At 41.5% G+C, this 144,179-nt stretch overlaps 2 protein-coding genes and 1 long non-coding RNA gene across 5 annotated transcripts; 1 reads left to right on the top strand and 2 right to left on the bottom strand.

Annotated features, from left to right (window-relative positions):
- The first annotated feature begins 28,534 nt into the window (after positions 1-28,534).
- On the top strand, positions 28,535-107,446 carry KIAA0930 (KIAA0930 ortholog). 2 transcript variants are annotated; one of them, XM_054828240.1, is made up of 10 exons: positions 28,535-29,002; positions 65,106-65,254; positions 85,618-85,725; positions 87,564-87,641; positions 91,184-91,285; positions 91,719-91,859; positions 93,742-93,936; positions 96,147-96,309; positions 99,141-99,296; positions 102,482-107,446. In XM_054828240.1, exons 1-10 carry the CDS (start codon positions 28,858-28,860, stop codon positions 102,520-102,522), a joined length of 1,278 nt encoding a protein of 425 aa, XP_054684215.1. In that variant the 5' UTR covers positions 28,535-28,857; the 3' UTR covers positions 102,523-107,446. The 2 variants fall into 2 exon arrangements, with proteins under 2 accessions (XP_054684215.1, XP_054684306.1); XM_054828331.1 differs by having other exon boundaries at positions 28,543-29,002; positions 85,621-85,725.
- On the bottom strand, positions 106,258-111,108 carry LOC129207457 (uncharacterized). The gene is made up of 3 exons (XR_008577452.1): positions 110,550-111,108; positions 108,857-108,966; positions 106,258-106,383 (listed from the first exon to the last, which is right to left on the bottom strand). It is a non-coding gene; the product is annotated as an uncharacterized LOC129207457 (long non-coding RNA).
- A 1,248-nt stretch (positions 111,109-112,356) lies between these two features.
- On the bottom strand, positions 112,357-130,404 carry NUP50 (nucleoporin 50). 2 transcript variants are annotated; one of them, XM_054828100.1, is made up of 8 exons: positions 129,989-130,404; positions 126,452-126,530; positions 125,186-125,269; positions 122,812-123,007; positions 120,885-121,547; positions 119,786-119,864; positions 118,577-118,695; positions 112,357-116,376 (listed from the first exon to the last, which is right to left on the bottom strand). In XM_054828100.1, exons 2-8 carry the CDS (start codon positions 126,518-126,520, stop codon positions 116,174-116,176), a joined length of 1,413 nt encoding a protein of 470 aa, XP_054684075.1. In that variant the 5' UTR covers positions 126,521-126,530; positions 129,989-130,404; the 3' UTR covers positions 112,357-116,173. The 2 variants fall into 2 exon arrangements, with proteins under 2 accessions (XP_054684075.1, XP_054683990.1); XM_054828015.1 differs by lacking the exon at positions 129,989-130,404 and adding an exon at positions 127,209-129,800.
- Positions 130,405-144,179: the final 13,775 nt, after the last annotated feature.

Here is a 144,179-nt window from a genome sequence, read left to right as displayed (position 1 = left end):
AGAGCATTCCATAGCTTCTCTCTTTTCCCTCCAAACAAAATTGTAACATCAGCACATCTACTACTCACAGTATAAAATAATTTATTTTGAAATCACCCTTTTCTACACTGCTTCCATGTGAGCTATCTCTTCTATTGTAATAAATTAACAGTGATACCCCTAATGAGAAGGGCTGCACATGGCAGTGAGATCCGAGCCTTGGCTTGAAGGTAGTAGAAAATTAATTTTGAAATAGAGTAACCTTTCTCAGCGTGCTGCTGGCTGAGGTAAATTAAGATGACTAAACTGTATTGATTAGAACCAGTCTGAAATATTCTTGTTTTTCAGGGGAAAAACAAAGAAAAGACACTTTGGAATACTGGCAAACTTTCTTTCTTGTTAGTACACCTATTGTGTTCAGGACAATTCATGTTTTGGCCTATTTTAAAACTACTGTATGAAATTATTAAGGAGTTTCTTAAGAAACAATGCAATAGAAGGAATTGAAATATAAACTAGAGCTGGGTTGCAGTTTGAGGTATGTCAGTGGTAGCCAGGAACAAAGTACTGATAAGATATGAAGAGCTGAATATTTAGCTAGGAAATGCAACAAGTACAGTACTGTCATTTCTGTGTTACAGTCAACCTCCTCTTGTGCCTCCTCTTCATGGGAAGCCGTGGAATAGACAAAGGTCTGAACATTGAATGCAAGAGGTATTCTGCACAAAAAATTTTCTTGACACAGTTATATGTCCTTTCTATGGTTTTTTTAAATTTTTTTTTAATTAGGCTAAGTTTACTAAATGACTTTGCAAAAAAGCACCCTTCTGTTATGAAAATGCAAGCTAGCTTGCAGGGTAGCTAAGGTGAAATGGCTACTCTGCTATCAGCCTCCGTGCATACACATAGGCCAAAAAAAAACCCCTACCAACCCTCAGGCCAAAATGTTTTGAGTCAGGTTCATAAATCCTCAGTTTAAATTTAGCATCAAGAGGTTTCTGGAGCCTAGACGCCTTTTAATATCTGGCCCCTAAATGAATAGCTTGGTCCTTGAAAACCTAAGCACCTTAAGTATTTCTCACTGACTTAAATATCGGCCATAGGTCTTTTGAAAATCAAATCATAGTGGGCATGCCAAAATATGACTTCAGGGTTCAAACTGTACTTTCCTATTTTTGAAAACATTGATAAATACCTGTAATATAGAATACCTCTCTTCTGGGAGGCTACCAGTAGTCTCACAGTCCATCCAGGGAATGCCCTGGGCAGTCTATCCTGACCTCTCTTTCTAGAGCTGAGCATGCTACTCTCCATCTGTACCCAGGTATTGGCACAGGTCCGTGAGACCGTAGCACAGAGAGAGCAACGCTGTCTGCAATGGAGCAACGCAGCGACTCTGCAGCCCAGCATACAAACCTTGCATGAATCTCAATTCCTGGCTGCTTTAAGTGACTGTTCTTCCTGCCAGGACACAAGCACGTACAGGCTGAAAGTGGGGAAGGGGTTAAAGTGAATGCCGTTCTGTCAGTCAGGTCAATCCTTTTATAGTCACACTAAGCTTCATAAATTCAAAGTCCCCTTCATGCTAGGCAAGGGGAAAAGGTAGGGCGATACATCTTTAAGTACTGAAGATGAGATCATCTTCTTTTTATAGAAACTGAAATCATCCAAAAGCTGCACAGCAGCAGGCTGAGTGCATTTCTCAAGCTGTGTGGAAAGAGCACTATCTGGGAATTTCTTTCCAAATGAAAGGGAGCAAATACCCAGCCAGATCTTATCTTGAAATACGACTCCTAGACACTGCTTTTATTTCTTGGAGAGAACTGAGGGTTTGACTGGTTATATGTTATTACTTCTCCAGTCATTTAATTCCATCCTTACAGTCATGAAAGTGAAAACCAGGTCTTTCTTTTTCCACTGGGTATGACTGAGAAATGATTATAACACTTTGAATCTCATCTCAGAAAGGAGAAATTTGTTGCAGTTATGGAGCTATTACTGGTCATCAAGATAAAGCAATAAAGCCCACAGAGAAAACTATCCTGCCCTAATACTGTTCATTACCCAACAAGCACATAAGAAAAAGAGTGAACATACTGTGAAAAAGATGTTGCCCCCCACCCTTGCAAGCACACATGTAAGCCTCACATATAGACACAAACACAGGCATTAGTGGGTTGAGCACGGCCAGGCAGAGGGCAGAACTGGGATTCCTGCAATAGTGATGATAACATCACAGGGCATGTTTGCAGTCATGGCTTGCCCTCTGTAAAAACTCCAGTGATGTATTCTAAAATTAGAGTACTACAGGTGTATCTACAAATCAAAGTAATGCCTACATTTAACCATGCATTTTCAAAGCTGAGCAACATCACTTTTTTCCAACTGTTCTGTACCTTGCAATGCTTAATGTAAGTCATGCTAGAATCAGCTTTTCTTGCGGTTCCTAATTTTAGCAAAGATTTAGTAGTTTCATGCAAGAACTGAATATGTTGGGAGGTTTGTCTTTGACTGGTTTCATATACTGTAGCTTTGCCTGGCAGAGGAGAGACAGTCCTTAACACTTAGTGAAAGCTCACAGGGAAGTGATTTGACTATAGCATATGTTGCACGAGCAGGAGCCAGAGGTCAGGTCTAGCTCCTCAGACTGGCAGTCTGGTATCTTGTTCACCAGACCCTGGTGCTTCCCCACACCAGTTGAGAGGGCAGGGTTCAAACAGGATTTTAATACTTGGTGTAAGTGGGACTGGAGGGGGTGGGGAGTGAGATGTGTTGAAGGTCTGTGAAGGTCTTTACTTGCACAGTAAAGGGGCAAGGAGATGAAGTGCTGCTCTGGGGTTCAATTGCTTGAGTCTGGATCCTACCTCCCTCTTGGCCACAGATTCCCTGAGGCACAAAGGAAATAAGATGGCCATGTAGGGCAACAACTATAAGGAAGCATTTCTCTTGGTCATTAATAAGCATAGACTGTTACAATAAAAAACACAGCACAAGGATACAAACCGGGCTGCTGGATCCTCATACAGACCAGGAGGAGTCTGTGCAGCTCCCTAGCGACATCCATTTCTGGAAATCTCAAACTGCTTCACATCTTAGAAGCCTTGTTCCGTTGTGACCTGTGAATGAGCACCCAGTGGGACAAGCCGCACCAGGAGACCTGGCTGTCCTTAGCCATCCTGCAGCACCAGCGGCTCTGAGCCAACAAGGAGGGGAGGGCTTCCCACTCTGAGTGCATCAGCCTGGGGGAAGGCAGAATTATACAAACCACTTTGCTAGTTGGAAAGTACTTCAAAAGTCAAGTCCTGCATGATCTTTTTGGGGAAATGTAAAGCAAGGGACTGGCTGAGAGAAAGGACCTCACCTAGTTTTCAAAATCAGTGTGTTTGTGTGTGTACATGTGCACTCCTCAGTAGACATTCCTTTGATTTATATTTGCTGAGTTTTACTATGGTACAGGCAGACCATTGCAGTATAGTATTACAGTGTAGGGGGAGTCCTATTAGGAATGACATAGTTCAGAAAACCACAAAAAGAAAAAGGCAATTACAGTAGAATGTGAGCTTCATTTCTGAAATAGTGTATTTTTATAGCTGTCCTTTCAGTTTTGACTTTCATAACCCTCTTAGAAAATCAGCTGTGAAATTTCACACCACCTTCATTAACAACCAAAACCCAAGTACACTGCATGCTATAAAAAGCTGGTAGTCTATCCAAGATAGTAAATATCATAAATCTTTAATATTACTAACACATGGCCATATCCTTAGCACTTGTCGACTGGCACAGCTCCATTGGTATGTGAGCAATACATCCCAGCTGAGAAACCAACCTTCAAAATCTTATCCCAAGGACAGTCATAGAACAGTCACTATCAATTTAAAGGTTTAGTTTCTTCTTCCTGACATTTATCAAAGGGAGAAACCTCCTTGTATGTGTTTTTGTATGAAACAAAGTATATGTGATGGTTTTGTATTTGATTAGTTTATTATAGTTGCATTCTCAAAGTGTGTTTGTAGCAGAAAAATGTATTTTAATTGCAAAAATATACAGAAGTGTTCAGATTGCAAAATCAGTCTTTCATTATATCTTATTTTCATTTTAACTTGGGCTCTAAGTTAATTAATAGAAGATGGATTATGACCAGTTGTATTGGGTCTGGCTGAGATGGAGTTAATTCTCCCCCCAGCAGCCCTCATGGGGCTGTGCTGTGTATTGGTAGCTAGCAAACTGTTGATAACACACCAGTGTTTTGGCTACTACTGAGCAGTGCCAGCACACATCAAGGCTGTCTTTCCAACATTTGGGAGGGGACACAGCCAGGACAGCTGACCCAAACTGACCAAAGGGATATTCCATACCATATGACGTCTGCTCAGCAATAAGGAACTGAGAATAGGGGGAGGAACAGGGCAGGTCATTCGTTGTTTTTTTTTTTTTACAATGTTTGTCTTCCGGACTAAGGGGTACGCATAGTGAAGCCCTACTTCCCAGGAAGTGGCCAGACATCGCCTGCTGATGGGAAGTAGAGAATAATCTTTTGCTTTTTGCTTTGCTTCCGCGTGCGGCTTTTTGCTTTAGCTACATTAAACTGCCTTTATCTCGACCCATGAGTTTGAGGTTGGTTTTTTTTCCATCCTCCTTTCTCCCCTCCCTGCCTTACTGAAGAGGGGAGTGATAGAGCGGCTCTGGTGGGCACCTGGCCCCCAGCCAGGGTCAACCCACCACACCAGTAAATAGAATGATTACTGATACCTTATTGTATCTTCAGCAATTGTTGTCTTACCCTCTGTCTTACTATGAGAAATTCTAACTCGTTCTACCATGGAATAATCAATAATCTTACAGGTTTCATAACTGTTTTGTATTTCGAAACCAATAATTGCATTTTCATACAACTTTGAGAGAGTGATAAATACTCATTTAACATTGGCAGGTCGAGGCACAGAAAGAATCAAGTAAAAATGTTACAGTCATCTGGAGCACCCCATATGAGAAAGCAAGACTACATATTTTTTACCTTGATTGCATTTTGTGTCATCTGTTCCAGGCAAAAAAAGCATAGACTTCAGTTTCAACCGAGTTGATCTTTAGGAAACCATATTTACTAAATGCATACTTAGTTTCTGTAACATCTGAAAAGATATTGTAGACAAGCTAGTTCTCTAACAATCCTAAATTAACCCAAGGGCAGCTCCAGGTTGGGGGCCAAGTGTTAGAAACAGATGCATAATGTGACAAAGGCTGCTTTCAGGTTGCACAAATTATGTTAACACAGGCATTGCAGAACTTCTGAGCATGTGAGTTGTGTTACTTTGGGTTTTTTTCTCATGCCTTTTTTTATGCCATCCCCAACGTTTTAAAAACATTGACCAAAATGATTTAAAATTATGTCCAAAATCCATCAGTATAACTATATATTTTTTATACTCCAAAGTCATCAGATTTAGAACATCTCAATACGCTGCAGAGCGCTCTGCTGCTTCACGAGGAGGATCACCGGTGTAGTCAGTGGCCACCCCTCCTACAGACCCTGCAGCTGGCAGGATAATACTGCTCTTTTGCAGTAGGTTCAACAGTATTTGTTGACGGACAGTGGAACAAAAGGGCAGAAAGGAGTGGGACCCTCATGGAAGACAATATTCCCTTGTGATCACAGACAGCCCTTCTGCTCATGTCCATTTAGCAATCCTGGTATTCCTCATTTTGTTCCTCCAATTACCCAACACCATCAGAAAGAAATTCCTTATAATTTGCTAACAGGCAAAGATAATGACAGTCACTACATCTGTGTGATTTCTGTATCTTCCAGTCCGTTTTGGTACTTAGGTGGAACCCTGGTCAGCCTAAGGACTGTCACTACTCAAACTGCAGTCCTCTTTCCAAGGCTTAGGAAAACTGATGGAGCCTTTAAATATAAGCATCTTCCCACCTTTAGGGTTAATACCCAAACTTAACAGCTAAAGTTTTTGAGAATCATTTGCTACTAACAAAATGCATATATAACCAGGAAACCAAGCAGAAGTAAAAGAGAAACCTTAAGTTGGGTAATAAAGACAACAAGGAATGAGTATGCATGTGTGCATGTACACATGCGAGTACGTTTAAATTTTTTGATATCTTTTAATTGACTTTTCCTAAAGATCAGTCATTCTACAAGTTACATAACTTTAAACCAGTCATTTCAAAGACATTGCATTAAATAATTTACCTTTTTTCTGCTGTTAAACTAAGATATTGACTGTTCTAAAATTAAAAGAAATGTCAATAAAAAGAAAGTACAGAAACACATATGGCATCTTGCCATTGCACAGTTTTAATACCTCTAAAATGAAAACCTCTGGCTTTTTTATTAACGTTCATTGTGTTGCACACACAAATAAAAAAACAACACAAAACCAAAGCCCAGCATGACTTAATTTTCTGCCTTAATTATATCAGGCTAGTAATAGCTGAACTGCTGCAGAGCTATGTACTGTAATTCCTTTAAAGCCATGCTCAGAGTGCAGTATGCATGTCATTAGGCAATTATATACTGCTCTGGGCTGCTTATCATACCAGTGATATCAGAGCAGGAAGAAAGCACTTCCTGTGCTGCCCACAGGCTAAGCTTATAATATCCTGTTAAGATGTGACACAAATGCTGAACCATCACTGGAAGGCAGCCACCGACTGAAGCTGGATACAGATGACTGGAAGAGTTAGTGTTCTGACTTCCACTTCAGTGCCAGGAGAGCATGTAAACTTCAGTTTTCTTTGACTGATACAGAGTAGGAAAAATTAAAATTATCCCCTTAAAATGTACGTATCCAAAGAATAAGTTTGCTCAAGTCCTAATCTCAATTCTTGGTAATGTTACCATGTTGTAAACTCTGGGTTTTTATAAGCAGCTAATACAAGAAAATGGCAGAGCCATTGTCCCTTTTAGCAAACTAAATGCTGTCCGAGTCTGAACAGTTCTCAGTTGTACAGGTTTTGCTGAAAAATTTAGCCAAACATGTATCAGAGCAGCTTCCAACCTAGCATAAAGTTTGGGTGAGCTTGCCTAGGGAGAGTTTCATGCTAATGCTGTCAAGTCCGAACTAGTTTATTTCAAACTGCTCGTGATAATTCTACACATTACACAGTGTAGACATATGGAATTCTTGGAGCTAGAGTTATAAGCCAGATTCAGCACTATTCTTATATAATTACTCAACCAGTGCAGAATAAATAACACAACCATTTTGATTTGTTGCTATTTGCTGTCAATCTTCCATAATGAAAAAACATGCAGAGAGATGAGTTATGTATGGTTTCTTTCAGTTGTTTGGAATTCACAAACCATCATACGTTTATCTCAACATAAAAGAAATTACTGTTTCTCAAATAACCAAAATTAAGAGTTGCAGGTTTACTTCCATTTGAATCAAATATTGATGTCGTAATGAATGTATATTTTTTGAGGAATTGTGTTTGTTCACAACAATGTATCTAAAACTCTGTGAAAGGAAACAATTAACCATTTATTTGATCAGGAAGAACATCAAATATGCTTCTCCGTTCAATGCTCTTATCAATACTTTCCCAAGCATTCTGCTGACTTACATAGGATATTTTATATACACTCTGCTATAAAGTATCTTAATGTTTTCCACACAACACTGTCTTCAGCAGACTTTCTACTGTGTGCAACTGTCTGCCATGGGGAAGGAAATATTTTGTCTTTTTGCCTCTTAGTATATGCATGTACTTTGATTAGAATTAGGCTTTCTATAATCTTTGCATCAGATTCGCCTAATGGCAGCTATTAGCATCTTTCTAATTTATTTCATTACTGTAATGAAATACATGAGTATAATATAGCAGAGAGATGAAGGAAAACATATCTACTGTACCGTTTCACTAAAGAAAAGAAAATCAATTACTTCATATTTGTGCACACAGGACATTTACTTCTCTGCAGAAAGGTTCTTATGTCTATGAATCAGTAGAAGTCTCAGTAAGCCCTTCAAAATTTAACCAGATTTTCAAAAACACTGAAGATCAGAGTTCTCCTTCAGTGGGTTTTTCTGCTGCTTTATTCTAATTACTGTCATCCTATTGACAGATTCAAGTCACTCAGCTTTTCTGATTTCATATTTGCACGGTCAACAACCTGCCCTGCTCTTAGTCTCTTTCTGTCCCTTGAACTTCTAGGATTTGCAACAGGTTCAATCACTCATTTAAAATGCCAAAGTACATAACCAAATACACTGCAATGACTGTTAAAAGGTCGATGTCTAGCATCATTCTACTTAGGCCCAGTTGATTATAGCAATGTACATTTGACAAGGTAAGGGCTGAGGACCATTTCTGCTATCTACAGAACTTTGTGCGCTCAGGAGTCACATGAAATTCTGTTGTTTAAACTCACATTTAAAGTAGTCCTATGACTGGTTTGATTTCTTAACTATAGTAGATACTATGGGTTAAAGATGCTATATCTTCACAGGCCTGTTAGGACAAGTTAATTTCATTACCACACTGAATATAACCATGCTAGCATTACTACTATTTTCTTTGCTCTCAAATACTATGCACTAGGTAGTGGGCCAGCATGGGAAATTTGAATAGTCATGCATTGCTCCTGAATACCTAAGACATTTCAATAAAATTAACATCACAGGCACTGTGCTCATTTCTTCTGTTTCTAAAGTCTTCCACATTACAAGAGTGGATACTAATGAATGATAAATAACTCCAAGGTCTTCTACCTCAGAACAGCACTTCTCTTGTCAACTGTTGTGGAAATAAGTGTCATCATTAGTGTGATGACATTCTTGACTCTAGAAATGGGATGAGACATCTGGACGCAGTTGCCTAATACCGTTAATATCACTTGTCACTTTGACCAGATCATAAAGACCTAATATAAAGTAAAGCTATTTTTTTCTATGCTTCTGACAGCACAGTTCCAAATCACATTCATATTGGCAATGGAAGAAACCAAGTCCTACTCTATTGCTGGGCCAAAAAGCTAAATTATTTTCTGTCACTAGATTTGTCCTTCCAGACCAAGATACAGATATATTAATAAAGACAAGCATGGGAAAGCTTACACTGAAGTTCCTCCACATATATATATATGTATATATCATTCACTGTTTAAATAGTGAGCTTCCTCCTTTTTAGTATTACTATTATGGCACTGCCTAAAGGATCCATCATGCTAAAGGATCCACTACGCTAGGTCCCGTACACAGATGAGTCCCCTAAAGGGGAGGGTGAAAAAAAAAATCACTACTTACTGTCTATACAAGTTTGACACAGAAGAGGTTGGACAGGGAACAGAGGCACACTGGTCTGAACTGACTCATTCAGGACTGACCAAGATGTCAGTGGCGCAGCCAGAAGCAGAATCCAGATTTCCTACATTCCTATCTTGCCAAAGTATTTTTTATCTTTGCAATGTATGGATTTCAGAGTCTCATGACCTTGCTGTGATGCAAAGTAGCAATCATGAAACACCCAGCAGAACAGCATGAACTGTGGGGTAGCCAGTAATACCTTTGAGGACTAGAAAATTATCTATTGCTGCAACAAGTGTCAGCATCAGGTAGGGTTGTGTGGAAGGTACAGTTTCTGCAGATTTAATGAGGAACAATCTGAATTCATCTGCCCTGAATGTTTGTTTTTCAGCCTATGCTATGACCAGAGGCTACCTGGTAGCATCTGCAAATTCTAGTGTAGACACTTTTGAATGCATTGTAAAGGTTTCTGTAGCATCCATGCTACTATGTTGTTTTTGCTGTGCTCTTTTCATCTATATGTGTTCATTTTCTCTTGTTTTATGGCTGGATATTATATTCTTTGAGGAAGAGTTTGTATTTCTTAGCACAAAAATAATCTGAGAATAATAATTACTATTATTCTGGTAAAAATAACAAACTGAGATGGAGACCTGTTTTCAGAGTGCTCCTTAATCTTTGGTGCACATTCAGAATGTGCCAAAAGCCATCTGATAGAGCTATCACCATGGCAGGAAAATGTTGAATGGTTCTCTGATAGAAAGTTGTTTTGTTGATTCTCCCTCTTCCTGAGAAAGAGGAGGAAGAAAGAAATAAGGGAGTTTCTGTGAAATGTCGGCTGTCCCAAACAGTCCAGTGCAGCTATATATATAATTTTGAAATCTCTTGATAATTCAAAGGAATATATTTAACTTGAAACCAAAACCCTGCTATGGATTGGGAACAAATATTTTTATTATCCCACACTGTCATGGCACCCCCTTGGTGCTGGACCGTTTGAGCAGCAGACCCACATTCCTCTACACCAATGCTAGTTCCAAAACAAAGTGTCCTACTTTCATGCTGATGTATTTTAATGTCAAAAACCCCCAGAATCAACTTTAGTGTGACAATCTGCTGTCATTATCCAACCAGCAATATTTGATTGTTATATACACCACATGCAATAATAGCTATTATAATGCAAGATAATGAGACTTGTTGCAATGACATCAGACCCTTGTGCTCCTGAGGTCTAAGGGAACATTGTATCAAATTTCTTTGAATTGGCACATGTTCCTCATGATTGAAAACCTCTCCAAGGCCACACGCTGATGAATGACTACCAAAAGTAGCTCTTGGCCAGAGGAGAGCTCTTGGCCATGAGCTGCAGGGGATCCCCATGGGGCTGGCAGTGCATGGTCCTCACCAGCTACAGCCTGTCCCACCACCCTCAGCCAGGGAGCAGAGCAGATACCTGGGGGTGCCCAGGGGCAGTCCCTAACCCAGAGTATCAGGCAAATTCGTGGCAACAACCTGAAAAGTCAAGACCACGTCTAGGCCAGTGTCCAGATCAGCAGGGTACGTCACCAGGTACAGGTATGGCTGCAGCAAAGCTCAAGCTATTGAAGGCGTGAGCCTCAGCTTGAAAGCAGCTCCCAGAAGTAGTGTGAGGAGTCCCCACTGAGGCTTCTCAGCACAGATGTTCAGGGTAGCCTCTGCTGAGGCTCCTTATCTTTCTTTCAAGCCTACCAGTTACATCAACTCTGGGCTGGCCATGAGCCCAGGCACCCAAAGCCCCAGGGCTCTGACAGCTCTCAAGCAGCTTCTCAGCATTTTTATTTATGCCTTGTCAGCTCTGTGCCTCTTTTCAAGGCTCTGCTTAGTCATATTGTTCCTTTGTGTGCTGTTAAGTCTGTTTACATTTTTATTATCCCTCTTTAACATTTGAGGAAGTGGTACATGGTGCTTGAATTAAACTACAGCAAGTTCCCCAGCCTGAAGATGTGATCCCCTGATGTTTTCCTGATTGAACACATTTCAGTGAAGACCCTTGGGAAACATGTTCGGTAGGTCTTATTGCTCACTAGTTTGAACTTTCCCTACTGAGCTTATTTGTCCCCCAAATTCTTTCTGAACTCTTCTGCAGCTTCAGAGAGCATATAAAAATAGGACAGAGACCCTTTTCTGTCCCCAGGACAAGCTAGCACAACCAACATCCAGACAGCTAAACTCCCTAATCCTCTAGGGCACAGTATGGTGTCACCCTAAGTCACTGGCCTGTGCAAGCCCCCAAACCACAGCTGGGAATCGTTTCCCCAGACCAAAGCTGCACTGGTGACTCTTACCACTATGGAAGAGTTGTGTGCCATGGTTCAGGTTCACGCGTGCTTGGTTTGCTAGTAGAGAGGTAGTGAAACATTTCAAGAGTAAGAAGACTGAGCTGTAAACAAGTTTCTTTTCTCTCATGGGTTGCAGGATTCATCGAGGTTTAACAAAAACGTTGGAGAACAGGAAAAAAACAAAAGAAATGAGACCGAGGCTTGCAACCAGCTAAATAGAAGGCAGATTTTTGTGGATGAAGTGTCAGGTGACATTCAAGTTGTAGCAAAGACCTGACACTTTAGGATGCTTTTGTTACAGCAATTTCTTTACCTTGATTGCAGCCATGACTGATTTTTGAAATACTTCTAACATCTAATTTCTAAAGCTTTATGCATAAGAAATAACAAGTCTGTTTAATCTCTTCAGGATGGGGACTATCTCTTCCTTTGTGCATGCGTAATAATTAGACCCAGCATAATTTAGAGCCTCTAGATGATGCATGGGAGACTGCAGCATTCAAAGCTATATACATGACATTTTTCACTTAATTTAAAAATATTACCCTTATTCTTTTTATACTGCCCAACAAATGAATACGGTCTTGTCCCTTTCTACCTATTGCAAACACTTACAGCAGTGTTTACACCTCTGAACATATGGGCCTTACAATGGGAGTCCTGACCCAAGCTTATCTGCAAAGGTGTAAGCAAGCCACTAGAATAAAGCATGACATCAAACCAGCTCATTAAGAGAAACTCTGGCAGTTATCAATTACAGTGTTGAATGAAAGCATTTGTCAGAGCTAATATACAGCCAAGTGTCCATGAACAGACAATGAAGCACTAGCTAATTACCTACCAAGTCTTTCCATTTACTTGATTGAGTTTGGCAAGTAGATACAGCATGTGAAACCAGCATTCCGCAGGGACTTAATGCTTGCACTTAGAGACATTAGCTCTTCCTGACAGGAAATTACTTTTCTCCCTTAATGTTTCCACAAAGAGCTAGTAAGACACAGGAAATACTTTTGTGCTTTTGGCATCTGACATTCATAAAACAGCAGTCCCTGTGAGCAGTGAGGACTAGACATAAGAGTTGGCACACACAGTAAAGTCTTAGAGTCAAAGCAGCCATAGCGGCACCCCTTGGCACTCCTGACGTGCAACACTTACTAGATAAAGGATTTTCCAGGGGAGAGGCTGACAACCACACTTTGGGTGGATTGAAAAAAGACATCTGTGAAAGAGACATTTGCAATATACTGTTGCTTTTGGCCTTGGGAATCAAATTCATGTGTCAAGAGTGAAAAGTTTCTGCCTGAATTCATGACATCAAGTAATCACTCAGTGTTCTACAAGTAATTAGAACTGTGAAATTCAAATTTATGTTCTTCAGCTTATGTTAAATATGCTAAGAGAAGCCTTTTTTTTTCCAGTGGAAAGAGGCATCTCTCCTCCTGAAGCTTCTTAACTGTCTGTTTTTCCATTACACAGCATAGCCTTCTACCTGAGGTAAGCACATAATAAGCTCCCCTAAATCTAACAGATGTCTCTACCTTTTAAGCTGATCTGGGGAGCACTTTTTTAAATCTAAAATACTTGGCTAAGGAAGAACACCATTACATAAAGGAGTGCCGTGCTGGGGGAAACTCAGAAGCCATGAATGGCCTTAAACTCCACTGATGATGTAAACCATCTCTTCCTGTTCGGAGTGCTTTAGTCTGACATCAGCCTCACTTCTCAGCACTAGTAGCAAGCTGAGATGGACACAAACTGTTAGTTTCACAACAGACATGGCTGTGGGAAAGCAGGGCACCTCACCTCTGATAATTAACTTGTAGTTATTTGCTTTTGCTATTAACCCTGGCAAAATAATCTTAGCACATAATTCCTAGAATAGGGTAACTCATTTAAGCCCGGCATTCGCTAGGAAAGTGTGGGTGTGTACAGCTGGCCCGTGAACAACCTAACACAGAAAGAGCACTAGACACCTCAGTTCTTCACCTCTTGACTCTTTACTCCTGATGTGACCCAGATCCCTTACAGCAGAGAATAAGCTTGACTACAAACAGTAAAGAAACTTTTACTTCTAAGACACACAATCCCTTCAAAATACCATTTGGGGAATTCTTTATGCATTGTGAAAGGAGGCTACAAGCCCAGTTAAGATTCATACATATATATAAATTGCCTTTAACAGGAGACAATGTCTAAATGATGTAGGAACACACACATAACACCCTTCAGAAGTAAAATCATGATGTCCAGACACAGAGAGCTCTACTATATTTCAAATAACTTCTGGTTTATGTAAACTACCAACATGCTTATAGAAAAATGGAAGACTAAACTAATTTCACTACAGTTCAGATGGGTGGGCCCTTGGATAAGACATTATATATTCCAGACTTATGCTTTTAAAAAGTCTATTGAAATTCTTAACATCCTCCTTTGGTTTTATTGAGCTTAGTGCAGGGTTTATTGCATGAAGGATAGTGGCCCGTGACATACAGACAATTGAATGAGATGAACTATTGGCCCATTTTGTCCTTAAACCTCTGTATGTTGCTAAACCTATGTCTATAGAACTAGCAAGGTGAAAAAATAAGAGCAGCAAGTTCCCTGCTTGTTCAGCAGATATCAGTTATTTATACCTCCAGTTTTAGCCTTTATCCTTCCCATCAAACCATCCTTGTGGTGAACACATTTAGCAACCAGATGACCACACTCACGTGCACCATAAATAGATGAAATAAGCCAATGTTACTCAAAATTTGTCACTTTAGCCTCTTCATTGTTTAGTACTGGATGATTGAAGTTAAGCACCTGGGGAAGTGTGTGCCAAACAGGGGCCCCAGGGCAAAGGGACCCAACAGAGTCACATTCAAGAAGAGGGAGTGAGAAAAGAACAGCATCTTGGAAAGAAAGAAATGATGCACTGATAGAAGATGTGAGGTCTGAGGAGTTGGAAGCATGTGGCTTTCAAAAGTGGGAGCAATATTACCAAAGAGTAAGAGGCCAGTGTAAAAAAAGTAAAATAGACTGTAAGGAAGATGATTTCAGTGATGGCTTGAGAGAAGCACAGGGAGCAACAGGAAGAAATGAAGCCAAAGATGTTATCTTGATATTTAAAAACTTTCCTACAGGTTCCTCTGGAACATCAGTAGACAAAGAAAGGTGACAAAGATACAAGCCAGCCATTAATTTCATTACTCTACCTTTTGTGATTGAGGATAGCATTTTTTAGCAGCCTGGACATTTATTGAATGTGAAAATGTTGAAAACTAGACATTTTAATAGATCCTGAAAGCATTAGTTTCACTCCAACTCCACCGAGAAGTTTGGCTACATATGCAGCATGCACTTAAAGATAAGCTGTTTTGGAAAATCTGAGCTTAGTGTTGCCCCCAGTTGTAAATAGCAGGCTGATAGGAAATGCTGGGAACTTAGCTTAGATCTGTTCAGTTCAATAGCCTAGGAAAAGTTAACAGGTGAGAACAGGTCATGCAAATCTAGTTCGATTGACATTGACTGTTTGCTTCTGCAAAGTTCAGAATTATTTTTAATATTTCCTTTCTCTCAATAGCCTGCTTCTGCTGAGAATTTCAAAATGCCAGCAACTGTTAATGAAGTATTCGATTAGTAACACCACACATTTGCATGGGTGGGGAATCCAGAGCTCAAAAAAAGGTGGGTAGCACTAAACACAGTTGTCATCATGATTTGTGCAGACATGTGGTATGTCAGTGACAAAATGCAAGAGTCATTATACTTTTTGCTTCCCAGTCCACTGTTCTAGCTCTTCATAAAGATTATGTCCTTCGTTGTCACTAATTACACTTGTGTAAATAACAAAGGTCTGTGCTGAAATACACCTACTACTCTTCAGATTCTTTTTACTATATGCAGGTGGTCTTCAAAAAGGCTGACTTAACTTTTAGCCTAGGTTTCTTTTATAGCCATTACTAGAATTTCAGATTTTTTTTTTCCATCAAAATAAGTTATCTTTCTGCCTCAGAATAAGCCGAACTTATAGGCAGTTTGTGCCACTGAGGCCAGCATAAAGCTTCTTGCTCTTTCACACCTTATGTATTTAGTGCCAATCACTAAGGCAAAATTGGTCTAACATAATCCAGACTAATATGATAGTTTAAGTGACATAACAGTTCCTGTGTCCACGTAAAAAGCCAGAGTTATACCAGCTAAAGGGTTGGCAAGAATTTAAGAACTAGTACGTGGTATTGTTAGGCTCATTTGTCAAAGGTACTGGTCTGGAAGGCTAGGTACTGGCTTTGTGACAAAGCAAGTTCTCAGTTCTGGGCTTTCCCTGACCTCAAAAGTCACTGTCCTTCCCTCTGATGCAGTTTCCTTTCTCACTCTGTTAAGTTTTCTGTTTACTAAAAACCAGGTTTTTGCAGGTGTGTACTCTGCTTGGATAAGTAAGGTCCAAGGCTTCTTGAAATATACAGGCCTTACTAGAATTTAAGTCTTATTCATCTATTTTCTTGTGTTTCACCTTGTAAGGATGAGCTTAATTTTATTAAACAAATGTTCGTTTTCTCAGGTACTGTTGATTCAAATACAAGGCATAACTTTCCAGGCATTGCTGTATATAAAACTTACTGTATAATACACTAAAAGTACAACGTGTGACTAGCAAAATACATAGTTTGACACTTAGGAGGTAATTGTTTGTAATTAAAAATCAGATTAACAAGAGTTAGGATGATTTGAAGTGATCATACATCATTGTTGTGAACTCGCTAGATGGGTACCAATTTAAGAAATACATATGGGTATAATTTCTGCAATTTTCTGCAAGAATAGCAGATTCCATAGTTTATGAAAACATTTATTGAAAGGAGTATAACTAAGAGTTCTCAGAAGTAATAATCACTTTGGGCACTAATAAATACTTTACAAGCTACTAAACAATTGAGACCATTTTCACAGCTGAGGGCTATAGCTACCCTAGCTAATTGCATTTTCTCAGTTCATCACTGGTGAAGCATTAGCACTGGTGGAAAAGGAAGATTTCATGGAGACAACTGAGTGGGCTTCATACCTTAGCATCCAACATTGCGCTAGTGTGGAAAAAATGCATAATGTCATCATGAATAAGATACTCAAAGTCACCAACATACCGTAACAGTTGGAGACCCATCTTCAAAATAAAATTCCTGTTTTCACAGGTTTCCTTCCCCTCACGTCTGATCACAATAAAGAGCATTATGTTTTGACTCTGAGAGAAAAACGCAACATTTCATATACTTTCCTTTAAGCATTAATAGTACCTTGAGCCTTCACCTTCTTTGTTTTGCTTTACAACTTGAACACAGCTTCTCCATCACAGTATTAGAGATTGACTTCCTTGCACACAATTGACTTGATGCCTTTGTAAGAGACATTTACTAACTGTATTCTACAAAGGCATAGAGAAAAAGTATTGAGTAAGTTTAAAAAAAATCACAAGATGAATTCCTGACCTCACTGACAGCCACTGGCATCTTCCTTTCACAAACTTCATTCAGTAACAAATTTCACCCAAGATCTTCCTGACAATCAAATTGTTTTTTCGAAGCAGGAGAGAATTCCTTTCATTTGAAACTTGATTGCCCTCATTCATGTATTATATAAATACCAGAATATTTTGCAAATGTAAAGAAATGCTCTGATTAGATGTCAGTGAAGGAAGAGGGTCTGAGCAGAGTTCTGCTAAGCAATCTGTGGAGAAAACCTTTGTCCTAGAGGCAAAGTGTTGAAAATTACCTAAATTGTCTTGAATGTAATTGACCCACTCTGAATGTTTGCTTAAGTAACTGTGAATCCAATGAAAACTCACCATACAGAGTTCTTTATCTAGAGCTGCTGCTTATGCAATTTATTAAAGCAGCCCAGCCTATAAAAGCAAATCTTCTGGAGAGTACAATTTCTTTTTCTCTCCATTCACAGGTTCTTTCTTATGTTGCTCATTATTTAAAATATTCATTAAAATTAATACTGAAACACTAACTACACAACATAGTATAATATAACATTAAAAAGTAAAATAAAAATACAGTCCCATTACAAAAAAATTGTAAGCTTAGTACCCTTTTTGTTACAGATTGCTAAAAATAAAAGATGCAACCATTACTAGTTGCTTTCATACAATTGTTACTCATTCTCAAATTGGATTTTGTCCCTAGATTTCTAGAAGTATACACAAAAATTCAGGCCTTTAAAATCTCATTTCCAAATTCCAATATCATTTAGATATTACCACTGAAAACACAGTTTATTTTTGGAAAGTTATCGGACATCTTTTCCCAAGAGAATTAAGACGTTACTCACTACATCCTTTAAATCTGAACAAGTAATTTCTTTTATACCTTCTATCGCTGTCTGTTAGGATTTAACTTTCTCCTTCTGCAAGCTGAAACCCGTTCTTTGTGGTTACAAACAGACCTTGCATAAGCCTTCAGCATCATCCAAACGGGACAGCAAACACACAAGATCCCAGCAGCAGCTGCCACCAGATTGGTGCAACTTGGTGTTACACAAGGTCAGTGCACAACTCTGACTCATCTCGCTGAACCACTGCAGACTCACCACCCAGTTCTCTTGAACCAGACTTGTCATCTCACAGGATATAGGTAATAACTGAGCACTCTTACACATTCACAGTTCGGAAATCCCGTGTCCCTTGGAGGTGGGCAACATTCCTTATCTGTTACTGCTTACGCACTCAAAGCTTGCAAATATATACATAGGTTAAAAAGCACAGGCTCATAGAGACAAGACATAGATAGCAGAAGATAAACACTTCGAGGACCTTGGCAATATATTAGCATCTAGTTACATTCCAGTGAAAAGCAATGCTAAATGTGTCACTGCTTTGGACAGCCTTCTCAGCAGAAACCTGGCCTGTGCAAACTCCATATTACCTCTGCTGTCTGAGACAACTTCCCAGGCAGTTAATTTCTTATTCCAGCAAGATCCTGTACCATGCATGTAAAGCCATACCCAGACTGGCTTCCTTCCTGCAAGGGGCTTGTGTACCTAAAGGACTGCCCAATTTCCTCTTGGGCAAGAGCTTGGCTATGTAATAAAAAAATTTGATGAATTCTTCCTTGGACTTCAAATTTGCTGAGCCAATAGAGGGCTTGGGGTGGGTTTGTAAATGGTGAGGGTTTTCCAGATACAATATAAGAACAGTTCAAGGAAAACAATGAAACACAGGTTCTGTGCAAGTGGCTTATACAACCAAAGAGCCTGTTATCACAAAGGCTACAGTTCACATCTCAGTCCTATTCAGATAACTGCACTCAGGAACTGCGCAGGAGCAACCTAGGATAAAAGGCTCAGTTGCAGAAGTTTTGGTGTTTTTTCCTGTAGAAGGGAGGGATCAGGCTGGACTGAAAGCTATTCATACAAGTTCAGACATATGTTTCTACTCCTGCAATGCAAGACTGAGCATCTCTGACTTCCATTCAGCATAGCCCATCATTAACGGATGAAAGTAGTGACAGGGATGACAAGAACAGTACAAAGAAATGGGGAAGGAAAAGAAAGCTGAACAGGTAGAACACCTCTAACTTCAGAAATACGAGACCTGAATGCACAGCAGAGTACTTAAGAGGAACAGCTATAAAGAATAGCGTTAACTGAAAAATATCTTGTAACATTCTATAGCTAGAATTTTCAGAGGCTTTAATAGTAGGCTGTCGTAGTTTAGCCCCAGCTGGCAGCTAAGCACCATGCGGCCACCCGCTCACTCCTCCCCACAAGAGGAGGAACGCTGGGAACACACAAATGCCATCGCTTACCACATGCAAAAGGAAAATAAAACAATCCAACACCCACTCTTTTTCTGAACAGAGAATCTGCCTCCTGGCTACCATCCCAAGCACAAATACAGGCTGGGCAGAGAATGGATTGAGAGCAGCCCTGAGAAGGACTTGGGGGTGTCGGTTGATGCAAAGCTCAACATGAGCCAGCAATGTGCACTTGCAGCCCAGAAGGCCAATCATATCCTGGGCTGCAAGTGCACCCTTCAGAAGTGTGATTCTATGACTGTAAAGAAGGCAGACTTCACAGTACCCATCAAGATTGACTGCATCGAATGCCTCGCAAGCTTGCTTAGGAAGTTTGGGGTAAAGGGGAGACGCAGAGTGAAACTTTTTAACATTTTTGTTTCAAAATGATGGGTAGAACATAATGCCAGTTAGGGATGGTCTTCTATAACTTGTGACTCAACATAGACTAAGCTATTGTGCTGGTTTTGGCTGGGACAGTTAATTTTCTTCATAGTAGCTAGTATGAGGCTATGTTTTGGATTTGTGCTGAAAACAGTGTTGATAACACAGGGATGTTTGTTATTGTTGAGCAGTGCTCACACAGATCCAAGGCCTTTTCTGCCAGGACACACCACCCTGGCCAGTGAGTAGGCTGGTGGTGCACAAGAAGCTAGGAGGGGACACAGCCAGGACAGCTGACCCCAACCAACTAAAGAGATATTTCATACCTTATGACCTCATGCTCAGCATATAAAGCTGGGGGAAGAAGGAGGGGGATGGACATTTGTAGTGATGGCATTTGTCTTCCCAAGTAATTGTTACACATGTGATGGAGCCCTGCTTTCCTAGAGATGGCTGAACACCTGCCTGCCAATGGGAAGTGGTGAATTAATTCCTTTTTCACTTTGCTTGCATACGCAGCTTTTGCTTTACTATTAAACTGTCTTCATCTCAACCCATGAGTTCTCACTTTTACCCTTCTGATTCTCTCCCTCATCCCACTGGGGGAGAGTGAACAAGCAGCTGCGTGGTGCTTAGTTGCTGGCTGAGGCAAAACCACTACAGCTATTTATGTGGAAGTACACATCTAAAACACCAGCAGGGACAGACTACTACTATTCCCTATTAATATTTTGCTCCTCAGGAAGTCTGGATTCTCTTTTCATCTTGCTCTAAGATCCAACAATTAGCTTAGGCTTGCCTCTAAGTTTGTTCACTTGGTATAGGAAATTCTCTCATGAAGAGAGAATCTTGCCATCTCTCATCACAGTACAGGCAAACGGAAGGAAGTGTTTACTTGCATCTATTTAACACCTGTGAGGCCACACCCGGATTAAATATTGTTTCTGCACTTTGATGCTCCCCAGTAGAAAAGACTGACAAACTGGAGAAAGGCCAGTGGAGCTTTGCCAGTTTGGCTGGGTGTCATGGTTTTACCCCAGCCGGCAGCTGAGCCCCACACAGCTGCTCGCTCACTCCCCCCATCAGGATGGGAAAGAGAATTGAAAAAGTTAAAGTGAGAAAACTCATGGGCTGAGATAGACAGTTTAATAGGTAAACCAAAAGCCATGCACACAAGCAAAGCAAGGAATTCATTCACCACTTCCCATGGGCAGGCAGGTGTTCAGCCATCTCCAGGAAAGCAGGGCTCCATCACATGTAACGGTTACTTGGGAAGACAAACACCATCACACCAAATGCTGCTGCCCCACCCCATCCCTCCTCTTCCCCAAGCCTCTTATAAAGTGAGCATGACATCAAATGGCATGGAATATCCCTTTGGTCAGTTGGGGTCAGCTGTCCTGTCTGTGTCTCCTCCCAACTTCTTGTGCACCCCCAGCCATCCCGCTGGCAGGGCAGTGCAAGAAACAGAAAAGGCCTTGGCTCTGTGTAAGCACTGCTCAACAATAGGTCCATATAACAAAAACATCTCTATTATCAACACTGCTTCCAGCACAAATCATAGCCCCATACTAGCTACTATGAAGAAAGTTAACCCTATCAACTGAAACCAGGACACTGGGGAATTGGGGCACAGATATATAAGAAAGGGCTAAGGATGTTGGGTTTTCTTATCCTGGAGAAGAGGCAGGCTAAAAGGAGATCAAGCTGCAATCCTCAACTACCTAAAGCCCATGTCACAGAGACAGTGAGCTCCTGGACAAGGCCATCTAGTTGAGGATGTCCCTGCTCATTAAAGGTCCTCTAGTTCAACTCCCCTGCAAAGGTCCTTTCCAATCCAAACTATTCCATGATTCCCCAGCTATATAGGGATCATGACATTATATGATAGGGAATATCCCTTTGGCCAGTCTGGGTCAGCTGTCCTGCCTGTGCTCTCCCAGCTTCTTGTGCACCTGGCAGGGCATGGGATGCTGAAAACTCCTTGACTTGGTGTAGACACTACAACTGCCTAGCAACAACTAAGGACATCAGTGTGTTATCAACATTATTCTCATACTAAATCCAAAACACTGCACTATACAGGCTAGTAGAAAAAAATTAACTCTCAGTAAACCTTGTCCTGGTTTCAAATCTTGGAAACACATTAAACTGTGCTAAACACTGGAAAATTCCAGAAGTAACTTTGAATTATCTGTCAAGCTGACCAGTTTAACACAATTTGTAATGGGAGGCCCAAAACTTCTCTGTCCTAAGTCAAAATGCCTTAAAGCAGTTAGGAAGGCAAATAAGTAAAAATTTCAGAATTAATTTTTGCATATAAACTCCCTGGGTGGCCCGCTAATCAATGAGCATGCCTTCAGCAGAAGGCAGCAGACTGTTGAAGACAGAGATACCCCAATTTATGATTAAAATATGATTAGTATTTTTAAGCAAATTGCATAATCTCTTCACCACAAAACTGCATTTCATGTCCTGTATCTTTAAAGTGGATATAACATTCAGTCACCACATGTAGCTGTTATAAATCCAAATTCATTATTATTGCTAAAGAAAGACATTAAAAATGAAGGTACTTTACATGTTTGTAATGGGTTGAATAGGACTTTCAAAGCTTCAGAATTACAAAGTCTATTCCTGCAAAGGTTTATGCACATACAAAATTTGAAGCACATAAGTAACACTGATCTGACAGGCTATAAAAGCTAGACAAGCTTTGACAGGGTCAGTACCTTAAGACATATATAGTAAAGGACTCATCCGTTAGAAATACATTCAAATGCATTAAGTAAACCCATACCTGCTAGCTTACAAACTCACTTTCATTGTTAGATATTCACACACTATGTGGTCTTATTAACATGCACTGCAGAATATCACTATTAGTTGCTACCAATCTACTAGGAGGTGCGCTTGGCCAGGGAGGCCTAGAGAAGAAAAACAACTGAGGATTCTTCCTATTTCAGTTTCATGACAACTTCTGACACCAAGAAGCTAACAATCAGACACCTGCTGAATGCTGTTTACAACTATATACTGATTTTCCATTACAGGGATATAAACAAGAGTATTTTCTATGGAAGGCCCCTGTGCTGAATTGGACACATGAGAGAAATTTGAAGTTGATGCAGCATTTTGCTAGTAAAGTATCTCAGTTTTTACAAAGCAATGGAAAGTGTGGACATATAATGACAAGACTTAAGCACCTCTTCCAGTGTTAAATCTGATAGTTCTGTTTCTTGGAGAGAATGAAGGTTTGCAGTCACATACTGCCCCTGTAAATGCATGCTTTAGAGTTACTTACGCCACGTGCTTACAAAGGGGAAGAGCAGCAGAAGACTGTCCTGTACCGTTAGCCTCCAAGTTGTTCCTGACATTGCCAAGATATGACTCTTGAGACAGAAGGAAGGGATCTCTCTGCTGCCAGAGGAGCTCATGGTCTCATTTACCTTGCGCCATGCTGTACTAGCTCAGGTTCAGGCATTTTTCCTCAGTAGATTAATTCTTGATCCCAGCATGGCTATCATGTCAGGGGTACGTGGAAATACTTCTAGTATAATACTAGCACCTCCTAGTAGATCACAGCTCTTGATCAGAAGATAGAGGGATAGAGTCCATTTTCTTAAAGGGGCTATTGATTAAGTACCCTTAGGATTAGTTAGAAATCTGAAATGCTAATTGATTTTGCTTTTTAAAGATCCCATGGTACATATAAAACAAGAAACCCCTCTGTCTAGCCACACTCCTGATGGAGAGGGGGATTGTATTCTATCTTTACACATTCCTCCTAAATGTCTTCCTCACCGCCATTTAGTACCATGTTATCATTCTAATGTGTGTCAGGAGCCTTATCCTACCCTGCATGCTCTCACTGAACTCAATTAACCACAAAATAGTAAATCCTGTGTCTTGCAAAGGGATAATGGGTGTTAGGGCCCTGGGGGCACTGATAGGCCTTACTGGCCCTGACCAGTCTCACCTGGGGCCTCCACACACCCACACAGGCTGGGGACTCTATTTAACCTCAGTGCTGAGGCTCTGCCTGAGCTGTGGTGAGGGGGTGGTGGTGTTTGGTTCTGTTGCCTGCAGGTGTGGCTCTATGCCTGGTTGTGGTTCTGGACCCTGACCTGCAGGCTGACTTCTCAGTTTGGCCATGGACCGCCTGCCTCATCACAGTGGAGGTACCTTTCTACCTTGGCTCCAATTTGCCCTGTAGCCTTGCTTGGGCTCTGTAGTGCTGAGCTGTGGCCCCCAAGGGCCCTGCTGACCTGGGAGTGCCCACCCTCCCTCAATTCCCTGGCCCCCAGGGAGCTTCCAGCCTGCATGGTGCCCTGACATGAGATGCCTGTGCTTTCTTGAATAATAATGCACTTTGTGTCCTGATGCAAAATAGCCATATTGATCGATTGGATGGTTAACCTATGGGCCAGAGGATAGGCTGGATGCATCTTTTTAACTTAGGATGTGTGTTCCATGCAGTGAAAATCTAAACTAATACAAAATGTCATGTTCATGGTAAATAACCAGCTGGCAATGTTGTGAAGTATGTCTTTTGAGTTAGTTGATAATAGTGAAGTTTTGCTATGCTTACACAAAAGTGAAGCAAGCTATTTATATAAGGTATACTATAACTTAAAAGTTATTTATATAAGGACTGGGAGGATGAAAGGCACCAGCAGTGGATAAAGTGGCTAGCTGACTCTGTTGATAAGAAGAAAATCTCTCTTTCTCCCTCATCTTGGCTGTGGAGAAAGTGTTCCAGTAACTCAAAGAGGATAGGTTCTACTCTCTACCTGCACAGACCAGTATCTCAGTTATTAGGTGTAAGTGTTCCTCCACTCAAGATTGAGGCTATAGAGGGTACACACCATGAGGCACTCTGTGGTTTTACCTGTCTGACCACAGAGAGGACATGAGGAAGTGGGATGGAAAACCTACCTTGACCCTACAGGCATGAGTACATGAGTTGCAAGGGAAAACAATTACAAAAAGGGATTCTTCCAGGAAAAATGCTTCTCCAGTTTCCAGTGGGCAGTTCCCCAGACAGAATGGAAGGCCTGATCACAGTTATGATGCTCTTGAAGGGACTTCTAAGTCATTTTTACAAGAAGTAACAAATACTATGAGCACGATTAGAGGGCCCTGTCTCCAGCCAGGTCGAGGAAAGGGACAACTGCATTTATTGGACTGTGTAGATCCAATGGCCTGGCACATCAGATCCACAGGAGTATAAGGCTCTAGTGGACACCAGTGCACAGTGTACCCTAATGCCATCAAGCCATGAAGGGACAGAACCCATCTGTATTTCTTGGAGTGATGGGGGGATCCCAATAGCTAACTGTACTGGAAGCCGAAGTAAGCCTAACTGGGAATGAGTGGCAAAAGCAGCCCACTGTGACTGGCCCAGAGGCTCCGTGCGTCCTGGGCATAGACTACTTCTGGAGAGGGTATTTCAAGGACCCAAAAGGGTACTGGTGGGCTTCTGGCATAGCTGCCTTGGAGATGGAGGAGATAAAACAGCTACCTTGCCTGGTCGCTCAGAGGACCCTTCTGTTGTGGAGTTGCTCAGAGTTGAAGAACAGGAGCCAATAGCTACCACAACGGTGCACTGGAGGCAATACCGCACCAGCCGAGACTCCCTGATTCCCATTCATAAGCTGATTTGTTCACTGGAGAGCCAGGGAGCGATCAGCAGAACCCACTCACCCTTTAACAGCCCCATATGGCCGGTGTGGAAGGCCAATGGAGAGTGGAGACTGACAGTAGACTATCGCGGCCTGAAGGAAATAACGCCACTGCTGTGCCAGATGTGCTGGAACTTCAATGTGAACTGAAGTCAAAGGCAGCTAAGTGGTATGCACAATTGATATCGTGAATGGTTTTCTCAATCCCTTTGGCAGCAGAGTGCAGGCCACAGTTTGGTTTCAGTTGGAGGAGTGTCCAGCACACCTGGAATTGACTGCCCCAGGGGTGGGAACACAGCCCCACCATTTCCCATGGTCTGATACAGACTGCACTGGAACAGGGTGAAGCTCCAGAACACCTGCAATACATAGATGACAACATTGCATGAGGCAACACAGCAGAAGAAGTTTTTGAGAAAGGGAAGAGCATAGTCCAAATCCTTCTGAAAGCCCATTTTGCCATAAAACAAAGTAAGGTCGAGGGACCTGCACAGGAGATCCAGTGTGTAGGAATAAAATGGTAAGGTGTATGCTGTCAGATCCCAATGGATGTGATCGACAAAATAGCAGCCATGTCTCCACCAGGAGAATGCATATCCCAAGTTGCAATATGATTGTAAGCCCTCTTTGTGAAGTGACATGGAAGAAGAATGATTTCAAATGGGGCCCTGAGCACTGACAAGCCTTTGAACAAATCAAACAGGAAATATTTCATGCAATAGCCCTTGGGCCAGCCCAGGCAGGACCAGATGTAAGAAATGTGCTCTACACCGCAGCCGGGAAGAACGGCCCTACCTGGAGTCTCTGGCTGAAAGCACCAGGGGAGAGTCAAGGTCGACCCCTGCGGTTTTGGAGTCAGGGATACGGAGGATCCGAGGCCCGCCACACTCCAACTGAAAAAGAGAGATTGGCAGCATATGAAGGGGTTTGAGCTGCTTCAGAGGTGGTTGGCACTGAAGCACAGCTCATCTTGGCACCCCGACTGGCAGTGCTGGGCTGGATATTCAAAGGGAGGGTCCCCTCTACACGTTGTGTAACTGATGCTACATGGAGTAAGTGGGTTGCACTGATCACACAGCGGGCTCAAATAAGGAAACCCCAGTTGCCCAGGAGCTCTGGAAGTGATCATGGACTGGCCAGAAGGCAAAGATTTCAGACTATCACCAGGAGAGGAGGTGACACGTGCTGCAGAGACCCCACTGTATAATAAACTGCGGGAAAATGAGAAGCCATATGCCCTGTTCACTGGTGGGTCCTGTCGTGTTGTGGGAAAGCATCGGAGGTGGAAGGCTGCTGTATGGAGTCCTACATGATGGGCTGCAGAAGCTGCTGAAAGAGAAGGTGAATGGAGCCAGTCTGCGGAAGTGAAAGCCAATCCAGCTGGCTTTAGACGTTGCTGAAAGAGAAAAGTGGCCGATGCTCGACCTCTGTACTGCCTCATGGATGGTGGCCAATGCCCTGTGGGGCGGTTACAGCAATGGAAGCAGAGCAACTGGCAGCGCAGAGGCAAACCCATCTGGGCTGCCCCACTGTGGCAACATATTGCTGCCCGGCTAGAGAAGCTGGTTGTGAAAGTACATTTTGTAGCTGCCCATGTACCCAAGAGCTGGGCCACTGAGGAACATCGAAACAACCATCAGACTGAAGTGGCTCAGGTGGATCTGGACTGGCAACATAAGGGTGAATTATTTATAGCTCGGTGGGCCCATGACACCTCAGGCCATCAAGGAAGAGACGCAACATATAGATGGGCTCATGATCAAGGAGTGGACTTAACCATGGACACTATTGCACAGGTCACCCATGAATGTGAAACAGGCACTGCAATCAAACAAGCCAAGCGGTTAAAGCCTCTCTGGTATGGAGGGATGATGGCCGAAATATAAATATGGGGAGGCTTGGCAGACTGATTACATCACACTCCCACAAACCTGCCAAGGCAAGTGCTATGTACTTACAACGGTGGAAGCAAGGATTGGATGGCTGGAAACACATCCCGTGCCCCATGCCACCACCCGGAACACTATCCTGGGCCTTGAAAAGCAAGTCCTGTGGTGACATGGCACCCCAGAAAGAGCTAAGACAGACAATGGGACTCGCTTCCGAAACAACCTCATAGACACCTGGGCCAAAGAGCCACCTGGGCATTGAGTGGGTGTATCACATCCCCTGTCATGCACCAGCCTCCAGGAAAATCAAATGATACAATGGGCCATTGAAGACTACACTGAGAGCAATGGGTGGTGGGACCCTCACACATTGGGACACACATTTAGCAAAGGCCACCTGGTTGGTTAACTCTAGGGGGTCTACCAATTGGGCTGGCCCTGCCCAATCAAAACTCTCATGTACTGTACAAGAGGATGAAGTCCCCATAGTGCGCATGAAGAATACGTTGGGGAAGACAGCCTTGGCTACTCCTGCCTCGGGCAAAGGCAAACCCATCCATGGGATTGCTTTAGCTCAAGGACCTGGGTGCACCTAGTGGTGATGCAGAAGGATGAGACAGTCAAATACGTACCTCAAGGAGGTCTGATTTTGGGTTAGAATAGCTAATAAATTAAACTTTATGATGTCACTTGGAACATAATGCTGCATGTCATCATTATGATGATTGCTATATGCCATAGTAATGGTATTACAGTAAAAATTATCCAGACTAATGAAGAATGAACCTGAGCAAGGTACAGAGCTGATGAAACCTGCTGGCTTCCGCAACGAGCACCCAGCAACTTCCTCGAGATGGTCTGCAGGTTGAAGACGGCAGCGAGCACGGACTGCACCAGATACATCAGCCACGCGCTCCGAATGCAGCACGCAACCATCCCACGCCACACGCTTTTCTTACTCGGTTTATAGCTCCCGGAGAAAATTTTTTTTCCTTCCGAACCCCTACAGCTGAAGGTGCATTTACACCAGGAAGGAGTCAGGTCTCCAACAGGTTTGCATTGCAAAAGGCCCGCGTAAATATTTTAGGTTTCTATCGAGTCATCGCCAAGAAAACCTGGCTGGGCAACCACGAGGCACCCGCCGCGGGAAAGGGGGCGGTTCCGCCGGCTCCTGGCCCCGCCCCCGCCCCGCCCCTAAGGGCGGGGCGGGGGCGGGGCCAGGAGCCGGCGGAACCGCCCCCAGTGGACGCTGTAGCAGGAAGCGGCGGTGCGCGGCTGGGCAGTGCCCGTGGAGACGGTCGCGGCGTGCCGGGGGGTTGCCGGCGACGCCCGGGAAACTTTCTGAGGGGTGAACCGGGGAGAGGTCGCGTCCCTCGCCAAAGCCGGAGGAAGCGGGGCGGGGAGAGTTTTCTCGTCGTTACCACCGGGAGGTCCTCGGCTCCGCCCGCCGCTGCCGGGAGAACCGTGCGGGCGGCGGGGGCGGCAGCGCCGGGTGCCGCGGCCGCCTCCGCGGGGCGGCCTGACATGAGATCATCGCCGGCGGCGGCAGCGGCAGCATGGCCTCTGCCAGGAGCAGCGGCCGCGCCGGGCCGAGGGACGAGGAGGCCAACGGCGACCTGGACCGCTCCTTGCAGCAGATGCTACGGGCGATAGCGGAGGAACGGAGCCGCGCCGGCCTTCGCCAGGAGATCAGCGGCCTCGGTGAGTCGGCGGCCGGGGCCTCCCCGCCGGGTTGGGCGGGAGGGAGAGCGGAGGGGCGGGCGCGGCGCTCCGGGTTCGGGCGGCCCCCGGCTGGAGCGCGGATCCCCCCCCCCCCGGCCCCTCCACGGCTGCGGGCTGGGTCAGTCTCCTGGTTCGCCTTGTGCAGCCGGCGGCGGTGGCCTGGAAACCTGTTGTGTGCTGCTGGGCTGCGCTGCTCTCACGGGGATGGGTCCTTTTTCCTTCCGAAGTCCCCGAGAACCGGAGAGAGCAGCTGTCTGCTCCATTGTCTACAATGCCCTTGGAGGAAAATGGTCAGAAGGCACCACGCACATAAGCGGATTTTTTTGGTTTTTTAGAGTATAAGCTACGTATCATATGTTTTGGAATACAAACAAACCAAATTTTTTGTTACTCTTGCCAATGCTTGCGGTCGTATGGCTCTCAAATGATCTCTGTAGATTTTTTTCCTCTTCTGAGTCAGACACCTCCCTTCTCCTAGTAAATGACTTCACACTGCTTGCCGTGGTCTAGTAAGCACATAATGTTGTGGCTCTTGGTGGTCAGTTAATTTTTTAAATCGTGGAGGTTTTCTTCAGCTTTCTGGCTATCTTATTTATTTACATCTTGATCAATGCACGTTCTACATGACAGATCTTTCTTTAGCTTTTGGCAAAGCCTACGCATTACAAAATAAAAGTTCGAAGTTGAAATTCAGCTGACTTTAGGCAACGGAGTGGTACGACAGCTCCCTTAACCAAAATCCGTCGCATCAGGAAACTCTTCTGGCTAGGCTAATGAATAGAAATCATTCATTTTTATGTGCAGCAATAGAGATCATAGACAGAAGTCTTTGATGTGAGGAACGGTTTCTACCTTATTCAGAACTTTTGTATATCCTGGATTGGATGTGTGCTCTAAAAGGGATTAACGTCCAGAAGTCCTTGCAGGGTCAGGGCTTTAAATTATGAACACAGATGTGCAATACTTGTCGTTTCTTCCATGTGCCCTTTATTAACAGCTTCTCCTTCCTCAGCTCATTTCTAAGGTCCCAAAAGTCTCCATTTCTGAGTCTTCCTTAAAAGCTCAGAATGAGTTTTTATTTTAGTTTTACTGGCTTTGTGATGTGGATTGGCATGGGAAATCTCTCCAGTTCTCCTTTTGACCTTTGTGCATCAGTTTGTCTGCCAGTGCTTACTGTGATCTCCATGGGGAGGACTGGGCTGTCTCTTCTTTATTTTTGCCTTGCATATAATGAAAGCTTGTGCAAACAAAGAGAAGTGATGAGTCCTCCTTGTTTCTTTGTACTTTTTTTCTAATGGAACTGGATCTCTGAGCTTTACTGTAGTGTAAAAATGTTACAGGGCCAAATAAAGTGTTGTGGCAAAGAAACTCTAAACAAAACAGGAAAAAAACCCCACAAAATCTAAAAGCCTGTGAGATTGCATTCATTGAAAAGCTGTTGTCAGCTCATGTTTGGCCATATCATGCTTGAATGAAAATAAAGACTCGCAGGTATAGAAATATCACCATCGCTTTCTTTGGAAGAACTGTGGTGGCTGGTAAGAATGTAGAAATGCTTCCTTTACACTTGTGTAGCTGTTACGCCTTTCCCGCGAGTGCGGTGCGAAGTACCATAGACCTCTCTGCCCAGCGTGGCTATGGGTGTGATGGACCTTCAGCCGCAGCGGTTGCAGGACAGCGTGGCAAATTTAGTGCAGGGAGAATGTGTTTTACCATGGCTATTTCTGAGCACAGTTGCTGAATATCAGTTCCCGCTGGCACTCCCCTTGCCAATCCCCAAGTGCTGCAGAGTCACAAAATGGGGCCCCCCTTGGGATTAGAGATGGCAAACTTATGTTGCCATAGGGACATTGAAATTGTCACAGCATCTGACTGTTGTTTTGTTTTTGGGTTTGGTTTTTTTTTTTTTTAAACTATACATATTATTACTTAAAGTTTGGGAGGAACATATTGAGAAGCTTCCTGAGAGATTCTCTGTCTCCTAGGCCTTGTGTGCTATAAATCTCCACTTTGGTATATTGAAGGATTTTCCAAGATCTTGATTTCACTGTGTGCTGCATGCTACCTGATATATAACACTGTCACTGCCAGTGAATGAGTGCTCTTTTTTCCTATTCTGAGATTTATTACTAGGGAAGTAAATAGTTTAAATACTACTCTTAGGAAAAACACTGAGCTTTTGGAATGGTGCTTGTAGAAATTGTAGATGAACAGAAAGTTATCAGGTGTAATGCTATGGCTTAAATTTATGCATGCAGGGCATGCAACATAGTCAGAATAGCCATAATCCAGCCATGCTGGGCACTAGCAGCACAGCAGGTGTAAAGGCTTTTCCTTGAGTTTAGTACTCATGAAAGTAGTGGTAGTCCCATATGGGTTCAGGTGGCTAATGCAGAGATTTTATCTGCTCTTTGTGCCTGGGTGCTGTTATTTAAAACAGTCCCAATGCTCCAACCTGGCATGTCATCTGTTGGGCTGCAAGAGGAGCATACCCACAGCTGGTTTTATATTAGTGTTTTTTGGTAACGGCCAAATCCTTTTCTGCTGTTTCAGTAGGTTAAACCTGCTGTGAGTTTTTCTGAGTTCTCTTGAAATCAGCTGGCAGAAACTTTAACCGTGTTAAATTCTGGGTTTTCCCTGAGTGCTGTTTACCCCTCAACAATAAAATGGGACTCGCTGGGTCGTAATTTGGGTAGCCTCTCTCCTTTTGTGTATTTCTGTTAAGTGAGCCCCTACTCCCCAGCCTAAGGAGGAAATTGCTATTTTTGCTGACACTGGGTTTTGGCGAGAGGAATTGCTTTATTTCAGGAATATCACGTGAGCATTTGGACAAATATTGTCCAAAAACGTAAATCCCCTTGTATGGGATTTTCTGTATTGTCCTGCTTGTCTAATGTAGAAAATATAGCAAATCTGACATTGCACTTCAAAATAATGACTCATGTGTGACTCCTTATCAAGCTGCTTCAGGGAAGGATGATGCCTCTTCGAGAAGTCTCGGCTGGCTGTTAGTTTCATCCAGTTGTGCAGAGTATTACACTAGCGTGGTGCCCAAAGCTTGTTCTGAAATGCCATTTGTCAGAACATTCCCCTGGCAAAATAGTTCTTCTGGGGGAATGACAGACTTGCTGTATGTCTCCTCAGCCAGGCTGCGCGTAAGGCTCTGAAGGTACCTTTTTGGCCAAAGCCCTGAACTGGGAGGGTTTTATTTTTAGTTGTGCCTGAAACTACTGTGTAATGTTGTCAGATGCTTAATTTCCCTCTGTCCTTCTGTCCTCCAGTGACAAATTGCCCTGCCTTTAGTGTGTAGCACAGTGTGCTTGGGTGGAGGTGTGACTTGGGCACACTGGAACTTATAATGAGTAAGAAAAAATTAATAGGTAGATCTGAATAATGTCTTGAACCATGGCTGTTCGGTAATGGAGGTGTGTAGCCAGGCGAAAGGTGGAGAAGTCGTAAGGATCCCGAGAAGGAGGTGGCTGCCCCGTGGGCTGCAGGAAACTGGGAGTAAACCAGCAGTTGTAAACTGCTGCCACCAGGCACTGAAGATCTGTAGTGGCTGTGGTCACAGATGCTGGTGGAGAGGCTGGACCCTGCAGAAGGCCCGATAGCCTTATCAGGAATAAGTGTTTCTTCTGTTCAGTTTTGCAGTGGTAGCGGAGGTGTTCTTGTATTTGACTGTTGCTGAGAGGAGAACAGCAGAGGGTGTACTTGGCGTAGGGACAGCGAGAAGGGGGAACGTTCATCCTCAAAGGCTGAGGATCGCTTGGACTTGTTTGTGCAGCAGTGCCCCTCAGGGCTTGTCAGGTGAGTTAAGACAGTGGGATGATTCATGTGCTAAATTATCCTGATGAATAAATCCTGGAAATAAATAGGTCTCTAGGCCTCCTGAGAGAAGGAGAGGTGAGACGGCATATAGTAAGTGCTTGTGCACGTGAGTGTGTTGAAAATATGATGGAAACATAAGGATCCAAGTGGGAAAACATGGATAGAAGGATGAAGAATGGTGGAAGAAATTCTTGGAAAGCAAAAGAGATTAAAATGAAGAATTAAAAAGAAGAATGAATAATTTGGATTTGAAAGTATTAGATTCAGGCCTTAGCTCTATCACAGTGTAAAACTTTTAATTAAATTATAATATTAAAGAAGGATGTATTTGCTTCTGAAACTTTGAAGAAAGTGCAACCACTGAGTAGGTGGAAATGTCTGCTGAGAATGTGCTGCAGTACAGAACTGGTTTGACAGGAGTAGCTTTCTTGCAGAAACAAAACATACTCTTCATTCATGGTTCCTCCTGGAGTTAATTCAATGACTTGCCCAGTCAAAGGTGAGAAACTACAGAAGCTGGGAAGCTTTGTTTTCTTTTGATCTATGAATAACAAGAAGGTAGGAAAATCACCTATGTCCTAACAGCCTGGGGGACATATACAACCAAAATTCACTAACTATGGGTAATGTCCCCTGTAATGAGTTAAATACACAAATATGTTGACAAATTTACTTTGTTTTCATTCAACACATCAGAAGGATTTGAGTTTAAAGTACGGTTTTTATCACTTGTACCTTAATATTTGTACAAGTTCTTTTGTCCTAGTTATGAAATGTTTTGCAGCTAATTAATATGAAATGTTCAATAAAAAATGAGTAGTCAAATACTGAAGACAAAAATGATACTAATGTAACTTGTAAAATAAAGAAAAAATGTTTATAGAGTAGCTTCCTAATCAGTAAAAAAACCCCAAAAAACTCAGTGTTCCACCCAGGAAGAATATATATTTCTTTCAGGAAAAGTTCTACAAAGTACAAATGCAAAGCAAGATCAGAACAGATTATTTAAATCAGAGTTAAAGTAGGCACTTCAAAGTGATTTAACCAGCTCACCCTGGGTATCAAACCTCAGATTTTTGTTGGAGAAAGATGAGCAAATAGCAAAGAAATTCCAGTACAGAAATGGGTATGTGATTATTTTTTTAGAGGTAGGAGAAGATTATTTTAATCTTGCCTTTTTTTTTTTTTTTTTTGCCTGGCATAGGAAACTGTCTAGGAGAAATTTCTGAAATCAAGCATGCATGTGGACATTTGATGTGTAGTTGAGTGCTTGGATGGGGTGATGTAGGAAGAACCACAGCTGGAGCCCATTCTGAGCCCCAGTGAGTTTGGCCATGGGATGGGAACGTGTTTCTTCTTGTCCAGCAGCCCTGTGCACAGGACTGATGGGGTGAGGGATGTGCTCGCCAGGTCTTGTGAGGGATCTGTCTTGCCTGCTATCCCAGCGAGGCCCAGGGGCCAAGGAGCGGGGCTGGCTGTGCTGGAGAGCAGAGGTGCTGCTCTGGGACGGGCCTCAGCAAATAGTACTCGTGCGAGGAGTACTGTTTGTACTCCAAGGACGTTAGATTCAGGCAAGTCCGATGGAGGGTAACTTTGGATGCTTGTATCAGGACTGGAGGGGGTAATTTTAAAACCAGGGTGCAGTGCCAATTATTAAGGTAATGTTTCTTTCTGTAATGCATCAGTGAGAACAAAGTAGTTGAAGGCAGCTGCTGGGAAATTTCTGTTCTGGCAGGGCTGTGCTAGGTGGTATGCTTTTTGTTGATGAGATTGCTTTCTGTTGGTGTCCGAGAGCAGAAGAGAGGCTGTGATTTTGCTGTGGTGTGTTTCTGTGCTGTGGTGGTGGGGACTGAGAGGAGGACAAATGAGAGAATCTCACACTGGGGCTGGGAGACATTGGGATAGGGTTGTGTAGGATTACAAACAGAGGCAAATAATGATCTTTAATATTAAGGCTGAAGAGAAAATAACTGGTGTCAGAAGGAGTATTGAGATCTTGTGCCCTAGGATCCCATCCTGCCACTTCTGCAGTCAAGTGTGGGATATTTAGGAATATCCATGTAGGATCAAGTCATGGACAATGGTGATCTGGGGTAAACTGTAGGGCTGCAGCACTCCAGGGTAGCTACCTTTTTTTTTTCCTTCTACGGTGGTTCATTTAAAATTCCATTTTCATTGTTTATTAGAACCTTGTTCATGCTGTTGTCACTAATGGCCTGTCAGGCTGTTTCAGGGGATTTGTAATTTGGCTAAGATTAGCTTCTGTCAGGAGCTTGACAGACATCATACCAGGTCAATAATATAATGTGGTCTTTTTTTCATTACGGCTTTTACTTTTTTTTTTTGAGCAGTTGAGTTATTAGTTTATTCTTTCTTTTTAATGGAGATGAAGCTTTCTGGGATTTTCATGTCCTGCTCAAGAGCATACATGTTCAAATTATAAGAATCAGACCAGAGATGCTGAAGTAAGGAGGCAAGAATTAAAAAAACAAACCCCCACAAAAAACCCCAAATACCAAAACCCCACCCCAACAAAACCCCCTAAATACCCTTCAGAACATTGTCACCCCAACTAAATAAGCAGTTTAGTTTTTAAAACAAGGCAAGCTGCTGTTTGGATGCTAGCAGAATGCCCATTTTTTAAAAAAATGATTCCCTCAGGGCTGAATTATGAATTTGTGAGCCTGACAATGGGAATAGACAGGGTATTTTAAAAAAAAATCCATCTCAAGTATGTAATACTATAGTTCTAGTTGATAACCTTAACTGTTTGGTTTTGTTGTTCTAGCAATATACTCTAAATCTTTAATAGGGTACTAGTCGCAAATCCATTTTGAAGTCTGGGTTCTGTTTTGAACTTTGAGATGGATGGGAAGTCTGTCTTGGGGATTAAAATACAGCTTACCTTTACAGTTCAGGATGGATTTTCTAAGGATTTGACAGTATATCTGGTTGGATTATTTCCAAAGAAATGAAAAATTGAATTTCCTGAAGGATGAAGCGTGTTGGCCTGCCTTCTCATTGTCTGTGCTCAGGATGCTAATCAATAGAAAAAGCTCAGAGGATGCAAACTTTTCAGCAGTTGAAATACACCTTGTCTTAAGTTGTAACTATGTTTCGGGAAAACAAAACCCTGTGATTAAATAGTTAGTAATGATTGTTGCATCTAATTATACTTGTAAATGGCCTAAAGTAGGATCATGGTAAGCAGCTTGCTGACACCGAAAGTATCACTATGAAGTGAATGATAAGATGTAAGGAGAAGGTCGGTACAAAATCAGTTCATGATCTCAGGAGCCCACTGAATAGTGAAGCTACTTTCTGCCCGTCAGTATGCAAAAGAATGTGAAACAAGCTGCTTTTAGTCTGTTTGCAGCCCCTTGGGCTAAAACAGGGTGAATGTCAGAGAATCAAGGTTGCTCTTTTTTCGTGTGTGTGATCTCAAAGAATCTATTGATTACTCGATGCAGGAAATAAAATACAGCCAGGACGCAGAAACACCAGATACAGCATCACACTGCTACTGTAGAGGCGTTGCGGTAACCTGGGCATGCTTCAACAGCAGTTCTGATGGAAGTTAATCAGATGCAGCAAGAGTCCTGACTAATGTTTTTCCCTGAATCCTTACTGTTCAAGGCACGGATACTACATGTAAGGTTTCATAGGGTTTTCTGCAATCCCATTTTAGAAATGAGGCTTTAAAACTGAAGTTCCTATCATTTTGCTTTGCCTAGTCTCTAGTACTGTGGTACTGACTCTGCGCTAGTACTGTGCAGAAGTTGAACCCTGAAAACAATAATATTCTTTACCTTCCTTCTCTGGGGGTTCCTTAAACGTGTTTCATTTGGGATCTCAAAATTAAATCCCTCTGAGGTGAATGTATTGTTTTGCAGGCAGATAGCTGTTGTGATGTGAAGACTGATTCCTTTTGGGGCTCCCTCCTTCCTGCCACTGCAGAATGAGGAAATGGCTGCTGGTGCTGGTATTTAGGCTGTATCTGGTGTTTCAAAATATTCTTTGCATAATTTTCTTTCTTACAGCTGGTTCTGTCAGAAAGCATAGCACATGGCAGGCAATCAATAGTCCATCATGTTAGGACTATTTTGAAGCATAGGAATGCTTAACTACTCTTTCTTGGTTTTAATGAGAAGTTTAATTCTGCCTAAATAATGAAGATCTGAATGGATGTCCCATGTTTTTCATAACAAGGGTGACTAAACTCTAGTCAGAGCGTCATATGGATTGTTAGTAGCCTGTGTTTTATGTGAATAAAGGGGAACTAATTTCATCCTCTTTGATCTTTGCTATTACTAGCATAGATTATATCATGCTGTGTTTTTTGGTCTGACTCGTCAGATTCATACTGGATTGTTTCATATGCAGCTTTTTGTTTTCCTTTCAGTTAAAAAAGGAACAAAGATGTAAGGGTGTATATGAGGTGCTTTGGGGATGCAAGTGCTTAAAAAATGTTCCAGAATCAAAATAATGATTTTGAAATTTTTCACTTTCTTCTGTTCAGCAATTGTCAGGCTAACTCACTTGTATATGCATCAACACACACGCGTATATGCATTTAATTCAATGCATTAATCCCATGACAAGATAAAAGTAATTTTTTATGGAAGAATGAGACCTTCAGTACTTGTTCCATGTATGAGTGTACCTAGTTGCTCCTAGAAGCCAATGAGGAAAAAGCAGTTGTGAGTTTAACATGAAAACATAAAAAAGCAGGCAAAGTGTAAGATCCCAAGTATCCTGTTTGCTACTTCTAAAATGTTGCTGGTTTGCATTTATTTCTAAAGTAACATTTCAAGGTATCTCCAATGTAAAGAAACTAGAAAGTTTGGACTTGCTTGGAATCCTGTCTTGAAGCTCACCGTAATGTTTTGCTCCGAGGGTTTATGATTGGGCTTTTGCAGATGATACTAACGATGTAGGCGTTGCACTCTGAGAGCAGGCTGGTGTTCTGCTTCTGGAGGCTGCGCCATCCTCTGCGTGAGGGGCAGTCTGCCTTACGTCCTTACTGTAGCATGGCCAGGAGCACCACCTCCAGCCCATGATATTTTACTGTCACGAAACCTTTTCCAAGCATTGCCAGGGGGTAGAAGACTGTCATCCGTCTGATGTTTGCTTGAGACTTTGAGTCCTTAGTCAACCTGAGGTTTTATCGTTCATCGTTCTTCTTGCTGGATGTTTCTGGCACTACAGAAGGAGGGGGAGGAATGAGTCACTCTCTAAACTGGAACACAGTTGAAGTCTATAACCCTGCGTGCATGCACTGAGGAGGGATATACCAACCATTAACGCTAAACTTCGGAGATCTGGATTTAGTGTCTGCTCTTCTGCAGACTACTTTTGTGATTTTGGGTGAGTTGCTGGCACTCTTTGCACCTGTGTTCCCCATCTGGTATTTGGAATGAGCCGTTACCTCAGAGGGAAAACTCTCCTATGTTTGACAACTCTACTAATACCGTAAGGACAAAGGGTGAGTGGGATCTGAGATCTCCCTCCGTAAGCAACATCCCGGAGGAGTGGGATAGCGGAGCCATGGTGGAGTGCACCAGGGAAAGCGTGGGTCTGCCCAGCGTGGACTGTCCTCTTCAGTCCCGAGCTCCTTGGTTTGGCAGAAGGATCAAGCAAATGGGAATAGCAAGGGAAACAGAAGACTGACAGTTCATATATTGCAGTGTTAAGTGATTTAATGGCTTTGTTCCCCCTCTGGACAAAAACAATGCCTGTAAATAACAAATTTTATTAACAGAAACCATAAACAGAGAGTTGTCTGTGGTTTTTTGGGGTCAGAACTTGAATTCTGAGGTCCCTTCCAATTGGAATTATTCTATGTACCGATGTACCTGCCAGAGATGATGAAAACTCCAGGTTCAAATTTTTCATCCTGTGTTGTTCTGAATGGGGTGAAAGGGGGAAATCAAGCATAGGCATGTCCTTCCTCTTTCTACTTTCCTGGCAAGAAACTTTAAAAGGAATCACAAATGTTTATTCTTCAGCAAAATGCTGTGAAAAATGCAGCAATTAAAAATGTAATGCTTACCTTATACTTGTTTGTCACTGTCTCTTAAACCTGAGGTTGAGGGCATTTTCTAAAATTTACAGAAAACAAAAGGACACAGGGGAAACTGGAGTTTCTGTGGCTGTATCTGAAACCTTTATGTGTCTCTTCAAATGTAAGATCTATGCTTTAGTGCTTTGATGATTGAATGGAAGAATATTAAGATTTATAGTCTTCAAAACTCTAGTGGCAACATCAAAAGGTAGTAAACTATGTAATCAAAATCACAGGGGAGCGTGTTTGTAAGCCCAAGGGTGGGGAATAGCAGAAAAAGACATTGCCACCTTGTGTTTTTGCTGAGGAATTTTCTAAATAAGACCTTTCTTTCTCAAACTCACATGTTCTTACTTGAGACCTTGTAACCATCATGAGATAGAGGTGGTGATTTCTCAACAGATAAAGGTTGTGACTGTTTCTGGTTTTATAAACCATATTTCGTAATGATTTTATTTTTTTTTTTTTTAGTCTGGACAGAGTGGCTCGTTGGGGTGATGTGGTGGGCAGGAGAGAGACCCAGAGAGCGAGGGCAAGCAGAAGAAAAGGAGCTGAAGTGTCAGCCGTAGTCATGTTACAGGTTGGAGGCAAAAAGCTAGGAAATATCTTAAATATTTAGTCCAATATCATATTCCCTGGGCCACTTTGCTGTAGTACACCCATGTGCAAACCTTCCAGATCTGTAGGGATTCATAGCTGTGCAAGTCTCTTCTTTGGAGGAGAAACAGGAGCAGCGATGCTGGTTACAAATGGAAAGGGATGGCATGTTTTCAGCAGCTTATGCACTAATGGTAGGCTAGACCTGCAGTTACTAAAGTGAATAGTAGCTTTGCAGTAGGTTGCTCCCTGAGGAGTAGGGTGCTGCTGGCTTTAGAGCAGTTGGATTCTTTCTGACTGAAGTTAGCACATCACAGATGTTTATAAAATTTCTCCTTTTTTTTTTCCCCCTTTCTCTCTCAACCAATAATGACCATTTCCCCAGTGAGTCAATTTTTCTTGTTTTCAGTTGTTCTGTTGTGTACTAAATTAAAATCTTGTGCTTCACTTGGACTGGCAAGGAACAATACCTTTCCTCACACGTACAAGATGCCTGCAGCACAAAAGGCTGGTGTGCTGTCAAAGGGATTGATGGTCTCCATGTCTGGGGTTCTGCGAGCTACATGCAGTGCCTACAGGCTGGCCATGGACTGGTTTCTTGCCCCTTTGATGGTTTCACAGTGAAGCGATAAGCTGTTAGAAGAAACATTTTTCTTCCTCGTATGAATGCGGCTTGTTTAAAGAGAGGGACCTGCTTTTGCAGTAAGAGGAGGTTTCACTGGGATGTCTGTGAGTGGGCAGACACTCGTCACTTTTATTTTTAACCAAACAGCTATATTTGTTACCTTAGAAGCCTGTGTTAATAATAACGGAAATGCTAAAGGGAGTGCTGCCTAATTAACTGAAATATCTAAGCAGTGGCAAAGACAGTCGATTTGGACATAACATTAAGTACCACTTTGCTTTAGCCTGAAGACTTTAGAAAGCAACCCAGCGTGGGATTTTTAAAGGGGTTGGTTTTTTTAAGAAGTCCCTCCTGTAGATTAGTTTTCTTACATATGCATGCCAAGTTGGACACCCAGTTGAGAGATGCAGCGTCAAACAGATGTTTGGTTTTTTTAAAATCTTGGCCGCGAGATGGGTGAAAGTGTTGGTTGTCAGCTTCTAAAAGCGAGTGGGTTTGTGGTCTAAGAAGGTAAGTGAGCGTTACGGCTTCCAGTGCGAAGTTGCCAAGTGCTCACTCAGAAAGGCGCTGCCCGTGTTTCTACTTAGAACAAAGAAACTGAATTTAGAAAATGCCACTGTATGATAGTAGGCATGTGTAGGAAATAGCTCTGCTTCCCTACAAACTACGGTTGGAATAATTACTCCTTCCTTCTGTCTTGACAGTATGATGCTAACTAGCAGCTTGCAGCAAAGATAAGATGCTAGGAGAGGTACGTACATGAAAACATTAGTAGCAACCACACTCTAGGTAGCTTTGTAAGGCTGGAGTTCTTCCAAAATGTGATTTGCTGGTGTTACCTGATCTACCACAACAGTCTCTCAGTGCTTTGTCAGTGGTAGTTATTAAGCATGAAAATAGAGACATTGGATGTCATAAATTTACGGGACTAGCAGTCTTTGTCAGAGTGATTGCTTTGGCAGAGAACAAAAATAACACATATATATATAGCGTTGAACATGCATGTTTGTCCTGTTACAGACAAGTTTCTGCACTCCAGCAGTGTCAGCATGCTTCATAAGTTACCAAGTGATCTTCCCAGATTGTATTTAGGTCTTGGAAAGTTTGGGGCTGTTGCTGGTAGATCCTGGAAGCAGCAGTAGGGAATGTGTAACCATTTGTCCATCTTCCAATGGGTTTAAAGTGATTGCATCCAGTGGAATCAGGGTTGCCTCTGTTAAGGGAGGGTGGTTACACCTGCATTACATTCCCACAGTTATGTCAGTTAAGAAACAGAAGGTTTTTGCATTATTTTATGTGAAAGGCATACCTAGGATTCCTCTGGTGTTATCCTAATGAATAAATTAGATCTGTGGAAGTGGTGCTTCAGTCCCTCATGGAATCGCACGTGGGTTTGAGCAGAGTTTGGATGCAGCTTCTAGGGAATTGAACTACCGTGTGCTACTGGAGGCTGAAGTACAGCAAAATAGCTGATGACTGTTGGATGAAAATGAGTTTATTATTTCTGTGCACTGAAGTTCAGTAGCAGGTAACTGTATCCTGCCAATTGTGTTGACCCTTGCTATGATTAGATATTTAAAGTAAACTGGTAGATGCCTGTAAGAAGCTGTCTCGATTTGGTATTTCATACTGACATATGATATTTAAGTATTTCTCTCTAAATTTAAACATCTAGGATTGCTCTGTCTCGGAAAATATTTCTCCAATTATCGATGGTTCAGTTCGAATTCCACTTTTTCAAAGTGGTTATCTGTAGATGCACAGTAGTGTATGCTTTTAAATCCTGTGGACTTTGATTCAATGTTAAGTGTCAATTAAAATGATGGTTTTCACAGTATATGTAGTAATAGAAGAGAGAAGACCGACAGGAAGAGGCGTGAACTTTAAGAATACATTTTACAATTTTTTTCTAGAGGAGGTTGTGTTTGTGTTCTCAGCCGTGATGATATGCAGCAATCTTCTGCAGCAGGAGAAGAACAAGTGCAAATGGAAATGGAGAATTGAAACAAATGAAGCAAACCCCTTCTGAGTTATACAGAAACTATCCCAAGGAAAATAAAGAAAACCACAATGCCCAGGGTCCAAACACTGAGACTTCTTGATGCTTTTGTGTGAGCAAACAGTTGTTTTCCTTTGATATTTTCATTACCTGCAGGAAATAAAGTAGCAAATAAGCAAGGGTTTTGTGGGGTTTTTGTTTCAGGATGGGAGGAATCAAAAGAGGGTCCAAATGTGCGAAAGCTCTAAAACCCCAGCCAAAATTTGTGGCTAGTGTTCAAACTCAGGTGTGTTCAGTTATACCTTTCTCTGTCACTTTTAGTGGTCTTAAAATCTTTGTGCAGTATTTTGAATGTCCATTGCATTTTTGGCAGCCAGCATCAAATGTATTACAGCACTGTAATATGATATTACGTGGCTGTCATGTAAAAAATAAGCATTCCCCTTAATGCTTGTGTTGCTAAGTACAGGTATTCATATGCTTAGAATATACTTTAGCGTGAGTTGCAGGATCGGCTGAGTCGTTCTCTTCATATATGGACTTCCACAAAAATGTTTTGAGGAGTTGGACTTGAGCTCATGCTAGACTTCTGCAAAGGTCATTCTGTGTTCATCTTGGTGGGAGAAGACAAAGTGAAAACAAATATGATAAAGGTAATCAAAGTGGCAGGTGGTCTGTGAAGTCTAGAAAACAAAAATGAAAGTGTTCCAGAAACTGAAGTTTTCTGAGGTGACCAGAATTACTTTAGAAAGCAGTTGAGGATATAGGTAAGATGCACTATTGTATCTAGAATGGTGAGGTGAGTACTAGGCAGAAAATCTTAGTTTAGTAAGAAAACAGGAAGGAAGAAAAAAAAGCATCCTACAAGAGGATGCTTGCCAAATCTAGTGTTTGAACCACAGTGTCCTTTCTCTCACAAGGTAACAGCTTTTCATGGAAGTTGTTCTGCTGGTTTTGGTATAAGGAGGTGCTCAGTTTGACCTAGAAAAAGGAATTCACTTCATGAAAGAACTTCTCTTTGTGTTGTGTATTGTTCTCCTTTCTTCGTACATTACAGATGTGCCTAAAGCCATACTCAAGATAATTTCAGTGAATCACTTCTCTTGGGTGAAATTCAATAAAACAGAAAACAGTGGAAAAGAATGGTTTGAATTCAGAAACACCTGTATAAGGTCTTAAGAGTAAGGAGGCAACTGAGAAACGTGTTGGTTGATTGCTCTTCAGTTCCAAGGGTGTTCCTTACGTGGGTGGAATTGTTTCCGTTGCTGATGCAGTGGGCTTTTATGAATTTAATCTTGGAAATTAAAACATATTAAATATTGAGCTTTTCTTTTTGTTGTTCCTCTTCCTGTGTTACATATTGATAGAGGCGTTCAAACTAAAGAGCTCTGGGCTGAATTTCCTTAATACAAGGCTGTGCAATTTCATATTATGGTTGTATTTTAAGTGTTGCCTGTGAGGGCTCTTATACCCTCTTCGTGGCCTGTTAATGTATCCTCTTGTGCAAGAGCACATTTAAAATCTCGATTGTTGTTCCTGGCCGTGCATGAGGACAGACTCTTCTAGTCACGCTAGAGCTCTGCGATGAGAAGATTCGAAGAGCAGGGAAGAAAAAGAGAGTTTTGTGGAAAGGCATGTATGTGTCCAAAACCTGGTTGCCTTAGGACTCCGCCACTGAGTTTAGCTGATTTACAAACATTGTGTTCACAGAACAAGTTGGTATTACCTGGTTTCAGAGCTGTAATAGTTCCATAACAGTTCCTCTGTTCAATTCAGTCAAAAGAGGAAGTCAGTATTAGCAGTTTTGAGTGAGAGGTTAGAAATTGGTATTTTGCCACAGAATGATTCCATGGCACATGCTCATCTTGAATACTGTAGACTTGAAAAGGTTCAAAGAAGGGCAGCAGAGGTGATATGGGGATGGCTTCCGTACAGGGGATGTTTAACTAGTAGGCTCGGGCTTATCAACCTGGAAAAAGGATGCTTCAGGTTTTGCATGTGATGGACACTTAAAAAGTGGGTGGCGTGAATACAGTATATAGGCAGTAATTGCTCACTGTGTCTTCCTGTGAAGAAAGCCATTGCATATAAGTGAGTTTTTGAACCTACCAATTTCCAAACCCAAAACACACAATGTATGGTAAAAGCTGTGGGGTTCATGGTCACAGACTTACAGTTGTAAGTTGTAAAAGTTTACGTGGGTCGGAGAGCATGAACAGTTTAGTAGAACAGAGATCCAGTGGCAGCTGCCACTTGCACAGGTCTCTGGTATGGAAGGTCACTGACCTGCGAATCACTGGGGACTGTGAAGGTACTGAGGAGAAAGGTAACGTACTCCTGCCTTCGTCATCTACTCCTCTGCATCCATTTACATTGCCTACTGCTTAAGCCATAATACTGGAATAAACAACCTCTGGTCTTGACTCACATTTCTTACATGCTGGTTTTGTATTCCTTGGAATTGAAAGGAAAATGTTCTCCAAAGGATTTCCTCATCAGGAATGCCCTGTAATAGTATTTCACTAGGTAATACAGAAAGAATTTGAAATATTTCTTCTTTAATTTCATACCTTACAATTCTCAGTTATCTGAATTTAGCTTCTTTGTGCTATTTCTATGCTGTTCTTTTAGTAACTCTGTAGAATTACTGGATATATAACTTTGATCGTTAAACCCAATATAATAAATTGTGCTGCCAAATAATATCCCATTGTTAATCCCAAGCAGCTAATAAGAGATAAGAAAAATAAGCTCTTTTGTGTCACAGTTTAATTAACCAAGGCAGATCAAGGTACTGCCATGGGGCTGGTTTAGGAAGAGGTTAAACTGCAATTTTGTGGTATCTTGTCAGTACACCCAAAGTGGTAGTTCTGGGCAGTTGATGACAATTATGTTGATAACCAGTGTCTAAATAGATCTTTGGTATCTTTCCTGTGTTTCCACTGATGCTCTTAAGCTCATCTAAGCTTATGCTATTTTGTGTAATAATCTGCAAAACCGAGAGCATTTTTGACAAAGAATAGCTTAAAGCACGTTTTTCTTTAACTACAGAGGAAACATTTGGAGGATTTTTTTTATTAAATGCTCTGTCTCAGTGACAGGATGAAAATATTGCCTCATCCTGACAGATGGAATAGAGTCGAGCAGGGCTGCTGAGTGACTTACTCAAACCAAAAGAGTAGGTGACGGGAAGACAATCCGCTTCTGGTGGTTTTTGACTTGAGTTTTTTTTTCTGGAGTGCTAACTTTTTCAGTAAAATCTTGGATTCATATAAATGGCAGCATTCTGTATTCAGTCCCTCTGTTAACGTATTTATGAGGTTCATTTGATGTCCATGGATTTTTTTTTTTTTATTTGGCCAACTTTGCAAAAGTTGAATCTTCAGTAAGGTTATGCAGGCAATCCTGAAAGTGAGGACATCTAAGTTTTCATGCCTCCTGTACAAAACAGGATCATTTGGGAACGCTTCTTCTCGAATTTAGTGCCTAAATAGGTGAAAGAGCTCCTCCAAAATGGTCAGGTGGTATGGTTCTGGCTATCTGACTCTGCTCCACAGTTTTATCTCCTTATTAGACTCTTTTCTGCTATGATGTAGGTGTGCAGAAGTGTTGGCTTCCCCTTTCCTCTTGCTATGGGGAAGTACTTAAACTTTCAGGCCCTAAAATATGTGTTGAAAAAGATCCTTCTATTGCTCAGTCCTTAAGCCCTGCTCTCTGCGTTCCCTCCCTGGGGAGGTTTGCACGGCCAGAACCTCTTTTGGTGGCTTTCTTCTTCCCTGGGCCTTTTCCCAGGTGAGCTAGAGCCACCTCTTACACTTTTATTCCAAAGTACTCTTATTTTGTTGTTGAAAACCTGCTGAGACCTTCCCTTTCCAAAACTGAGTGCTGCAAATAGTAGAATTGGTTCTTGTGTCTGAGGATGTTCTTTGCCTTGTGCCCTCCTCTTCCCTTTCCAAAAGTCTTTGAGCCTCATAGTAACATTGGGGCTGATCGAAGTCCTTAAATATATTAGACATGCATTAATTGTTTGTATCTGTGACCAGAAGTGCTATCGCTGTGTTCTTATGAACAGTATTAATGTACAGTATCTAGAAAGACTGTGTGGTGTTAATGAATCTAGAAGCTGTGGTCTGTCTCGTATCATTTCTGTCTAGATGCGCAGAAAGGAGGCAGTTTCTGTGTGGAGGAGAAGAGGTTAAAACAGCAGGAGCTACAGGAAAAGTTAAGTAAAGAGATTGTAGGTTTTAGAGATGATTGTACAATAGCCAGACCACCCTCTTTAACTTCAGTAAAAACATTGTTTAAACATAAAAGGCAAAGTAACTCAAAAGACAGCACCTGACATGAGATGAATGTAGGAATTACTTTTTCTAGTGATAAACATTTAAATGGAATAATTATGACAACCTCTAAAAATTGCTCTAGCAGTCAGGGTAATAGTTATACCCAGTAATGGTCAAGTATAATAATTAGGTGCCTGGACTATGTTTAAGCACTTTTAGACAAAATCAGCAAAGTGGTGGAATAAATGTGCTACTGCTTTTTCTGTCCTTTGCACAAAGTATTTCTTTTGCAAAAGCCTGCACAAAGGAGGTTAGTGCTTTCCCTGTATTTGGTAGATCATTACCAATACTGTTAATAGATCAGAAATAACTGACAGATTAACAGCCTAAATGTCTCCTTTCTCTTAATGCGGTACTGAGTCAGATGAAAGCAGCTTCATGGAGGAACCGTGCTCAGATCTCTCGGCACTGATTGTGTCTGCACTCCTCTTCCTGCTTGCCAGTGGCTAATTAGGAGGTAGAAAGACGGACCCAAAATGCGTTACAGAAATACTATAATTACATTTATTAGGAAGTCTGTGTACATGTGTTAGATTAGCACCGGCTATCCTTGTCTTTAATTATTTGATTTTGGTAATTCAGTTCTGTAGCCAAGCTTTGTGTTAATCAAGGCAGATTTACTCAAAACCCTGGTGTAATGCTTGAGTATGGGAAGACAACGGGGGGTAAGGCTTCTGGTGCTCCTTGCCTGTAGCTGTTTCAGGAAGGGGATGGGGAGAAGCAGGTTGTGTGGTGGTTGAGCTGTCATGGAGCAATGCATTGGCAGTTCCTCTGCAGAAGAGTCCCTTGTCGTTCTTGGGTAGCCAGGCTGGTTGTCGTGATCCGCCAGTCACTTGCCAGGGCTTTTCCAAAGGCTTAGAGCAGAAGCCAGCAATGTCTCTAGAACAGACAAAGGCTTTGATGGAGGATGGCAGCGAAGGGAAAGCTGTGTGATAAAAGTCAGTGTGACACCTTTTGGAAGGGGAAGGGGATGCTGCTTTACCAGATCTCTCATCAGGTTTATTTTATGCACTTGTGTGTTAGGCTCCCATAGTCAGTGGCGCTCAGGCCAAGGTGGGGATCCCTTGTGTGTGGCACAGAGGAGAAGATGCCACCTGCCAGGTCCTTCCCTTGACTGGTGGTGAAGGTCTAGCTTTTGGGCAAATGGGGCTTGTGGTACTTTTGGGTTTGTTTTTCCAGGTGGCTTCTGTGGTTTGTAAAAGAGGTTTCAAGCTTCATCCTTGCCCTGCAACCAGAGGCCTTGAACAGAGAGTTTCTTCATGGCGCTTCTGCATAACCGTTGTCCATGGGACTTCCCTTCCCCTGCCAGATGAGGTTGGGCCTGGCCGGGGAGTTCAGAAGGTGTTGAGGAGGTTATGGCGGGAGGTGTGTGTTCTTGGGAGCCTGTCCAGGGGCCATGGAAGCAGAGGGGTCTGCAAGGAGAGGCCGTGGAGGAGGGGCTGGCTGGCAACCTCGGGGTCCTGTGCCCAGGGCCTGAGGCCATGTTGGTGGCTGGTGTCATCATGCTCATTTGCATGTGAAAGCCCATTGGCTGTGGCATTTCCCAGGAGCCTTTGTTCCCTGGCGCATCATCAGCAGGACTGGTGTGTCACAGGGGTCTGGGCTATCAGTTGGCCGCACTCCTGGAGTGACTACAGAGGTGGGAGGAGGTGAGAGAGGTGGCTCTCTGGTTCCCGCACCCCAGGAGCTGGAAGAGCAGTTCCACGCCTTCGACGTGTCCTGTGGCATCGCTGACACAGAGTCTGTGTCTCTGAGTGGCCTTAGTAGCCATGCTGCGTAGGGAAGGGCGGAGGAACAGCTGCCCCAAGCAAGTCCGGTTCCAGCTCCCCACCAGGGACTGGCAGGAGGAGCGTGAGTGGGAGAGGAGACAGGCTGCTGCCGCCGAGCTCTCAGCCCCAGCAAATCCGTTAACTGTTTCCCCATGCGGCTTGGTGAAGCGTGGGCAGATTGGCAAGGATGACTGGCTGCCCCTCTGGCAGAATTGGTGGAGGAGACTTCTCGCTTGTCTGTGTGGATGGAAGAAGCCCTGTAGAGTCAAGACAGCCCCTTTGGCACGTACAACCCCTCGTGGTGAAGACAGCCCCCTGTGTGAAGGAAACGTCTTTTGCAGAGCTTGTTTATTGTACATTCGATTTGTTTTCTTCATGTCTAGTTTTTGAATGTATCTAATTTCAACTTTAAAAAAACCCACAAGAGTGCATTTTATTTACATGACATGAATAGAGAAACCCATCTTTGCCTACTGGTACCTGTTGTATTCATCTGTGTGTTAAATAACCAGTAAAACAAATTTCTCAACCAAAATCCTGGCCAAATAAATCTTTAAAATCTGCATGGTGGGGGAAAGGTGGCAGCCTATCTACTGAGAGCAGAGCTTTTTCAGACGCATTATTAGGGAGAAGCTGTAAGAACAAAGTGGTGGGAATAACCCTAGTCTGGCTTTGAAGGGAGTTGTTTTGTGAAAATCAGTCTTCAAGAAAGTCTGATCTTATTTGTGGTAATTCAGTCATTGTCTATCATATTCAAACCAAGAATTTCAGAATAGCACTCTTTTTTTTTTTTTTTTTTTCTTAAATAATTTGCAGGTCTACCTTTGGGCAACTGATCATTTTAAGTGATGGTTCTGAATTGATGTGTACTGCCACAGTAGTGGATAAATAACTTAGTGATTAACTGGTAAAAACAATGAGCGATGAGTTTGTGGTGGTGGGCAGCAGAGAAGGATGGCAAGCCAAGTAGGGCCCAGCAGTGTGGTAGCTGTGCTTCCTGCTCTTGAGCATGGCCTGTGCTGCAGGAGCAGGGAGGAGGTGGGAAGTGCTCCTGTGCTGGGTCCCACTGGTGACTGGAGGAGGTCCTGCTGCTGTTAGGGTGGGCCAGGTCAGACTGTCCTATGACTATGGACCAGAGTCGTCCCGTCCCCCCCCCAACATGTAGGTCATCTGCTTCAGGCACTTGGTGAAGGCAGTGGCTTCCTGAATTTCTCTCCCCTGAGTGCTTGGATTCACCAGTGGGTCTCCTCTGGTGTCTTTGGAGAACCTTCACCCAGCCTGGCTTGCCACAGCTTGCACTTACATGGGAGGTCTCTGGCCTAGATGGCACACAGGTCATCTTGCCAGATAGACCCATGTACTGGGTCACACTCAGGTGGAGTTAACTTTCTTCACAGCAGCCTGCGTGGTGCTGTGTTTCAGATTCGGGACTAAAATAGAGCTTTCGGTGTGCATTTCTACTTGAAAAGTTCTGTAAAACATTACAACTCAGTTAACTGAATTATCAGGGATACTGCAGTTTGTTTGTACAGCTATTGATTGAAATTAATACATATGGGTTAAAATCAACATGTATGGGTTGAAATTGTTATTTTTACTTCTGAAAAGGTATGATTCTCTCATGCTTTGTGATCCATTTAGAGATGCCACATAAGCAGCATCCTTGAAATGTTACATCGTGTTTGGTGTGCTTCACACGGTTCCTTTTGTGTTCAGCCCAGGACACTTTGAAGTTTCCCTAACCCGGGGGTTATCCCAGGCGGTGGGAGGAGCCGGAGCTGTTTCCCGGACCCGGGGGTTATCCCAGGCAGTGGGAGGAGCCAGAGGGCGGGGGCGGGGCCGCCGGGCTGCTGTCTCTGGTGCTGGCGCTCACGGGCCACCCCGCAGGTGAGGCTCTGGGGGCACCTTTTCAGGTTTGAAGAAGGCATGATACCTTCAACACAGGCATAGGGAGAATTGGCAGCTGGAGCAGGAAAAGATATAGGTGGTGTCATATGATGCTGTATCATTTCTGTCTGGTGGGGCAGAGCGCTAGGAAGTCTTTGGTGACTTGGGTGGATGCATAGATCTGAGAGGAATGTGTGTGCTCAAACATGCCAGCCCATGACTGTTCTTTGGGGAGTTCTGGGAGGTTGGAGAGAACTGACAGGGCTTCTGATGCTACGTCTAGGGGATGAGTAAAAGAATCTGGTCTCAAAGAGGAGATAGGGGGATGTTGAAAATCACCTGAAGGCTGAAGAAAAGTCAATTGATAAACTTTTTTGATGAGGCAATTTCTACACTTTGAGATATTTAGTCTTTATGCTGCTGGGTGGAGCAACTTAAGAAAACCCCTTGGGTTCTTCAGTATCTGCTTCTTTGTAGTAATACTTTCTGCTGATGTCCTTTCTATTTATGTCCATGTTCTTTAGTCTCTGAAGCTAATGGAAAGGAAGAAGGAAGCTCATCTTCCCAGACTCAAGTGGAGGAAGGGGAGCTGAGTGCTTTCTCACTTTTGTTAGGAGAGAGGGGACAACTTCTTCCCATTCTAATTCTCTCCAGATAATTCGATTGGTATCAAGCCACAAACTTGATGAGAGGTCACTGATGTTGTCGGATGACTTCCTGCATTTGTAATTACACAGCTCTATAGCACAGTGTGTAAGTATGGATTTCCTTGAAAACAGTATTTGCTTGACTATAGTCAGGTTACATGCCCTTTTATGGATTTCTTGGCTCATCTGCAGCTGTTTTCTGGATAAACATTAAGCTAGAGATCTCAGTGTTTCTTGCTGGGATAATACTGAGTCTACTTATTTTATTAGCTTAGTGCCTTCAATTTGCTGTCTCTTCTGTGAGTTCTAGAAAGCAGTTCTCATCTGTAAGCACTACCTGTCTGTGAGTATGATATCCTGGGGTGTATTAAGAAGAGCGTGGCCAGCAGGTCGAGGGAGGTTGTCCTCCCTCTCTACTCTGCCCTGGTGAGGCCACATCTGGAATATTGTGTCCAGTTCTGGGCTCCCCAGTTCAAGACAGACACGGAACTACTGGAGAGAGTCCAATGGAGGGCTACGAAGATGATTAGGGAACTTGAACATCTCTTGTATGAGGAAAGACTGAGAGAGCTGGGTCTGTTTAGCCTGGAGAAGGAATGACTGAGAGGGGATCTTATTAATGCTTATAAATATCTAAAGGGAGGATGTCTAGAGGAAGGGGCCATACTCAGTGGTGCCCAGTGACAGGATAAGGGGCAATGGGCACAAACTGGAACACAGGAAGTTCCATCTGAACATGAGGAAAAACTTCTTCACTGTGAGGGTGACCGAGCACTGGAACAGGCTGCCCAGAGAGGCTGTGGAATCTCCTTCTCTGGAGATATTCAAAACTCACCAGGATGCCGTCCTATGCAACCTGCTCTAGGTGATCCTGCTTTAGCAAGGGGGTTGGACTAGATGATCTCCAGAGGTCCCTTCCAACCCCTACCAATCTGTGATTCTGTGAGATTACTGGCTTGGGCTTCTAGAGGACAAATACCTGGAATTAATGTGAAAAGACATGTAGTAGATGATCAGCAGACTCATGCTGAGAGGATTTGAGAAGCTGCCAGCCCCAGCTGTGTCCACCCTGCTGTCTGCTGGAGATGATTGCCCCTGTAGCAGAGGTTGCAGAATGGTCACTGGGTCTGTTCCTCATGTGCCTACAGCCTGGCAGCCTGAAAAAAAAAAAAAAAAAAAAAATCAATGTTAGTTCATGTTAATACTCTGAACTACAGCTGTTGAGGTGCAAATTCAACACCTGTTCTGCTGTCCTGGCTCCAAGGGCAGTAATTTATGGTGGAAGAAGGAACCATCAGCCACAGATGACAACCTTTGAATTTTTTCAACGGAAACTGCCTAAATGTATTTGGAGTTGCCTTGTGCGTATCCATGGTGGAAAGGTGATACTTTCATGTGTTCCCTCCTATCCCCAGGCTACTTGTGCTAGTGTTCAGGATTTGAACTTTAGTTCATCCCAGGAGAAAATTTGTGATCCAAATAGTGCACTAGGCTATTTTCAGTAAGTGCTGTGCTAGAGGAAGGCTGTGGTTTTTCTTCTGTTTTTCTTCATTACACATTTTAGTCAAGAGATTCATCTAACTGTAGAAAATTCTAACATCTGGAAGTGTCTTCCTCATGGCAATTCATTGTCCTGATATATCAGGTTCAGGAATAACTTTTTCTTGATTCTAGGTATTACAATTATCCATGTTAATATTTGGAGGAAAGATAATTTCGTACTTAGCTTCTGACTTTATTTTTTTCTTTCTCCAGCTGGGAATCCTCTTTCATAATGATTTCTGCTATTTTCTCTTTCGTATTTTAATTTGACAGAAAATTACTGACAAATGCTTTTAGTGCTTAAACAGGACAACAATAGTGATGTGGTAGTGATGTGAATGTTAGTCATCTTGACAGCTTGACAACTGATACACTGTGAAGAAAGCTCATTTTTTTCCTGCAGAAAGAAATGCATATGTCAAAGGTATCAAGATGTCAGATTTGCTACACAAAAGAAAGCTGGATGGGGGAGCAGATATGAATTGGGGGGTTTAGTTTGTGAAGCACAAGTCCTGGATCTCAGTGGTAATTCTTCCTGCCCCCCCCCCCCCCCGGCCCCTTCCCCCTTTAGCAAATTGGAAGCTGTTTATCCCTAATCTGTCATGCTCCTTTTTTCTGTTTTCTTCCAATTGCCCTGTGTGCCCAAAACACCAGCCACTCACTCAGCTATATTTCCTTAAATGTATTCTCTAAGCAAGAAAGGTTGGGGGCCGTGTTAGTAAAACCAGAAATATTTCATTTCTCTTGTTTGCTCAGCACATGTCTTTCAAGGAAATGCCTGGCATTTCTAAGCTATGTTGAAAGACTGTGGAATAACTGTTACGTATTTATGGCTTTTAATACTAAATTCCCCCTTCCTTAAGTTATTTTTCTTGCTTTGATCTTTCAGATGTTCTGAATCTTCGTGCTGTTTGGCTAAGAACAGTTGACTCAAGAAATTCATTCATTCCACATAGCCAGAAGTATTTGTGTCAAAATGGCATTGAAAGCCTGATGGTAGATTCCCTATTTTCCCCAAAACATACAGGAACATCTGTGGTTTGGTCCGTGGTCTCAGGTGATACAAATATCAGAGGAAGCTGGATGTTGGCATGCACGGAGGGTAAATGAATGCAGTTTTCATGGTGCCATAAATCTGGGCTTTAGGGGAAGAAAAAGAACAAAATGAGATTAGAAGATATAAGATGAATTGTGTTCCCCTTTTTATTGTTTCTGTTGTACCCTGTCTTCCTTCTTTCACTGAGGGTAAGTTACACTGGCTCTAGAGCAACTTGTTAGCAAAATAGATGTTGCCGTGCACTGTGTAGTCTACTTTGGCTACTTGGCAAACAGGCTTGTGTTGAGGGCTCTCCCCTGTCTGTTCCCTGCTTGGTGATGTCACCACAGTTTTTATTTTATTCATACTCTGCCTCGTCTTTTTGTGAAGTTAACCCAGGTAATGTTCAAGCAGCGTTCAATAAAATTTCAGTAGGATTTAGATATGAGAGCTGTTATGCATACGAAGTTTGGAAAGGAAGCTTGGTCTTGGCCCAGTCTCACAGCTAGAAGGCTAAAAAAGAAAAAAAAATAAGCCAGGAAGGATATCCTTTTGTATCCTTTGCAGCCTGAGTGTAAGGAATTTTAAGATATTCTGACTGTGAAGAGCTGGCCTGTAATTCTGGTATCCCTGTTATGCTGCAGATGGGAAGCAGTATGAGCAGTTTCCCAGCAGCTGGTGGCAAAGCATGCAGAACACGCACCTTACCTTGGCATGTTGCGCGTTACTGACACCTATGCAAGTGTTGAGTAGAAAGAGCTGGATAAGGCCTTGAAATAGTATCTTAAAGCTTGCAGAATGGGACTGAAGTAGGAATGGGGCACGTTTCAGTTTCATCTTGGGGTTGTTTTTTCAGTCAGCATAGCTTTCATTGCATGTAATATTACACTAGTGGAGAATTCAGAGACAGCTCGAGAAGTATAAAGGCTTGAAAAGGAAAAACAAAATTAAAAAACAGCCATATGTGTTTTTTCAACTTAAAGAAGCAAAGCTGACCACAAGAGAAAGCATCCCTTACCCCATTATCCTGAGAGGAAACTGGGCAGCTTCCCAGGGTAGCCAAAATAGCCTGCAGCAGGAGCCAAAGCAAAGCATGGTGAGCAATGCAGTCCTGGCCGTGATGGCAGCCCTCCGTTGTTCCAGCTATTGCTTTGAAGTGCTCTTGCTTCTTCCCTTCTGCATGGATGGTTTTAATGAGAAAGTAAGATTTGAAGGTTAGCATCTGAAAGTAGATTGGTGTGGTCTTTTGTTAGCATTGGAGAGCAAAATTATTACTTCTACCTTCAGTTAGCTGTTTGCTTTGAAACTAGCCTTTTTTTCTTCTGAAATGTATGGATGTAAGGATTTGTAAGACATAATCCTATTCTACCAGGATGTTTATCTCTCTTTTGCTTGCTGCCTGTGAGTGCTTTTTTCAAGAAATACTCCTGTTTACTGAAAGAGCTATTTCATGCATGTCTTTTGCATTACATTTTATAAAACATTCAAGATGTCTTAACTGAACGGTAAATACCTACATAATAAGATCAAACTACAGTTTTCATTCCCAGTCTCCGTGTGCTCTTGCAACAAATCACAGTCCATTTAAAATTCCTGTTTTGTAGCCAGAGGAGGTATATTAAATATAATACATTCAAAAGGTTATTTTTTGCTATATTGATAATAATTGTCTGTTATTGTGTTCTTAAGTGACGTATATTTTAAGTATGTAGCTACTAGAAGAGGGCTAGAATTTACACCAATTCTGGTAATGATGGCAGCTTGCAAAATCTGGCATCGTTTGTGGTAGGCTTTGTCTTGGCTCAGTAGATCTGTTAGCATTTCCAGTAACCTTTCCCTTCTCTTGATTTAGTCCTTCATTTTCATCCCAGATGCTTTTGTTTGCATTTAAAAAAAGGAAAAAATCTGTTTGGTTCTTTTTATGGGGAAAAAAGCATAAAATATATTTAATGGAGAAATTCAGGGCTTTGGAAGGGGAGAAGGTATTAATTTCCAGATTTCATGCATGAATGTATTCAGGTTTTAAAAGATTCTATGCGCTTATCTATTGTCTCTTAGTTAGCTGTTTTGATATCCTGATTTTATTCTATTTGTTGTGCGTCTTCTCAGGGAAAAGGAGACATACAATGGGAATTTTGAAATAAAACCAAGGGATAGAGCAGAGGGAAATGTGTATGATATTAATAACAATAATAATGTCACATAATAAAGCAGCACTTAAAAACCCAAGTCCTTTGACTTTCTGTGAAAGTTACACTTTAAGTGCTTGCAGTTGCTTGGAAATGGGACCTGTATTTCTAAGTTAGATGTGTTTTATAAATATTACTATTTCCCATAATAAGTGCCTTTTTGTTGTCTTTCAGAAGCCTAGTATGTGCTCGAATTGTACGTGCTTGTGTCTATAGGGAAATGGCTATCTGTAGCAAAACCAACTGGAGAATATTTTGGTAATACGCTAAAACTTGTTGTGTGTGTCCATGGTTATTGCCCTGGAAATTATACATTCATCACCTGCTACTAGTAACCAGGAGCTCTTATTGCTAATCCATTCCTATGACAATACACTTGTTTCCTGTAAGCTGCAAGAAGAATTTTATCATCTTCTAGGAACTCTCTAGCTGGCTGTTTTGCAATTTGGTTTTTCCAGAAGTGGCAAAGTTAAAGTTTTGACATAAGCAGTATCACTTTCTTGATTCTTCCCCTCATCAAAATTAGTTCTGCATGTTATGAAATATTAAACCCAAACCACAACAAAACACCGCCCTTCCAAAAAAACCCCAAAACCCAAATCAAAACTACACCACTCATATCAAAATGAATTGAGTCTCAAAGAGGAATTCTTATATTCATAAGTTGTTTTGGGTTTTTTTTCCCAAGTTATTGAGGTAAATTAGGGTAATTCCAAGGTTCTAGAAAGGATAAAAATCTTTGTTTTTTAAAGTGCAGCACAAGCTCCGGCTGCTGAGCGTTAAAGTGAGACTTGGGTTGTGAAATGATTCTCGTTTTTTCTGAGGCTCCTGGTCCACATTAGAAACAAGATGTGGCGCTCCATGGCTTGCCAGGTGTGAGCTGGAATGGCAGTTCTTATATATTATCCTTCACGTGTTTCCTTAACAGTATTTCCCTATGACTGCTTCAGGGGTTTGTTTTTTGTTTTTGGTTTTTTTTTTTTTTTTAAAGCTTCATTAGCAAGTATTTTTGGTCTTCAGTAAGCAAATACTCCGCATAGAGAGCTTGCAGTTTATGTTATTGTTCATGTTAACAGATAGTATTTTTTATACTGCTGGCAAAAGGGCAAACACTTTTTAACACTAGTATGAAAAAGTAATATCTTTGGTTTCACCGAAAGTGCATTATTATGTTATGTTCATCTTGAAACATTTGAATTTCTTTAGAATTTTTTGTAACATAAGAGAAGTTGGCCACTATCATCTTCAAGTGATTTAATGGGACCTGTAGGTCCTTATCCATAAAGTAATCACTCTTCATCACATAACTTCAATATTTGTGTCCCATCTATGCTGCTAAATTCATCATTGCAATATTTGACTTGAGAAGCTCAAAGTACCACTTTGAAGCCTAATTTCAGTTGTTGATTGTTGACGTATGTAATGTTAGTTGTTCCATTTTACAGTTGGGGATAATTAGTAGCATTAGAGCACTGAGAACTGATTCCTCAACATGCAGAATTTCCTCCCCATCTTACTGACACAGGGAAGATCCAAGGCAGTGGATTACCAGTAATACAGAGCTTGCACCCTTACAAGCTTAGTGATTAAGTTCAGTGAGTTCAGGATTTGGCCTTCAATTTATAGCTATTAAAAAAGCAGATTTCTCTAGGCCCTTTCCAGAAACATGATGATGGTGGAACTACTATCTTTTCGTGTAAAAGGAAAAAAAAAGTTAGGAAAAGGAACAAAACTAACTCTTTTTTTTTTGTGTGTGTGTCTTCTGGGGAGGATTTTGCTCTAAATTTTAGGCCAAAACGTGTCATTCTTGAGACAGATTATTTCTTTGTAAATTGTTATCCTTGACTTTTCTTGGTGTTGGAATTCAAGCAAACTCAATCAACATTAGAAAAGTCTTCTGCGTTTAATAGACCTTGTCCTATTTTCTGCAGACCCTTTGCAAAAGAAGGAACTTTTAACTAAATGATAAATGGATGTAAATTTTGTTGTCTGATTCTCGTCTATCTCCATTCTATTGGATGTTTTGATATGGTACATTTTGTGCCATCAAAGTTATTCATGGATAATTCTTAGCAGTGCATATTCTTCCCAACTAACAACCTTGGGAGATACTGGGCAAGTTTAATTTGCATGAATTATCTTCTCTCCTAGGCAAAGGAAGAGCTTGTTTATGATACCCAAAGGGATGCTGCAATATGAATGAGCTCTTTCATATTTTCCAGGGAGACAGGAAACTGGGTGTAGTTGACATGATGCTATGTTGAAGAAGGTAGTAAATCGTGGTGACAAAGATAAACTGCCTGTGAGGTGTCTGCTGTTTGGATGTTTGGAAATTGTGCTATATTGAAATCAAAGCCTTCTGTCTTAACATTTATGGCACAACTCTATCCCTCCTAATGAAAGAGCAGATGGCTAGGTAGGGGTATGGTTATGGTGCAGGGAATCTATACATCCTAAAAGCTATCTCTGTCACAGATGTCCCTTGATGTATCAGCCTTGACCCTGGTTGTATAGCCTCTGTGGATAAAAGAGAAAACCTCAGAATCTGAGCAAAGTCTGTATCTAATATGAATGAAATGCACTGTATGTTAAGGGACAGTCTGAGGGGTCAGGAGGAACACGGGGCAGTGGAGAGCCTTCACTAATGAATGTCAGGTACACTTTGAGGTTGTATTTCAGTCCTCAGATTCAAAAGTGGCATAGTGGCATTTTCCTTTTTTGTCTTTTTTCTTTTTTTTTCTTTTTTCTCCCCATGAGTGATATAATCCCATCACTTTGCAAGTAGAGGATAGGTATGTGAAGTGATTGACAGGTGCTTTACAAGTATGGACCATGAAGTTGCATTGCTGCAACTGTGGCTTGACTTCTATGTAGAGTTTCAAAGTTAAAGCTCTGTGGTATAAGAGGGAAACTATTACTAGGTAGGGTAAGCTGTCATGTTTAAAACAGAATTACATTTTATTCGCTATTTTTTTAGTTCAGCCTAAGCACAACTTCTGTTCAGTCAGCTCTCAGACATTTCTGTGTTTTAGGAAATGCAAGTTATCAGTTGAAAACAAGCTCGTTTTCTCTCAGTCTCAAGTGTTTTGGACCTATTATTTCAATGAATTGTTCATGGGCCTTCATGGAAGGCTTGATAGTCTATTCCTGAACATAGAAAAGTGTTTATCTTTCCCTTTCCACGCGGAGGACCACATTTGTCTTTGATCCAAGCAGCAGCTTCTGGCTCATGTTATTTTGGGCCTTTGAGTCAATTATCTGGTGAGAACAGGCTTTAAATTTAAGGTGTGTATTGAAGCTGCATATTGATTCTGGGGATCTTAGTGATGCCTACTATTTAGTCATGCTTAGAGATGGTGATAAATATGAGACATGCAATATCATCTATTGGCAAATGAGTAAATATGGCACAGCAGCTGTAAGAGTAATTGGCCTAATGTTTTTCTCAGCCTTTTAACATTGATGACTCAACACTTGAAGCTCAAATTTTGTCAGCTCCCTTACAGATACGCTATGAAGCTAAGGTTTAAATCAATTATGTCTTTAAAAAAATCTAATGTATGTGTGCAAGTTTGAAAGCATGATAGAGGATATATTCTTAAAAGGCCCACAGAAAGAAAGGGAAGAGCAGCAACTTTTCTGTTTGGTTTAGACTGTTCTTCTTCATTGAACTTCAAATAAGCTTCCATCCATCCTCCTTGTAAATTACTGTCTGTTAGTAAAGAAGCGTGTGCTGTATTTGTTACAAAATTATTCTCTCATCTCTAATTGTATTCTGCTTATCCTCTTCATACTTCATTAATGGCTGTGTACATGCAACATGTGATGGGACAGGAGAATAGTTACCTCCATTTTAGGGTGAGGAGAAGAGGAGGGTTGTGTCTGTGGCACAGTAGGATGGTTAATCTGTGGCATCTATCTTGTCCCTGTCACTGCTGTTACCATGATGCCTTCCTTTTCAAGCTAGAGTTCTGCCAGAAAAACTTATGTTGAAAGTATGTGTTGTCTTTTCTGACAACATAGGACTTGTGTGCAATTCTTACTGTGCTGTGCCATTACAGCTGGCATCAGTGGTGGTGCTCCTTTCCCAGCACCAGTATTTATGAGAGAGGAATGTGCTGCAAGGATGTGCTCTGGGGGCCTCTCCTTTGGTAATGCATTCCCTCTGTGTTGCCTGCTCTTGATTTGTTGGTTGCCAATGAACTTCTGAAAGTTTGGTGAAGTCCTGTGTTTGTGTAAGATCAAACTGAAGGGATTAAATGCTGGCCTTTTATGCGGGCATGGGAAGAAGACTGAACTTTAGATTTCTAATGACCCAGCTGCCTGGCAACTATCACTGGACAGAGAACATCCATTCAGATTTTATGCAGTCATAATTATAACTTTATAATATCAAAGGTAGCTTTAATCTATGTGAAGCACTTCTCATATTGTCCTTGCAGAATACTTGACTAAACTCAAAGCAAAAATTAAATCTAGTGCAAATCACTTAGAGCTCTAGTTTACTTTCCATGCCAGGCCTGTAAAGAGCTTCATAAACATTTAATTAACCCCTAAACATCTAAGGATGCTCATTTTACAGGTGATAGCCCTGTGGCAGAATTGAATGAAATGAGTTTTATGATGTTTAACAGTTAAGAGTAGCTCATGGCAGGCTAGAGGAATAAAAGCATAGGAGGAAACCCTGTCTAGCTGAAATTATTGTTGCTCTAAGCTCTGAGTGGTACATGCTCAAAAAAATTATTATCCACCAAATGGGAAATCTTTTTTCTATTCCTTTGAAGTAAAATAATGTGCTGACACTTCTCTTTATCCACTGATTTTTTTTTTTGGAAAGCATTAATTAAAAAAAAAAAAGTCACAACTTCTTATGTGGATCTAGAATCAGTTCCCTGAAATGAATGCTCAATATAAAAACCTAGTAGGTAAAAAGACATTTATTACATAGCAGCTGGCATAAATCTTGCCTCTAATGAGGATAAAATCCATGTAAATGAATCATTACAGTAAATTGTTGTAATTAGGATTTATTCGTGACAAAGGTCTCATAATTATATAATCAACTTTTAGTGTATTAAGATTTATAGTCTGAACTCTTTTATTCCATTTTATTCATTTAGAAGCAGAATTTGCTAGGGGAGGAGTGTTTTCAGGAAGCTCTCTTGCTACACACTCTCAACTATAGATGGAATTTGATTCCTTTGCAAATATCTAATTCTGGTGTTGCAGAAGGCTCAGATTCTCCTCTGGCAAAAATAAAACTGTTAGCATTTTGAAAGGTCTCCCCAAATACTGAAGTCAAAGCTTCAGGGCTTTTAAGTGCCAGGTGTTTTAAGGGCCTTGCAACTTAACGATAACATATACGTGTGTGTGCACGTCTTCCAAGTGTTGTGCAAACGGCGATGGACCAATGTGATAGAAAACAGCTGCCAACTTGTGATTGTCCGGGCTATAAAAAATTGGCTTCTGTTTTTTATCTTGGTCCTTGCCAGGTGGATAGAAGCAGTCTTGAGTATAATAGCAGAGGGTGACGGTCATCAGCAATCCAACTGCGAGCTGGGTCTGTCCCTTTCTTTGGTGGGTGGCATGTGATGGGGACAGAACTGCTCTCCGAGTGCAGCTGAGGCCCCACAACAAGGTGCTGTGGCAAAGGCTGAGAAGTTAAGGCTTTGTGCTTTCTTCTGCCTATTGAAAAGAATAACTTTGTCTGCTGGGCTGTTAGCCTGACAGTTTCAAATCCATTACCCAAAATAATTTTAAAAGCAGTTTCAAAGTTTCTTCTTGGCAAAGCTGGCGGGCTTCTGGTGAGATGCTTTAAACCACCAAAATAACTGCAAGGGTACGCTGTGCTTTTGAGGTTCTAATAGTTGAAGGCAAGCTTGAGTGGACGTACTGGATCTGACCCTTTCTGGCTTGAAGTTGGAATAGATTTTTTTCCCCCTCTCAAGTTTTAAGAAGTCTGCAGTACAATTACAAATTTTCTTGTCTCCTTTCCAAGTTAATGCTATTTAATAGTAGATTTTAAAGGCTAATTCTTCTTGTGTGCTGTTCCCCATCCTTCCTGCTTCTACTAAAATTTAATAAAAGCAGTTGTGTTGCAGTGATTTGGGTCTTTTTGGCTTCAAGAGAAGTCCTTTAACCACTGCAGTGAGAACAGTTAGAACATCCTCAGACTGGTTTTAATTACAGCAATGTCTGCAAGTATCCCTGAAGCTTGGAGGACGATTTTACATCTCTTCTGTTGCAGGTGGGGTTTGGAACTGACGGCCATCCAGCATTGCTGTAAGGATTTTCAAGGGGTTTTTTCCCCCCTGCATTATGCTGCAGTGCTGAAGTAGTTTCACTGCCGCAGCACTTCTGTCCTCTGGTTTTCTGTTTAGACTAATGTTGAATACATTGAGTCAGTTTGTCCTGTGTACCCCGGCAAGGGTAAAAGCACCCACAAACTCTTGGTACCTTACCCTGTTCTGCTGTTCTTCTGCATGTATTAATGCTGTGTCATAACCACCCATCAATAGTTCTGAAGAGCGTATTAACTCCTGTGCTTTATTGCGTAAAATGTATCTGATGGGTAAGCAGCTCATATGACAGCTTCTCAGGTTTTTGCAGGTATTGCCAGAATCTAAAAGTGGTTTAACCCTCGTTTATAATGCTGGGTTTAGAGAACCTGATGATTTTTGCTTTATAAGGGGAAAATATATTTCCCCCCCCCCCCCCCCCCCAAAAAAAAAAAAACACATTCTTATATGGATTTAGGAGTGGCTTAGCTAGGGTTATTTTGTTTACTCATTTATGAAGTAAAACCAAAGTGATGTCCTTCTGAACTCTAGAACTTTTTCAGAGATGATTCTTATAGAATGTAGATTCTTTTTTTCTTTTTCCTTTGATTTTCCTAGAACTCCAGGTGAACTCATGGCAATCCCCTTTCCTCCTCCCTCCTCATTTAATTAAGGCTGGGAATTCAGGTACTCAGAAACCATGAGATTTAATAAGTTTCTTTGAGACCATTAATGAATCACGATGAATGTATGCCCTGTTTTCTACTCTTTGCTAAATATAGAGGTGGGATTGGGTCATGGTGTCCTTGGCTGTCGCTGGTGCCACATGAACCTTCTTACCCAAGCTGAGTTCTATCTTTACAGCTGTAGGGATTTTTGCTCTCTCTCCCCAGCCAAGGGAGCTGCTCCTGAACTTTATGGCTTGAATACTTAGGCATCAGCTTCGAATGTCCAGCCTACGTATGTGTTGGTGGGTAGTTTAGAGCCATTTGTCTTGTGTCAGCAGTATATCCTTAAACTTGAATAGTTCTTTTTCTCCTCTTGGTGTTTATCTGTGAATATACTGACTGATGATGATCTTGTTCTTTCTCAGCCTGATTTTGGGAGTCTGAACGTGTTTAAATCCACTCCTGTGTGGCAGGCTCTCAGAATAGCTGTTTGCCATACAGTCCTGTTCACCTGTACCCAAGGGAGGGGTTCAGATGGTGCAGATGCCCAGCATCCCATATCTGATCTCTCTTGATTCCCTTTCTCTGATGGAAAAACCAGATAGTACTTAAGTGCATTGCAGATTTTATTCGTGATTGCACATCATGTTCTATGCCACCTTAAGTAATTGGAAGGACTTCGCTGTGGCCATGCAAATAAAGCAATTGCAGTGTGCCCTAGAATTAACCTGCACTGGGAACTACCTACCTTGGGCTTTTTCTGTTCTCTCTTGGCCTTTTCATTAATTTTTTTTTTAAATATAATCAACTAAATGCATACTTTCAAATACCATCCTACTTGATGTCAATTAATGTATTCTGTGCATGGTCTGTCAGTGGAATTTAATTTTGTTTTCAGTATTACTTTTGGATTTAGTTGGAGAGACCTAAGGTTTTGATTTCAATCACCCATTTGTCTGCTAAAAAATTTGAAAGTCTAATCTCCTGCCCACCACAGTAATTAAAGATTGAAGGAAAGATTTGTCTTGCAAATATTGCACACACGATGAAGTAGGAAAATGTGCTGAGTTACACTTGTGGGTTAAATGATTGATGGCTTTATGAAGCCCTGAAGTTAGCCACCAGCGTCTAAGAAAAATTGTGTTCATTGTTATGGTATGTGTCAGCTTTCTTGGCAATTGACTAGAAAATCTTCTAAAGCTTAATCCAGGTATCACTGTAAATAAATATCACTTGTGTCTCATGCAAGATGCTTCTCTCTGCAGAACTATTTCGTACATGCAGTGTACCACTGGGAGGGAAACATACCAACCTGAATGGTAGCCGTGGGCTGGGGAGCAGCGATGTGTGTACCAATCTGGTAGCCAATGTGTAGCTTCTAGGGAAATAGTCACTGTAAAGGATAGATGTTCTGGAGGCCAAGTTGTTAGCTGCACGAGTGTACATGCACACCCCCCCGCCTGTCTGGCTGGCTTGTACGTAACACTACCATCCATCATCCATTTCAGGTTTTTGCTGTTTCTCAGCAATATAATTTTTTTTTGTCTTCCTTCCTTCACAGGTTTTAAAACAGCTAGACTCTGGCTAACAGCTGCGGTTATATCTCAGTAGGGCTTTGGGGAGGGGACGCAATTACTCCATCAGGGAGCTTCCAGTAGGACTGAGCAGCAGTGGAGAAATTCAGCTCTCTTGTCACCAGGCACAGTAGTGATTTCTTTCCTTGTCTGTATAAATTTTGGTCTTTTAGCAGTGTGGAAGCATTACAGCACAGAAGAGATGCAGCACCATTTGCTATTTTTTTGTAGTTAAGTGCTTTGAAGAGTTTCACAAACTGTGATGTCACCTCTGCTGTGCCTCCTTTTCCTGGTGAGAGGCCAACTGCCATGCTGTTCCTGATGCTGACGTAATTTCTTTGTCTCCTTGAACAAGACTTTGTTGTGTCTTCCTCTTCCCATTTTTCCCCTTCTGCCCCTATTTTTTCTTGTTTAATTGAGATTCAGGACTTCAAAACTCCTCGTTTCCTTGAGGAAGAGTTGGGGTTTGTTCCTTGTCAGAGAGAAGGTGAATGACAGTCACCCCTGCGCGGGTACATTCTTCTTCCTGTGTATCAATTTAAGTAAGGTATCAGCTGCTAGTTTCTGAAGGATTGGCTATACTCTCTGAGAGCATATATAAACCTGTTGGCAGCTGATGGCTTGATGTCATTAACCGAAGCATATATTGGCATCACATGCCTTTGGAATTACTCCTTGAGCGCTTCTCTGATGTATTCTAGCTTGCTGCACTAGTCCCGTCCTTCTCTGTAGCATAGGCATGGCCAGGGTATGCTCGTGGGCCTTGATCTGTGTGTGTTGTGTACAGGGGCAGATTAGTTGCTAGAAGGTGGTTTTGGTTGACGATGGCCAAAGACAAGTTGTGAGTTCATGCTGAATGACGGCTATGCTGTACTCTTTAGAAAAACTTACTCTGAGCTGTAAAAGAGTATTTCTGCTACAGTTGGGCTTGACTACACCATGTGTAGGAAAGATTTCAGGTGCTGTCTTAAGCACAATGAAACGTGACATGCTAATGCCACAACTCTTATTTCTCCTTTTTTTTTATGCCTCTTAGGGTGTTTCAAAGATGACCGTATTGTATTTTGGACTTGGATGTTTTCAACGTACTTTATGGAGAAATGGGCCCCCCGGCAAGACGATATGCTCTTCTACGTCCGTCGAAAACTGTCCTATGTCAGTGGTGATAGTACAGAGGGGAAAAAGGTGAGTAATGATGTATTTTAACCTGGAAAATTTAAGGTAACATGGGATTTGGTGTTCTGGAGTACTTGACGCATCTGAAGAACTACAGGCTGAGGATGAGGAATCTCCAGCTCTGCCCACCAAAAGAAGTTGTGCAGAACTGGCCCGTAGAGAAATACCACGGTTAACGCTGTGAACATCGGCAGCAATATAAGTGACCTTCACTATCACAGACTGTTGTGGTTTAACCCAGCGGGCAGCTAAAAGAACCACACAGCGGTTTGCTCATTCGCCCCACCTCCTAGTGGGATGGGGGAGAGAATCAGAGAAAAAAGGTAAAACTTGTGGGTTGAGATGAAGACATTTTAATAGGATGGAAAAGGAAGATGATGATAATAATAATAATAGAATATACAAAACAAGTGATGCACAGCACAATTGTTCACTATCCGCTGACTGATGCCCAGCTAGTTCCTGAGCCACGGTCACCCCCCAGCCAGCTTCCGTCAAGTTACATGCTGGGCATGATGTCATATGGTATGGAATATCCCTTTGGTCAGTTAGGGTCAGCTGTCCTGGCTGTGTCCCCTCCCAGCTTCTTGTGCACCCCAGCCACCTCACTGGCGGGGCAGTATGAAAAGCTGAAAAAGTCCTTGACTTGGTGCAAACATTGCGTAACAACAACTAAAACATCAGTGTGTTATCAACATTATTCTCATCCAAAATCCAAAACACAGCACTGTACCAGCTGCTAGGAAGAAAATTAACTCTATCCCAGCGGAAACTAGGACACAGACTTGAGGCGATCAGAGAGTTTGCATGCTTTTTTGGGAAGCTTTTATGTTGGTCAGCCTATGTTTAGGGAGAAAGGGGGGATATCCATGCTGTTTTTTGTTTTGCTTTTCAGTGATGATACTTTATAAATTGAAAGTTTAAATCTGTAGAAAGGGAGGAATAAAAGAGGAGGAAGGTGGTCACGCCGGTATTTCTAGAAGAACCCTTCCTGAGATACCAGAGTATCAGGAATGAACAGCTGTTTGGGTACTCAGTAGCAGAGTACATGCAGCCTCCTGGAGCTGGGGTACAGTAGTGACAAACAGTGAAGAAATGCCTGTATTCTCATGGTAAAGATGATATGCCCTCCTATAGAAGTACTGTTTCTTGAAAACACATAATCAGTTAGCCTAGTGCTGCTGCACAGGTATTTTCTTATTAGAGATTTGAGAAACTTCTCAGGATTTCATGGCAGTTTTCCCCTTAGGCAGGGGAAACAAAACCAAGAGAAATGGTGGTTTTATTGGGAATTACAGACATGGCTGCAGAGGATCAAAAGCAGGAAGATAAAAGGAGGAAGAAGAGATGGGGATTAACTTCCTGACATATGTAAATAATTTACACTGCTGTTTGATCACAGATATGTGCACATGGTGTATGCAAGAGTGTTTTTAACCACGCATACCAGAGTTCTCTGGGTTTAAATGTGGTGACATAAAGAACCATAGTTGTCAACTCCCTTGAGAAAAGGATCCCAGAAGTTTTCCCACATTTTTGTTGGAGATACAGGAAATGGGCAGAATTATCTCTTCCCTCCCACCCCTGTAAGTTCCATCATGACAACCACTAAGGAGAAGATGGCAAAATATTGATCTTTCTCTGTCAGATTAGTGGTTTAGTAGTCTTTGGCCCGCGTACTTGGGGAGCTTTAAGACTTTTGGAGGAAACTTTCATTCTAATCATTGTTTAAATGACTAGAAAAGCATGCCTGTGTCACATCAAACAATATCGTGGCTTTGTTCAGGCTAATAAAAGCATGGGTTGTTTAACCTCTTGTCCTTCCCAACAAGGAAGGTGAACCTCAGAGGAAGCCTGGTTGCTTAAATTCATTCACAGACCCCGATCTATCTCTGATTAACTTATCAGTTTAAAGTGTTTGAACCTCTCATAGAGAGGAGACAGGGAAAGAAACCCTTGCGTTTGCTCTCAGCTTTATTTAAGCCTCCTAAAAGCATCATAAATAATTTTTATTTGTGAGGAGTTTTCATAAGTGGTAGTTATTACAAAATCAGCATTAGTGAATTGCTTGCCGTAACAACTACGATGGGCAGTGTGCCTTTTAGCACACACGGTATTTTATAACTCACCCTTGACCATTTTGCTCTTCCTCTGAGAAATGGACCCTTCCTGTGACTTTGAAATACTTCAGTTGCTTGTGAAACTTCATAGTTTGATGATTCTTTGGTATCTGTGCAGCTCTTCTCCTGTTTGATGTTAGCTGACTGCTAACTCCTCTTGTATCTAATTTTTGAGCCTGTCCTATGCAGCGAGATGCCAAACAACTACCCCTACTCTTTGAATTATGCCTAGAAAGGTTTTTATTTTACTTTGTAGTTTTGGCCATTCTTTCTTGAAAGATGGTGTCAAAATACCAAAGTCATATCATTAAAAGGGGAAGAAGCTAGAGACTGATATTTCTAGAAGCCAAATATAACTTCATGCATCCCTGCCACCCACCAAACTGTGCTCTCTCATTTACGTCCCCAGAGGTAGACTGAAAAGTCAGATGAAGGGGAGAGAGGTTCAGAGTTGGTTGGGACCATGAAGGATTAGGACTGGAGCTGCACTGTTGGCTCCTGCTTTGTGCCCAGGCTGTGACGAATGGTCTGGTGATCATTTCTCCATGGGCTACACAGAAGTTGACTATTAGGGAACTGTAGAAGTGGCTCTCTTTGTATCTGGGGTATACAGTGAAGCAAGTTCATTGTAGTTCATGCATAGACACTATATATGTGCTCTGCGTTTGCCTGGCAATTGTAGGTTTTGACTGAAGAAAGCTGGCAGAGATGCATAAGCTGAATTGTTGTGTTATGGCATCTCAGAGCATTAGTTTATATTCATGAAAATAAGATTGGCACAGCTTTGAGCACAGTAATCTTCTGCAGGACCAATGTAAATGACAACAAAAATGGATTGAGCAAGGAGGGGGTGTTTTTCTGAATGCTGACAATGGTGATGTTTGTTTTCTGAGATGACGAGCTCATGCAGCATGTTTGCATCATTTGCATGCCATGGCGTGATGATTCATGACAGCGAGAAACAAGTGTCGATTTATCAAATGGTTTTCAGGCTTTGATGGCTGTTCTGTGTGATTAAAAGTCGTTCCTGCTTGTGGGGTTTTTTTCTGTGCTTACTGGAGCTGAAGATTGTCAGCAATAACATTTGATTTTAAGTTGAAGTGTAATAGAGGATAAGCAGAAAAAATTATAGGATCGAGATTAGAGGTTCTGTTCAGTTTTAAGGCTGAATGAGAAAGGCTTTGGATGCAGCTTAGTCACGACAGATTGCAGTAATAAATCTCACAATTTGATATATCAGTAGGTGATGATGGTAAATTTCTCTGCCATCATAAATTTTATTTTAAAAGACCTTTTAAATGATCTACTTCATAGACCCTGTGGTCTAAGTGACTTTCCATTTGCTTCTCTTTTCCACCCCACCGATTTCTAAACTGCGCATGTACGGGTGAAACAGCAATTAAGATCTTAGTATGGTCCATGTCAGGGCAGAGCTGACATATCAAATGCTGGGCTATATCCATTACACAGACTCTTGGATCTGAGAGAAGTGCGTTCAACTCTGTGTTTCCTTGGCATGTCACAATAACGCTCTTGCAGTTTTTCTTGCCAAGTTTTGAAGATGTTGCTTCTCTCAATGTCTTTAGGCAAAACCACAGATCCTGTCTGTCAGGATCTGCGCAGGCAGGGCACTGTGGAGCATAGGTCTTCTCAAGGTTAAGGGGTTTAGTAGGCTTTTTTAAGGCGGAATCCCTTTGAGTAGTTGCTCTTTATGTGCTGTTAAGACTCAAAAAATGCCTTCGCTGCTGCCTCACACACCAGCTGATGTGACCCGCTGCGAAACGTAAGCCCTGATCCTCACTTACAAAGGGTCTTGTACGTTGCCAAGACCTACAGCTTTAAAGGTTCAAGTGGTTGGACTTGGGATTCTGATTTTAAAGCGGTGTTAGATCAAGATTTAATATCTCTGGCTCTTTCCAGTGCACAAGGCATTTATAAAGGATTATGCTTTGTTACAGCTGCAAGCTTCTAATCTTTCTGTAGAGAGAAGCTTTACTTTCTCATGGGACTACAGAAGATGCTAGTATGGTGTTAACAGAGACAACTGCAGAGTAGGGAAACTAAGGTAAAACCTCAGTGATAGACCAGAAGAGCTAGGTTGTATTAATCCCTTCAGCCTTACCATTGTGCTTTGTCACCTGAAAAGGGTGCTGTATTTGCAGGGCAAAGCAATAAAAAAGATAAATTTAAGATACTGTTGGTATATGTTCTGAGCTTGCCTGGATTTTGGACTAGGTCCTGTTTTCTTCAGCATCCTATAAATGTGGAGGAGTAGAGTTGCTGCCAAATGCATGGGGTTCTCATTCAGGCTGTGAAGTCTTCGAAAAGCTTAAGCTACCGGCGTTGTGGCTGCAGCTTCAGAAGCGGAACTGAACAGGAGCCATGGTTTACACATTTATGTGCATCTGGACCTGTGACACAACAAATATTGACTGTGGTGGGAGACCAGTTAGTTTCCAAAGCTAAATGACTTTAGGCACATGACTCCCACTGAAAATCACAAGATTTCCGTAGCTGAATCTCTAATTCACTGTCACCATCTGTCTGGCTGGAAGATTTGACAACCTGAACTCAGCATCTAGCAGAAATGCAAGTTTGAAAAATCTTACGTTGCTGTCTCAATTGTACCTTTCAGAGCAGTGCTTTTTCTTCTTTTTGAACATTGTAAGAAAACAGTATGCCTCGTGGCGGTTCCACATCACCATCTTGAATGCAACAGATAAACAAATCGCCAAAAAATGCATCTTTTTTTTTTTACCAAATAAATTCTCTCCTTGTACATGGATAGTATGTGGGAACAAACAATGATTGCAACATGTGCAAGTCAGTACAGAGGGACTGCTGTTGTGCCTCAACTCTTCCATTGTGCTAAGTACGTGGAGGTGTTGCAGTGAGTAGGAACAGTGGCTTCTGCAGAAGAGGACAGCATCAACACATTGCTCTCATTTTGAAACATGGAAAAGGAACACTGGCATTATCAGATTGATATTAGGCTTTTCTGTAAGGAGCTCAACATCTTGAATGCAAAGATTCGGCTTTTCGTTTACAATTATCCTTCTCAGAAATTTCTGTGCTTTCTCATGCTATTTTGCTGATGTTTGGTTGTCTAAATACATGAATGAAAAGGAGCTGCTGCTTGATAACCTCTGCTCATGGTGCATTTTTTTGCAAGACCATCTCCATTGTCTGTGTGTGCTGTGACATGCCGCTTGGCAAAAACGACGAGAAGAAAGCTGCCCCGAGTGTGACAAGAGCACCTCTTTCCCACACAGAACTGGATCTGGCCGTGACCTGCAATATGCTTGTGACATACCTGGCAGCCTAATGAGCGTTCGGGGTGGAGATGCTTTCGTATTCTGTTCTATTTCCAGAGTAAATTCGTGTCTGAGGCAAAGTGAGCATGCAGCTGAAATATCCTCATAGTGTCACAGTTGGTAAACTGCCGACTCAGGAAGGGGGTGTGGGCTGCAGGGGCATTTTTAATGAACTGCTTTTTATTGCTTCCAGTCTCTGAAGAACTCTCCTTAAGCAGTCAAATAGGGTGACAAGAAAGCCAGGATCAGAAGTGAATTTAATAGGAATTGCACAGAAACATGACAGCCCTGAGTCATGTGGCTGAGAAGGTGCTCTATTCTCTGCAGCAGAGAGAAACTTCACTGGGAAGAAAAGAAGCCCAGACCCAGTTCCCCCATCTGATAGAACTGTAATGAATAATTCAGTATTGCAAATGCAGCATATCTGAGTCACTGGGAGGTTGAGGAACAGTAGAGCACTGCCAGGCTGGGTTTCACGCTCTGGAAAAGGTGAAAGTATCTACTTGGAGCTCCCTGAAAACTTCATCAGGCTACCGGTTCAGCAGAGCGCTTAGTGTGTTTGATCTATGGGTTACACAGTGTCAGCTTGCTCATTAGAGGTATGGAAATGTCTGTTTTCAGTGTTGAAATTAATATGCAATTGAATCGAAGCGCTGGAGTATCGTAATCAAGTCGCTAAATACGCTAGTCATTAGAACTTAAATGTCTAGTCTATCCACCAAGGGTTTTCCCCCCCACCATTTTCTGGTCAGTAACCCAGTTTATTCATTTCCACATCCAACAGAGATGGTTTGAAATACAATGACTTATTAACATTCTATAATCTTATTTCTCCCATGTCTTTGCTGCCTTCATTACTGATGTAGTGTGCCTTCCCTTGTTTTGCTGACTGTATTCTTCAGGAGGCATGCTACGTGTTGCTTCAGGTGCTCGTGCTTTTCTGGGAAGAAATTCAGGAAGGCTGGGAAATAATTACAGGAATAAGGTAACAGTGAGCAACCTGTTGCATCTGAAAATATTGGTTACTCTGTGGTCTGGGGCCACATTTGATAATGCTTAAATAATCACACATGTATCTATCCTTTCAATTTTTGAAAGCTGATTTAGCAGATTTATGGAGTGTTTGAATTTGGGAGTGAAAGTTGATGCGATTCACAGAGTACCAGTGTCAGGTAGCAGCTAGGATTACTCTGTCAGTATCTCAAATACAGTGATTTCTTGATTTGCTGATACCGATCAGCATATTTTAAACTCCCAGCCTTTTCTTGCTTAACTACAGTTACAGCGGCTTTCTTGGTGCCAGAGCTATGCTGGGGGAAAACAGTTTCCACACTCCATGCGTCTTACGATCTGCATATTGTTGCTTTCCCCTCATTTGTTTGAGCATCATCAAGCATTCAGACTGTTCCAGTAATTTGAACAACTTACAATTTTCTTATTTGTTTAATCTTTTATACCTCTTCTGCTATTGCTAGAATTGCAAAGACAGAACTAGACTTTTTGGTTTCTTTTCACGCAAGTAATGTCAATTATGGTTGGTTTAAGTCAACTTTTAACTCTGTGGGTCCCCTTAGCTCTTCTCAGTCTTATAATTTACTTGTTCTTCTTATCGCTTTAGATTCTGCTTCTTCATGTACAATATGCAGATGCTGGAAACAGGTAGGTGTGTAGGCTTGTTAAATCTTTGTTTTCTATGACTGTGACTTGCCGATCCAGTAGCAATGTCTTGCGCTCATGGAGAAGAAGAAAACAGAATACGTTTGGTAGGAATTCCTTGTGATTAAGAATTACTTTTGCAAGAGCTGTAATTAATTTTCAGGTGATTTCTTTAATACTGAGCTATAAACATATGTAATAATGAAGAAAGAAAATGAGAATTCAGTGAGAAAACATACTCTCAAGGCAGTGCAGGGTCTGAAAAACTAGTGTTTGGTGTGTGCCCTCAAATGAGGAGAGCAAACAGTATTTTTTGCTACAGATTGGTGAAGAGCAAAGGTTACAGGAGGGTGTTTTCTGTCTTTGAAGAGGGAGGAAACTGTTGTTTCTAGCTGCCAACTGATGCTATAGATTGCCCTGCATGCCTTTTACTCTTGTCGCATTAGAGATAAATGGGGTCTGACTTCAAAGTTTACCATTGAGTTCAGACCTAGTCATAGACCAAAGTCCGTTCTTCCCCCAAAAGCGCAGTTGGGTGGAAGGAGGAGAGGATGCCAGCAGATCAAAGCGGGGTGATGTTTGCAGTGATGCTTCATCCTTTCTGAAAGGTGCTGGAATTATGAGCAATGTAATTAACCTTGAATTTCAGGGACTGGACTTCACAAATCAGGGCACTTCTCATTCTAAGGTAAACTAAAATGTTGACTTTAGGGCAGTCTTATGCCATTAAGCTGTCTACTGCAACCAGATCAATGAATGACAGGAGAAAGATTAGGTTGTAAGGAATTACAGCAGCACTGAAACCCATGTCAGTAGTGAGAATAGCTTTGCAAAACTGAGTATCAAGAAAGAAAGAACAGGGAGAGAATAAAGGTTATGTGTGAGTTGACTTGGCTGTTTTCAAGTTTAGACTGCAACTGCACTTGTTCAGTGAACGGGATGAGTCAACCAGTCTGCGGGTAGAGTCTCCTCTGCTCTCCCCAGCCTGAGCCTTTCAGCGTTACTGCATGTTAGCCCGAGGAAGGTGCAAGAGGGCTGTGTAACGAAGTGGTGCAAGATTAGGATTTTAGCAGATCTTGCTCAGAGCTTTGCTCAAGGAACAACCTTGAGCAGAAAGACTGGAAATCTCATTCTTCAGAATATATAAAAGGGACAGAAGAGGGCACAGAAAAAATGTGGCAGGAGAATCCTCTTTGGGAACTAAGATAAATGATCCATGATGGTTCTTCTGTCCTCCCTTCCCTTTAGCGTCTGGCAAAGCATTTCAGTGCTGCAATCAAAACACCCATGTGGCAAGGCACAGCAGAGCCCTGCTTTGCTCTCCTTCGCAGGTGTATGAGGCTTTCTCCTGAAAAGCTCTTGGTTAGCACAAGAAAAAGTTCCCAAGCCATCTAGTTCATGATCATCTTATTCCCTTAAGGATTTAAGTCCTGTTTGATTGTTAGAAGACAGAGCTGTCAGCCTACTCATCTTACTCTCTTTAAAACCCCAAATTAACTATGAAAGGAAAGCGTACCTCTAGCTCTTTGCCTGATAAAGGCTAAACTTAAGTGATTTGGAACCATGCTGAACTTTCTCAAATATGGTGAAATCACTGCCTGTTTTAACCTTCTTAACTAATACCAATCCACAGGAATAAAAAAATAATAGTATGTATCATGCAAATCATGCTAATGATTCTCCTTCTAATGTCTGTCTTCCCCAACATATCTGTCCAGTTTCATAATTACAAGCAGACCCTTTAAGTGACAAAAATAAAATTAAATTGTTATATATATGTATAATTGTTTACTTCCTTTTGTATTTTTGTACCAGATAGAAATGTTTTATAAATCAGGTGTATTCTTTTTAGCTTCCCCAGTGCTCGTTACCTTATTTATAATCATTACTGGTTTTTTATATATTTCTTACACGAAGACTAATAAATCTTACAAGATCTGTGGCTTTTAACGATAGGACTGCAGGTAGGTCTATCACTCCTGCAAATTACCTTTGTCCAAAAGAAAAGGTCCTGTGTGGTGAATCTTCGTATTAATGAATGTTACATGCAATTATTCTTCTTTGGAATCTGATCATAGTTACAGCGGTTTGCCTGATTTTTAAACATTTCAATCTAGACTATTGTGGATACACCAATGTCAAATTTACCTTGAGGTATGTGTGTAGAAGTTCCAAATATTTGGAAAATCTTGAGGTGAAATCCCAACTCCTCTGAAGTTGCTGAGAATTTTGTCAGAATTTTGTCACTTCAATGGGTAAGAATTTCATACCCATTAAATGTAAAGGGTAAAATAAAGTGTTCAGTGAGTTGTGGAATAATATAGCCAGGCCAATGGATATGTAAAGTGATCTCTTATAAAAATCCACCTCTACTAATCTTGCTTCTCTTCTTGTTTGCTGTGACTCCATTCCTGCAGTATTCCCTGGGCCCCTCCAAAGCACAGCCCCTCATCTCCCTGCTCTGTCCCCAGTGTCCCTCCAGCAATGTCCCCTGTCTTTTACCCTCTGTGGTCTTTTTCTGTCTTTTTTTTTTTTTTTTGGTTGCTACCAATGCAAAGGGTAGCTGGCACTGCGGGTGGTTCATGGCAAATAAGTCAGAAAAAGACTGAGCTTCCCTGGCCCTTCTTCAGCAGTAGTGGTAACGTGAGGGCATCTGTCAAAGTTGGCCAACACATTTGAAAGACAGCTTGGAGCAGGAAGGAACTCAGTTGTGTAAGTCCCATTTTCTTAAACCAAACGTTGGGGTTCTTTTTTTCCCCCCATTATATGTACAATTACATCAGTAACCCTACAGCTTTCTGCGCATATAGCCAGTTTGCTCTAAGATGACATCTATCTTGTAATCCCACATTCACATGAGGTGATTGCTGCTGCTGCTAAGTCCTAAATACACGCAAGAGATGTGACGAAGAGGTCAGGAAGGGAGAAGACATTTTGCAACAAGTTCAGCTGCTTATTTAAACTAACACAGCGTCTTCAAGATGGGAAATATTGCAGCTATTCTTGCAATTTAGTGTGGATGATTTTAACTTGAATGGGTCTCCTCTTTACAGATAAGTGGGACAAAACAGAGTGAATTGTTTGTTTACATTTTAATTTAAAAAGTATGCTTGCTGGTAGCCACCTGTGAACCCCCTGTTCCCAATTAGTATGGGCTGGAGTAGGAATGGTGTCTGTTGTAGCAACACCTTTCATGTCTTGCCAGCCACCCTGCAACTTGGGTGATGAAAGAAGATAATCCACTGCCATCCTCCAAGGCTCCTATTCCACCTGCAAACACCCTCCCATGTCCTTGCCTACAAATACACATAGCGTTTGCGGTAATTCTTCCAAGTCGAATGTTGAAACTAAATGTCAGCATGGTGTTGGCAGAGGTAGGGTATAAGCACTGCCTTTTGGGGTGATTGGGGCTGCAGAGTTTCTCACCTGCAGGTCGTGAATGAGTGGTAGAAGTTACAGTCACCCAGCATTTCTCGTGCCAACAAATGGAAGAAAGAAGCTATGAATAGATTCTGGGTAATTACATCATGGAAAAGATGAGCAACTGCTGTTGGGCACAAAACTTGTCCCACTTGGACCTTTTGAAGACACTTGTGCAAGACACTGGAGTCTGAGATCTCTTCTTGCTGTGCTGATTTATCCAGAGACACTAGAAATTACAGTCAGCTTTTTAGGTAATTTACTGCTCTTTCTCTTGGTTTGGCTTTTGATTATACCAAAGTGACTGGGGGGAGAGAATTCTAAGTAATTGATACCAAAGCAGATGTTTAGAAAATGGATGGTTTTGTCTGTAGCTGAACTTTGCATCTTGCGCAAGAGAGTTCACAGTCGCTTTATTGCAGTGCGCTTTGTTTCAGCTTTATAGCTAAGGTGGGTGTCAAGTTGCCATAGCTACTGGGCGTTATGCTGCCTTTGTGCAGGCTCCAGAGTGCGTTCCAGGAGGATCAAGTGCAACTTCTAAATAATTAATAGTATCTGGGAAAAGGGAATTGGAATTTTGTTTTGGAGGGCTTTCTTCTCGTTGTCCTTTACAGTTAATGCCAGTGAAAATTACAGTAGCCAGAATCCTAAAAAGAAAGCTCTGTATGATATCTGAAAGAATCTTTCTTTTTCATTTTAGTACATTGTGGCATTGTTAAATACAGTTGTCCCCTTTTAAATATTATCTTGGAATTAAATATTCTAGGCAAGGCTTATAATGTACTCTGTCGTCAATGTTATCGTCCCTTCTGCGGCTTCTCTATGTGACAGGACTGGGGATGCACCCTTCCCATAGGGCTTCTCTGCACGCTCCAGAAAATATCAGACTACTTTGATTTTCTTCCCATTTAGTAGAGACAGGTCTGTCGATGCCGAGCGGATGAGTGAGCAGATGGATTTTCATGGGTGACTTGGTCAGATCAGTTCATGGTGTCGTCTTGGGTGTATATTCTACAACGATGTTTGGCAGCCTATTACAAAACACAAAAACACTGCTTTGTATACAGGTCTGTGTTATTGTGACTTCTCCCAGCTTGTTAAATATATGTGAGGCCAAAGTCTTTGGAGATTATAGTGACTTCTGTGTCATTCGTGGTGATATCTTGTTCTGAGAAACTGCCCTATTTCTGTGCCAAAGAGTCCTGGCAGCTCTTGAGATAGTCTTTTCCTTCGGAATTGCATCATGTTGTTGATATGTTCTAGTACGTAGGCAAGGAAGCAAGGAGTGACTTGCATCTCAATGGTATGGAGATGGGCAATTTTTGCCCAAAGAAGCAAATGCTGCCGTAACGGCAGCTCTACGCTGTAGGGAAGTTTGGACGTGTTTTGGCAGATTTTTGGCAGGTCAGCCTCTGTGCAGCCAGCCTTACTCCAGTGAGCTGGAGGAGGTGCTAAAGCCAGAGACATTGCAAAGATTTCAGTACTTGTCACACAGATCTGTATTGCCGCTGAGTTTCAGGCAGCAGCCTTATTTTCCACTTCTCGGGTTTTTTATGAATTATCTCCACCCCCTCCCCAAGAGCAAGATGAATAGGAATCACTGCACGCAAACTTTCTTCTGGTACTGGGTAGCTTTGGCTCAGGCTGAATCTAATGTCTGCTAATCTCACGCCTGACACCTGCCTGGTAAAAATACCATAAAATGTTCAGACCAGGGTAGAGTGCTCTGCATTAAATCAAGGTCATGGAGCTTATTGACTGAAATTTTTTTTTTTAGATGCAGAAATCAATATAACCCTTCCTTTTACCATTACCAATGTATTAAATTAGCTTGAAATATTTGTGTGGCTGATTCAAAACATAGGGTTCCTACATCTTTAAATAATATTCTGAAAGTTAAAAGGGGGTGTGCATGTATATTTTTTCTTTTAGTTAACATTGTTAAGAGTAAGTGTACTAGCATTTGAAGTGTTTCAGAGCTACAGTGAAAGTCAAACATAGAAAGCGCATGCTCTTTTATCATTTCCATTCTAATGGACGTCTACTTCTATCGGGGGACCTGAATTTTTCTCTTAATGCCTTTTTTTAGGACTCTTCTAAGTGTTCCAGTAGCTTAGCACAGCTTGATTGCTGCCTCCAAAATGCATTTGTATCAACGATAGCCTTGGTGGCATTAGTCATGGAGATGATGCAGAAGTTCACAAGTATATTGGATTTTGAGAACCCGGTGAAGATACTGTGTTTTCAGGTTATTGAAAAGCTGAGGTTTGGGAGGGAGAATTGACGTCTTCGCGTAGGTTGGGGAAAAATAGGTTAGTTTTTGTGGCAAAAGGAGCCAAAGATGACTGCTTATACCCCGACGTTTGTTCTTGCTGTCTAACCAGTTCTAATAAAAAGCTGCTGTAGCCACAAATTCTCTCTCCTTCACATCCATAAACTGTCTTGCTACACTAGCACTATTGACGCTGTATGACAAGTTTCAATTTACTTGTATGTGTTCAAGGGATCCAGAAGGAAAAGGAGGCTTAATGTTCTACATTAACATTGCAGTTATAGTTAAGTAAAATTTATTTTTGTCCCGACGTTGCTTGATGGCTGCTTTTTAGCATTTAGCACCACTTCTTTGTTGTACTTTAAATATTTTTCCCTGACTTTTTTTAAAGACATCTTTTATTCCCCTAAGAGAAAAGTTTTGTTGTAATTGTTTATACTGGTAAAATGTATCTTCTTTCACAGTCCAAAGTCATAACCAAATGCCTTCTGCTGTGTGAAGCGTGGTACGTATCGATTACATAGGAGTCTGATATGAAAGCAGCTGAGTATCACACCCGCACAGATGGACTCTTTTCATGCCCTGTGTCCTGGAGAACCAACGCTTCTGCTTGGAGAGGGTCTGGATGGGGTACGTGTGTGTCTGTCACTGCCTGCAGGCTGTGAAACAACCTCTTCCACCTTCACGCTGTGGTAGTGGAGCTACTGCACGTGAAGCTGCTTAAGATGGAGAGGGTCTCTTTATCAGGGAATGTAGTGATCGTACAGTACAAGGGGTAATGGGTTTAAACTAAAGGAGAGTAGATTTAGGTTAGATATTAGGAAGAAATTCTTTACAGTGAGGGTGGTGAGGCACTGGACCAGGTTGCCCAGAGAAGCTGTGGCTGCCCCCTCCCTGGAAGTGTTCAAGGCCAGGTTGGATGGGGCTGTGGGCAACCTGGTCTAGTGGAGGGTGTCCCTGCCCATGGCAGGGGGGGTGGACTATATGATCTTTGAGGTCCCTTCCAACCCAAACCATTCAAACCCATTACCCCTTGTCGTATTTATAATGCAGAATAAGAGAGCAGAACAAACTAGGACTGTGTCTGGGGTTCATCTGAAGCATGGGAGAGAAGGACATTAGTTTCTTTAGTCAGTTAATTGAGAAAGGTCATTTAATTTGGTTAGTATTTCAGGTACTGTTTTGGAATTATACTTTTTGCTACAGGGAAGGCTAGTAAAAGGAAAATAGCTGGATAAATGTGAGAAAGATGCTTCTAATGTTGAAACCCACCAGGCTTCACCCTGGTTGGATGCACTGTGTGATGGAGGCTTTTAAAACTGTGCTGGCGAGCACACCCTGGGGATAACTCTGCTTTTGTAGAAGATGAAGTTTTTGAAAGAAACTTTTTTCTTTTGCTGATTTTTCCTGATCTTTTGAACCAAACCTGTCAATAAACCTGTCCTAAAAATCAAATTTCAGTCTCTGTATTGCAGCTGGCTCTGGAGACAGTAGGAGTATTTCCGTGCTGAACTTGTATTGTGGAAAGAAGTCTTGAATTTTGTTCACTGTATCTTCTTCCTCTCCCTTTTCATGTTCAATCCTCTTCCCTTTACTGGTTTTTAGTGAATGTGGTCTGAAGAAAACCTGAAAAGTGGTGCTACTACTAGATAGACCTGTAATCCCATTAGACTTCTTTGTAACAAAAAACCAGAATCGGCTTTTTTTGAATGGCTTCTGAACGCCAACAAAATAGTACTTCTCGTAAACCCTGTTCTTATTACCCTGTGCTTTCCATGCTGCCCAGCTGACAGCCTGTATCGATTTCGATTGTAGATTTCTTTTCAGGAGTTTTTCAAAGGCTTATGTACTAAGCTGTGCAAACAAGGTGATTTTCAATTCACACGGGTTTCATCAAACAGCTCGAATGCCTTGGGAACTATATAGAATGAGTGCTCTCCTGAGTGAGGGTTTTTTTGGGGGAAGGGCCCAAATATCCCAGTTTTCATATTATTATCATCAAATAAAAAGATTGATTGTATTCTGGAAGTTTTGGGGAGCAAATAGGCATGTTGCAAAAAATAGTCCAGTTTATCACCAAGATTTTAAGCATAGGCCAAGGTCTTAGATGGGTTTTTCTGGGTTTTGTGATAAATATATTCCAGCTGTCTGCAAGTGTATAACTTAACATGTGTTATATTGGCTTCCAGGACAAGACCTTGTGTGGCTCAAGTTCTTTTGTAAAGATAACCACTCCATGATATATACATCTCAGCAAGCCATATTTCTGTGAATAAAATACATCGGTGTTAATAGACCCTTTTCTCCTTTGCACTTAGGGTGTTCTTTTTGTGCACACGGTAACTCCTGACCAACAGTTTTGCTAATAATGTGTGTTGCGGGTGGGAGTAGCTGCAGCTGGAAGTAGGCGTCAGGCTCTCCAGGACCTCTGGTGTCACTCCGGAGTAAGCACAAGCATTGTGGCGCAGAAGCCCATGAACTCCCAGAGATGGACCATACTATACGTGAGAGCTGTGCGAGATGGTAGCCAGAACGTTTGCTAAGCACGGAAAAGAAATGGGCTGAGGAAAAGCAGGATGATGATGGGGGTCCTGGCTAGCAGGAGCGGTAAAATGGAGTGGATGAAGGGGGAAATGACCTCCGGTGGAGGTGTTTGTAAGGGGGGGTCTTCAGAGACCAGTGACTGGGATTATAAAATTACAGTGAATTCAGATTTGCAGATGACACACATTGACGCTGCATAAATTATGAGTGCACGTGCATCAGACTGCACAGCCCGATTCCTAGGAAATGTGGATCCATTTATTAGCGTAGTTCAATACTGCAGTGCCAGGAGTGCGCACAGGCTCTGGAACGGACAGGTGAGGCACAGAGTGCAAATTAATTTAGTATGCAGTCACGTTGCTGTGCAGGAAAAGTGCAATCCTGAGGGAGTAGTAAGAGTGCGTACACCAGCGCTGTGCTGGTACCAGAAAACTCTGGTACTGGTGAAATACCAAGAGGGTGGAAAAGGAGCACAAGTTCTGCAGAGGTACCTTACTGAGAGGCAAAGAGGCCTCGTAAAGGAATTTTGTCTTGTTTATCTGAAATATTAACAAATATAAAAATAATAATAAAAACCAACCAAACACCCAGTTTTGGTTTGGTGGTATTAAAGAGCAGCTTAATATAGTGGGAAAAGGCATGACAAGAACCAGAGGCTGGCAAAAGGAAAGCAGCTGAATTAAATGAAATTGCACACTTTCAGCCAAGAGGATGATTAATCATTGGAATGAGTTCTCAAAATAAGGTATTTTCCCAGGCGCTGTCTAGTCAAATGTGACTAAATGGATTTTGTGAAGAAGTAACAGGGTAAAATGTCCATGACGCATAGGTCAGCCTATGTAACAGACATAGGTCAGCTGATGTAATTCTGCTTTACAGCCTTAGCTTGGTAACCCCATGAAAACATTATAAAGGTGGCAGAATGGGTTTCAGCTTGCTGAAAGTGTGGAATGGTCATCATCTCGACTTGAATGAGGAAATATCCAGGCTGGCTTTTGGATTTCACTGGGAATAAATAATTAGTATTTATGTAGTTCTTTCTATTAATAAACTTTCATGCTTGCAGGAAGGTACATCTAATCTAAAGCCAAATGAACAAGCATAGGGGTGAGGCATGGCCAAGTCAGTCAGCAGAAGGCCTGGAAAAAGACCCAATGTCTCCTGGATCCCTGGCTGAGACAGGCTTGTTTTCTTGGGAGGACTCAGCTGTCTGAAATGTAGCATGTTCTCCAGTCTATATCATTTCTTAATTCTGGAATGCCAAACGTGACAACATGAATTAAGCCTAAAATATCACAAAACAGTGTTCTGATAAAAAGCATGAGGTATACTAAGAAATTGTACTTTAATTTTTTTATTTATATATATTTTTGATGTATTATATATGTTATTTATATATATAAAAAAAATTAGACTCACATTTACCATGTGATTTCTATGTAACTATAAGGCAGATGTTTCTCTTCAATTAAGAAGTGCTGTGCTCAGCACTGGCAACACTGACTTCCCTAAACTCATGTAATGGTTTCTGTTACTGGGAATTCATTGAGATTTTGACAGCACTCCTATTTGTTGATGTCTGAGCACTGAGAGGTCTTCTGTTTCCCATACTGTCAATCCCAAATGCCTACATGCACTTGAAATGATTCACTTAAATATACAAGGTTAGTACTTCTTGGTTTTTGGATTGGGACTTAAATGAAGAAAATCCCTTGATGACAGCTAAGGTAGCTACTTCTACAGTATTTATGTGATCTAACAGATACAATTCTTTTGCACATAAGGAACCTGAGTAATGGGGCTCTCAAAGGCCTCAGGTTTTGATTTTAAGTTCTTGGCATATATGGTGCTTGTACGTAGTACCAGGGAGATAGGCGTACAGATGCTGAGCAAGCTGCCTTGGGACATGGACAAATTAGGTCAGCCTGCCAAGAAATTTTGATTGCTGATTTTAACCAATAGTCATTAAAATGTATGGAACAGTGAAAATTTGTGTTTAAAGTTCTTTACATGAGTTATGGGGTTTTTAAATTTTTTTTTAATGCCGCCTTTGTTGGCTAATGCTGAACAAGTGGCTGCAGGGTCTGAATGGAGTTAGCCCCACTCTTTCCTATGTCCTTGGCACCTGAGATTCCACAGTGTGCCAGCGACACTGGGATCATTTGCTATGAGTTAAACTGAACCTGTTGATTTATTTCACATAATATCACATGGCCACCTTCACACGTCCAGCACTGTGGCAGTAGAGGGTAGCTGAGATTAATTTGTGAGCTACAGCACTTGGATGGGAAATTGAGCCCCTGGAAAGTGCTGTTTGTTTTGGCCAACCCAGATTTAGCACTTTGCTTTATGCCGAGATGCTTTATGGCCACCTTTTTGCTATTTCTGGAAGAATTGTTCAGAAATGAGTAAAAGAGATGTTGCAGATATAGAGGTGTTTGAGATAAGGGGTGAGACTATTTTTTTTCAAAAGTGACTTGTAATTTGGGTGCCTGCATCGTGAAGCGTATTACCAGTCAGACGGGGAGCGATGGTGCTGCTTGTTATAGCATCCTGGCCAGAGCTCGTTGTGTTTTATAAAACAGGTCCTCAGTGGTGTGGGAAGTAAGGTGTCCGAAACTACTGGCTGCTGTAGCAAACGCTGGCTTCTTGGCATAACTGCTGTCCTAGTGCTGGGTAGGGCTGGTTCGTTCCCCTGATGCTCAGCAAGGACACTTACCTAGGCATGAGCAGGAGCTGCAAAAACGCATCCAGCAGATACCAGCGCCGTGGACAGCATTTGAAAGTCCATTTTTTGTCTTTCTGAGATTAGATGAGTGCTGCCTCTGTCGCTTCTGGCTGCTGCTGACTCCTTTCTCTCTGGGAAGAGGTCATTCCTGTCCTGCCTGATTTGACCTGTTGAACAGAGATCTGTACCTCATGCAGCTTATTGCCTGGCAAAAAATTGAATTCCTTAAATTCCTTAAATTCATTTCCTTTGGAATACAGTGTGGCTTAAGCAGTTGGCTTGGGGAACAGCCGTGGTGGTGATTCACAGTGATGTACCATGCCCTAACCCACAGGTTTTACTGCCCGGGAATCCTACCTTAAGTTAATGCATAGGGAAAAAGTGATTAAAGAAAGGTCCTTTTTCTGTCATTATCTGAGGTGGAGTTGGGGGGGAGCATTCCGCGAAACAGTTGTTGTGCAATGGCTTTGTAATTGCTGGGGAGAAGTAGTTCAGCGTGTGGATTAAATTCACTGGCAGAAAAAATGAGTGACAGACTTCTGCAAAGGGAGGTTTAAACTTTATTGGTAAGAGACGATTAAACTCTGCCTGGATTAAAATAAAGGCTCCACGGATATGGAGGCAGACGAGACTGAGGTGGTGTCAGCTGAGCACTTGGCCTCGCTTACCCTGGCGTTAGTTAGAGCTGGAGTTTTACCATGTGGTTACTCAGTCCTGCCTTCACCCGGTCCTCTCGTCACGTCTTTCCTCCTCTGGTCACATCTTTCCTTCAGAGGCAGGATGGCTTTTGTTTCACAGGGTATTTCTAGAGTCTTGCAAATGTGATGCTTCTGTGCTTTTAAGCATGAAAGTACAAATATCACCTTTGTTTATTTGGAGATGAATTTAAATTAGATTATTTCCCTCAGCTGCTCAAGTCTTATTTTTTTACAGTAACTTTCATTAGTTTGTGCGATTATATTGCCAATAGAAAAATTCATTGTTAGGAGCTTTAGAAGAAATAAAAACAAAACAAAGGAATGATGATGTATGAGTCTATGGGCATTTAAAAAAGATATTTTTAAGTTAAAAAATGAAAGATAGGAAACAGTGCGTTTGGCTTTCATGGTATCTGATGATAGTGTCAGTCCTGAAATATTGTACTGTTTCACTGTTCTTCACTATATTTTGGTCTTGTAGCTTTATCCTTCCCAGAGGAGTTGAAACACGTGCAGTTACTATAGGGCTTAATCTTATTTTTAGTTACTATAGGGCTTAATCTTACTCCGTTTGATTTAATTTATGTATTCTGACTTTTATGGCAGTGCTTTCTAACAAATCAGCTCTACCCTTCTTTCTCTGCCCCAACCAAAGAAAAAAAAAAAAGTTCATGAATTTCCCTGTCTACAGCTGTGTCGACTGGTCACAGTATTTTGGATATTTCTTAAACATCTCTTAAAGTATGTTACTGTATTAACAAAAAAAGATATTTTTGACAAACAAAACCAAATGCTTTTCTAGTTTTTCTGTCAAAATAGTGCGTAGCTTTGACATGTTGTGTGCGCTACTAGTCACCCTATTCTGTATTACGCACCAGTTCAGAGATTAAGCCGTGCTGCTGCTGGTTTTTAAAGTGTCAAACTACTGTTCAACTCTGTGTACTACATCCAGTCACATTTTATATTGATCTCAATTGCTTCAGTTTGTTAGCATTGGTAGAGTTGTTTTTGCTTTCTGAGATTATTTGGGATTTTTCATTTGCTTGGTTTTAGTACAGCTGGAAATCTCACAAGTAGTTGGGTCCAATCAGTACTGTCAGTGTGAAACCTTTAGAAACAGGATTACCAAAATGTCCTCTCCGAGGCATTAAATAGTGGACTTCGTCTTCCTAGAGACTCCCACCCCAATGGGGAACAAGCTACCTGGTAGGCGATGTTGAGCATTAGCCTAGTGACAGGTTTGGTTCTGAGGGTTTGGGTTAAGAGAAATGCATATGTGTGCGTATCCCTGATTTTATTCATTTCCTTTTGGCTAAAACACACCTGTTATAAGGAATAAATGAAGCTGCTGTCCAAAACTGAGATTCCTCTGCACAGACCTGCCTTTCTCGCCTGTTCTCCTTCACATCCCCTCTCCCCCTTCACATCCCCTGTCTTCCCAGCTTCGTGTCCATGCAAAGCCTTTCACGAGGGCTGACCTCGCATGGCCAGCAAAATCGAACCCTGACAGAAAAATCTGGCAGGAAGCTATGCAACGTGCAGCTTCTGGTGTCAATTTTATGTTTGCATATAAGTACCTTTAAGTAATATTTTTTTCAAGGAGATCTGATATTTTCTTAGCAGGTTGAAGTTGAAGTTTACCGGAGAGATTCTAAGAAGCTTCCTGGCCTGGGAGACCCCGACATTGACTGGGAAGAGAGCGTCTACTTGAACCTCATCCTACAGAAGGTAAGTGATGCTTACCTAATTTTTATGGGCTATTTATGCTAGAGAAGTTTCAAGGTAGGCTTTGATCTGTCCCCTTTCCTCCCTAGCCTGGGGGATTTGAACACTTATGGAGGATATAAAGAAATCAGGGCTTTAATTATACCTTTCAGAGTCTAAATGAACATAAACGGAGATGTTTATTATTTTTCAGTATAGTCCTAATAGCTTTCCTGAGAAAACTTTACATATATCCAGTGAAGCTGGACTGAATTTTATACTCCATAACAAAGTTTTGCAAAATGGAAGGCTTTGTCAAGTTTAATAGTTTTTGAGAGTGAACAAGACTGTTAGACAAGCAACATTGCCATTAGAGTTCACAGTTCTGGTGCAGCTAAGAGAGGGAACTGCTAAATGGAAATGCAGTAAAGGTGTTATGTATTACACTGGGATTTTGCTGCTCTTGACATCAGAACTTTAATAAAACTGGTGGTGGAAACATGAAGCTAGTGCAAATTATTTCTTTAACTCATAGCTTGTTTAGTTATTGCATATGTTACATTGGCGCTTAGGGAAGCTGAACATTACTGTAGTCATTCGAGATGCCTTAAAAGTTTTGCTTATTATGATCTCGGAATGAGAAACTGCTGGGTCATTGCACACATCCTGGAAAATAAATTGTTTTCATTCTCTCTCCTTCCTCCCAAAAGTCTTGTTGCAGAACTTTTCTGCAGAGAGCAGTTTCCGCCTTTATTTGATGCTGAATAAAACCAGAATCCGTTTGCTGCAGTCAGAATGCAGACGTGCTGTTACAGCTGGGCACTGCTGTCCAGAGCTATCATGCTTGCTCCTTACAAGTTTGTTGTGGATGAACCCGTCAGGCAGCTAAAGCAACCACACAGCCGTTCGCTCATCCACCCCCCAGTGGGATGGGGGAGAGAATCAAAAAACAGTAAAACTCGTGGGTTGAGATGAAGACAGTTTAATAGGACAGAAAAGGAAGATAATGATGATGATTAAAAAATATGCAAAATAAGTGATGCATAGCACAATTGCTCGCCAGCTGCTGACCAGTGCCCAACTAAGTCCTGAGCCGCGGCCCTCCCCAACCAATTTCCCCCCCAGTTAATATCCAGAGCATGATATCATATGGTATGGAAGTATCCCTTTGGGTCAGCTGTCCTGGCTGTGCTCTCCCAGCTTCTTGTGCACCTCCTGCAGAAGGCTTACACGTCCTCGCTGGCAGGGCCTGGGAAGCTGAGAAGTCCTTGACACTGCTTAGCAACAACTAAACCTTAGTGTGTTATCAACATTATTTTCATACAAAATCCAAAACACAGGACTGTAATGGCTACTAGGAAGAAAATTAACTCTATCCCAGCCAAAACCAGGAGAGAGGGTTTTTTCTGGTTGTTTGTAAGGCTACGTTAACAGTTTCTGACCTCTCTAATGCGTTGCTTGTGTTCATTAGTGTTTCTATTTTTCCCTTTTCGAAGGGAGGATCTCTCTTCCATTTCTACCTTAAAGTCTGCTTATGTGTTCATGTCATGCTTATTCCCCCAGCTGATGAGTAAGCTAGTGTTACACAATCTTGACAGGAGTTTCTTTATCCATAAGTTGTGTACCTCAGCAAGCATCTGTGCAAAAGATTTCAGTATCACTGAATTAATAAACAAAGACAGGATTGAAAGTTGTAGGAGTTTCAGTATAGTAAAGAGAATAAAGCAAACGGCAATACCAAAACATCTTTTTTAGCCAGATAGCTAAAAAAATTGAGACAGAATGTGTTCTGCTTCATTCACATGAATGCTTGTTTTTTCTAACTCTAAATCTTTATTTCTCTGTCTGCTGCCTTGTTTTAGCTGGATTATGTGGTGACATGTGCTGTGTGCACGCGCTCTGATGGAGGAGATATTCACATTCACAAGAAGAAATCTCAGGTGAGGTTACCCTGTTATTACTGTGGATAAGAGGTTGGCATCCAGTATTACCTCATGCTAAAAACTGTATCAAAACCAGGGCAGTGGTTCTCAGGCTGTGCTCTGACAGAGGTATCCTTGTGAAGCATCTCAAGTCTTTGTCTAGTGACACTTCCTGCCAGTCATCTAAATTGGAGATCTAAATGTCTTTTATAGCCTCTGTCAAAAAATTGTAAAGGCCTCTGCATGCTTTCAAGATTTATATCTTTGCCTGCTGGATTTGGGGGTGGTGATGCTGGAGCGGGGAGTATGTCCAACTGTTAACCAATCTGAGGGAAAACCTGAAATTGTATGAGACCTGAGTTACGAGGAGTGTTCGGGGTAAATCTGTAATGTAGGGCTATTAAATGGTAGACAACTTACTGATTACCAATTTTTCTTTTTATTTTATGAGATTCTTGTCTTCTCTTTTAAACTGCTCGTTCCTTCCATCTCCACACCGAAGGCTTTTATCGCTTGCTTGTGTGCAGCACACAGTTAATCCAGGGTTTAGCATAGTGGAGGACACTGAATAGTAAGCATGGGAGGGGATAGGAACAAGACACCCCAGACTTCACTCAGTTTCCAGCAGATCTTGCAACAACAACACCCAGTTGGCAGAGATTCTCCTTTTAAAGGCTCCTGTTGCCTTTAAAAGGCTGTTCTCCCAGGCATTTCCATTCCTTTCGCTCATTCAGTTGCCTGCATGGCTTTACCTAAAAAACCCCGATGCTCTTTAATCCTTTAATTTTGTTTTACCATTTTAAAACAGTTGTTGCTTTGCTTACAAACAAAACTACTGATGCTGATTATTTTTTTCGTAATTTGCATTAGTTAGATGCATAATTCCCTCCTAGAGACACCATATTACACCACTGATGTAAGCCTTTTACTTCTCATTGCTTTTTCCACTGTTCACTAGTCCAAATTTCACCCTCAGTTAACTTCTGCAAAATTCTTTTGAGAAAAATCTGTAAATATTACTTGCAGATTTGAAAACCAGGAAGATGAGGGTGAGGGACCTGCCCTCACTGCGTGCAAGCAGTTTTCAGAATGAGGAGGAGATTTCTTGTTCCTCATGCCTAGAGGCTTGTACTGTGGGACTGTTTATCAATTTTTCTTAGTCTCCTCTTTTCTAGGAGAAATTCAGCATACGTTAAAACTTACCAGTACATATTAGTAACATTTCAACATCATTAAGTTGATCTATGGAGGGAGAAAAGGCAATTCTATATACTGTGGAAAGCAGGTTTGCAGTAGGGCATTTTATTGTAACATGCACCATTGAGGCTCTTCGTTTTAAATGAACAAAAGCCAGGGTTTTTAGGTCTATATTACTGCTTTGATGGTTCTTGCTTTAGAAAGTGTATATTATCCTGTGAGTGTGCAGCCAGATGTTGAATAGATAGAAGCTCTATTCAGGCATAGGACTGACTTTGCTACTCCAGACCTATGACAAAGCTACTGTGTTCATACTGGTAGAGTACCTAAGGCACAAAACCAGTGTAAAAAAGGCTGGCTTTCCCCTAAATTATTTTGCAGACTGCATTGAATCTCTGCTGGTTTGACAATAAGATCTCTTCAAACTGTATTTTCCTCAGGTGTGTTTGACTGGAGATGAGTTTTGAGGCGTTTTTGCTTTACATTGGATAGCATGAGAATAAGGATGCCTGGAAGATATCCTTGTTTCGGGCATTGCTGCAGGTGTCATCTTTGAGGAGTCTTGTTAACTTCTCATGCTGTTTCTTGTCATGAAGCAACCTTTCTTTTTAATAATCTGTACTTAAATGTGCACGTAGGCTCCATAAGTACAAATAAGGAGAAGTAGCTCTCATGAATATCTAATATCCTACCCCTAGTCATGTTTTGTGTGGAATGGTTTGTAGCAAGAGTATCACAAGCCTGACAATCTGGGCAGGTTCAGAGCTTTCAACACATTCACAGTGGGCTAAGATTTGACAGGTTTCTTTAATTCAAAGCTTTGTTTGTAAACAAGAGGTGGAAGCAAAGAAAGCTACCTGGTGTGAATTCTTCTCCCTCTTTACCTGCTTGTTAATCTTGTTGGACTGATAAAATATAAAGCCTTTAGCTATTTAAACATGGGTTCTTTTAAGGAGTGAAATGACCAAAGGAGTTCAGGAACTGCTTCAGAGGGAGGAACAGGCAAGAGGAAGCACAGTGGATAGAGGAAGAAACAGAAGCCAAGTGCTTGTCCTCCTGAGGACCATGCTTCCCATTACTGAGGGATGTTGATTTTATTGTGGTGCTAAGCAAACAGTAACAATGAAATTAACTGTACAAGCAAATAGTGTTAGGTTGGCTACTCCACAGTAACTTTCTTGCTGTGTGTGCTTTCACTTTGCAGTGTATTGCAGTAACTTAAAGGCAACTCAAGGTGATTTTCTCTGTTAATGAAAAGGAGGATACCTTAGCTGTACCACAGGATGATGAGAGGTCAGGTACACACAGGGATGTTTACTGTGGAGCAACCAGTATTTGATAACTTACATGTGAAAACTCAGGGATTTCACTAGTGATGTCCAAGGCCAACTGCACGAGGCTCATAGAGGTTCAGTGCCGGGTCCTGCACTTGGGTCACAATAACCCCGTGCAATGCTACAGGCTTGGGGAAAAGTGGCTGGAAAGTTGCCTGGAGGAAAAGGACCTGGGGGTGTTGGTCAACAGCTGGCTGAATATGAGCCAGCAGTGTGCCCAGGTGGCCAAAAAGGCCACCAGCATCCTGGCTTGTATCAGACATACTGTGGCCAGCAGGACTAGGGAAGTGATCGTCCCCCTGTACTCGGCAATGGTGAGGCCGCACCTCGAGTACGGCATTCAGTTTGGGGCCCCTCACTATAAGACAGACACTGAGGTGCTGGAGCGTGTCCACAGAAGGGCAACTAAGCTGAGAAGGGTCTAGAGCACAGGCCTTATGAGGAGCGGCTGAGGGAAATGGGGTTGTTTAGCCTGGAGAAAAGGAGGCTGAGGGGAGACCTTATCACTTTCTACAACTACCTGAAAGGAGGATGTAGCCAGGTGGGGGGGTTGGTCTCTTCTCCCAAGTAACAAGCCATACGAGGAGAGGAAATGGCCTCAAGTTGTGCCAGGGGAGGTTTAGATTGGGTGTTAGGAAAAATTTCTTCACCAAAAGGGCTGTCAGTCGTTGGAACAGACTGCCCAGGGAAGTGGTTGAGTCACCATCCCTGGAGGTATTAAAAAAACACATAGATGTGGTGCTTAGGGGCATGGTTTAGTGGTGGACTTGGCAGTGCTAGGTTAATGGTTGATTTTGATGATCTTAAAGGTCTTTTCCACGCAAAATGATTCTATAATTATTGCAGAACAGGCTGTAGTCAGAAACCAGCTCAACTTTGCCTGCAGGATGTCCAGCATCTCTGGCGTAAGTGAAAATGTTGGCCGAGCAGTGTTGGACTGTGGTGTTTTGGTATCGCTTGCCTTGTATTCATTGTGTCCGTTCCTGAGCACATTTAACTGAGATGTGGTTTTTTCCATATATTTCTCAGCAAGTGTTTGCATCTCCTAGCAAGCACCCAATGGACAGTAAAGGAGAGGAGTCAAAGATCAGCTACCCCAACATATTCTTCATGATTGACAGTTTTGAAGAGGTGAGTTTCTTGCTGCAGCAGCAGAGTTTTGTCCTATTCTAGTCTTATGTCCTGATTAGCTGTTTTCTTGTACCTTTTGAACAAGTGTTCTTGGCTAATTGAGGGTTATTTTCTAGTAGTTTTAATTTTATTTTACCTTCTTTCTTTAATGTTTGAAATTTGAGCTTCAAGTTGGATTTTGGCATCCATCTTTATGATGGACTAAAGCAAGACGGGCTGATGCGAGAGCTGCTTATCTCAAGACATGATTTGCAGTGTACACTGCCTGAAGTCTGGTTTTTTGAAAGGCTGGGGTGGAGCACACATCTCCTTTGCTTTCTGCCATTTATGTTGAAACTGCCTTGGGCCTAAGGAGAATCATAGGAATCTGAATATATTTGAATTTTAACAACTACAGTTTGCCTTCAAGTGTTTCATCTTGCATCTTTGGCAGGTTTTCAGTGACATGACTGTGGGAGAAGGAGAAATGGTCTGTGTGGAGCTGGTGGCCAGTGACAAAAGCAACACCTTCCAAGGGGTGATTTTTCAGGGGTCCATCCGCTATGAAGCACTCAAGAAGGTCTATGACAACCGGGTAAGGTGCTTCTGAAAGACAACGTCCTTTGCAACACCGATTCTCTGACCACAGGGTTTTTTTGCTGCTGAGGCTGTTAGCTTTTTGTCCTGTTAGATCATCTGCATCGTAGTCTGTCTTTTTTTGGCTTTGAAAGTTACCTGAAAGCTAATGCTTTTGGCTCAGACAGCTGGGAGTATTCAGATCAGGATATATTACTCTGGCATTTGCCAAAAGGAGTGAAGTTGATAAGTAGTCAAGTGCATGACACCGGAATGGATCTGAATAACAGAGTTCTGGGAGCCCCCTTGTTTTTTTGAAAGGTCATAGATATTTCTAGTTACTTCAGAGAAGGCATGTTTTGCAGGGATATCTTAAACTCTGATAACTACCTTGCTATCTGTAAAACATGTTTTTCTTTAGTGTGTTTTGTACTCATGGCTGTTTTCAGAAGACCACTGTAGTTTCACTGCCACAGGAAGAAGCTTTCTTTGCTTTCCTACAGAGACATGAAATGCCAGCACTTTCAGCTTCTAATTCAGTACTTAGCACTAAAGTCAAGAGACTGCAAGAGCCAATAAACTTCTCAGTTTGTTATTAAGACAATCCTGAGAGATTTTAAAAAACAAACAAATCCCCCACAATATCTACTGTGACTGTAAACTTCATTTCCCTTTGTTCCTACCCTTGTCAGGAGACGTCCTGAATAATTTCCCTTCTCCTCATTTTAAATGTGAGTAATTGTACTCTTCTAGCAGTTTTTCAAGAGAACATGTTTCTCTGGCCCACCATCATCTCATGGCCTTATGCAATCAGCAGGTGGGTTATTAAAATACATGGGAATGCAGAATCACTAAAGACGACATAAGAAGAAAGCCCTGCAGTGGAAAGACAAGATTTGATGTGGTAAAGTCACCTCATAGCCTCGGAATGTCCTGTTTGACCACACAGCTACTTTACATAGTTTTGTTAGCTGAAATAAAATTGTTAGCTCTTCAAATACTCAATTATGGCCAAAGGCAAAGCTTGACATTTGGCCATTCTTTTAACAGAACAGAAGCGATCTCTCTGTGCCTTTGAAGGTTACTTGATTTCAGTTGTGTCTGTATGTATTCTTAGTACAATAAGAGTTGTGTTACATGTTGAGCACCTTGGCCCTTTCAGGCGATAAACTGCTGAAAATTGTGGTAAACCACTTAAACTTATGGATAAGTCCTGCTTATTTCCCCTGGCAAAACCTTGACTGTTTTCATATTGATCTGTTCCTTTTTTCAGTTCTCAGTTCAGTTTTCAGTTCAGTTGTGTTAACTGGAAATTAAGGCCTTCTGTCTGTTAAGAGGGTTCAAAGCTGTCAGGGTTTTGCGGTGAGCCGTGCAGGTTAGTTGTGCATGGGGGCTGCTTCTTTATGCTTTGGCCTTGACAGCGTGGACACACGAATGTCTGAATTGACTTGCCACAAAGTAGTGCCGGAATTGTGCAGTGCGCTTTGCTAGTTTGAAGCATCTTGTGTGTGTGTGTATTGGTTTTTTGGGCTCAAACGAGTGTCTCTGCACAGGCTGTATTGAGTTGTGCACGTGCCCGCTTGTGCTCTGGTGTGCCACGTTGTGTGGGTCTGGATAAAAACCTTTTGTTTTATCTCAGCGTGCCATTGGGTAACTCTGCATTTTGGATAGCTGAAGGAGTTGATTCTTCTCTGAGCCTCTGTTTTTTGTATCTGTAAAATTGCTTCCCTTTTGGAGATCACTTCGGATCATGGCTTAAAAAGCTTCCTAAGAATCAAGATAATGATCATTATCCACTATGCTTTTGACTTATTCTTAGATAACTGCTTTCAGAGGACGTTGTTTTTTGAAACATAGAGATGATATTACATTATTTTCTCTCCTTTCTTGATGCCTTGTAGGTGAGTGTTGCAGCTAAGATGGCTCAAAGAATGTCTTTTGGCTTTTATAAATATAACAACATGGAGTTTGTCCGAATGAAAGGGCCACAAGGGAAAGGACATGCAGAGATGGCAGTGAGTAGAGTTTCTACTGGTGACACTTCACCGTATGGGACAGAGGAAGATTCAAATCCAGAATCCCCAGTGCATGAGAGAGTAAGTAGCAGACAGAAATACTGACTTAAGTTAAGCATGAACATGTTTTATTCCAAAGCCAGCAGATGAACTGAAGCTGGGATTAATTCACATCAAGGTTCTGAACTTAGGTTTGCCTGTGTGTATTTTGAAAATACTCAGTATATGCAGATGGATTTTTAGCACAGTTTCCCTTGAGCAAATACCGAATAGAGAGATGACTGGATGATTCATATTTCTGGAGGAGTGTTTTGTTGAAACAGCAGCGATGTTGATGCCAGGGAAAATGATGATTCTGCCTGTTTTCTATGAAAATTAATAGATTCCATTTCTGTACAAGATGGGATTTACCTAGAAATGTGGAATTTGTGTATTATGTAGGTTGCTTGCTAAGCCTCGCAGGAAATGGTACTGTTAGGAGATTTTGCCACTGATGAATGCTGCCAATATGAAGCCTATATAATATTAAAGCAAAGGTTACGGATCTAGGTGCAGTACCATCTTTATGCATATGCTTAATTTTAATACAAGTGCAGTAAAATACCAATAGATTCAGTCCATAGATGCTGATTTGGCCCTTACTCAGTCCTGAGCCTTGTTTTCCATTAACGCATTTTACCTAGTTAATGGGGATTAGGCAACACATCTGCAAAATACCTGCACAGATGTGTCCTGACATGGGCTACGTAGTTCCTGATGGATTCCTGTCTGGTTTCCTGTGTAACAGAGGTAACCTGTGTAGTTTAAAAGTCTGCAGGACTGCTTCTCAATGTCTCCATGCAAGCTGTGTGATTTTTTGTGTGTGTTTGTTTCTGGCTTTCTAAAGAGCAAAATGAGCTGCCAGCGCAGAGCTCGTTAACTGGATGTGCTTGCTCTCTATCGTAGAGATTCAACCTGGAGAAATCAGGCCTGGAGGGACTTCCTGATCTTTTGACTCCAAGACTTCCAGTGTCAACTGGAACACGTCAAAAATAGAGTTGATAATGTATTATCATTGCTTTTTGCTAATGGTTTTAATGGTGATCTGTTTCTGGTTTTGTCTCCAGGTGTGAAATGGCTACAAAATTAAAAATAGAGGCAAGCACAAGTTAGAGATCAAGTACACTAAAGAGAGGATCAGTTGGGTGGTAGAATACTTCTGCTTTTTTTTTAACATTAATGATAGAGGGATGACATAGAGTGTTTTTGCAGTGCAACAGCAACCTGGCTTGGCTGTCATCCTCACTCACATGTCACCTACCTCTTTATTTGTCTGGACATATAGAAGCAATATCAGGTGTCATCTCAGGGAGAGTTATAGGATTGTTAAATTAACTGTGTGAAGGATGAAATAGAAGTTACCTCCATTAGCAAAGTAGTTATCCCTATTTTTTTATCCATTTGAAATGAAACTATTAAAATATTACTAGCAAAACCAGTACATAAGCGCTGCATTTCAATTCTTTCTGAAATAGGTATGGTAGACTATAATTGTGGTTTACTCAAAAGCAACTACTGCTTTGAAGGAAGGGTGTCTCTATAGTTTCATCCCTAACCTATGTTTCACCATAGACAATTATGTCCTTGTATTTGTCATCATTTAGACTAACCAAATCATCAGGGGCATCTCAACTTGTTTTTCTCCATCCTGTATTGAAATATGATATATGTATAATTCTACATTGACTTCACTTTTGTGTCAGCATCTTGGGCTAAGTAATTGCCTTGTGACCCCACTTCACAGAGACACTGTGACCTTTCACAGTGATCCCACGTGGCATCCTTCTAAGCAGGGAAACTACTACCTCGTGTTTGCCAAAGAAATGAAGATGCACAATTTTAGTGTGTCCAATACAATACATTGTTAGCCTATTAAGTCTTCTGAATTTCAACATGCAAAAATAAGACTGACATTCTTGGTGTCTAAATCATTGATTTTGTTCTTTATGACTATAAATCCTTGTTAGAACTGATCAGCTGAGGCGAGAGGTTTCTCACTATTCACATAACAGTTGAGGGTGATGATATATCGAAATATTTTCATCTTGATGAGCATCTTGAAGCTAAGATGACTGTTAAGTTGACATTCTCTGACCGCTCTGATGAAACTTACAGCTAGACGCCAGTCATGATTCTGACTTTTACGCATGTGACTGCCTCATGGCACATATTTGAGGCTGATTATTTCTTACTAGAAGCATAGAACTTTTTAAACAAAACTTTCTCTAGCATTTCCTCTGTTTCCCTTTCAGGTCACTTCTTTCAGCACACCGCCAACCCCAGAACGCAACAATCGCCCATCCTTTTTCTCCCCATCCCTCAAGAGAAAAGTGCCCCGAAATCGAATTGCTGAGATGAAAAAATCCCACTCAGCAAATGACAGTGAGGAGTTCTTCAGAGATGGTGATGGCGGAGGTGAGAGAAGTAATTTCAGCTACACAGACTTGTCTTGAGAGGGCACAGAGCTATGGAAGGGGATCCCAATGCCAGATTTTCCAAAAGGTTTGCAGTGTGAAAAACCTAGCTCCACAGAATGTCCAATGCCAGTGCCACTCTGAAAATGAGGTTATTCACAGACTTAGCATCTTTTTGAAGGCTGGAGACCAACAACTCATACATATATGTTTAAAACTTCTCCCCCTTTTATATAGACCCATTTGAGAGAAACTTGAGCAGGAAAGATCCTCCTCCTTTCCCAGACACAACACTCTCAGGTGGCACTCTTTCAGGTGTCCCAATATAGTGGGGTAGAGCATGCTCTCATGGACAAGTTCTCTGAATTCCCTGATTTGATCCAAAGTTGGTTAAAGTTGGTGAAAAGGCATTTACTTCAACTGGCTTTGGATCAGTTCTGAACTCCCTAAAAAGAAAACCTGGTGAAATTTGTTTATATAATGGTTTAATGCCTTGTGGAACTCTTCCTTTGAATTCTAGTTACTCAGTATGTAACAACCAACAGGATAAAAAATTGAGTCTAGTTCAGAATATAGTGTATAAATCCAGTCATAACACAGTTTCTTCAGGTGGGAAGCTCACAAATGTCAAAATCCAGACTGCTCTTCATACGTTGAAAAACAATTCAGTAGAAAAGCCAAAAAAACCCCATCTAACTGTCTGTTGGCATGCTAATAGATAAACACAAAGGTGATTTCCAGATCGCACGTTCTGTTTGTAGTAGCAAAATTATTACCCATCAGCGATACTGGACCAACTTAGCTAATAAAGAATTGCACATTAAAATACAAGCTGAAGTGATAATGTTTAATTCAAATTCTGTGCAACTTAAACTGGTTGTAACTAATTCAGGGTTCCATCAATAGAAACATTTCCTCATCTCTTTTTCCTTAATTTGCCTAGTCAACATGTCTGTTATTTCAAACGAGATGTGTTTTTTAGTGTGTTTTGCTAGGCAAAGGGTAGGGTTTTGGTCAATTACTGTGTAGTGTGGGGAAAAGGGCAGCTTTCCCAGATGGAGTCCTACTTTTGGTATCTTCCTCCTGGAGGCTGCACAGGAATAGAATGGAGTTCAAGGTATTTATTTATCTGGCAGCCCTTATAGGCGGTGGTAGTGTCTGCTCAGTATTGTTTTGCAGAGCCTGATCCTAGCATACTTAATCATAATAAGGAACATTCTTATTACTTTCTTTTTCTTTTCCTTCTAATGTATTTCTGGAAGCAAACAAATTCTAGGTTTTCCAGACATTTTATAGCACGCATATAAAATAACAAGAACTGTGGTTTCTCTTAGTTACAAGTGTTTTGACCTTATTGTTCCTGGTCCTAAAAATAAATAGAGGAATATTTTAACACTAGGAATATTTTAATACTAGGAAGTTTAATTTATTCAAAGATGAGGTTTCTACAAGGAGAAGTAACTAAAATGAAATTTCTTTACAAATTTCAGAAACCTGAGTGTCCTACCAGTGTTTGCTCAGGAGCTGTGGTGGTAAAATTCTCCCACTTTTGGAGTGGGAAAGCTGACTTCAGTTCACCCAGTGATGGGGTTCTGTAGAACCAGAGATATTCTGGGGCATCTTGGCCTCGTGGGTGGAGAATAACTTGCTTGCCTAAAAATCAGCAGCGTCCTCGGTCTGGTCAGTGGTGCTGCAGACCTGCCCCCAGTGCAGACAGACCTGTCGTGGACAGGAACAGCCCATGAGCGCTCACTTCACTTGCTTTTGCTGTGTACAAACATGACACAGCAGAAGAATTGTACTTACTCCAGCTACCGGAGCCAGGTCCTTCTGACCTGATCACCACAGTGCTCTTGGCATAGTGGTCATGTGTGGGGAGAGGGAATAGGCTGCTTGGCTATAGACATTTACAGGGAAGGAGGGAAAATAAGATACAGATATTTTTTATTTTTTCCCCTCCCACATTGTTATGCATCTTGCTAGAGTAGCTGCCACTACGTATTTTTCCTTTGCTAGGGCCTCTTTGTGTGGATCAGGACCCGCTTTTAAACAATTGAGTCCCAGAGCTTGGATCGCTGTGGATCAGAATTATTGGGTTCACTTCAACATCTGATTTGGGCACTGTGGGACAGAGCTGAGTTTTACAGGGGAGTGGAGGGAAAGTTTAGAAACACTCAAAATACATGGCTTGTGCATTCCTGGCTGTGGGAGACATCTGCAGCTATAAAAACTGCCTCTAGCCTACAATGGATTCAGTATCCTTTTGTTTTAAAAGTTATTTGTGGACCTCTAAACTAACGATGGGAAAAATGGCACTGCTGAAGGGTCCCAGGTTTGGCTTGGGGATGCATGGAAATCTGCAGTAAACAGGCTTATTAACGCTGACTCTCTCCCTGGCTTGTAGATGTCAATTTTCTTCATAAGCTGCAATTTTCCTTCTATTACTCATGCAGAGATTCACAAGTGTAACTACTTAATTGTAGGGATATTCTATTATTTTGCATATGAAGGAAGGCTGGGTTAGGATTCTGCTTGTGCAGTGTGGGAGCAAAGGCTTCATTCCCTCTCGTGGCTGGTCTGTTGGTGGATAATGGTTTACTACTGCTGCCAGCTGCTGCTATAATTCATTAGCTTCAATGTAAATGGTGAATTCTGTGCTGGGCAAGTAATTTTAAAAAAATAAAACTGGTAATGATAGTGGCCTGCATGTGATTTCTCTCTAGACAATGAAAAGTAGGCTCTTCTTTTTTTGACTTTCAGAAGCTTTCATTGGGTCCAATACAATGCAGGGAAGTACAGTCGCTTTAAGCTTGCTGTCATCTACCTTTACAGATCTGCACAACGCAACAAATCTGAGGTCGCGGTCCTTATCTGGAACAGGACGGTCTCTGGTGGGCTCCTGGCTGAAGCTGAACAGAACAGATGAAAACTTTCTACTCTATGCACACTTAACTTACATCACTTTGCCATTGCATCGAATTTTAACAGGTGAATTTTAACGTGTATTATGCATAAACAGAGAGTCCTTTGATTCCAGGACAGTCTTCTGTGTCATGGGATTTTGCTGTTAAGATAGAGGAACAAGTATTTCTCTGCAAGGGAAATACTGTAGCAGCAAATCAGTGTGAACACATGGAATGGTGTCAACCTGTTCTCTGGCTTTGGGCCGGTTTTGCTTGATGATGATTCAAACAAGTTGGTAAGATTGTTCTAACAGACTTCCAGAGGAACACTAGTTGCTTTCATACTGGAATTCAAACTTCATCTCGTGCGTGCAAGGCAACTTGTTGTGAGCCCATCCACTGACAGCAATAGCTGTAGCAGAGACCTGTGACTGAGAGGGTTACAGAAAGGCAGCTCGGAAATTTGGAGGGACCTCCTCTGCCAATTTTGTTTGCATTCTTAGATTTTGTTTCCATATAAGTTGCTTACACTGATCAGAGTGCCTACACGGATGCCCATAAAGCTGTCAGGTGTCCAGTGTCTTTAACTAGGCATAATGACGTTTGTGTGTTCTGCCATGAATAATCAGTCCCTCGTGTTGTTGGTCTAGCTATGCCAATTACTACGTTGATGACAGCCAAGTCTGTATTTGTTCAGCTGGGCTAGGACAGCGCAATAAGTTGGGTTTACTATCTGCAGGCAGTACTGAAGTTTTCATTTTCATCCAGGTAACTCTTGTCTACCTACAGATACAGGTGGACTAGAGAAAACAACTGGTCTGTTTGAACTCCATCCATCAGCAAGCCTGCTAGCCTTTCAGGGATACAGCTTGCAGTATGAGGGTGCCTGTGGGACTCTTGAGATACATCTGAAAACTGAGAAAGCAGCAGTCGTTAAGGACTGTCTCCTCTGTCTAAATGCAGTGGCAGTTTCTTTCAAATAGACATTACTAGTGTTGCTATCTGTTCTCTTCATTCTTCCGAAGTGAAGCCCTGAGATGCCTTCTCATTGACCACCGTGGGCAGAAAGAAAGTTTGATCCAGCTGCCCAGCAGTATCTTAGGCAAAACTATTGCTCAACTCCAAAATCTAGACCAGAATCATGTTATGATCCCAGAGCAACGTAAAGTCCTGTCTCTAACCTTGGAAGATCCTTATAACTGTTACTTCCTCTAAGAACTTCATCTTTTTCCTTCTCTTCCCACCCAGCAGATGGGACGACTTCTGAATAGGTTTGTCTGAATTGTGGGCTTTTGATCAGTACCTACTCTTTCTTGTCTGGATCTCAAAAGAGAACGCACCTGAAAACAAAACCATTCAATTACACAGTGGTTATTTCCAGACTATTCCTGAAAGGTAGCTAAGAGGAAAGGAGTTGGGAAATCTGTTGTTAAACAGGTTAATCTGCTGCTAAAAGAGATGAGAAGATAGTATGGGTATCGGTATGTCATCAGTTGTATGGTGCTAGCGTAATAGTAATAGCTGCAGTCTTCTCATTTGCAGGCTGCGATCTCAGAGCCTGCTGCAAAAGTTTGCTGACCCTTACTCCACAGAGAAGGAAATGGTAGCTGATAAGGTAGAGGTGGAAATTATACTTAGCAAAGAGGTATTTCTGCATTTGCCCTTTCACTGTATGTAGGGACTGATTTCAATTTAGAAGAAATTAGGGATTCCAGTAGAAAATGATCCTCTGTAATTAAGGGTGGATTTTGAACAATGTTTCAGCAAGATACGTAATTATTCCATATGATAATTGTGTTGATAATCTTACAGCTAGTTAGCAGGAGTTTTCCAGCTCACTCACTCTCTCACCACAGGCATTTAAGAGTTCACAGAAGATGTATTGTTCCTGCTGGCATTTAATACTTGCTCAAGTGGGTGGCATAAATGCCTCCATGCTCAAATATTTGCTTTGAGCTTGAACATCCTTTCTGAGACTTAATTTGTTTAACACACAGTTGCAGGAGTCGGTGTATATATTGAGATGCACAGAAATAGGGTATGAAATGTCTGGGCTGTAAGGCAGAATTTTAATCTGCAGTTTTTCACTACCCGTGTTTGCTTTTGCTTGGCACATCAGGTGGAGCCCATTTCCAGCGCCTTTCTGAACTAATGCATTTGCGCCTGTGGCAGCTTTCCAGCAAGCGGGAACGTTACACGTGGGGCAGGGTGAAGTGGGAAAGATGCTCATCTGCCTTGGGTAGTTTAGGAAGCTGGTGCTAAGAAATTAAAATCCTAGTGCTATTCATCAAAGTACATTTTAAAATGTCTGGAGTTTATGCATATTGATAAGACTTCCTTCGCTCTGAGCCTTCTCTCCATGCTAGATAATCCCAGTTCTCTCAGCCTCTCCTCGTAGGTCAGGTGCTGCGATCCCTTAATCATCTTTGTGGCTGTTCACTGGACTCACTCCACAGTGTTTCATTCTTTACAAGTGTGTCTAGAGCCCTCTGGAGCTGTAGATCAATTTTTACTCACGTCATCCTCCTTGTGCAGCCGTGTGTGATCAGCCTCTTAATTAAGCATGTGCTCCCTTTCCCCATGTTCTTTACTCTCTGCGTAGCCTTGAAAAGGACAGAGCAGCCCAGTTTCCAGATTATTTCTACGTACTGCCGTGCCAGCACGCTGGGTTTACTGTCCACATTTGGAAAGATTCCTGTGATTATGACAGATATTTTATGGGTTCATATTCTGTCACATTTGGACAATACGGAGCTGAGGAGCCAACAAAAGGAGCGGGTTTTGTGGCAGCTTTTTGAGTACAGAAGTATAGGCTTTGGGCTATAGAATGGATGAAACAGTTGAATTATTTGTGCCCATACCTTCAGAGCCAAAAGTCTCTCTAAGGGTCTTGGGGATGGTGTGTTTTTCCCTTCAAGAAAGGGAAAACTTTCGCCATCTCCTGTAACGGCACTTCCACTTGCTTCTCGGGAAGGCTATGCCACTCTGACACATGTTGCTTCATCCCATGATAAATGATACTGAGTAGATCAGCTGTCATCTCTACGTGATGGGATATATTTATGGCTTACCATCTCTCAACTAGGATACAGCTGGGGAGGAATTAAGTTGGACGTAGTTAATAGGCAAAGTCGTACGCTCGTTGTGGTTTAAATTCATTTAGCAGCATAACACAACTGCATCTCCGGTTCTTCACGCTTTCTGGTGCGGTGGCTACTTTCAGGAGCCTCCTAAGTTTGCTGTATCTCTTTGTTTCTCTCCCTTGCCCAGATATCCTGGAAGTGCGGCAGAAACCAATTCTGATGACATAGCAGAGAGCGGGCACTGCCTTGGAGCCTTGTTGCCAAGTGCCTAACCACAGCGGTTTTCTGTGCTAACACTACCATCTAGTGTCAGGAACATAAACCTCCGCAGGAAAAAGGGAAGTCCAAGAATACCAGCCGATCAAAGTGCCTCTTTCTTCCTTCCTCTGCTGTCATACACCGTATGCACACGTGCAGTACATCGCTTGAGTGTTTCTGACTGGAAGAGGACTTTCAGCAAGATAAAACAAGAAGGGGCCGCGTTTGAAACGAGTCAGCGCTTTACGGACAGTTTGTTACTGTGTTTACTTTATAACTAAGAAACCAACAATATGTACAGAATGTGTTAAACTTTATATTCTTTGAGAGAAACAACCTGAGAATTTCATAGTGACGTACTAATGAACGTCGTTCCATAGACTCGCCCGTACACTCGCCTTGTCGGTTTGGCTTAATGTGTGCGTGAGCGCGTGTGTGTGCGCGTGTGGGGATTGAAGGGACGAGAGAACAATTTCCTACTAAGGGAGGAAAAGAAAGGGAAAGATGCTACAAAGATACACCACCGTTTTGGTACATGCAGCGGGTCAGGTCAGAGCTTAAAAGAGGCTGAAAATGTTCCCATTTGTTTGTGTGTTGGTGTTAGGACAGGTGAACTCTGCTGACAGATTTCCATATCTACCAAAGAACAGCAACGTTTTCATCCTCAAGAACTGGCTAAGAGAATGAGCCAGTGACAAGAAGGCTAAAATGTGCTGCTATAGCAAAGGCGAGGTTCATCTCCAGTACTAATGCTGCTTCTCTCTCTCTGTTAGCTGAGTCGATACAAGTTTGAGTCTAAAGTGGAAAAATAGGAGGCTGTAATCAGACTCGAAAACCTACAAACCTTACCAATAACCAACGTCCTCCTGCATGCACTGGACTTGAGAGTATGTAGAGTCGTCCTTGTGGTAGCGTTTGTAGCCAAGGAGGGCATGGGAGCAGATGAATGGTTGGGCAGCTTGCCCAGGTTCTTCATCTCCTGGCGGTGTTTGACTGTACTGTTACATGCCGAAGCGCAGAGAGTTTTCTTGAAAGACAAAAGACTGTAACGTAATTCTGCTCTGAAAAGTGACTAAAAATAGCATAGCGGGAGGTCTGAAAATTGTGTGTCAGGAGCTCTCAGGAAAAAAGCCTTATGTTTACAGGTAAAACGCGGCTTTCTCTAAATAGCAGAACTCTGCTGTCCTTGACATTTGAAAGCTAAATGATTAATTGCTGAGACTGCTGCAGTTTGGCTCACTGTTCTGATACGGGAGCCGGTCAATACTTCAATTTATTTATGACTGCATAACTGGCACAGCAAAGGATGGGGTAGCATGTCGCTTAGAGCATGTGAGACTCCAGTACACACACAAAGACAGAGCAAAGGTGCCATTTTTGTCACTTTTCAGACTCTGAGCACCTAAACCTATGCTGTTGCTGCAGTTACCAATATGGCACATGCTCTGAGCCTGGGCCTTTGTCTCCCTCGTACCCAGCTTTTCCCAAAGTGCTCTGTTGTTATTCTCTCCATAGCATCTGATGACTTAACCTCTCAAATAGGACTTTCTGCTTTTTTTTCCCCTCAGGCCAGGTTCCATGGGAATAGCTCCACTTCAGCATAAAGGTAGACTAACTTTATCATTGAGCCCAACGTGGTGAACCCAGCATGGTAAGGAGTTGGGGTTTTTTTGGTTTTGTTTGAGGCTAGGCTTGGAAGCAGTCACCTTAGCGCAGAGTGACTGCATTTCTAACACCGGCAGCACGAGTGCATGACAGGGACGACTGACCAGTTTTTAGTTCACTTCAAATGTGTTGCAACAGTGTTAGAAAAAAGTTCAGTTTGTCGTTACCACTTTTCACGTTGCAACCTTTGAACTTTGCTCCGTGGGAGCGTGCGCTTGTGCGTGCATGAGGGTCTAACCTGTGGCATGTAACTCGGGTGCCTAGGCTTCCTCCCAAGGCTGAGGGGAGAGGTGGAGTCCTAAATCAGCAGCTGAGGTGCCCTCTCAAGGAGCTTGCTAGGCAGCCTCGGTGCTTACTTGAGACCCCTAGGTAGCGTGCCTAATGGCAGTCGCTACAAATATTCTCCCTATGCCCGTGCTGAGAATTAAACCACTCTTCAGCTAGAAGACCAGTCCTACACTGAAGCCTCTCAAGATGCTCCTTATTCTGCACTTTCATACTGCTAGGCTGGGCCAAGCAGTGCTCGGTTTTCCTTTAAATATTCATAGGGGAGGGAAGGGAGAAAGGGTTAATATTTGTACTACTAGTGACAATTGATACCTTTCAGTCAAAACAGCCAGAGGAATAACAACACATGTGAAAAGGAAATGTATCCGGATTAAAATCCAAGTGGTAGGTGGCCGGATACTGCTGAGTCGACAGTAATTTGTAATGCTTTCTTGGTATTGTGTATTACATTTAGGTAGCTTAATTTCATGTGATCTGAAAGACTGAGCAAATCTTGCTGCGTAAGACTTCAGAGCAAATGAAGAATGATTCGAAACTAATACATTAGTATAAAGGCAATGTTACAGAAAGTACAGTTCAGATCCCACATCTATTATGCAGGAGGTGTCGTCTGCTTTGGTACATGTACGTGGGTGGATTTTGATGTTTAGTTTTTGAAGGGCTGCAATGTAAATGTCCTAAAAAAAGTCAATTGATTTATTGTATCCTGTTAGTGGATATGCTCTAGGTACGTTGAAGACTCACCTTTTTAGCAGAAAAGGGCTACAGGTATGCCCAGATGGACATCCATAGAAAACAGAGGTCAAAAAGTCTACTGAATGTCAATAGTGCTTTTCAGAAATGAGTAGATGTGCCAGATTCTCAGTTATTCCTTCTCTAAATAACTGACTTAGACCTTTTATGTATAGCCCCTGGTTCCCACTTTCTGTTATCAAGCGGGGAAAACAAATTCCGTGGGTTTTTTCTGCTTTTCAACAACCCCTTAAAATTACAATGCATTATCCTTGTATAGACAGATTGACAGGGAAGATAAAAGTTTTGCTTGGGTCAAGAGGGCACAGCTGAGCCCTCAGCATGCTATTGCACTATACCAAAAAAAAAGGGAATGTTAATAGGAACCTCTCACCCTTTTAATTTGGAGGGGTTTTTAATTCTGTAGCTCTTAAGCAGTAAACCATTTTGAGCCCCTGTTGGCCATTTAAATAATTGCTGAGGAATGAACTGGAGTGTTCTGCATGCTGTAACGGCTGTATGGCTGTCGGTGTCTTAACTGTTGGAGCACAGTGGTTTTCATTAGTTATGTTGATGCTTGATGAAGCAGCACAGTTAACAAATTTGGGAAGCTTTGCAGAACAGCTTTATTTACTTACAGAATCCCACCGTACCCCATTACTCAGTTGTTTTCTTCCATCCTTCTGCCCATTCACTCCCTCTGGAGATCAAAGCTTACCGCTTGGACTGTCCATAGATGATGTATATTGATAGATGTCAAATGCAAGGATGTAAATCTTTTCACCCTTAACAGGTTTTTCACTGCTATCAATTTAACAAGTAAAAAGCCTTTGGTTTTTAAGAAAGCTCTTAAATCAATTATTTTGTATTAGCAGATTGTTGCTCTGCCTTAGAGACCATTGCGTATGTGAAATCGTGGTCTCTTATTGCCAGCTAGCACAGGGTGGGTTCCAAGTCTCCTTGCAAAAGAAGAAGCCATTTTTAGAAACACCACAAATCCTTCAGCTGTCTTGGCTAATCCAGTTTGTGTGAGTTCATGTTCTTGCTCTTTTTATTCTCCTGGTCTTCATTGTTTACAAGGCTTGAGCGTGTTGGGCTCTGCGTTGCTATTACTCAGTTTTCCATTTCTGGGCACAGTGTGCTTTCCTGAAAAGAGAATTGTTTGCACGAGTGACTTTTCATAGTAAAATGGTTTCCCCAAAGTATATTCTTACACCAAGTTTTAATTTAAAAAGTGAAGTCCTTGGTTCTGCAGACAGATTTCTTCCAGCAGACCTTCATATACAGAACCCCATGTGGTCACTGAGATTCTGTATGGATGTGAAGTCCACCTAAATAGTCTACATTTTTAGACTGTTGACCTGCTTCTTGCCAGTCATTAGTTTTTCGCTTTCCAGATGATTGCTTGTCCTGTATTTTGTAGTCTAGAGCTTCCCCTTATTAAAGATAGTTATAAAATCTTCAGAAGTGCCTAAGCCCTGTTGTTATGCAGTGGGGTTTAAGAACAAATTTTTATTTAGGAAATGAATACAGTAGTCTTAAATTCTATCTGTGTTGTGTGTAGCAGTGTCAAGAAATGACAGATTTCTAGTTCTCGGGAAGAACTGGCCGTCCTCTACAGACTTGCCCTTCGTGTTTCAAAGACACTCGTGATCTCCTAAGGTCGTGGCTGAAAGCTCTGGAAAATGGATATCTTGTGATCGCAGCAGTCAGATATCTGTGAATGCCTTACCTTGTTTTGTGAGGTATGACTGAAAGTGCGTGGCGCTGCTGTGTAGAAATTCTGTGTCAAAAATAGGTGCGGTAGAATCCAGTTAAAGGCATTGTGAAATAAGTAGCTTTTACACCAAATGTTAAACGAAAGAGTATTTCACACCAGAATGTAGCTGTTTGGATGCTTGGTCAAGACAATACAAGGCTGCAAGCAGGTTACAATGTTGAACGTTCTCTGTGTAAATATATAAATATTCTCAGCCTAATTTTATGAGACTAACACATGTTGCATGTTTTGGGTTTTTTTGGCCTCATTGATCATCAGTGTTGATTCAAAGATGATGGGTTGAAAATCATGCTGGTGCTGTACTGAGCCCTTTGAACAAAGAGCAAGGAGAACCTTTGTGCACCAAAAATGGAGCTGACTCTGCGTATGGCAGCAGTGCAGAAAGCGTCGGACCCCGCAGCCAATAAACAGACCTCTTAAATGACCGTGAACTTTGTTAATAGTGTTTTCTCTCTACTGTGCCTAGTGGGGTTTGAGTTTGAATGTATTCCTTACTGGTGGCAAGCGTAAGCTGTGGAATAGCACTCTGTGGCACTCATGGTAAGCGTTGCCAAACAGACGCTCATGAGGCAAAGTAGCCTCTCTACTCTTTGTTCTTATTCCACTTTGAGTGAAGCCCAACTTCTGACTCTGCTTGCTGAATCTCTCGGTGATGAGCCTCTGACAATTTAACATTGTATAAGGGGGAGAAGGTAAAAGTCAGTGTACTCCTGAATTTGTTTAAAAAGACTTTTTGGGTTTTTTCCTTTAGATGCTAGCATTAAAAAAGAAACAAACCCCAAAACAGCCCTTCTGAACTGATCTGTGTTTTGTTTTAAACTTAATTATGTAGTCATTAACATTTAGGTTTGTGCAGTGTATAATATGGAGAGACTGATGGCTGCAATGACTTCTTCCTGATAAATGGGTTTAAACTAAAGGAGAGTAGATTTAGATTAGATGTTAGGAAGAAATTCTTTACTGTGAGAGTGGTGAGGCACTGGAACAGGTTGCCCAGAGAAGCTGTGGCTGCCCCCTCCCTGGAAGTGTTCAAGGCCAGGTTGGATGGGGCTGTGGGCAACCTGGTCTAGTGGAGGGTGTCCCTGCCCGTGGCAGGGGGGTTGGAACTGGGTGATCTTTAAATGTCCCTTCCAACCCAAACCATTCTATGGTTCTATGAAAAATACTGTTTTAACAGCATGGCAGTGTATCTTGTTCAGCAGAGTCCCCACTTTGGGGAGACAAGTTAACTCATGTCCTTTCACCCTGGAATGTTTTGTGTCTTGCTTGTCCTCATCTGGAGAGATGCTCCCAAGAAATACTGTAATACTGCTTGGCACACAGGTTTATCATCAAGGTCTGATTTTAAAGTCAAATCACACTTTGGAGATTGAAGAAGAAATACACATCTCTGCTAGCAAATAGTTACTTGTGTACTCCTGTCAGAAATGTTGTTCCTGAAACTTGTTATTAAAAGTTTGCAGCAAGCAAAGGAGTAAAATTCAGGAAGGGTGTGGGTCCCATTTTCCATTAGCAGTGTAGATGAGAATGTGGGAGTAGCAGATGCTAGTCAGTAAAGAAAACATACTAAAATACATCAAGGAAAATAGGAGTTAATTCAAGTTCTGTCCCCAGCTTGGTTCCTCACAGGGGTAATGATGGGATCTGGTCATCTCATCATGGGAAATAAGTCATTTATGATTGGTTAAGCCAGAAGACTCTTCCCCAAGCCAAGCTAGTTGGCTTTTCCTACTAGGGTTAATGTTGATTGAGATGATGGTGTGAAAACCAAGGTGGATGATCCATTTTCTTGTTCAGACAAGACGAAAGTGTTTGTGTGCACAAATTGGATTTACTTACATGTGAGGAGCGTGGACCTCTTCCCTCTGCTGCACCTCCACTGCAGAAGATAAAATTGGCCAGCCACATAGCTGTCACTGTACCTGCATGCAATGCACAGCCTACGGCACCTACACAAAAAGAGTGATCTTTTGGTAAAACATCCTTATTGGAGCATAGGATGGGTTGAGGGGTGGGAGAGGGTGAGGAGGCATCCTATTAAACAAAACAGACTGGGGCAGCCGCTGCCTTGTGGAGGTGTGAGTACGCTGCTGAAGGTGCTGAACTTCAGGCGATAACATAAATTTGTGAATAATAAGTATGCAAGTAATTAACTTGCATGGTTCTGATTTCTTCTGAAAGAAGGTGGGAATAAAGTTTTAAAACACTATTGAAATGAATGGAGCTGGCTGATAATTTTCGAAGAGACCAAGTCACCCTGCACAGGTCAGTGCAGAGCTTCTATGTTTAAAGAAAGCTTTGTCTCTAAGTGTTCATTCCAGCTGCTTTAATGTTTTCCCTGTTATCTGTTTATGCCAACATTCAGTTGATCCTGGTGATTCACAACTTAGTATTTCACAATATGTGATTACTCAACCCATGCTCTTCCGCCTCCCATCTCCCCGCGACGTAAAAGGGTGTTTATGTTTATGGTTCTGCTTTTCCTGCTGGAGCAATATTGTTGGGGAAATCCAGCAAAAGCATTTTACCAGTCTACAGACTCTTCAGAGTCTTGTACTGAACCTTCAATTCAGACACAACCACTGTGTTCATCAAAACCCTATGTCACATAGAAACAGAGAATGCCTTAAGCCTGCACCGAGTCTAGAGGCAATCCTTTGCTCCTGAAGGACAAGGAGGTTGGCAGAACTCACTCTTTCATCCCTGCTCATTGCTGCAAGTGTCAGACTAGGTTTTGCTTTGAAAATGAGAGTGATAGATGTCACATCAAGGAGCAAGAAGAGTTATTCAAGTCTGCTTCTCAGCAAGAATTTTGAATTACGTGCTTCCCGGTAAGTACCTCCATGGTTAACCTGCCCAGCACATAAGAAGATCAGCATAGGCGATTGTTCACAGTAGTCATTTCTGACTTCAGTATAAAGGTAAGGAAACACTTATTTCATGAACTGCCAAAGTAATTAAATTTGGTATATGATCTACCACTTTCTCTTCAGCGTTAGGAGTTTGCTTTATACAATGGAGAAACCACCTGCGAGTTTTCCCTGGAACTGTGGTCAACAGAATTACCATTTGCAGGTAAGAAGAATGCCCCAAGTGCTCACCAGTTCAGGTAGGGCTCCAAAACTAGCATTGACCGTAATTTAGACCAAAAAATTTGTACTGTATTATGTCATTTATGATAGAGGGTAGTAAACCAAAGTCACAGACTTTTTTTTACTCAGTGGTACTGCCTGAGCAGGCAAATTCTGTTGGTATCCTTGAAGCCTCTGCAGACTTCCAGAGATGATCCATTTCTGTGCTACCTCTCAGTAAAAGTTATGATGTTACTAATAGTAATACCTACGAAACTGACTATTAGGATTATTTATTTTTATCATAATGCTTATTCAGGATGCTCAGATGCAAATAAGAATTTCTAAACAAGCATGATGCCTTAAAAAAATGAGCAGTATACGACCCTAACAGAAACTTGGATAAGTATATCGATGATTACTCCAAACAATGCAAATTTGTCTTCTACCTCTTTACTCACCTTGTGCAGCCTTTGGTTCTTGTGTGCTGCTCCTCCTGTATTTCATGCTGGTCGATCCATTATGGGTGCTCACACAGTCGCATGCTGTAACTTGTGCGGTGGTGCAGAGGTTTGTAATCCAGTCATCACCTGCTGAATATCTAAGGAAGTTTGTTGCTCTTCTCCGGCTAAACTTCAGTTGTCTGTCTGTCTGACGACCTTTCTATGAAGCCAGTATTTTACCAAAGCAAGCTGTTTACCAGACTTTTGAGTCCAAACTCATTCATAGCTTCAAATGTCGTGTCATATATAAGGCTGTGTTACTCAAAATTACTTGGCTGGCTGTTGCTCTTCATTTAACTTTCAGTTTTGTCTTTTAGCAGGAGATTGATTACAGCAGGTAACCTGTCGATGTATTGTTTGGATCATGATTAAAGTTTACTTGTCATCCTCACCATTTTTCTAGCCGATGACATGTACGCAGCCTTTGGCTTATACTTGACGTGATGTGCTTTTCAGATGAACCAGTTCTGACTCGTGTATGATGCGGTTGCTGTAGCGAGTCTGCTGTGAGGGGCATTTTTCCTGCTGGATTGGGAAAGAGACTGATTTTGATGAATGCAGGCCGCTCTTGGAACATTGCGTTTTCTTAGTCTGGATGTTCAGGACTTGCCGTCTTCAGCACTGTTACTTTTGCCCCTTCCTGTCGTGCAAGAGGTAAAATCTTTGGTGATTTAGCAAAGCATGAAGTATTAGATGTTCTAGATTGCCCCAGCCTGAAATGAACAATAGGCTCATTTCTGCTCTTGAGAACTCTTACTTTGGTTTCTTTTCTGTATGGCTGCCAAAAGGTAGGGAGACTCTGGAAGCAGTGCTGGCTGCCTTTTTAAGAAGGAAGGAAGAGATGTCTAAAACGTGGAATAATGCCAGCATCCTAAGCGCACAAAGCTTGTTGTGGGTTTTGGTTTTTAATCTGGGTTAATTCAGGTAGAAATGGGACTCTATTGATAGCAAGTGCAACCTTAAAACTGGTTTTTAGGCTCTTGGTTTTCCCACACATTGGAATTGGGGGGGTGATGATGGCAGGATGAAGAGGTAATTTTTGCTAACCTGTAACTGTACCCTTGTACAAGAAGTAGCTCTCATCTGTGGGCACACAGCGGATGGCTCCAGAGCTGTAAAGAGAATTAAGGTAGGGCTAAACAGCATGATAGCGGCTAAGAGCGGAGGTACAGTTGGATGACGGGCACTCTCCTGGTCTCAGCAGTCCACGGTGTGTTGGAAAGATGATCTGCACTGTTCATGGCAAGTCTGCCTCGATTTTATTTGGGTTTGGGTTTTTTTTCTATTTGCCGAACTGTCGCAAACCAATGAAGAGAAGAATCGCTTTGTGGCCTGGCTTTAGGATAGTGCTTTCAGGCTAAGGTCCTACGTGTGGCATCAGGCAAAAACACAGCTTGCTTCTGCTCTTAAATCTTTTAATAGTGAAGCGGAGGGATTTTTAGAGGTCAATCCCTAGAGTCATTCTCATAGCAGGTAAGAACTAGTCTTTCCCTCTCTGGGCAAAGGCAGCCCTAGCTCCTCCCTCTGAGCCCATTCGGCTCGCTCGCCTCGCAACAAGAAAGCATTTTTGCTGAACTGGCTCTCAGCAACGTGACAGCTTTCAGAGCCGGCTTGAGGAAGGGGCAGGGCAGGACGTTGCTTCTTTACGCAGCAGTAAGGCTGCGCGCAGGATTTTTGAGGCAGGAGTTGACCTGCAAGCGACCGACTTGTAAAATTCATTTTATTAATACAGGGTTTTACAGTGAAAGGGATACACACGAGACGCTTCTCTCCCATTCATTTATTCACATTATCCGTGGATTTTTGTACACTTCCTCAATGTATCAGAACTAATGAAAATATCATTACATGACAAGTTATGTGAAACTTAAGTATCCACTGAAAAATTCAGAGCAGTTTGAAATCTATTAACAAGTAACAAATCGTCACATTCAGCATTTTCATTGGATTTATACTAGCTCATGCCACTTTAAATTGTTTAATGTCAGTTAATTTCTGCACACAGGCACCAGCTACAAAATTTTAGCAAATGCAAATAAGTTAAGGCATCAGAAAGAAAGTCTTTAAGGATGTTTTAAATGTTAGAGTGCTGCAAAGGGAGCTGAAGGTCTTAATAGTAAAGTGTATCTCCTAATTGGTTTACGTTCTACAACATGTTCGTTTGAACTGTAAGTTTAATTTAAACTTTCACATCCATCAACCGAAAGGGATTATAGGAACACACTGTTGTGCTCCCAAAGAGATAATTTTAAGTACGTTAAAAAAACCCAACCCTGCATATAGCAATTTAGTATTTTAAAATCAAATTCAAAGCAACTGTAATAATCTCCTTTACAGATGATTGTGAGGATTAAAAGCTGAGATCTTGATTTTCTGTTTGGGGAATGGGGAGATGAGAGGGACAGGAAAGATTTCTAAGCAGCTGAAACTTCAAAATTAGAGTAGAAGGAAAGATGCACGATCCATAAGACACTCCAGCACCCATGTACAGCTGAAAGGGTGAAGGCATTAACTCGAACTGGGGAGGAAACTTGCATCTTTAACATCAGGTATCTGATGGACAGCTGTTAAATATATTTAAGTATCTACCAAGATAGAGGAATGCCTCACTGAGTTGGAATTCTGATCAAAATTCCTTTTTTGTATAGCGTGTGCCACTTTGTTCTGAAGGCTTTACCTTGTTGATTTCTATGCTCTCCATTAACTTTTGCTTTTGACTCATTTTAGGCCTTTATTTCTACGTAATGATCTCTGGCTTTTTACAGTATTTATGTATTTTAATATTTCTTAACTAGAAACTGAAGCATCATCAAAAATTTGTTTTTTGTAACGGTACTGGAGAAGGGTTGTGCTTTAGAACTGAACACCAAGTGATAAAGCGTATGACTTATTTTTCCTGCTTCACAGTTCAGATAATTGCAGGGTCACTATGAATGATGTTGATTAAAATCTCTACATTTGCAGTAAAAATCTTCCCTGTTCTTTTAGTGGCAACTTTCCCTGTGTAAAACGTTTAAAATTGTATGTTTATGCATATATTTGACATTCTAATTAAACATGGGATTCCAATTATATACATTCCCCTAGCTTTACTGATAAATACATATGTTGCTAAAGAATTAAGGTGTCTCATCTCAATTAGTCTTTCTCACAGCTAAGATATTACTTGCTGCCATGGATACTGTAGGTTTCATTTTTCCAACGCAATTTATTATTCTATTTATTTTCCCTTACACTCTGTGCTCACCCTCAGAGCAGTGAAAACATGACAGAGTTGCGCTGGCCGTTCCCTTGGTTTGCCACCTTTAGAACTGAGCCAAATATGCAGGTGCAAAACCCCAAGACTGCCTCGCTTCGGAAGCAAATCATTATGGATAGGTAGAAAGTTCAGTTTGTGTCTTACTTCTTTACGTTAGGTGGTCCACGTTTCAATGGATGAAGCAACAGTTACATGCCCACAAGCTTTCAGAAGTCAACCAACCCAAAGCCAAGTTCACCAATACGACCTGTACAGAGTTGCTGTTGCAGTGGGATGTGTAACAAACATCCAGTGCTCCAGACTATAAACTCTTCTGTGTGGAGAAGTGTTGAAGACATTACAGTCAAACAACAAATGCAAAATTAACTGAGCCCTTAGACATTAAACCTGAGCCTGTAATAAACTTTCAGGCAATGTTCTGCTTTTCAGTCATACACAATTAACATGCAAGCCTGCAGCTTTTGGACTCCAATTTAGGTATCAGCAAGACTTTAAAAAAACCAAAACCAAACCATTACTTTCCCTAAAATAATGACACTTACTTTTAATGTTTATGTACTGAGCCAGATGAAAAAAAAAAAGGCACCAATTTATATTTCAAATTGTATCTAAGCTTCCTTTGCACCTGAGTGTTAAAAATGCGATTCTTGTGACCTCAGCGTAGCTGAAATGTGAGCAAAGGCCTTTGGTTTTGAATGCTGGTCCAGAGGGCTGTAAGATCCTATAATGTTTTTCCTCCTTTTAGTTGAGGGGGGGGGGAAGGCCATAACCCGAATTGTGCAGTGTATAAGGACCCAAGGCAGTCATTTGTCCACCCTCTCAGAGAGCAGCGGGGAGCAGGTGAGATGTGCTGCATCTAATCAAATGGTGCTGCTACTTTTTTCCCCACCCACAGGATGCCACTGTTGTGGATTTCCAGGTCCCCTGTGAGAATTGCATCATGCTGCTTTATTTTTTTTAAAGAATGGGATTTTCTTCCTCTGTGCTGCACTAGACAGACACAGGTCAGGATGTTTCTTCCATCTCGCCAGGGCTGGTCACTGTGACAGATCAGAAAGCAGTTCAAGTTTAACATTAACATCTAGCTCTTGGATAGTTTCCAGAGCTGGAAGCAAAGCAGAAATCTATTGTTAGGGAAGAAGTTTCCAGCAAACAAGATTTGAAAGAGAAAAGGATTAAATAACCAAACATGGTCTGATAAAGTTGAGATGGAAACTGAGAACAAAATGATGTTCTGATCCACAAATTATTGCCATGTGGTTAATTTTCACACAGCTGAAAACCAAGGTATAGATTAACCCAGTGCTCCCTACTTTTGCAACAGAAAGCTTGACCTAACACTGCAAACCACTGCTTAAAGCAATGCAGTAAAGCAGTGTAGTTTTAGCACACGCGCAAAATTATTACTGGCACACACACACGCTTATGCATGTCATCTTGGTAATGGCCAGAGGCAATAGAAAGATCTATAAAAATCCTGAAATTTGCTTGTGAAAAGAGATATCTTCAGACAAGAACAACATTTACAACTCTGCCTCCGCTGGGTTTCAGCTTTAGCCCGAGGAACTAGGGAGGAATACCTCAGAGGGACCATAATGGAAGTGCAACCCTTTGCCTCAGACTTGTCAGAAGCCAGCAAATGCTGGCTGTGGTCCAAGATAAAACAGTCTTCCAGTTGTCTGCTTGTACTATTGCACATCATTAGCTTGTTGCTACAGTAAGAACAGAACTGACAGTTCTTCTCTAAGAAACACTACTGTCAACAAGACTACGCAAGCAAATTTTCTTTTAAATAGCTGGAGATGCAGTCTGAGTCCCAAAAGCACATGAGTCTGCAAGAGTTAAAACACAGTACAATATATAGTATCATTGTTGTTGGGGTACATTGTTGTCAGTGACAGTCTGAAAAATTAGTCTCACTGGAATATGACAGACCCATTAAAATTAAAAATCTGGAGTCTAGAAATAGTTTCAACAGTTAAACTTCAACATCCTTCCTTCTCAAAACAGGAGGTTGTTGCATTGCACAGCAGTCTGTGAGGAAGCTCTGGTACCGTATGTTTGTACTCTGGTTTCAGTCCACTCGGTCAAATTGACCGTTGCTAAAAAGAGAGGCTTTATCCAGAAGAGGTCCTGCATTTAGATATTGAAAAATGAGGGAGCACAGTCCAACATTTGTGTTCTATTAAAGCTTTTATTAGCTAGCTTAGCTTTTCCTCACAGAATTTTTCCAGAATTCCTATAATAGTTCTTAATTCAGTAATGGAAGAAAAGAGCAGCAGCAGTTTGGCAATAATTCTTCAAATCACTGACTGCAACTTATTTAAGCCTCCTTTTTCTCCAGTAAGATTTTGTGCAACTCATCTGCATCCTCACTTGTTTTCACCCTTATTAACATAGTAACAGGAACAGCTGGATTCTTCTCATCAATTGGTGGATTAGGAACACAAACTATAAGAACATTGTTTTTTCCGGTTCTCGTGCATGGCATCTTGGGTGGAATTAGAACATTCAACAGTATGTTTCCTGCATATGAGGAGGAAAAAAAAGACAATTAGCAATTTTTCAGCTTTTACTGCAACACAGATGTTAGTATACTTACTAAATAGGGATTTAAGGTTGTGTTTGGAAGGAAGGCAATTCACAAATGTCATATATACTTGTCTTATTCTTCCCTAAGCAGGTGTTCACGGCCACTGTTCTCACACATTCCTTTCCTCATTAGGAATGAGGAAATCTCTGAAAATACCGTGCCCCCCTTTTTTAAAGGGAGGAGTCTGAAGAGTATCAAATTATAGCAGGGACACACAGGAAAAAGGGAAGAGGACAAGAGGAAGCAGCAAATGAGGAATCAAGTCACAGTGCTTAGTTTATGCTTATGCAAGTTACTCATTCTGACCATCAAGCACAGTTCATAACCAGAAGCAAAAAGTTAGCTTTAACACACACACAGACATGTTAATTTAAAAGTGGACAAACTATAGTAGAATAAGTACTTTGTATCCTCAAATCACATCTGATGTGGTCTACCACCAGGTTACCAATAACAGCTCTATGTCAACTTGTTAAATTATGTAGTGAGTTTGACGGCTTCAGTATTAGTGGTCTATTAAAACGGTTGCAAACAAACTCAAATCTGCTTCCACGGAAGATGCACACATTTTGTAAACCTGGTAAATAGTTCAGAACACGGTAGTAGTATTTAGGGAAAAGTCAGTCTTCGCCTTCCTTTCCAGTTCAGTTTTTCAACACAGTGAGATTTTAGGAAAGGATTATAGCACTGTGTGAAGATAGCAAAAAGGAAAGTGTGCATCACTATGACTGCAGCAGCTTCTAGAAACCAGTGCTTGGAAACACCAAGCTGAAATGTCTTAGTGTATGAGCTGAATAAAAAGGAAATATTTCCTAGCACATCACCTCAGAGGAAGGTACAGGCAAATCAACATCATGAACATTAGCATCAGCTGAGTAAAAAATCAAGACTTGCATTAACCTGGAGAAATTAAGTTTTCATCTGCTCTAGTCAAGACATTCAAATCCCCAAGAAACACTGAAAGCACTGACACCTCTGCCATACATCTGCCTGCAGTTTTATTGCCAAGAACTGCCCTTTATCTGGCAAGCCTTGTCTTCACTTAAAGAAGTTAATGATTTAGAAGTGACTAACACAGGAGCCCCAATCTCACCAGGTACTTGAGAACTACCCTCTATGACTCTATACTGCATCTAGACTTGCTAGAGTGCATTACAAACTGAAAGCAAGGCGAGATTTACCAACAGCCTGGCAGCGCAGCATGGCTTTAGTCCTCAGGTCTTCTATAAGCATAATATTTATTCTATTTTATGGAAGCTGTCAAGTGCATGTGAACCTCACATGCAAGTTTGTTGAAATTAGGTACTGAAGTGTAGCAAAGTTTCTCAACAATGAGTATCAAAACCATTTGCGCAGTTTGAATGTGTAAACACTCTCAGCCAGAATATTACACCTTAAAAACTTCTTTAATATATCAAGTCCCCCTAACTTCTAAAAGCAAAGAAACAGTTGGGTTTTTTTCCTCCTCTTTACTGAGCTGTACGTGTTAACATTCATCTCAAAGGATATTCTGAGGAACTATCGCACTACAAGTTACTCTAATTCTATAGAGTCATCCTACAACTTGTGATCCAACTGAAGTCAGCTAAAAGACAGTTCAACAGTTGGACTTCAGCATGCATTTTAAAGGCAATGCATATAGCAAAGTCCTGCATGTGTGATCTATGTAATGCTCCCCTTCGCCCCCAAGTACAACGGCCATCTGCCCATGTGGCCAACTATTTACATATTCAGGATGAATTGCAGACAAATGACAGTTGGCCTGCATCTTAGCACAAAATTTACTCGTCTTCATTCATCACACACCTGATACACGTGTACTTCATTGGGGATCTTAAGCCATGTTTCAAAGCCACTCAACAAGTCAGGGATGGAGAAAAGCTATTAACAAAAAGCCTGGGGGAGGAATACCCAAACATACACCATAACCTTTTACTGCCTTGCGCTGCTCCTTGTGCACTATATTTGTAATAATCATTAGAGGCATCCAATTGATTGTTCAATACTTGATATTATTAAAAACATAGAAAGGTTTTTCATTAATTCTATCTGTTATGCTGTGTAACAAAAAAAATCTTAATGCTTAGCAGGGAATTTCACATCAAGACTTGCTACTAGAAGAAATTTACTTACCTAAATTGGTATCTGCTCGGACTAGGAGTTGAGTTTTTTCATTTCCTGCTGGTTTTAAGTGTAATGTTCCTACACCTTTTTCTTTAAATTCATTATCCTTTTTGTAGAACAGTTTGCACCTGTGCAAAAAAACCAAAACAACCCAAACTTGTTTGTGCAGATATGTAGACATTAAATACAACAATATCTCCCAAATGCACACGTTATGTACGTATACATCTGACTCACAGTAAGCCAACAGTTCAACAATAATCAGGAGTTAACATGCTGTGAGTAGCCTAAAGCGTTATTCTTCTTGACTTTGTTTCCTGTGCTAACAGACAGTACTTCAGTTCAGAAAGAGAAAGTTAATTATTTCTTTCAGTATTGGAATGACAAATGTATTACTTTCAGGGAAAAGTAAAATGCACAGCAACCTGTACTCAGGGTCTATAAGGAGTAGTAACTGTAAGCTACTGTTTAAAAAACACTAATTGCAAAAGCGTAAGAACTTGCTGTATCGTTCTGAAGTTATAATAGGACTTTTACATAAAATTTAAAAAGATTTTTTTAAGTGAAGCCCTAATAACCCTAAAGCTATTCTTCATAAATTAGCACATACCTCTCTCAGATAAAGCAAATGACTTTTTGTAGAAGGACAAGTTCTGTGCTAAGTATTAAGCAGACATGCAATTACTTGGACTACTGAACATGCTTTGAAAAACTGCTTCTAGTAGAGGTAGTCTCGTTTTGAACTTAAAAGTACAACTTGTTCACTCCTTCATACAACAATAAGCATTTTCCAACTGAAGAGTCTTATTTTAGGCTATGCAAATAGCTGAGCACCTGACTGATTTTTCAGCAGTACAGTATGTTATTTCTGTAGTACATGTCCTACAATTTAAACGTACAAAAAATGAAGAAGGCAAAAACATCATCTTCATTTGTAAAATACTGATCAGAAGTAGAACACAAACTAGCTGTAAGTGCTGTCTCCAGACACATATGAGTTTTCGTAAGATTTTAGTAACATTCTTGGTTGCAATTAACTTTTTTACAGGTGGAACTTCATATCCTATATAGCTTCCTAACAAGCTTTATTAACGAGGAAGTCAATAACATATACATCGCTAATTATGCACTATAATGGTGAAGAATAGCAATATGCAGGTATGAATTTTATTCTTGAAGTTATAATTGTATTCACTATTCCAAGTTAAAGTCACTTACTTCTTTGAGTAGAAAGCATCATCCTCTTTTATTTCATTAACTATGACTTTTGGTGGCTCTTCTTCCTCCTCTTCACCTCCTTTAAATAAAAAGTTTTAATACATTCCATATGTTAATGTTGTGAGCATATCATCTGGAAGGTGTTTTTGGTGTTGTATTAGAACTACCTTATGCACGCTAGATCTGTCATATACATGTGTAGCCTGTCAGTGATTGCCAAAATATGTTTAAATCAATGTGGGCTCTGAAGCAGCTTCAGGTACAGAAAAGTCGTCTTATTTTCTTTTCATTCAGCCACACCCCTCAAGCAACTTTATGCTCATCTTCAATTTAAATGGCTGAAAATACCCAACCCCCACCAATGAATCAAAACCAAAAAATACAAAGCTTAACAAGTCAAAATTAAGTCAGACTCTTCTGTTGGGGGAGGAAACAGTTGTAACATTTCAAAGAACAGTCTCCACAAATAGGTCCACATAAAGCATAATAAATACTTCCAACAGCCAAGTTTAATTTGGGGGAAAGGTAATCAGTTGCAGGAACAACAGCCAAGAGACAGCAGCATGATTATGCCTTTCCAGTCCCTCAACTGCTAGGATTTCTATCAGCCTACTGTACCCAGCTTGGCTAAATAGCAGAGTAAAACTGTCAGGAAGTACACAACTTTATTGGCCTTACAGTCTTGTAAGAAAGATGTATGAAATTGTTCCATATCTTATGCATTTTACTGAGGGATGTCTTGATAAACCTATTGAGAAAAGCAGCAGGATTGAAATGTCCTGCAGGCTCAATGATGAACATACCAGTTGATTTAACTTTTATCATTTTATCATTTGTATTCAGCTAAAGAATTATATTCTGTTACAGAAAGTATAAATCTGACACAAATACATAGGTTTTAGTAACCATATACTTCTAGTGTTACTTAAGCAGTATGCAAGACTGAGATATTTCCAGATTAATGGTAGAGTTTTGCAGCTTTTAAATTCAAGAACAATTATGATCTAGTTCAACTTGGTGTTATTTCATCTTTGCAGTATTCTTAAGTCACATACATTCACAGCTTACCATTCAAATAATTGTTTTAAATAGAACTTACCTTTGTCGTCGCTATTGCCACTTTCTGTCTGAGCTTCCAATACGTTGGTGGATACTGCAGTGACAGACTTAGCCTGGTTTGCATCTTTTCCAAATAAACCTGAATTCCCAGGAGAAAATGAGAAACTACTAAGTGTTCCTGAACCAAGGGAACCCAAAACAGAACTGTCAACGCTCTTGCCAAAATTAAATGAGACTGTTGATGTAGCTCCTAATGATGGGTCTTTTTTTTCCGATGCAGCTTCAGGTTTTTTGTCCGAGGTATCCTCCGTTTTGTTGTTGTTAAACAAAAAAGTTGATCCTTGCTGTAGCTTTGAATTCCCAAATGTAGAAAGAGACTGAGAGCCAGGTGTTTTGTTGCTTTCGTTTTCAGAGCCACTGTCGCTACTGCTTCCATGTTGCTGTTCAATATTTGCTAAGTACTTCTCATAGTCTCTGAAGATGGGTGTCAGGTCACACAGCGGGTTTGTGTTTACATGCTTAACTATCCAGTCACGCACAGAACAGTTTAAAGCAGCTAACTGTTTGTGGTAAACACTAGAGCTACAAACTTTACTCTGAGCGTAGCCAGATGAGGATGCTTGACTGCCACCATTAGCTTTTGGGCTTGCCGCCTTTTTCTCAGGAAATGCGGTAGTAGTCGGACCATTTGACATGGTGGATCCTATTTGAAGAAAAACATGGTTTAGAACACATTTATTGCAGAAAGTACAGTTCTCAAAAACTTAAACTGAATGTTCTCAATATTTCTTTATCAAATCACTCATTCTCACTCAGTTAGGTACTTGGTCTTTCATCACAACCCTGTGTACCAGATACTGTGGTACAAGTAAACAGACAATGCTGTGAAACAGACCTATGCTTGCCAAGTTTAGACAAGTTAGTTCAGGGGATAGACAAAGTAGATGGAGCACACAGTTTTATAAAAAAATCCAAAGAAATCCTAGAGAATAACATTAAAAGTTTTGCATTTCACCGAAACCCCCCAAATCTTAATTCAAGCTTTACCAAACTGCAAGAGTTACTAAAACAGAATATTCAGTTATCTCTTGCTACTTGTGCTTTAAAAACCTCTGAATACACTAGTGCATGATTTTGCATGTTTGAGTGGTTTCCATATAAAAAAACATAAGCAAATTTAGAAAACTCTCATTAAATATTTAAGTTTCTCTTAATTTAGTTAAGCTCACTGAAATCTAAGTTACTTGAAACTTCAAACTCTACCATTTCAATTCTGTGTCATGCAGACTCAAACACTGTGACAAGGTTAACATTTCTGCAACTTCAACACAAAAAGATAGAACTAATATTCTTCAGGGAGTACCAAAGCATGAGACTAGAGCTAGATTTGCCAAAATATTTCAAGTGTCTTAAAATGTAGGTATAAATGTAACAGATAAGATTCTAGTAAGACTGTTTGCAATGTAAGATGTACAGGGAAAAAAGGTTAAGATTTCAGCTATGCAGCATATATTTATCAAGAACTGCAAAAAATACAGAAATGAGACCTTACCCCCCCAAAAAAAAAATCACAGAAAGAAACTGCAGTCCTACTAAATGGACATTTTTCATTAGCTTTTTAATTTAAATTCAGAAAATTGGGACAATTATTCAACTGGAACATGTTATCAGCTGTTTTATACTATTTGGAGAATGTCTTATGCCAATGTCTTCCATTTGTGCCTATAAAGCTTTTACCTCCAGTATTATATCAAATACAGATTTAGTTTCCACCTCTTGAAACTGCATGCATTTGATAACTTGTCCCTCCAGCAGTCTAAAATCTTTTTAAGAAATTTTACGAAGAGGAATAAAGTCTTAAAACTAACTACAGGGTTGTTTTAATTTAGTTTTTCCACTTTTAAATTAACCCTACAGATTTTATGGCTGAATTTGTTGATAAGGATGTATGGTTATTTAAAACTTACCAAATGCTGATTGTGTTTCGGAGGTGGTCTTTAAACTGCTGAAAGAAGGAGTGCTAGAGACACTACTGCTTCCATTAGACAGCCCTTCTAAAGGCTTTATTCCTGCACCATTACCAAATCCGCTGAAGCCACCTCCTCCTTTTCCAGAAGGCAATATAAAGCCTTTAAACCCTTTAAAAGCTCCTCCACTTTCAGACTGGGGAGATGGGGGGGGGGAAGAAAAAAAAAAAAAAAAAGAGACAACCAGTTACATACATCTCCTCCACAAAAATCCTATGCCCACATAATATTCCATTTATTTTACCCTGCTTCAGCATGTCATTTCATGCATTATTCTAAGTCAGCTATGCAAACAAAGTTAATAACTTCCTTATGACACATATTGCTACTATTTTTAAACAACTCAGATGTTTGGTATGAAAATAAACTAGATCTAGGAAGTGGATACATAAAAGTTGTTCAGAGCAGCGGATGTGCTTGACTACCTATTTAGGCATTCATAGCATCTTGGTTTCTTTAATTACATAGCAGTATATAATTGCAGGCTTATTTTCAGCGATTTTTAGCATTTACAACTGCAATTAGAGTCCAACACTTCAAGCCACTCATCAAAACAGCACACTCTGTAGTCACCTATGTAAGGTTTAAGTGATTTAACAAAAATATTCCAATGTGACTGACGGGAGAAACAAAGATTGACTGTACTTCATAACATAATATGTACGCTTTCTGCAGCCTTTTCACTACCTAGTTCGGAACACTATCTTTACAACCATATTATTTTATGGTATAGTTTCTTACATGTTTTTAAAAGATACAGTGTGATAAACATGCAAATATGCACTGCCACTTTCTGGTACTACACATAATGTCTTTTGATGTGATGAGCACTTATTACCAGAAGTGGACTTTCAATGTCTCTGGAAAGCCATCAGAGAAAAAGGAATATTGCTTCTGAGTTTCATCTGCTTTTGCCACTGAAGAAATAGCAAAATTTACCAATTTTAGGTTCTATTCCAGTATCTGGCCTTGTGGGTATGGGCTCTTTTTGTGTCCCTTGTGCTTTACCTTTTCCAGTGCAGTCCTGTTTCTCATTTCTAGGTAGGTATTTTTATTCTGTCTCTCTTCGATCAGTCCTACCTACCTCTCTCTGGACATTCAAGTTAAACTGCAGTCTTTTTCTTTACAGCATTCTGGTTGCTCATTTAGGCCATCCATAAGTTTCAACTTTATCTTTTTGTAAGTATTTCACAGGCTTCTTACGCAGCCTCAGCTGTCCCGCCATCGCTTTTGGTTTTTAGACTTTGCCCAGCCTATCCTAGCTCTTCTTCCAGCTTTGATCTCTAACAGCTGACTCCCAGCCTCCTGACTAGTTCTCCTACAATCACCTGGTCCCCATTTTTCCTATTCCACTTGCCCCTGAATTCCTTCTCTTCAAGTTGTGGTTTATTTCTTGCATCACCTCTTTCCGGTACAATCTTTTAATTGCATCCTCTATCACATTTGTGGTTAAAACTCCTATAGGCCAAAGTGGGATAGGACTGCTTCCTTATTTACATTGCTTGGACAGCAGAAGGAAAATCAAAAGCACAGGAGAAAACTATCTAGCCCCTAATTGTGCCTAGTCTTATTCAATCCAAAAGCAATTTGAGTGACAGGCAAAGTTTCTGTCCTATTTCTAACATGGTGCATGCACACCCTGTTGAAGATTGTTTCATAGAAAGGTATATATAACAAGGCATCTGTCAGGGACTTTTTGAAAGGACCACAATTTGGTTGGACTTGAGTTAATGCTTTCACAGGGATAAACCTGTAACAAAGGCCAACTTCCTTTCAATTTTCAATTTGTTATTGCAAAGAGTAGGTGGCACTAAAGCTCTTCATGGGGCGGGGGGGCGGAAAGTAGCAGCATTCTTAACAAAAGACATGTTTTTCCTTCTCAGAACAGCTTAGAGTTTTGGCTTTTACTTATTTAGCCTCTGAAACATCCTCCAGCCCTCCAGTATAGATTACTAGTAACTTTTGATTTCCAGGCTTCCATCTCTGCAAAAAATGAAACTGGAGCAGTTCAGATGCTATTCTCCCCATCTGTAGATGACATTGTGTCTGAAACACTCTGCATTTATACTTCAAAAATATAGACCTCTCTTCACCCAGTCAATACTACTATTACCCATTTTTTGTTCTAGCCTTATTCTTGCTATGGAACAGTAAGCGAAAATTTATTTGCATGCACAAGCTGACTAGTTGCATATACCTTCTAAATGGTAGCTTTATACAGTATTATTACAAGCCCAAATAACTAAAAACCTGAGCATGGATGTCGTATTTTGCAACTAAGTTAAACTATGTTAATGCTCAGTGATAACATTACCTCCGATCCAACATTTCGGCGCTTTGCTTTTTTAATAGCTCTGTTCTTCAGGACTTCTTCACTAGCTACTGAGAATGTTCCCACCTTTAAGAGAAAGTTATGGAATCATTAGTGAAGTTCTGGGAATGCATAAAATCATCATAGTCTGAACAGATAGCTGAGATCAGTTTTTGAACACAACTGTAACACTGCTCCCTAACAAATAAGGGAAGAAGAAGAAAAAAAACCCCACACCCAGAAAATATAGTACTGTGATTAGCTTGCCAGCTTCTTGGATGTTAGTTGATATTTTCAAAACTCTGTCCTTCTTGTTCTGCATTACATTTCCCTTCGTGCAATCTCAATTTTATTCTGACAAATAATTCAAGACTTTTAAATTTTTTTTAATTTTTTTTTTTTTAAACAAAGCTGTAAGATATCTTTGCTGAAGGTAATCTGTCAGCATTGCACTGTTAGAAAGAATCTGCAGTTTGGAGAAGGTATATTGAGATGTATGCTGTAAGTCAATTTCCTGCAGTCTGCTGTAGTTCAAGTATTAGCAAAGGCAGCTAATGACTAATTACTCCCCTGTAATAAATGAGGAAATTGAAGTTTTCTTCTATTCAAATTTCTGGAAGAGTACTGTCAGTTTTCTTTCTCACATCTTACAGGCCTAAACATTTAATACTTTTAGTAGCACAGAAGCTAGCAGTTTGTTTAGACATAACACGAGCCAGAAGTATGAGACACTAAACATGAAAATCTCTTTTTACAATCAGATGAAACATATCATTTGACTGTTTGCTTAATTCCTCTGGCTGTGTAGAGACATTCAGCTAAGCACTCCAAATTAATGTATTTCTGAAATTAACTATTACTGGCCTTTAAAAAAATAAGAATCATGAGATGTGAAGAAAATTTATCTTAAGGAATCAAAAGCGCTTTTCTTGTGAACTCAGTAAATACCCATCACACATTTGAAGAGTTCAAAAGCATTATGCATTTTAACAAGCCTGGAGTTTCCTTTAGAAATGTAAAGTTCCTTTCTCCTGAGCTGCTGATGTCATTTTAACTGTTAAAAGCTGGTGTGCCCTACGGTCAGCATATATTGGGAGATTTAAAAAAAAAAAAAACAACCACACCCAAAAAACCCCCTTATATAAAATTATCTTTAATTGCTATAGTTTTAACCAATTTCACTGTAGATTTCACGCACAATATAAATAGCACGTGTAAATAACCACCCTACTACCTGTACCCTGGGGTGAGGTCTAATGTGTATCTTACCTCCTCAGCTTCATCCTCTTGATCCCAGTTTCTGTCAGTCAGTTCCTTCTCTGCAATTCTCTTTGCCATTTTTCTGTACCTGGGGGGCGGGGGGGGGAAGCATAGAATCAATTGCACAGAAATTAAATCTAAGCAACCGTGATCTTCAATTTGTATTACTTAGAACAAATAATGGGAATCAGAGTTAATACAGAAGTAGGTCGAAACTGGAATGACAGTTGAAAACAAAGTGTTTCTAACAATTGTTGTGGCAACAACAATCAACAGCACATGAGATTAAAGTTGTGGTGATAAGCCACATTTGATCTTAAATTTAAGCAACAATAGAAACATGCAGTTTAGTTATGGGATAAGTTTTCTTTAGCAGCAATGCTGGCTAAAGAAATCCCTTTCAGTCCCATAACCCACATACCTCGTCACCACTTACTCTAAAGGGCTGCAAAAAAACCAAAAATATGGAGAAAAGATCTGGTTAAACATTCCATATTGCACTCCATCTTGCCTCAGAATACCCACGTAAGCAGCAAGAGAAAAGTAAGTTGCTTTATAGCACCTAAAATAAATACCAGTGAGGACCTACTGAATCAATTGGACAGAAAGCTTGGGTACGAATGAAGACCATGCTCTCCTACAAAAAACCCCAGGATCAGTAGAATATTACTAATTAGAAATTTAAAAAATTCTGTTTGTGTGAGCCGACGCAGCAACAACCACAAAGCCATGGATGAAATGCAAAGAGTAAGTTTATTTTTGTTACCTCACAAACCGGGGGATCTCCGGAGCAGCACCCGGGCAGAGGCGCCCAAGTGGGAATGCAGGCACCGCAGAGCTCAGTCCTTGCTAGAGAGTCACCGCACCTGCTGCTTTTGCCTGTGTATCAGGGATTCACACAGGCATAGTTTACTACTGTGCTTTGATTCTTCCCACAGAAGGGCAGGAATCTCAAGCATGTTCGATAGGGTGCCTCTGAGTCTATCACAGGCCTATGTTATCTAAACACAGATGTTCTCCTTGTCCAACACCAAGGCTAAACAATGATTAGTATGATACACGTTTTTCTACACCCCACCTACAAGTCACTTGAGCGTGTTTACAATCCTCCTTGCCAATCTTCCACTATTTTCCCCACACTATTACAAATAAATCAGATTATTTTTCCTCCAAAGGACGCATAAAACGTATCATGGATTTTAGAGCAATCACTATAAGCATCCAATCATCATTCTGCTAGTTATCTCTGCAATGTAAAGGAAAATGAACTTTGGAGAAGGAAGGTCTGTAGTATTTCTGAGTTCCATTTTACTAAAGTACAACTTATCAGCTGTGTACAAAACCAAAGATTGAATCCAGCTATCATATTTTGTATCTGAAAGACTTGACAAGCAATCACATCACTCAAATTTTATACGAAAAAAGGGGTTTTTTAACTAAGATTATATCATCTAACACTAAATATGAAAACTTTTCAAAGAAAAGATGTAGTCTTGTAGCAATTTAAGTCTCAATCAAGCACAAAAAATAAACTCTAAAAAAACCTTTTAAGTTTGTGATTAAGACCTGGCCAGATATAAAAAAAAAATAAATTCCACAAATAGTTGAATTTCAGAGCCAGACACGATACAGGATTATAGAACATCTTGTTTAGCCAATGAAATATTTTTAAACAGAACAGTAAATCCAGCTGCACAGCAGTCCTACAGAGATCACGCCAAAACCATGAATTTTGGTCGGACACACTTCACAAATAAGGTCAAGTTATTAGGATCTTTTGGAAGTACAGTGACAAAAGAGTGTTTTGTGTAAACTTTAAGTCACCCTAATCCACACCATCGAGAAAGTAAATGTCCTACCATGCCCTGCTTGATTCTCTGCAGATTGGGGAACCATTTAAATCTAACCCACTGAGGAAAAAAAACCCCAAACTTATTTTAAAGTCATATTGGCTCCCCAGTCCAGTTTCCCGTAAGGGTATACAAACACTTGCAACCAGAGAAACACAAGATTGCATCTCTTTGGTAGCAGCCAGAGCTCAAAGGCTAGTAAAACCTAGAATTACACCATCGGATTCCACCGAAGATCAAATTACCACTCTTAACGCAGCCACTGAAGCATGACAAGCACATTAACTAGAAAGCCTGTTCTCCACTAATAGAAGAGGGGTAAACCTGTTGGCCTTGGCTCCAGGTTCTTTCCGCCTACCTGCGTTTACGTGATTTCTCTACATCAATACTGAAAACAGGAGGAGACAACAGAATCTAACATAGATGAAGACAGGAGCAAGAGAATTCTAGACATGTTTTCTAACCTGTGAAACAAGAAGCAACACAAAAAACCACCTCTATCTGGTATCAACAACCTTCAAGAAGTTTTAGTAGCAAGTGTTCTGAACAGGTTGAGATGAGAGTATTTTGAGAAACAGCTCTTTTTATTGACCCCCCCCCCCAATATAGGTGTTTTGTTGAGCTACTGAAATCCACCTAGTAACTACAGCTGTCCTATTTAATGCAGCAGTTTGAGAACAAGACTTAATTTAACATTTGCCTTCCGCAAGATCACCTATCTACCATAAGGCGACAAAAGTTCCACTGTCGGAGCGCCCATCCCAAAACGAGGCGGCGATCACCACACTTGCAAGACTGAAGAGGTGCGGTGGGGCCACACACACACCACCACCCCCCCCAGCGCTGCAGGTACTTTGCAGTCCCGGGCTGCGTTACCGGGAAGAAAACGCCTGCAGTTATTTCATTTCGGGGTGCGCGGAGGCGGCGGAAGCCAGGCTGCCGCCGGGCCGCTGACCCGCGTTTCTCCTTTCCTGAGGAGATCTTGTTTCGGTTTAACACACCGAGTCCCGCTTGCTTCCTTTCCAAAGGCCTCGCCGCAGTCCCCTGCAACAGCTGAAGTTCCTGGCTCCCTCCGACCCCACAGACATTACAGTGTAGCTCCGCGTTTTTGAAACGACTGGATGTATTTCTGCACCACCACACCCCCACCTGCCCCAGTGCGACTCGCTAAAACGCCATCGCCCCCCAGCACCGCGAACCAGGCCCTACGGGGCCGGGAGGCTCCAAGGGTGAGCTTCCGCCCTACTCGGCATCCCTCTGGCTTCCAGGCCTCCTGCTTGAGGCCCGCGGGTGACGTTTGCGGCCAGACCATCCCTTCTCCTCACCCCCGCCTGAAACCCAGACGCTTTCTTCAGGGAAGGCGATGCCAGCCATCGGCCCGCGCCCGGGCGGGAAGGCCCACGGAGAGACGCCCGCCAGCGGTGGAACGTACACCCGGCCAGACGCTCCGGGGACGGGCACCGATTCGCCGGGAACGGGGACGATCTCCTTCCGTGGACGCCAGCACGTCCCCCCGCCCTAGCCACCCCACCTGGGCCGACTGCCGGCCTCAGCTCTCCCTCACGGTGTGTCCCGTCGTCCTTTCCCCCCTCCCCCCCCCCCCCGCGCACGTAAAAGGCACCAGGGCGGGCGATCCCGGTAACGGCGGCGGGGGATCGGAGAGGGGAGGAGGAGAGAGAACAGAATAGGCACTTACCCTCACGGGGAATGCACTCGCGGGCGCGGGGCAACGGGGCCAGGCGGACGGCGCTCTCCCACGGTGCTGAGCTGCGGGGCCGAAGCTGAGGCTGCGGCGGACAGGAGGCGGAGTCTGGTCGCAAGCTGCCCGGGCCCGGAACCCGCTCACCATCCCCCGGCCGGGCCCTCCGCCCCCTCTGCCTCCGCAGCTGGCCGACGTCGTTTAACCCGCCGTCAGGCCACCGCCATTTTGTCCCTCCTGCGAGACGGGGACAAAATTGTTTTAAAAAAGAGAGGCACCGTCCGCCGCCGTCCCCGCGGCCGCCTGCACCGCGCATGCGCCCCCCTCCTCCCGCGGCCGAACGCTGCGGGGGAAAAAGAGAGGGGCGGAGCCGGCGGCGGCCCCGCTGCCGGTCGCTGAGGCGCGGATCACGTGGCCGCCGCAGCCCAATGGGCGAGCTCGTTTTGCCAACGGCCGGCTAGGCCGCGCATGCTCCCTGCGGAAGGTATGGGTCTCGCGCCGGCTGTTCGAATTTTCGTCACGTGGCCGGCGCCTTCATTCCCCTGTGTCCCCCTTCCGGCGCCGGCCCGTGTGAGGCGGCGGGGGGGCGGGTGGTGTTACCGTGGGGGCGGCCGCGGTGTTTCACGCCCCAAAAATTTAGGGCACGTACAGTGGTGGAGGGGTGTCCAAGCCACGCGTGGCCGGGTGGGGGGGCGCGCTCTGTACCCGCCTCCTTCACCTGGCCGGGCGCAGCTGCCGCTGACTCACGGGGCAAGGCCGCCTTAGGCCTAGCTGACGGCGGGAGAAGCGGTTGTGTGCCTGGCTCTGTGCCTGACTGACATAGAAAGCCTTGGCTCGCTTGCTGCCTCGCTCGTGGCCTTTTCTCGCCGCGGTATAGTAGTGCGCGGGATTAGTGCTAGTGTGAGTGACTGGAGAGAAGGTAATGTCCTCTGCTGTAGTTACAGAGTGAAAAGAGTGATTCCCAAGTGCTTTTGCATCGCGTACTACTGTAGAGCAGTAACGGTAAAAATGAAGGCAATCAGAGTCAACCTAAAAGCTGCGGTTCTCATGCCCTGTTTTAGGCGCTAGCTTACCGCTAAGACTTAGGGTGCTAAGCTTGCAGGCTGAAACACCTTGATGTAAAATACTTTAAAAAAAAATTAAGTTCCTTTTTGTAAAGAACTTGCTCTTCTAGAGCATATAAATCCATTAAATGGATAGCAATAGATAAGACACACTGATTTTTTTTTTTATCCTATCTAGGACCCTAGCATTCCTGAAGCATAGGCCTACTCCCTAGTTGTGTTCTCTAGTTTTAACCTTGAAACAACGTATTTTCACTCTGTTTTTCTTCTTTATAAAATATACTAATCTTTTGAACCATCTTTGGGTAATAATTTGGAAAACTCATTTTACCTGCCCTCCTAGTGTTACTGCTCAAACAGCAATAAAAACTTTCCAAACAGAAATGCAGTTTAGAAAGCCAACACGGGTTTATTCAGTGCTGGGTGCACGGGGGATCTTTCCTGCTAACGTGCATACCTAGCCCACAAACATACACATATTTATATTCTCAAAACACACAAAGTTACAATTACATCACATAGTTACTGTTATGATTGGTGTAAAACTTTCTCGCTTTGCTTTTAAAGCTATAGGCTTAAAGAAATTCAGAGAGCATGACTGGTGAGGGGTGGTCATACCGTGGAGGCGGGTAGCTTTCAGAATGCAGGTGTGGTGTGGTATTATAATGAGATTATGATGAGCAAAGTTCACTCAAAGGACATGATTTTAACAGAAAATGAAATATTACTTGGCTCATGTACCAACCGTGCAGTTTATCAGCTCCATGGTACCACCAAGCTCTCAAGTTCTCATTCCTAAAATGTTTTTCTCATTTCTTATTGGTTACCTGTTAGGCTGGGGCTGTACAGGGGCCACAGCAGCAAGACTGGTTACTAACAACAAATATAATGTAACCATTCCACCATTACCTTACTATTATTGTTAATAATCTCATCACCTTGATCCCCTCACCCTGGTTACAAAGACTATACACAACCTACCCCATCACCATGGTTAAAAAAGTTAAACACATTGGTTACACTAGGATTTCAGAGACACTATTTTAAAAAGTGTCTCGCTGTGTAATGATAGCATAAACCAGTGTTAATGCCTTGAATTTAAAATTAAATATTTCCTAAGTATCTTGTATCACTATCAAAAATCGGACTGTCATGGTGCCATTAATATTTTTCTTTAACTGGCACTCTGCTGATTAAGATCCCATTTATGTTTAGGTCGCCATCAGTGACTCCATGTGCTTTTAATATTCCCTCTAATCTAAGAACGCAAAAAGCATTCTCCTTTAGCCTTTTCCTGCATTGTCTATCTGGTAGTCCTTTTGAAAAGTTCTCCTCTTTTGCTTTAAAAATAAAATCCCTGAAATATCCCTATTACCTGTGCTAAATATCCCACCTTTACTTGCTCTCCTGCAGGCTTTTAAGGTTATCCCTTCCCAGAGTTTGGATGCATTCTAGTTTGCCCCTTCATAGTTACAAACGCAGTCAGAGATGCAGTCTTTAAAAAGAATTTATAAAGTAATTGCTCTTTGCGTCTGTTAGCTCAAACAATACGCAAGGCTCTGTTACTAACACTGTTGACCCTATTGTCCAATCACACCAGAAGATTTATAGATTTTCAGATCTGAGTTCCTGGACTTTTCTCTCTAAGCCATGGAGGTTTCTCTCTGAATTTCGTGGTGTTTGGCTTGTTTAGCCCCAAAACATGAAAGTTGTTTCCTTCTGCAGGCAAGCTCTCTTCAGTTCCTGCTTAGTGAGCTTTTTTCCCTGTGTAATTTTTAAAGACTGACTTGGTGCTAGTATTTCCTGCTTGCTTTCCACTCGATCTCTTTGAAATGGGATAAGAACGCCTTTCATTCTGGCTGTAACCACTGTTGTATTCAGCCATTGTCTGACCTCTGCCGTTGCAGGGAGCTGGTAACAGCCGCCCTGTTTGTACCCCTCCCAGGATCCTTACGCACTGCACAGAAGTTAGTTCTTTAAGCCCTGGCAGACAGCAGTACAACAATGAGTAGATAACTCTAATCAAGCAGGATTTGCATAAAAATGCAGAAACTTTCCATGTTCTCTCAATGAGTTCTGGATGAGATGGCCAATTCTCGTCCCTCCCAAAGAATACAGTTTTTAATTGTCCTTCCTAGGAGCTATGTTGAGGCTCAGTGTAATACAAAACAAGAAGGGTGTCTGTTGGTGAGGTCAGTACTATTTACCATGTATTTCGTGTTATCTGTGTTCAAAAATGCCGAGATGAGAATGAAACTGCATAGAGAGAGACGATAAAGCGGTCAGTGAGGCAAAGTTGTGTGTCTGCAGACGCCAGCAGGCAGGCATGGCTGCAGGAATACGAAAGCAAAGGGCATCAGGCATTCAGAGAATTCTGCAGTTTTAACTAGACGTCATCTGTCCTGTCTTCACCGGGTTACGTTTTTTCCCCATTCCTTCTTTCGATTCTCTTAATCTCAGTTTCCTTCAACATACAACCATTGTGCTTTTTTGCTATTCCTTTGTTTTATACTCTATTTTTCTATCCTGTGCCCTTTCTGAAGCACAATGCTTGCAAACCTCTGTAGGGTTAGTATTCTGGTTTGAGCAGTGCCTGCCACGCTGAGGAGCTTCATTCTTGGTGGAGTTGCAAAGACAAACATAAAAAGAGAATGCTGCAAAACACAGTTTAAAGGGGTTTATTTAAAAAGAAAGTTTTAGAAGGCATTTCCTTGAGGTCTTTATGATGGTCATGGTAGAATAGGATGATCTTACTTTTATGTCATCCTATAATACAAAAACAGATATTCAACTTAGTGAAATATTGCAGTCAGTTGGTGTTGAACGCTTAGAAATAAGTTGTTCAGATGAAGTGCAATTGGCCAGTGGAAATCCCTCCTGGTGGAAGGCAATGCAACTGAAAAAAGTTTTAAGAATGAGCACATAACTTAATAAATTCCAGAAAGAAAATTAAAAGTGTATCACTTCAGAAATAAAAGGAACAGACCCTCCACAAATGCAAACTGTGGAATAACTGGTACAACAGAAGCAGGCTGAGGAGGCCTGAGGGTTTATAGCAGACCACAAGCACTGTTTTACAATGTTCTAAGAGGAATTAAGGCTTGGAAGTTTATTAATGAGTAGAGTCAAATAATTACAAGTCCTCAGGTGAAATACTTTGTCCGGATTTGGGCACTAAGCTTTCAGATGAATGCAAAACATCCGTATGTGATCACAAAAGATTGTAACAGTGAAAAACAGATGACCAATGAAGCAAAGTCAAAATAATTGTCTATTTGATGAAGAAAAGTAAAGATTTGGGGACTAAAGGATGATTTGTCCTCCAGTATGTAGCAGGTTGTTAGAAAAATAATAAAACCTCCTTTATGTCAATTGAAGGGAGGAATAAGTAGTAATCGACTTTATTTATAGGCAGGGAAAGTAGAAGTTGACATAAGAAATTCTGTAAGAACAATTAAGCATCGTTACAGGCTACCAAGGAAAAATCGCTAGATATTCATCATTAGAACTTTTAATTACATGTTGATGACAAATATCTTTCAGTTAAATTTTGTGTGATTTCTGGAGGTCTTGTCCAGCATTATCCTTCTGCTGTATTTAGTTAAGGTGTACTTTGAACAATTTCAAGGTACCGTGAGGATACATAGGTACACCTCCAGGCCTGTCTGGTTGCAAAGCAAAATAACGTGTGTGACAACATTAACTGTCAGGAGCAAAATGCCTGTGCAAATCTAAAAATGAACAAACTTACACCAAAATGTATCAACTTCTATTTCAAAAAGGGCATACTGATTAAGAAATGGATGGGAACATACAGCATTTTCGTACAAAATAACAAATTTCTAAGGACAACCCCCTTGTGATTTATGCAAACAGTAGCTTTATTGCTGTATCCTCTTCCTACTTGCTTCTGGTATTCTGTTAATCTTTTTCCAGCACACTGTCAAAATACTGTACTCTCTGTTCTCTGAGTCAGGGACCTGTACAGCTTATTTACATGTGCTGTTTCACAGTGAGGTTCACAGTGCTTCTTAAATAGATATATATACACTATCAGTTTAGATGATAAAGCTTTTAGGACAGACATTATTTTTCTTAGTTTTGTGCATGCAGCACATGTCATGACCCAACCTGGATAACCCAGGGAGCTGTAGCAGTTTCGTAATTCCCTGGGGCTAAATTAAGGTGAAACGACACCAAACGATCGATTACACATTTTATTTACGGTAAAAGCAACCCAGACTTTGAAAGCATAATGGTAGGTGGTGTGGCCTCTTACTGAAATGTTTATAAGAAGAAAAGGAAAGAGAGGAAAGAGGGAAAAGGAAGATAGACAGGGAAAGAAATCACTACCCTTGGATCCCACAATGATGATGACGACGGACGTGGCATTCCTCTGGTGATGGGCACTCGCAACAGGCTCCTTGGGCTTGTGTCTTTTATGGTCCGCTCAATCGCGCCAGTCACGCCCCTTGAGGACTTACGTGGTTCTTGTTCCAGAATGTTCTTGGTCTTTTGCCATTAGGATGGGTGGTCTCGGGGGGTCTTTCGGGTGGTTGTGAACCCCTTCCTTAAATGAATATATGACCTTTGGCCCTATATGGCGATCAGAATACGGAGCTGCGCATCCTCTGACACGCCCTCCGCGTCCTGTGCTAACCAACTTTTCCTTTGTGGTTTATTATCCCAATGCAGACCATAACTGTTTCCTGCCACAATGTTTGAGACATTAACACACATGAACCCTTTCAGTCTCTCACAGCACACTGGAATCCAGACAGAGGAAGTATTCTTGTCTGCATAATAAATACACATAAGAGTATTCACAAGAGGAATATTCTCCGCCATGCATACTCTTTAAGGCAGCTTTTTAGCACAACGTTAATACAGTGCCATATAGGATGCCATTTTCTCCTACTGAGTTATGCTACTGGTTCAAGTTAGCCTTACTGAACTTGTATGCTGTAAAAATTGGAGCGTAAATTGGAGCTGAAGTAAGCTGGGAAAAGAAGAGCTGGTATTTTGGCAGAGTTGTTTAAATATGTTTTTTTCTATTCCTGTAAATCAGTCATTTTGACTACATTTTTAGGAATGGTTTTGTGCGAGTCTGTTGCTGGGTCCCAAACTCTGATACCCTGCACACTTAAAAACTGACAGAGGTAGTGGCCTGGCCCAAAACAAGACACCTGATGTCTCTAGTCAGCTTTTAAACCTTCATTTGTGAATACATTTTTGCCTGGTTTATATACTCACCGTGTAGTACGGTATGATAGACAATTGCATAAAAATACAAAGCTATCTATTTCTAAATAACTCTTAGTGTAAATTGAGTCATCTCTGCTTTATGTAACTTCACTGTTGTTACAGTTCATGAAAGTTATATACCGTTTTCTTCCCAGAGTGTTTTCTTGGACCGTGTCTTGAAATATTACCACCTGATGTGTAATGCATTTTTCATTTGATGCAATAGCACTAAATTTAGGTGTTGAATCTGCAGTGCTAACATGTTTGAGCAGTCTTAAACTCGATAGGCCTGTTCAGAGGTGTGGGTGTTAAGAGGCTCAGGGTCTTACTTTGGGAGACCCTGAACTGAAGTAAGCTCTGTATTTCTAGTCTGCATAGTCCACTATGTTCAGATGAATGTCTGCTAAAATGATTGCTGCAGTTAGACCTCGCTGGAAACCGACTATATGTGTGTATAAAGTTTACTTAAGCTTTTTAAGTAAAAGTAAAAATGAAAAGCTTAAGTACTTAATCCCCTTAAAAAAAAACCAAAAAAACCAAACAAACAACCAAACAAAAAAAACCCCCAAACCCCCATTGATACTATCAGTATCCTTTTCAGGCTCTAGTACCACATTTGTTTATATGCTTCTTCTGGGAAGTAAAGAATAAAACTAAATAAGTTTATTGGGTTTGATCACAGCTTGTTTAGTCTTGCAACAGTGTACTATAATCTTGTTAAAACTTAATATAAATAGACCAGATTCAAGAAATAATAAACTTTCGAGAAATGAGATAAGTGTATCGGAGACCTTGCAATCCTTTATGTAGTAAATTAAGCCACGTGATTTTCATGGGAATGCCGACCTATGTATCAGTTTGTAGAACTGGCCCAAAACTCCCCCCCAGTACGGTGAAAGATATCAGTATCATCCTGGTTGGGTGTAAGCCAGAGATCACTCCTATGCTTTTGTAATGACTGATTATTTTCCAGCATGAGAAACCAAAGCACAGTACATGAAAATACTTTCTTCTAGGCTAGGGAGCTGAATTTTCACATCAGCATCAGGTAACACTGATGTTTGCAGTCCCTAAGTCCATGCAGTTCTCTTGTAATCAGAATATCCCATTAGAGCAGCTTCAAAATCCTTCCCTTTCATTACTGCAGCAGTCTAAGACCAGACTCTACCTCCAGCATAGCCCCTCTGAGGCAACCCAGCACAGCCAGATAGAGATTGCATCTCATTGCTCTCTGGCAGGTAGGAGCTGGCACCTGTCTCCCAGTGAGCAGAAAGCGAGAGAAGGGGCGTTTGGGGGGTGCCTGCACTCCAGCCAGCCTTGGCTGTCAGCTGGCCCACCAGGTCCCACTGCCAGCTGGCACAAGCGAGAGCAACCCCATGACTTGCATATGCACCGCAGAGTCGGGGAACCATAACCTGCCCTTAGCAGATTTTGGCACAGGAGAAATTCTGGCCTGTGAAGTGTTTGAACTAAGTAATCAAAAAACAGGAGTAGGCAGATGCAGTCTTAGTGATGCAGGAAAACTTCCCTGGAGAGTTTGTTTGGGAAACTGGCTCCAGTTAAAACACCAACTCCAAACATGCACTAGAGAAATATGGATGCACTCCAAGGCTTGCAGCTGAGCTCTTTGTTCAGCCAGGTTAAACAAAGCCTCTGGTTTGCAGCTACTCTAGAGCTGTATGAAAGCGCAAGCCAGGTTTCAGTAGAAAGGTTTGTGATTCAAGTCCCCTTCTAGAAACCGCTAAATAGTGTCTTGTTCCAGCAGCAAAAATAATGATCAGAAATAACCGTATGAGACAAGAAGAAAGTCACCCGGAGACACACATTTGCATCCAACTCTGTCTCCAGCCCGAATGCTGAAAATAAAGATTGTAATTTTGTCTCAGTAGGGGGCAGAGAACACGTAAAGAGGAACTGAAAGATGAATCCAGCGTTGCCCTTGCAAGACACATTCGATTTAAATTGAAAAGGTCACTGCCCACATGATTGCATCACCCACTATGCCAGGTCCATTGAAGGTATGAGGCTTTGACAGGTCGTCTGTTTTTACCAAGAGTGAGGCGTTTCAGGTGTAGTTTGCTGAAAAAAAGCCAAGAAGTCAAATACAGATATCTTGCTGAAATGGGAGAAGAAAAAATATCTACTTCTTTTTTAAATATATTTTTTATTGAAGTAGATAAACATTTTCTCCACTGTTTACACTTTTTATTGTTCCAGAAGTGTAGCTTTTTAAATTGCTTTATCTGTCAACTCTTATTCATTGTAACTAAAGCACTCATAGCATGCTTAAGAAAAGGTCCATTTATAAAATGTTCTTTCAATAAGGAGTTTTCCTGGGTCACTTAGATTCTAGGCATTTCCCCGTTCTGGTTTTTATGCTTGTATGGTTGGACTTTGTTGCCTGGAAGGTTTCTGAGGAATTCCTAGCAAGTGTTTTAATTTGAAATGTGTCTGTTATGTTGTATAAGAACTCCTGATCTACACCATGCAAAAGACTCGGTAATTAGAAAATATTCAGCACTGTGATAATACAGACGTTGGCACCTGCATTTCTGTTGGCAGGTAACAAATTCAGTGTTGATCCAGGGTTAGAGTGTTGTTACAGGTTTTCTTCTTGTCATTGTCTCTGTTTTGCAGTGTTTACCTGATCAACTGTTAAAACCCCCGCATTCCTCAAAATAACTGTCTATAAAAAGGCTTTGTTTTCTTGGCTGTTTCTTTCTAGTCCAAAAATTATGAAAGAAGGAATTAAAGGAATATCTCCCAGCAGGGAATTGGATTTGCTGAAATGTCACCACCAATCTCTTAATTAGCCTCTCAGAATACCATGTTGTCGCTTGGTCCTCAGTGAGAAAGAATATGAGTGGAAATGAAATGGAGTTTATACTACTCCTAAATAACAAAAATCACAAAGTCAGGGGTCATGTGAGAGATCTTTTACAAAAGCTGCATTTCAAAGTACTGACTGAGAAATTGGAAAGTTGGTTAAAGGAATGAGAATTAAATATAATTCTTAGAAAAGGATTAATGTTTACATTTAAAAATAAACTGTGCTTGCACAAGAATAGCCAAACCTTTTCCATTAATATGGCTAAGAAATGGGAAAATTTTTCTAGTGGTCTGTAAGATGTGTTGACAGTTGTTGATCTTGATTCCCTATTAAATAATGTAAAGTTAGGCCTGAAACCTCTTTCCCTGTATTTTCAAATTAATTTTTTTTTTTTGCAGTTCTGCTAAAACCAAGGTGTCTTAAACACAGCTGTTCTCCCCAGTGAGGAGGATGCTTAGGAATGTATGAGAACTCACCTTTTTTGCAATACTCTTGGAGGGAATGAGCACAACTGTCATTCCTACAGTCTCCTGATAGGATCGTCCCTGCTGTAAGCTACTTCTAATGTCTTGTGCTCATCCAGTGCTACCAAGTACCAAAGATGGCTGTCTAGGCTAGTTAGCACATTTACATAGGTTTCTAAGGGATGATGCGTAAGGCATGTTCATCACTGTGCATCAAAGAGCTCTGGAAAACATAACACCCATTTCCCCAAGGAGGCAGAGCTCTACAACATCTTAAAGAGGGTCAGTACAGTAGAGGAGCTGTATGAATTATTAATAGTTCCTTCCCTAAAATATTCTAAAAATTAAAATTTCATGTTAACTGGAAACATTTTTATTGTGGGTTTTTTTCAAAGAAAGGCAAGAAATGCAAACAGTTGAGAACCAGTTGACATGCTTTGTCTAAAATGAAATTAAATGTTTTAATTCTTTTTTTTTTTGGTGTGTTTTAATAATTCTTTTATAAAATGTGAAAAGGAAAGGAAAGGGTGGGATTACTCTGCGCTTTTCCCTGTATGGTGGACAGGGAGAGAAATTTCAGTAAAATATTCCGCAACTAATATGCAATCACTTAATTCTATATAATGGATTTGTCCGAAGAAAACACAGTTGACCAGCTCAAAGTCAAAATTCAAAGTCAGGGGTATATCTGTTCAGACCGGTTTCTGCTACCTCACATAGAAAAACGTCTGTGAAAAGAGATTTCTGTGATGCCATTTTCAAGATTCTTCTGTAGGTTATTAGAATTCTACTTTATCATCATTGTAATAGTAATTACTTGCTTCAAAGTGGGGTCATTAGCCCTAATTAATATTTACAAATACACTGACGCGCGGAAAACAGACTCCACAACCTGTGAAGTTGTAAAGTAGGTATGTTTATTCAGCGCTGGGCAGCACGGGGGGGTCGTCCCACCAAAATCGTGTGCGCCTTGCAGCAATTCCCTTTGAGTTTTATACGATAGAATGTTACATATTCAAAAAGCACCTATACATATTCATGATCTTTCCGCGGAAAGGTGGTCTTATTACAATGAGTTCATTTCCATTGTCTCGGCCTTTAACTCCTCTCAGCTGCGCACGCGCAGTGCCTCTTGGTGGTCGTGGGCCGGGGTCTCAGGGATGAAGGCCGTATGTCTTCCTCACTGTGCACTTTTCACCTTCACCACAAAACTTACTCAGACCGGTTCCTAATTAGCAGAGAATCCTCCGTGTTCATTCCATTCTGATTTACTACCTCCTTATCTTGTGATTGGTTACAAAAAATGCAAGCAGAGCGAAGGGTCATCTTGACCCTTCCTTACGCTAGTTCTTGTTAAAACATCTTACGTAAGGGTTAAGATTACTAGATATGTGGCTTAAGCTAGTTAATGATCCTGCCATTTCCTTTAAGTGTTAGTTCTCTCTATCAACACCAGTATTAAGGTGAATCGTGTTCTGAAAGAGTGGAATATTTTGTCATAGTAACATATCTCAGCAATTCAAAAGTGCTTACAGCACTCTTCTGCTTAGTCCTAGCTGCAAAATAGGTCAAGACTGTCAATTTTTCTCATTCTCTGACTGTAATGTAAATTCTGCTCTACCAGACTTCAAACAAAAGATTAGTTTGTACCAAGTTTGCAGATCTTTGCAGCAGTAACTGTCTTAATTTAAAAAAAAAAATACTAATTACTTGAGCTATTTATCACATGTAAGCTTTTTCTCATTTTACAAACAGATGTCATAGTTTTGGCTGCATCTTCATAAACCTTTAGGAAACCATCAGGTTTATTAACATTTGCTATATTTATAAAAAACTATTTCTTTATGAATATCAAGTTATGTTATTATCTACATATGATAGTTTGTAGAAATACAGTGCCTAATTCTACCCACGGTGAGACTGTGGGCATGTTACAAGAGCCTAGCTGTAGAGAAGCATTAGCTCTGCATTTCAGTGTCCAGATGGCCAGAATGTTTGTGTGGGATTTTTTTTTTTATTGTTGTTGTTGCTTTCCATCATCTCTGTTGGAAATGTAAAAATTGTTATTCTAAGCCTATAGTCATTGTTAGAAAAATGAAATTCCATCTGCTGTTGACTGATGGAAGCTGGGGGAAAATCAGCAGAAAACCCCATTTGCTAGGCAGCATTTGTTGCCAGTTCTGAGCCAAAAAACTCAAGCTACTGTGCATGAAGAACTCTGGATGGCTGGTGATTTTACCTGGTGGACAACAAGGCAGATGCACATTTTATTATGAATCTTCACCTGTGTGTATTATTTTTGTTGTGTCCTAGTTCCTAACCACAACACTTCTAAAGGTTTTTGTAAAGTGACAGCAAGCTTACCATTAAACAGGCTTTGTATATTCATTTAGGTAAAGACACGCTAAATCAAGAGTAGGCTTCTCAATACATAAAAATATCTTAGCTGACATGGGCCAAACTTCCAGAAGCCTCAAGTATGTTGCAATTAGTTCAGTAGAAATTGTTGAATTGTTAGTATTTTTCATCAAATATGCCCTTGCTTCCAGGATGCTGGGTGCATATTTGGGTAGACTCACAAAACTCTGGGGAGGGAGAATGGCAATGATTGCTTTTGTCAGTCCATTTCCAGGGAATATCTTTCACGACGACATTTGTATTTTATGTAACATAGCTAGTCCTGTTCCTAGCCCTGCCTTTCCTTAGCCATTCCTTTCCTAACTTCCTTTGGCTACAACAGCCTGTAAGGCTGACCTCCTGAAACTCTGTCAAACTGTTGCTGGTGCATGGCTTTTTGAGCTTTCCATACATTTTATAAATCTTCCTGATCTTCAGCAGCTTAATGATACCACTGTTAAATTGCAAATTTGTATTTTTAGGTACTATTCTAAATCATCGAAGCCCTCTAGAGAGGGCTTAGGGATGTTTTAGCACTTGGGCATCTGAAGGGACTCAGTTATCAGTCTCACACCCCTAGTAAGCACATGTTTGGCAGAGCTTGTACCCTCCTCCTCCTGTATCTCTCAGAACTCTAAACCTTTAACATAGTCACCAAACGGTCTGATGGTCTCTTTGCTGCTTCTACTCTTTCATCTTCTGCACCATTGTTCCTTGCTACCAACTTCTTTCCCTAGCAAGATTTCTGGTGAATCCAAGCTCACAGAGGGGAAGCTATATTACTCTGTTCCCTGCATAGGCTGGTGTCAATGAAAGATCAGGAGGAGATGTATGATCTTGAACTTCCCCAAGCATATTTCACCCCAATAGGCTTCTCCCTCAGAAGCAGTTTAAACTGTGGGGCACGTGCAAATATTGACCGATCGGAGAGGTCCAGGCATTACATTTCCCTGTTCTTCATAGCTAGTTCACGTGGGATAAATGGAGGCCCCTCTGGTAGTACAAAGTTATTCTGTCTTATGCTTTGCTCAGCAAGATGAGGGTCACTTTGCTCCATCCCATGCCATAGGAGCCTCACTTGGTTATAAACCTAATTCACGTGGTGATGAACAGATCTGTGGAAATGAATGGTGCCGCTCACTGAGGTTGCCTTAGCCAGAAACCATTTCCCTCATTGTTGGAATTTCTCTTTTATTGCTGTAAATATGATTAATGCTCTCAAGGATTAACAGTCTGGGCCTTTCCTTGTGATCTAGGTGCTCTTGTCAACTATTAAGTTCTCATTGACCGTGTAATTTAGTCAGTGGAGGCCGGAGACTGACTTTGATTACTCTAAAGTAGATACCTTATGACTGGTCAGCTCTATAGCTTTCTGGATACCACTAGCTAATATCGACTGTAACTCCATTTGATTGTAATGCAACCTTATAGACAAGATGCATGTATAATCAATCACCTGTATGTAGACACCTAGATTTATGTGTCTTCATCTCAAAAGTGAACACTGCCTCTCGTCTCTCTGTTACAGCCTTTCATAACAGGTTTCAAGATAAGTGTCTGGAATTTGACACAACGGAAACCATCATTCTTCACCTAATGTTGGCAGAGAGCAATTTACGGTCCTGCTGCTCGCTATAGAATCTCTTCCTTGAGAGACCAGGCTTGCTCAGTCTGTTTAAAAAGCTTGTTCTGTCTCCCTTTGTTCCACTACAGAGTTTATGTGCCTGCAAACACTTCCAGCACCCACAAATTTTTGGGTTTTGTCTTGCTTGAATTGGATCTCTCTCTTTCCCAAGGTAATGGAACAGTCCACAGTAAGGGGAAATAAAAGCTGGAAAGTGGTACCTACCATCTGCAGTGGCAGTTACAGTTTTTGGGTCTTCTAGAAAACTTGTAGCCTTGCCTGTTTCTGAGGACTTTTAAGAAACTGGTTACAGCCTGCCTTCAACTTCAGAGGGTTAGTGTTCTATTGGCCACAACTGCAAAAAGCCATGCGGCTTTCAAAATGTAATAAAACTCAAAGGTTATTTATCTTATCATTGTACTAATTCAAAATACTGTTCAGTCCAGGGGAACTGAGTAAAGACAAGTTAAAACACCAAGTCAGTTATATATGTAATTGTTTCTGATGTGTCTCAACTTTGATGTTTATTGTTTTTTCTTCCCCTCCCCCCCCCCCGCCCCGAAAT

This window comes from Grus americana, chromosome 1, assembly GCF_028858705.1.
Source record: "Grus americana isolate bGruAme1 chromosome 1, bGruAme1.mat, whole genome shotgun sequence".
Taxonomy (NCBI): Eukaryota; Metazoa; Chordata; class Aves; order Gruiformes; family Gruidae; genus Grus; species Grus americana.
The sequence above is the reverse complement of the archived record's forward strand: the minus strand, read 5'-3'. Positions and strand labels throughout refer to the sequence as shown.

What these genes read in the sequence shown, in the direction of transcription:
- KIAA0930 (XM_054828240.1), top strand. Translation starts at nt 28,858, where the DNA reads ATGGCCTCTGCCAGGAGCAGCGGCCGCGCCGGGCCGAGGGACGAGGAG. An exon ending in AATCCCCAGTGCATGAGAGA is followed by an intron (nt 93,937 to 96,146) that starts GTAAGTAGCAGA and finishes TTTCCCTTTCAG; the next exon opens with GTCACTTCTTTCAGCACACC. An exon ending in ATTGCATCGAATTTTAACAG is followed by an intron (nt 99,297 to 102,481) that starts GTGAATTTTAAC and finishes TCCCTTGCCCAG; the next exon opens with ATATCCTGGAAGTGCGGCAG.
- NUP50 (XM_054828100.1), bottom strand. Translation starts at nt 126,520, where the DNA reads ATGGCAAAGAGAATTGCAGAGAAGGAACTGACTGACAGAAACTGGGAT. An exon ending in CGAAACACAATCAGCATTTG is followed by an intron (nt 121,548 to 122,811) that starts GTAAGTTTTAAA and finishes TTCTTCAAATAG; the next exon opens with GATCCACCATGTCAAATGGT. An exon ending in CCGAGCAGATACCAATTTAG is followed by an intron (nt 116,377 to 118,576) that starts GTAAGTAAATTT and finishes CCTCATATGCAG; the next exon opens with GAAACATACTGTTGAATGTT.